Genomic DNA, 144,179 nt, shown 5'->3' with positions numbered 1-144,179 from the left:
TCTTAATGTTGACATGACACTCTTCACTGGTCATGTGACATTTTTCTCCTAGAGGAAAACTACAGTGGAAATTCCTGCATTGCAAATCAGAGCAGAATTTGGTCCATTCTTATTAAGCTACTTTTAAAATGTCTGATTTTTATTGCTATCGCTTTTAAAATTTTTTTTTAAGAATAAACTAATTGTCAGGCTGAATTTGGGTTGTTAGATTTCTGAGTTTCTTTTGGGAATATATTGCAGATGAAGCAGACTTTCTCAGGGGGGATTATAGCTCGTTACATGGGAACATTAATTGGTAATGTAAACCCTATAGAAAACATCCACTTCATCTGCAGACACGAGATACTTGAATTATCCACAATAACCTCATTTTCCAGTTTTTAAAGAGTAGGAAAGCTATTGTGCATTTAAAAATATGAATTCAACTATGCCTTGTGCATGTCTTTTAAGGCTTATTCCTGTGCATTGATGCCAATGGGAACTGTGCCATTGACTTCACTGGGTGCAGGGCTAGGTCCTGGCTGAATAAATATTGTTATGACTGCTGTCTCTCCTCCCCCATCCCACCATTCTGTCATCCCTTGTTGTGTAGGCTGTAGCCTTTTCTGAGGAGGGCCTTGCCTCTCTGTGTATGTGATTATGGAGCCAAGTATGCCTTGGGGTGCTTTGAATAAATTAATAACCATGAACAACAAGTCCAGTTGTAAACTGCTCTACATTGTCAGACTCCCATTGAAGATAGTGAGGTCCCACAAGAGGACAGGGGTTTGCCTGCGTGGGGCAATTTGTAGGGTGGATGTTAGGGTGACCAGGTGTCTGGTTTTCAACCAGAAAACCTGGTCAGCACCGCTAAGGCAGGGTAGGCCCTACATGTCCTGGCTGGCACCTCATTGCACCCCAGAAGTGGCCAGCAGATCCAGCTCCTAGGCTGGGGGGGGGCACAGAGATCCACACGCTGCCCCTGCCCCGAGCACCAGCTCCGCACCAGCCAATGGGAGCTGGGAAGGGGGGCCGTGCCTGCGAGCGAGAGCGGCGTGTGGAGCCTCCTGGCACGCCCACCCCGCCTAGCACCCAGACCTGCTGGCTACTTCTGGGGCGCGTGCAGAGCGGTGCCAGGACAGGCAGGCAGCCTGCCTTAGCCCGCTTGCTGTGCTGCTGACCGGGAGCCGCTCAATGTAAGCCCATGCCCCAACCCCGAGCCCCAAGCCCCCTGCTCCAGCCCTGAGCCCCCCAAAACCTGGAGCCCGCTCCTGTACCCCAAACCCTTCATCCCAAGCCCACAGCCCTCACCCCCTCCTGCACCCAACCCCCTGCCTCAACCCACAGCCCCCTCCCGCACTCCAAATCCCTCATCCCTGGCCCCACCCCAGAGCCAGCACCCCCAGCCCTGATCCGCCTTCCGCCCTCCCAACCCCTCGGTCGCAGCTTGGAGCTCCCTCCTGCACCCTAAACCACTCATCCCCAGCCCCACTCCAGAGCCCTCATCACCACCCCCTGCACCCCAACCCAGAGCCCCCCCCACCTGGAACTCCTCATTTCTGGCTCCATCCCAGAGCCCGCACCCCCAGCCGGAGCCCTCACCCCCTCCTGCACCCCTACCTCCAATTTCATGAGCATTCATGGCCCACCATACAATTTCCATACCCCAATGAGGCCCTCAGACCAAAAAGTTTGCCCACCTCGGTCTAGAAAGTTGGCAACTCTAGTGGGTGCCTAAATTTGTGCCATGATTTGTAAAAGGCTGATTGATACTTGTGATACAGTACATGATACATTGTCCATCTGCATGGCCTGTTGGGAAGTACAGCTTCAATTTTTCTTTTGGAACCCCCTTTAACATTTCGTGAACAGAAGCCTTTCATTTCTGTATTTCAATAGGGAAGGGCCTTATGCTGGTTTGCAACAGAACTGAAAGCACATTAAAACTAGTGCTGACAATATCATGTCATCACTACTACCCCAGAACAGAGCTGGTGCTTAGTACAGTATTGTGTATTTACTCTGACACTGCAACTGAGAAGGCATAAAATTACCAGTACAATAAAGGGGGTGGATTCTGACTAAAATAAAAGCGGTAATGTACTAAAATAAGCAAGAAGACATCTGAGATGACTGTAGAGTCTTAGCATTCAGTACTACAGCATCCCGTTGCTCTCATTTTAGTAGTGGACAGCTGAATCTAACATGCCTGGAAAGTTTGCACCAGTCTTTTGGTTTCACTCTCCCTCATCTTGGCTAATGGTACATCCTTTCCTGTCACTGTTCTGACAAAGCCCTTTTCTCATAACTTGTCCAATCTGAAAAATAACCGCACTGATTCAGATACTGCAAGGCAAATTTCACTTCACAGCGAAACGGCCTTCATGACGAGTCCATCTCAAGGAGTGACTAAGAATGTGCTTGAGTCACACAGTCATGGGGACTTACTGAGGTTGCAGTAAAGAGCCTCTGTTAATTGTCCTTGTCCAAAGTTAAGGACCTGTTTTTTTCATTGCTCCCGCACCTTGTGCAGTTATTTATATCTGTGAAAATATGTAAAATGCTTCCAAATCAGAAGGGTAGCATTTTGTACCCCACTCTGCAGAGGTATAAGGGCCAGATCCTCAGTTAGTGTAAATTGGTGTAGCCAGTGCACACCAGCTGAGAGTCTAGCCCATAAATGTCTGCACAGGATGCAAAGCGTGGGAGACCACTCCACTCCAGTGGAGAATATGTATTTTCCTCTTGTTTGTTTCTTTCTTTAGTAACATTAGTCCTAAACCCAGCTCTTACCTGACTGCTGTTCTCCATAAGCATCTGCTCACAGGGATAGCTCTACAAAAGAATTGCAGAATATTACAACTTCTACAATTGCAAATACCGTACAGTATTTGCTAGTAAGAGCTGGTGACGAGTCCAAGGTCAGGAGTGCTCAGATGTAGCCAAATTCAGCTCCCTCACAACAGCATAAATCAAGAGTGACTCTTTTTGTAACTGAGTGGAGAATCTGACCCATTGTCTGTAGTTTCGTTTGGCAGTGAGAGGCCAGAAAGGGATGTTCCCCACTGGGGGTATGGGGACAGGTTTGTTTTGTAGAACTGCAGTCCAGCTATTATTACCAGCAGGATCCAAAGTCATGGAGGTCAGCTTGTATTGACTTGAGCCACTGAACTGACATGTTTTTACAGCCAGATCTAAATTAGATTTTCCTCCTTGTTTCTGTTCATGGCAGTTATGTATTGATCACAAACAGTGTGCTCGGTGTTATATGAACACAGAGGGCATTGTCCCACGTAGCTGGGTTCTAGAACAGTCAAAATTATAGATGCCTAAAATACAGTGGATGCCCATTCAAACTTGAGGAAATGTGGATAAAGTGTCCATGGAAAAGCTAAACAGAAGTGTTTGAAAGAGGAGAGAGAGGTGGTTTGTTGAGGGGTGTAGAAAAAGGAGGGGCTAATCCACACTCAGAATAGAGGAGGGGTAGTTAAGAGGAGCAAAGGAACTGAAAGGATCAGCAAGAGAAAAAGGGCATAGATGTCTGCATGGGTAGAGTCGAGGAGATTGAACTTGATGGAGGAAGGCCGGAAGAAGCTAGTGAAGGAGTCACAAGTATTTTTTCTTATAACGATGGGATACAGCAGAGAGGAGGAAAACATTTTTGCAGTGGTTCTAGACCGTCAGCAAATTCCTTCTTGAGCAAACAAGCAATAAACCTGTGAAGGACATTGTTATAAATGACTTGTATAACAGTAGGGCTTACAAGCTGCTGTTGAGATCAGAACCCTATTGCACTAGGCATTGTACTTGCAACATAGAGGCAGCCTCTGCCCTGAAGGGTTTATGATTTAAATAGTCTGTACAAAAGGTGGGAGAAAGGAAACAGATGAAACCATGGTAATTTATTGTAAGCTTCTAAACGGGGCAGGAACAGTGTGCAGGGTGTCTGAGGCTATTTCTACAATAGTGTTTTAAACACCAGTTTATTGGTTGCCATTTAACTCAAACTCGTTAACACATTGGTACCTTGTTCCAGTACACTAAGGTTTGTGATGTGTCCAGACTAACATGTATAAATGTGTTACCTAATTTAAGTTAATTGACAATCAGTTAGCTTGAGTAGACAAACCTTCAAGGAGAGTTTCTGCTGCCTCGGATGAAGTGAGCTGTAGCTCACGAAAGCTTATGCTCAGATAAATTGGTTAGTCTCTAAGGTGCCACAAGTCCTCCTTTTCTTTTTGCTCTCCTTTTGCTTCCCTGGATGCGTCCCATCTCACCATAAGTATTTCATGTTGTGAAAAGAGCACATTAAATCATTTTAGGTGGTCCAAAGGGTGTATTTTTGGGGGGCTCAATAGTAGTCTTTTGCACGCATGTGGTATTTTTATCAACCAACCAGGTCTCAGCATGCAGGAGTGTTGTCACATGGGGGATAAAGCTATCGCTGGGGTGGGAGGTAGCATCCGGGAAGCACACAGCAAAGCTGTGGAGAGGCTCAAAGTCCATCTAGAACTGTCAGGAGCTTGGGTTTTAGGGTCTAAGCTGAAGGACCATCCTACCCCTACTACATTCACGCGCACACAGTGTACGGTGGGGAGGCGCCAACTTCCTCCTTGCTTTGTGCATGCTTGACCTCCACTCTGGCCCAGGCCCCACCTCCACTCCACCCCTTCCTCCAAACCTCCACCCCCCACCGCACCTCTTCCTGTCCCTGCTCTGCCCCACCTCCCCTCTTCCCGCCCAGTTCCTCCCCCTCCCCCGAGTAAGCCCCCTCCCCACTCTTCTTCCTCCACTCCAGCGCCTCCTGCATGCCGCGGAACAGCTGACCCATGGCATACCGGAGGCGCTGGGAGGGAGGGGGAGGAGTTGATCAGCGGTGCCGCCGGAGAGCAGGAGGCACTGGGGTGGGAGGAGGGGTAGGAGCTGGCTGCCAATGGGTGCTAAGCACCCACTAATTTTTTTCCCTGGGTGCTCCAGCTCCTGTGGTACTGTATGATGGAACTCCAGGGGTCAGTCCCTCAGCTGGTGAATTGTCAGAGCTCCAAAAGGAAGCTATAGCAGTTTGCACCACCAGAGTATCTGCCCTCATGTACAGTATCTACCTCAGCTTGATGAAGGACCTTGCTGGGATTCACATCTGTGCTAAGTGTGTCAAACCTGATACTGCCTCCCCTTGTTACAAAGGCTATACTTTCTGGCTTGACATCTTGTGAGAAAAGTGTGTGCTGGGTTTCCTCAGCCTGAGGGAGTCTTTGCTGGAATGGGTTAAATTCCTCATCTCAGGACTTTCCCAGAATGCATTAAACCATCTATTAATACTAGGAACAAAGGTGACTTCCACTCAGGGGCGATTGATATCCAAGCAGCGGACAGGAGGAAATTGAAGAGCTCTGAAGGTTCTGGTCTGAGCTTGTTGCCATTGTATCACAGAAGTGCAGTTGCAATTTCTACAGCATAATCAGCTTTTAGGATTCCATTATAGCAAGCTTTTGAACTAGCTTCCCCAAAATTTGCACAGGTTTTACTGTTCTTTACTAATGATGTGTGTGTGTGTGTGTGTTTAAAAAAAAAAAACTAGAACACAGGCAGAGTAGTAAGAGTGGGACAAATTGTGGTTAACATAGGCACAGCACGGGCAATAAGTGTAATTTTGAATATGACGGTATTATCTGTTGTACTCCAGAGCTGAGAAACTGCATCTTTTCTATGCTGACAGAAGCAATACTAAAACTTAAAACATGATTTCCTAGATTCAGTGAAGCAAACTGACTGATGGACTATCTGCTGCAATATATATTGCCCCGAAATTGATGCATCTGTTGGTTTTCTTTTATATCTTAACTTAAGTGATTTGTCTTCCTTATGAAAAAAGAAAAGAGGCAAGGGGGAAAAAAAGAGATCCCAGCACCTGCCTATAATAAAGTCTTTATTTTTATTCTTTAGTGCAAATATTTCTTGATAACACCCTACCGTTTTCTAAGCTGCTTCTGAGGAAGGAAAAAATAGCTTTTAGCTTTGGAAGCAAGAAATAAACAGCTTGCCCTGGAGGATTCTAAAACGAATAGCAAGGGGTCACCGCTGTTATAATCATTTGGTCTGGTGTTTTGGGTTTGGAGAATGTAAAATAAAACAAATTGAATCCAATCCCATGCATTGGTCTAGTTTGGTCTAGTTGACAGTGACTTTCCATCTACCCCAGGTCATCTTTCATTGTGAAGGAGAGGATGACCTGGGGTAGATGGAAAGTCTCTGTCAACTAGTATCGAAATATCTAATTATCTAAATCTAAAATTTTCCTTTTCTTAATTTACCACTTTTTATTCCCTGGACAGAAGCTTGGATTATTTCTCATTAAGCTAATAAGAGAAGGGTTGGGACTAGTAAATTTACTTTTCCAAATGGGAAGTGTTAGTTTAATACCAGGGTGCATAACTATCTGAGGTAGCTCAGTCTGCTCTGTGCATTACCTGCTCTTTGCATATTTTGACTAAACTAATATTTCCTTGTACAATATTGTGTATCAGCTAAAATCACATCTCTCTCTGCAAAGTGGGAAGGCAAAAGAAAAAGCATCTCCAGCTGTAATTAGTCTTCACCAGCCAATACGTAAGGCTTTGAGTATGCGCATTTAAAATCCTTTGGGACATCTCTTTTACCAAGTTCTTCATTTAAACTTGTTGGGAACAGTCTCTGAGACTCTAGAGATCAGAGAAACAGCAGTCTTGTATTTGAGGCTAGCTGGCTAAAAACTATTAGGTTAGATTTCTGAATCAGAAAGCCATTTCAGAGATCCACCTGTGAGGATCAGCTGCTACCAATTAGGTTCCAATTAATTATTTTTGATGTTTGAAATTCAAAATAGGCTAATCCCTGGGCCACTCCTGTGGGGGTCTGTAAACTGCAAAAGCAGTGTACGAAGTGTGTGTCAGCTGTGCGAGGGGTAGAACCACTGCAGAGAGGAACTCTACAACTTCTTGTACACTATGAAGATCTCTGCAAGAGGTGCCCGCAGCTCATGGCAGGGGTTAGAGAGATGGTGGATTGGCCAGGGCTGTCGCTAGTGAGTCTGTCCACAGCACGGATCCACTCGGGCAAAATTTTACTGTCTCTGCTACTCCCTTCTACTCAGCAGTAGTGGTTTGCCATCATTATGGATATCCTGGTGAGCACCATGACTTTTTCACACCACCAGGCAAAGCCGCTTGCTCCATTTGCTGAGATTTGGTCCAAGCTTTTTAAAGAGATGTAGTTGGAGTTTGTTTTGTTTTCTGGCATCAACTGTAGAAACATATTATATACTTTTTAAACTTTGAATTCTTGTTCGTGTTAGGAAACAAGCCAGTGACACATGGGCGGATGGTGGACACCCCCTCCCGCCCATTTGAGGAGGCTAACCCCGTGGCCCTGCCCCTTCTGCATGTGGCCCTGCCCCTTCTGCATGAGACCCTGCCCCCCCGCGGCCAGAGCCCTGAGCCCCCTGTTTCCGTTCCTGCCGCCAGAGGAGCCCGGTACCAGCCCCAGGTAGCCGACTGACCTGAGCCCCGGGCTGAGCAGCCACAGCCGCTCCGGCCAGCCGGCCCAGGGCAAAAGCAGTCCCAGCTGTGCTGTCCTGCTCAGGGCCAGAGCAGCCCCAGCCCAGTGTCCCACAGCAGCGGCTGCAGCCAGGGAAGGCAGAGCCTTCCCTCACCTGTTATACCCACCTCCCATACAGTGGCACAATCTTAAATGAAAGTGCCTACGATTTGTAAAGTGTCATTACTACAGTTTAGTACACACAGCACATAAAAAGCATTTTGACAGTGCTCAGTGTTAATCCAAGCTTTGCAAGTGAAGACCAATATAAACCAGGTGAAAGATTAACATTTTCTTAGATCATCTTCTTCCAGAAAAGCTACTGTAAAATGCCAGTAGCACAGAGATTGGAAAGTCTTGGATAAATGATTTTCTAGTACAGCAGAAACCAATGCATCCAAAAAATAAAAGAATGAGATAGAGGAAAATATCTTCTCCTAAAGCAGTGTTGATCACACTACTTGGTGTTGGAGGATTTCTTGCAAGCATTTCTGAAAGCACGTTGATATTTTATGATCAGAGAGTAGAATAGTTATTAAAATCTGATAAAAATCAGTTACATGTTGTGAAATTAGCTGCATGATTTCTTCTGGCTGTTCTGTTTTGTCAAGGTTCAGTAACTTCTACACACACCAGAGAAATCTGTGAAATGAAAAGGTGAATAGAATTAGTTGTTGAATCACCCCCTGGAAAAAAAGAAAAGGTGCTTTAATACAAGCAGATAGTAGGCCAGATTCTCAGCAGGTGTAAAGTGGTGTAGCTCCATTGACTTCACTGGAGCAAAGGTGACTTTACACCAGCTGAGGATCTGGCCCCAAATGTTGTTTACATATTTGAGGCAATGAGAACTTTTCTCAGTCTCCAAGAATAATAATGCTAGAAGAAATTAGGAAACCAACAAATGGCCTAAATCTTTTTTTATTGTTATTTTTATTAACAGAAAAATTCTATTTGAACAGCATGTAAAAGGAGTAATAGCAAATCCAGGCATAATATTTGGCCTTCGCATATTGTACTCCCTATGAAAATCACAGAAGACATAGCCCAGATCATGCATCCCATTTTAAAACTGAGACACAGTTTGAATCATTGATGTTTTATCAGCTTCCTGCTGTGTTCATTCACAACTGGAAATGGATATTGACTCTCAATATGTTTGGGTAGATTAGTGCTGTTTATAGTAGATGATACAGACTGGTAAAAATGTAGCATAGTTTTCCCCAAATCAGTAAACAACAAGAAATTGGTTTTTGGAAGGATTTATTTCATTTATCCATTTGGAAATAGGCAGTGCATTTTCCTTTCATAGAATCATAGAATATTAGGGTTGGAAGGGACCTCAGGAGGTCATCTAGTCCAACCCCCTGCTCAAAGCAGGACCAATCCCCAACAAATCATCCCAGCCAGGGCTTTGTCAAGCCTGACCTTAAAAACTTCTAAGGAAGGAGATTCCACCACCTCCTTTCCTTGTATTAAAACACGTTATCTTGACAAACTATTGTACTTACTCTCAGTTGCCCTCTTTCCCACCACCCCCTCTCCCATTTTCTGATGCGGAAAGAAAAATGGAATGAAATGTGTCTGTTGAGTTGAATCTGAAGATCATTACGTAAATGCCACAGCTGCAATCCAGATACTTGTCAATGTTTCTATTCCAGATATTATATTAGAGCATTTTACTAGATAGAATGCAGTGAGTGTAGCAACGGGGCTTTAGGTTTCAATCTGGGACTGCAGCAGGAGTCTAGTGATCAGAATACAGGAAGTTCTAGAATCTAGGGTATTTTCCGTGCCAAAGTGAAAGTAAAAACATGATTAGATGAGCACCAACGAAGGCAAACAAACAAACAAAATCCAGACTCATTTTACTGACAGTTGCAGGCCTTGCTGTAGTTGTGTGTGTGTGTGTGTGTGTGTGTGTGTGTGTGTGTAAAAGAAAGAAAAAATGCATTCTGGGCTTCTGTTTAGCACACACACACATTCTCTCTTTCCATTGTATACTGTGCTCCTCCCTCCTCCTTTCAGGGCAAAAACACTTATTTCAGGTGCTCGTTCTACATGTGCAACAAAACTGTGTGTGCCCGCGAGGAAGCTATATAGCTTGTGACAGTGAATCTGCTCTCACTAAGCTAGTGCTGTGTGTTGGTAGGATCAGTGACCTTTAGGGCATTTATAGTCTGAATTTATTAAAAAGCAGTTGCTAGGGTTTCAATACCTTTAAAGAATGGGGGAGGGAAGGAAACAAGCTTTTGCCTGTGCCAAGCCTTTTCCCTGAAGCAGAAAGAGCCCTTCTTTAGCTTTCGCCCAACGTACAGCCAAATGAAGTGACCATAAAAAGCTGTTCTCCTGAAAAATCCATATAAAAATATATCTCAGAAGGAAGGGGAAGGTTGCTGCCAATACAACAAAATGTTCAACTTCAGCCCCCTTCTTGCAGTAGGTGGAAAAGCTGGATCTCTAGTTTGTTCCCTGCAAATCCACATTTATGTACTTGTCCTTGGAAAGCTGAAGTCCTTATTTTGAAGTTGCTTCTGTGCTGTTTGTGTTACTGACTCTGATGTTTGTGGAGCACAAGATCCCTTATATAAATATAATATAGTAATGGTCCAAAACAATGCAGGTTACAAATTATCATTACTCTGGTTTATTGGGCATTTACCATAAAATATTGTAGTTTTTGTAAGGGATGCTTAGTTAGACCTTTAAAGCTTTATTGACTAGAAGTATTATGTAAACTCCCAGCCTGGGTGCTTTTTGTGAGAGCAAGCGGTGTAACCTAATGTAGCCCATATTATTTTTTGTGTGATAGTATGTGTGTAATACACTGGCTTACTATGTGAGATCATATCTCATTCTGGTGCCTGGCTTTGCTATTAGAACAGCCAGCTACTTTCTCAGAGCTAAAGGAGTTCTCTTTTTAGCTCAGGTAGTAGAGACCTCTTATTTTTTGTGCAAGAAGTCCACATTTCTATCCTTTCTGAGAACTAAGATGCTGTGCACCGCCATAGCTTGTTATATACAGGCTTAGGTGTAGCCCTTTAGGGACACCCTAAGTCACATGCAAAGAAAACATTTTTTTTTTAATAATTCCATTTACCTCTTGGGTTCTATTTCTGCATTTCTCTTCTCACCAGCTAACCCCACCTTCCTGGATTTGTTCAGCGATGTCACCGTCCATAATTTGTGACATCATAATTCATTATCATGAAAACAGCTGTGAAGTGTACAGCTTCACTCAGTAAGGCAGGCTGAAGTCAGATAGGAGAGTGTCTGTTTACACAGAAGTACCTAGGTGATTAGCAAAGACGGGGAAAGAGACACAAACCAAATTCTGATAGTTTAATTAAGGTTTAATAAAATATTAAATCTTTAATGTTTGCCAGAACATGGCTGTGGTTGTTCTAATGCAGAGTGTTCATTTGCCATGCATCCCAAAGGCATATTTAGTCGGGGGCATAAAGCTTGTTTAATCTGGCAAATTATATTGGGCTTAATAAATTCTGTAGAGGTGAGATAAAGAGAGAGAGGAATAAAATATAAGCTGTCCATTTCTGAACTTCCGTGTGTTTAGAATGGCAGCCAAACGTTAATTAGGTACTTCTCTAGGGAAGGGAATGGGGGAAAGGGAGGTTAATTTAAAGTTAGTACCTGATCCTGCAAGATGCTAGGCGCCCTCAGCTCCCAGTCACGACTAAGGGCTCTCAGTGCCTCACAGGAACCTTGAAGGAGCACCAGGCTTTTCAGGAGTTGTCTGTATTCGGTAACTTGTTATCCCAAATCTCTCCTCAGATGGTGATGTATTGCATGACTATGAGACGGTGTCAGTTTTATGTTGTAGAAAGCATGGGACTATGATTCAAGATGGAAAAGAAGGTTAATCACATATGTACCTGCATACACAACATTTTGATCTTGCCAGCTGTAGCCAGGAGGTTACTTAGGCTTGGTCTGTACAATGTAATATGTGAGAGTTTTATTGTAACTTTACCTTAATAAAAAGTTACAATAAAATAAAATAAAAAATCACATCCCTGACCAATGTAGCTATGCCGACCTAACCCCAAGTGTAGAGGCAGCTGTAACTAACTGCGGAGAGATGGAGTTCTTACACGGATGGAAAAATCCCTTCTGCCGTTGTAGGCTGCGTCTGGACCACAGGTGTCTGCTGGCATAGCCTCTATACTGTAGACACAACTTTAAAGCCTGAGCTGTTGTTCAGTTAAATCTCTGACACGACTCTCGTCGCCTCCTGACGCTCCCCCAGAGAGAGGTGTTCAAAGCAGTGACATGGGTGTTTCTAAGAATGTGCATTTAGATGACAAGCGGACCTGAGGAAGCTTTTACACATGACAGTGGGAGCTGATTGCTGCTGGTTTTGAATTTCTAAAGCAGCTGATGTGAGCAGGTGGAAATAAATTGTAAGCCTCAGCTACTCAGGGATTATATATTTTTCCAGATACTCAAAGAAATGGGACAGTTTGTTTAGAGACAATATTCGATGTCTATACAAACAGCATATTGTCAATCTTTTCTATATTAACCTTTAGTTACACTAAAACAATTTATATTATACTGTTAATAGTTATGATCTATGATATTTGCATTGGATCCACAGAGAGGAAAGACTAAGTGGACAGATGTCTTTATTGGACAATAATACAACTGCGTTCACTTGTGTGTATGTGGGAGGGGGTAGTATGAGCCATTGTTATTCATTGACAAGCGTCCCACAGTGACAAAAATTTGGCATGCATAAGAGAGAGTGTAAAGGACATGTTAGAAGTGACCAGGTCCAATATATATCCGCTTATAGGGTTCAGTGTTTTTAGTTATGGCATGTTAACCTCAGCTGTCATCTTATAGTTGATTGTTCACACTTCCCATTTCTGGGGCAGACTTCCAGCTGTGGCCTTCATCTGTACACCTGCAAAAATGTGCAAGATGTACAATCTTTTGAGTTTGCAGAATCACCCATTGACTCATTTTCTTCATGGGCATTCCTCTTGTTGCATGTGAACTGGGGAATTGACCACTCCTACCAGCTGGTTCACAGGCACCGTTATGCAGATATTCATGCAATTCTGCAGGTGCAAACTTTTGTGTGCACCGTTTTATAAGTGACAAAAATCAGAGGATGGTTTGAAGCCTGGAGAAAATGTGGTCTTGCAAGTGAAGGTATCCACTGGGATTGTTCATAGTGATCTCAGCTGCTGTGCAGTAGACTTGAAGTTCAAAGCTATTCTAGCACGCACCCTGTTACAAATGTTCATCCCTTGTTTTACAAGCTAGCATTGTGAATCTTCACACTGACTATTACACTAGCTGCCCTTAAAACACCCCCAACCTTACCATTCTTGAACATGCACAGTGATGGAAGAGACACTGCTCAATAAACAAAGGAGCACCTTGAGTGTTGGAAATAGGTTTAGAGATAATCAAAGGGTTTAATTCATGCTGTTGGCACTCTCACGTGTCTTCTGCTTAAGTGCTACTTTAACGGTAGCTCATGTCATAACCACTCTGGATTTTCAAAACATCATTGAAAATAGCCTGATGGAGGGGGGAGAAAAAGAAAAACCTTGATGCTTCACACTGCAGTCTGGATGAACTAAGTTGTTCCTTTTAGAAGAAACTTTTTCAGGGTATGATATGTCCTACAGTATAAAGTCTTCTGGGTAGCAAATAGTACAGTTATGCAAAAAGAAAAGGAGTACTTGTGGCACCTTAGAGACTAACCAATTTATTAGAGCATAAGCTTTCGTGAGCTACAGCTCACTTCATCAGATGCATATCGTGGAAACTGCAGCAGGCTTTATATATACACAGAGAATATGAAACAATACCTCCTCCCACCCCACTGTCCTGCTGGTAATAGCTTATCTAAAGTGATCATCAGGTGGGCCATTTCCAGCACAAATCCAGGTTTTCTCACCCTCCACCCCCCCACACAAATTCACTCTCCTGCTGGTGATAGCCCATCCAAAGTGACAACTCTTTACACAATGTGCATGACAATCAAGTTGGGCTATTTCCTGCACAAATCCAGGTTTTCTCACATCCCCCCCACCCCCATACACACACAAACTCACTCTCCTGCTGGTAATAGCTCATCCAAACTGACCACTCTTCAAGTTTAAATCCAAGTTAAACCAGAACATCTGGGGGGGGGGTAGGAAAAAACAAGAGGAAACAGGCTACCTTGCATAATGACTTGATTGTCATGCACATTGTGTAAAGAGTTGTCACTTTGGATGGGCTATCACCAGCAGGAGAGTGAATTTGGGGGGGGGGTGGAGGGTGAGAAAACCTGGATTTGTGCTGGAAATGGCCCACCTGATGATCACTTTAGATAAGCTATTACCAGCAGGACAGTGGGGTGGGAGGAGGTATTGTTTCATATTCTCTGTGTATATATAAAGCCTGCTGCAGTTTCCACGATATGCATCTGAGGAAGTGAGCTGTAGCTCACGAAAGCTTATGCTCTAATAAATTGGTTAGTCTCTAAGGTGCCACAAGTACTCCTTTTCTTTTTGCGAATACAGACTAACACGGCTGTTACTCTGAAACCAGTACAGTTATGGTTATGCTGAGACTAGCTAGCATTATAACCCCCTCTTCTCGTATGCTAAGAAATTTTTTTCCTATTTGGCTGAGAATTTTCAAGCTTGGAAGAATGATTGTGTTTAAATTTTCCGCAAAATCAGTTTACCTTTCTGAAATTATGGAAAGCTTCTTATCTACCCTGAATCCAATTCACAGTTGCAGAATGTTTTTCATATTCAGTAGGGACACATTCAAACCCCATGTCTTCTGACATTCCCTCTGCAAAGACCCCCATCTCTTTACTCCATGCCTCTAATCTGTGTCTCCCTTTTGTCCCTGCCCTCCTAGCTCTTCCCCAGTGGGGTCCCTTTTTCATACAAATTACCTGTGAAGGTTGTGGAATCACCATTAATGGAGGTTTTTAAGAATAAGTTAGACCAGCACCTGTCAGAGATAGTTAAGATAATACTTAGTCCTTCCTCAGTTCAAGGGACTGGACTAGATGACCTGTGGGGGTCCCTTTCAATCCTACATTTCTAAGATTTCTAAGGTTTAGAGAGCTCCTTAACAAAGAGAAGGTTAATGGGTGATTTGATTACAGTCTATAAGGGGGACAAATAATTGATAATGGGCTCTTCAGTCTAGCAGAGAAAGGTATAACACAGTCCAATGGCTGGAAGTTGAAGCAAGACAAATTCAGACTGGAAATGCAGCATCAAACCGGAGGAACAACTTACCAAGGGTTGTGGTGGATTCTTCACTACTGGCAATTTTGAAATCAATATTGGATGTTTTTCTAAAAGATACAACCTAGGAATTATTTTGGGACAGTTTTATGGCCTGTGTTATACAGGAGGTTGGACTAGATGATCACAATGGTCCCTGTTGGCCTTGGAATCTACGAATCTACGAATCTTTCTACTGTAAGAACATAGCAAAGAATTTGAAATGAAGAAGATAGCAAAGACATAGAACAGGAAAATACCAGAATGAAGCAAAAATTCCCTCCCCCAATCCCCACAGAATTGCACAAAACAAACCACACCGAAGAGAGAGAAACCTAGAATGCACACTACACAAGACAACAGCCCTGAAACAACCAGCATAGTATGACTTGGTGTTATGCTAGTGTAAGAGTTCCCTTTAGTAGTGACAGTAGTACTTTACCTGTGGTGTAAACCAAACATGATGTAAAATGAGCGACCCAGGAGTGCTGCTTCCTCAACACATTAAGCCTCAGGGGCACTTAAACCAGAGAGACCAAACCCTAGCATTCCCGGGTGCAGCTGCAAATCTGGTCGGTAAGCGGAGGCACAATCAGAAGTCAGTACCAGCAGGTCCAAGCAAACAGACATACACTTTAAAAGGGATGCAATTTTAGGTATGAATTACCAAGGGAAGAGACCATGTGCATTTAGATGCCTCTTCATCTCTAAACACCAAGGAAGTTCTAAAGTATATAGGAAGGAACGGCTGCTCTTACCAGGATCATAAGCATCATCCTGCATGTTTTTTGACACAGAAAAATTGCTGTTTCAAGTGAAGGGCTGATGGCAGGATCGAAGTGATGGAAGGTGAAGACTAGCATTGTGAACACTCCCCTCCTGGGTATGTCTAGATTGCTGCTGGAGCTGGCAGCCAGCTACAGCACAGCCCGTAAAAACCCACCTGGAACCCCAGGTAATTCCTTGAGGGTTCTAGCCCTTGCTGAAGCTCACACTGCCAGGGCTCAGTGTCCTGGGATCTGAGCTAATAAGATTAAAGGCTAGCTCGGGTATGCTAGCTCAAGCTACAATTACACCCTGTGACTGAAATACAGACATACCCATTGTCAGCTCTGCCAGCACGCTTTAACCCTTACCAACCAAAGTGCTGACCTTAACCTCTCCCAGCTTTGCCAACCCCATGCATTCAAAAACCATGACTCAGCCCCTCCAAAATAATGAAATTGGCTTAAAAATCATGACTTTTTTTTTAAACAAACTAATACATTTGGGGGTCTTTCTATTTTGTTCTGTTTTCCCATTCTGCTCTAGCTTGGGTCATGTTTTAAGCGGTTTCCCACAATTATGAAAGACAGAAACTTTAAAAAAAAAAAGTCAAGATTTTCACATAAGCACTTGACTTCAGGATTCGGGGCTCTACGAAAAACACCAAATATTCCTCGACTAGTGATAAAATCACAAGAGTTGGCAACACTGCCCAGAGACACCCCGCCATGCCAAACTGCGGTGAAGTCTGCAATACACAACATCCTCTAGGACAGGGGTTCTCAAACTGGGGGTCAGGACCCCTCAGGGGGTCACAGGGTTCTTACATGGGAAGTCGCGAGCTGTCAGCCTCCACCCCAAACCCTGCTTTGCCTCCAGCATTTATAATGGTGTTAAATATATAAACAGTTTTTTTTAATTTATAAGGAGGGGTCGCAATCAGAGGCTTTCTATGTGAAAGGGGTCACCAGTACAAAAGTTTGAGAACCACTGCTCTAGGAGCTAGTCACTGTTATGTAAGGTGAGTTAATTTGGTGATGTGCTGGGTCAGAGAGAGTACATTCCCTATTTCCAGGAAAACACTGTTTGCTCTTAAATCAAATCTATATAAAGTGCACCCAAGGACTAGGATAGACATTTTATAAATGCATGTAATAACAGACTGAAGCAAACAAACTGCTTTCCACTTCTGTCCTATACCAAATTTAAACCCAGATATTTACTGCTGAAAGGCAAATGCATTAGCTTTCTGCACCATAACTCTCTCATACATCTTACACCCATATTTTCAGCTGCTTGTAGGAAGGAGACCTGTGGACTAATGGGACCACATTTGGTTGCAATAAAGGAATCCTCCCAGGTTTAAAGTAACCCTATTAACTCATAGTGGGATTTTTTTAAAAGCATCTGTGTCTTCATGGGAATTTTTCTCCCAGTGTTTACATGGTTTCTGTGTGCCCTTATAATTGTGCACGCAACACCTTTTAAGGAGCCTTTTCAGCTGTGTTTTATCAGTCACCATGCTGTTGATACCAATATGCGAATTATGAGAGTATTATGAAGGTATTGAGTCATCTGGCTCTGCAAATGTTAATTATCCAGAATGTTTTATAAAATATCTGATTCTTAAATACTCTAAAGGGCTGGAGTCATGTTACTGAAAAAGGAGCACCATTAGACTGAGATCATATTTGGGAGTTAAAAATGGGCCAGATCCTGAGTTGCTGCAGAAGGGCAGAGGTCTAATGAAGTCAACGAAGCTGCCCCCATTTTCACCAGCTATAAGTTTCCTATAAGTTCAGCTAATACTCTGAAGCTAGTGAATTTCTAATCTTTAACCATTAAAATGATGGGTTTTTCTAAGCTGCCAGCAAAACCTATTCCCTTGGAGTTTTGGTTATGCAAGGAATGCAGGGTTGGCCTGGCTAAAGAAAGGACATATTTGTACCACATGACTATTATCTCCAACAGGTTAAACGTTCTACTTTTTGATAGCATCACCAAGAAAGAATCTTCCCTTGTGATACAAACCAGGTGCCTTCTTTTTTCTTTGGATTCAGAGAGCCCATTTTACCATGTCAAAGACCCTGGAGATTGCTGAGCAATGGTAACTGCCATGAAACAAGGGCAGCAGCAGAAGCAATCTAATTCTGCATCTTGGTTTTGCTCAACACTATTTCCTCAGTCACCATGTTCCATCCCCTGCTTCCCCTACATTTTATGCAATGTGCATGGCAGTTTGTTTTCCGTGTTTTCTATGGAGTGCAACAGCAAATGTAATCAAAGATGCACCTCCAATACCTTCAGGGTCAAAGTGAAGAGAAGGGTAGTGACATTTTTGGCAGGTAATAAAAAGAGGTGCATCTCTGTAAATACCCTTCCTCATTTCCTGATTTACTGGAGAATAGAAACAAACAGATCTAATTCCCCTTTACCGGGCACATATAACTTTCATAAACAATATTAATAATATTTAATTACCATAACAGCAATTTTAATCCAAGGTTTTCAAGCACTCTAAAAACACTGGGCATGTTCCTACTGAATACAGGATTGGGTCCATTAATTAATTCAGTCAGAATTGCAAGACCCCCTTGAAATACGTATTATAACATCACTGATTTTATCGCTTTGATGGGTAAACTGAGGAATGGAAAATCTAAGTGATTTGCCCATGGTCACACAGTGAGTCAATGGTAAAGCCACGAATTAAGCGCAGGAGTGATATAGATCCATAGGCTTTTAAACATAGAAGAGAATCCTGGTTCCCTTTTTAAAACAGCAGGCATTACCCATAACTAGTCACACCTGCTGGGATACCAATTGCAGGGGGGCTGCAGCCTAAATTTCCAATCAGAAGGGATAGGGCTTCCTGTCCAGGGAGAGAGGACAGTTAAAGGCCAGAGACATTGAGAAGACATTCCTTGAACAGACCATGGAGGGGTGTCAAAGGTGCAGTAAACTGTAAAACTCTTCTCATTCTGCCCCTTGCAGAATAAATTGGCTGATTTGTTATAATTGTCACAGATCTAAGGCACAAGATGAAGCAGAAGGCATGAAGATGTTTGCATGAAATGCTGACAAAATGGGTGGATGAGGCGAGGGGAGGGCAGAAAACATGATAAAAGAAGAATAGGAAGAGGCATATGGGTAGATCCTCACTTAGTGCAAATTGTCATAGCACCAACGAAATTGGGAAACCACAGTGTGGGAACCCAAGAAGCTTGTAGGGTAAAGCTGGGGTAGCCAGTAAATGGATTTAATGAGAGGCACAGCAACAGGCAAGAAAGATGATTTGAGGCTGCTTCTTTTTAAGGCATTGGTAGAAAATAAAAACTTGTGTCTCAAAATCTGAGTAAGAGGAATTCATTGTGTACGGAGATTTGTTTTTAGCCCTAGTGCTAAAAGTTTGAGGCAATAGGAGTTCTACCAGTGACTACAAAGGGTATAGGATATGGCCTAACACAAGGAACAGTGCAACAAACTGATTAATTTACAAAATGTTTACTGAATTTAAAACAACAATTGCTAATGTAATAGCAGAGCTGTAAGTACACTGAGAAAATGAACCGTAGAATGAATGATGCTATTGACCTGCAAAGAAACATTCGATTGGTGTTAGAACATCTGGATAGATAGATGTTCCGGGTTAATGTTAAACAGCATTCAATGTGTAAAATATATTGGGAAAATAGAAGAATGTTGCATTGGGACTGACACTGAAGCAAATGCAATTTGAGATCACGAGCCAGAAAATTCATCCAAATTCAGATCTATCCAAATATGAGGCCACCTGGTGACCTGGGGATAGACAAAGGGTGATTTAAAAGCCTCAAGGACTGGTGGAATGCAGAATGGTTTGCAGTGGTGGAATAGCTGAGAACTTTTGGCACATTACCAGTCATTTAGCAGAACATTATCAGAAGCTTTGCTCCATTTAAAAAATCATATTAGTATGAAAAAAGTCTTTTTTCCCAAATGATCCATCTGAAATCAGTCCCAGCACAGCGGATGTAATCTGTTACATCATGTTATCTTGGAATATGATAGCTGCAGCCTAAAGTATGTTTTTTTCCTTATTGTCATATATACATTTCTAGACTCACAACACCATAGTATCTGGACACCAGTGGGCAGAGAGGAAGGATGGTGCAATGGTTAGGGCACTTGCCTTGTCCACAGAAGACCCAGCATCAATTCTCTGCTCTGTCACCGACTCCCTCTATGACCTTGTCAAGTCACTTAAAGGCTACCCAAGAGCACTGAGGAAAATTAATCTAAATTAACTAAAGGTGTGAATTTAAAGTGGATCCCTAAACTGAATTACACCCTGGTGTAGATGGTCTTATTCAGAATTAAAGTGGCCTTAATTCGATTTATCTTAATTCATTTTGGGGTTTAATGCAGTTTAATTAGTCCACTTTAAAAACTGATTTGGATTAACTTTCCTGTGCATCCCTGTGTGTATGTAGTGAAGCCCGTACTCTTTCTGTGCCTTGGTTCCCCATCTGTACAATGGAGATAACAGCATGGCCCTACCCCACAGAGGTGTTGTGAGGATAAATACATTACAGATTTTGAAGTTCTCAGATACAGTTGTGATAGGGGCTATATATGGGCGAGGACCACCTTGTATTTTGCGTTTGTACAGTGCCAAGCACAATGGGAGCCTGGTTCATGACTAGGTCTCACAGGCGTTATGGTAATACAAATACTACTACTACGACTAGTTGTATAACTATGTTTATCACCCACCCACCTATGAAAACAGTCAAATTCCCAGCCACGCAGTTTTGCAAGTGCAAAAACAAAGAAGTGACTCTTGAGAAACTGGCCCATAATATGGAACAATTACATTAATCAAGGATATCATCTGTAACATTTATCACATGACTAGAGACTACAATCCTCCTTCTGGGGCCTGATCCTGTGTCCACTGAGATCAGTGATGAAGCTCTCGTTGACTTCAGCGGGGCAGGATCAGGGCATTAGACCTGATCATGGAAGATGCTGAGAAATCTTAACTTGTATTGAGCCAGATCCTGACCTAGTATAAATCAGAGAGGCTCCACTGAGGTCAATGTGGTCTGCCAATTTAAGCCATCGAGGGTCTGGTCCACTCAGTTCAATGGGTAGTAATTTCAATGAGTGTTGAGGGCACTCTGCACCTTGCAGGATCAGACACTTTGTGATGTGAACTGAGCAATAAATCAACATTTTACACTCGGTCACAGAGTGTTGCAACGAGGAACCATTCTGATAATACATTTGTTACAAAATTAATTCAAAAGAAAAAACGTAACTTAAAAAATGAAAAGATGTTACACATGCCTCTGGATAGTTTCAGATCAGACATTATTTGTGTACTGCTGGTGAATCCTACTACTTAACTCTAATGGAAGGCAGATAGTTGTCTATTACCCAATGGGTAAAAGTGCATATTTCAGTCCTGGCACAGCTCCAATTCAATATTAATAAACCAATTCCTATTTTGTAAGCGCAGGCAATATCCTGTAAAACAGATTCTAGGAGGAGACGAGGAAATTGGAAAATGTTAACATTAATCACAAAGTCCTGTTTATGAAATATTAATTGTTAACAAGATTAATGGGTGCATTTTAGGATATTTTCATTTGCTCCTATACACACATATTGCACACTAAATGGATCTACCGTATATTTCATACACAAACACATATGTTTAGTAGGAGCTAAGTATTATTTATTATTAATGGTAGTCTAGTAAACCCCTTACTGGCAAAATTTCAGTGATATATAGTCACAATGTCAACCATTTTAGTATACAAGCAGTTGTCATCTGATTATTAACAGAACACTATAGTATTTAAAGGTGAACTATACGGTGAAAGAAATTTGGTTTCTCCCTTTGCTAACTCTTAACAATGTGGAAAGCCTGTCTCCCTTTAAAAAAAGTTTTTTTTCCCTACTTGATTTTTATATTAGACATCTCAGGTCCTTATTTCCCTGTCCACGGCAAGATCTTTGGCGAACCAAATAGTGATGTCGCGCCAGGCATCCTAGAACCTGACCTGCATCTCTCTATGGCAAAAATGAGGGGAATTTCCATGCTCTTTTTAGCCCTTTTTCTGTGAACAAATTACCTAAGAACAAATTATTCTAAGTAACTTTTCCAACCAGCTGTGCACCCATCTTATAGTAGGTTTGTCTAGGCTCTATTTCTCTAGTTTGTTTATGAGAAGGGCAAGGGAGACAGTATCAGAAGTCTTACTAAAGTCAAGATATATCTCATCTGCTGTTTCCCTCCATCCAAAAGTCTTGTTATACTGTCAAAGGAGGATATTAGGTTGGTTTGACATGATTTTTCTTGACAAATCCATGTTGACTGTTACTTATCGTATTATTTTCTTCTAGGTGCTTACAAATTGGTTGTTTGATTATTTGCTCCATTATCTTTCTAGGTTCCAAAGTCAAGCTGACTGGCCTATAATTCCCTCAGACAGATTGAACTCCATGAGTCTGTCATTATGAGGCATGTTTTCCAATCTTCCTTTAATCATTCTCATAGCTCTTCTCTGAACCCTCTCCAATTTATCAATATCCTTCTTTAATTGTGGACATCGGAACTGAACGCAGTATAGCAGCAGTGGTCGCAGCGGTGCCAAATACAGATATTCTCATGATGTCGTTTCTTTTCCTGAATATATATATTTATATATATGTTTTTTTCTTTCCTTATTCAGTTTTTCAATTTTCTGTTGGGATGTGAGTTTTCCAGCTCCTGTGTTTATGGTGTGACATGTTTTCTTACTTGAAAGTTGGCTGAGCCTTTCCAACACCTGCCACGTGCTAGTTTGTTACGTGCCCCTCTTTCTTGGTTTTCCCAACGAAGCTAGCATCACCCTCTCCTGCAGTATTCTGTACATATATTTTTTGTCAACCGAAGTTGGAAATGGGATTTCTTTATCTTTTGGCTAGGAAACTTTGCCTTTCACAGTGTAATATTTGGAGGTTTATTTTCTGCTGCATCTTTCACTGCTCTGAGTAGCATAGAATGTGCATGCCTTGGCATTCCCTTCCTTTTTTCCAACAGGTGTTTATTAGTATTCCTTAGGACTCCCGTTGAAGATTCTGCTGGCTCCATTGCTACTCTACCTGCTCATTGTTTGTGCATTGGGAGTATCAACAGAATGGATATTTTCAGTAGTATTGGAAGTTTGATCCATCTGAGTGGGAACACTCAACACTGATAATTGCAAATAATCCTTATAATAGAAGAATAAAAACACAGAAGTGTAGGACTGGAAGGGACATCAATAGGTCATCTAGTCCAGTCCCCTGCACTCAAGGCAGAACTAAGTAATAACTAGACCATTCCTGACAGGTGTTTGTCTATTGACTTTGTAAAAAAGGCTTGGTGGGGCTCCACGTTTATTGTCCCTTAGCAATCTCCACCTCAAATAGTTCAGTTTACAAATCATTGGTATGGGATATTTAAATCCTCTAATTCTCTTCTACTTCTCTAACTCGCAATGGGAAAAATTTACCTGAAGGGTGATACCCCCTCCCCATAAAAGTATATCTGTGCTAATCCTACTCTGCAGTGCATGTGCATGATGGATGCTAGAGCCCATTTTGCCCTCATTTAGATTAGTGTAAACCATTGATGTTACTGGGGATAGATGGATGCAACTAAGGATCAAGGTCAATTTTTTTACTCGGATTGGATTTAACCCCTACTCAACACTGGCAGTGGCCAAATGCATCCTCATTAGAATATTTTTTTTGCTAATTCTTTACCATTTAAGCAACAGTCATTGCCATTTACCATCACCAAACTGAGACTGGTTTCCAAGAAAGCAGCCATCCTGATTAAATGCATACCAGTTCATAAGAATATATGGTGGTATCGTAACATTTTAAACTAAACCACTTACTTAGCAAATCATCTAAAATATTCTCTTCCGATGCTCTCTTCATAAAAACAGCTGAACTCATTCAAATCAAATTTTATACAATAATTAACATTTCCACCTGGGCTGGAAACTTGTGTGCCAAACTTCAGGCCCAGGGGAATTAAAACAGCCAGGATATAAAGCCATCAGAACAGATCCTTTGCCATAACTGTGTTGCTAAATTAACATGAGTGTCAGGTACAAGTCTCTAGCATTTTTGTTTGATCTCTTTCTCTTCTGTTGTGTTCAATATGTTGCAAGTACAGTATATCGCTGTAACCTCTGTGGATGTTGCTGATCCCATCCTCGCTCCATTGTCTGATCCTGTAAGTGTTTCATAAAGGGAATGTTGTGGTGACACTGTAATGTACAAGTTGTTTTGGGTAGTTAAACATTGTCTTGTTTTCTCCCTCCCAGTCTCTTTTAGTTTTTTTATGAGTACACAGGATCTTTGATGTGTGACTGTTAGTTATTATATTTATTATTTTGTATTATGGCAGTGGCAGGTGGCTCCAACCAAAATTGACAGCCCATTATGCTGGGTGCTGTACGTACATATAGTGATAGACAGTCCCGGCTCCTAGGAGCTTACAGTCTAAATAGACAAGATGTACAAAGGGCTAGAGGGGAAACAGAGGTTAGAGGGGCAACAGAGGTCAAGTTCCTTGGTACATTTGGTCGCAAGTGTTAAGCAACAATTTTAAAATATAGCTCCTCTGAAAATTGACTCTGTAAAAAAGGCTTGTTGGGGCTCCATGTTTATTGTCCCTTAGCAATTTTCACCTCAAAGAACTCAGCTTACAAATACAAAGATATCTTTTCTAACTGCCAGCCTGCACACTCATCCTAGTATGAGGGAGTCAAACTGGGTTCTTTCCTTCTAATTTTTCCTCATCAGTAATAAAGATTCTGTGGACAAAATTCAGCCTTTGGTTACATTTGGTTACCACTGTCACATGGCCCTCCTAATGAAAGTTGTCTCACCTTTTGAGAGACTGGGATCAGGGCTGATTACATCAGAGGGGTCACCAAATGAAATTAATAGGAAGCAGGTTTAAAATAAACAAAAGGAAGTATTTCTTCACACAACACACAATCAACTTGTGGAACTCTTTGTCAGAGGATGTTGTGAAGGCCAAGACTATAACAGGGTTCAAAAAAGAAATGGATGGAGGATAGGTGCATCAATGCCTATTAGCCAGGATGGGCAGGTAAGGTGTCCCTAGCCTCTGTTTGCCAGAAGCTGGGAATGAGAGACAGGGGATGGATCACTTACCATGATTACCTATTCTGTTCATTCCCTCTGGGGCACCTGGCACTGGCCACTGTCGGAAAACAGTATACTGGGCTAGATGGACCTTTGGTGTGGCCATTCTTATGTTCTTATGAGGAAAAGTTAGAAAATAAAATCATGAGAAAGAGCCCTCTACATGCAGGAAAAATGTATGCCACAATTTCCTTGTATAAATTGCAGTCTCATTGATGTAAGTTGAAAACCATTTTCCATGTGCAAAAGAGGAATCTGTTTCCAGTTGAGTAGTTAACAAGTGTACATGGAAAATCTCTGCTTGAAACAGAAATTATAAAGACTTACAGGGCCTGATTCTGCTCTCAGGACTCACTCCATTGAAGTCAGTGGAGTTGCTCATGTAAGTAAGAGGAGAATTGGGCCCTGTGAATCACATCAGCTCTCTCAATGGTGCATACAATACATAAACAATACATAATACAACCCTGGACATACAATACATAAACTAAAATCTTATATCTATATATCTATCAGGCGCTGCAGATCTCAAACCCAGGCAGTTGCTGGGACCAGGGTCCAAGAAGCCCAACTGGGGCACAACTCCCACCCCTATGCTCAGATTGGGAGAGCTCCAATGCTCCTGACTGGGCTGCAGCCCCTATTTAAGCCAGAAGAGGAAACAGGAAGTTGTCCATAAATGAGCTTCACTCTGCCATGGACTGCTTGTCTGGTGTTTACCTGTCCCTGCCTCCTGATCCTGACCTCTTGGTATCCTGACTCAGCCTGAACCTGGTTCTGCCCCCTGGTTCCTGCCTTCTGATTCTGTCATCCAAACCTGACCTCCTTGTATCCTGACTTGGCCTGAGTCCTGGTAACTGACTCAGTCCCTGCCCCCCAACTTGTGTCTTGATTCTGATCTCCTGGTGTTCAAACCCAGTCTGATTCCCAGTAACTGGCTTGTGGTCCCACACCCTGTGCTCAACACAAACCTCTAGACCAGGCCACCCATTCCCTGGCCCACCGCACACACAAGGCCAATCAAAACGGATCCCTGGTCATGTTAACATAATTTAATACATTTCCTTAGCCAACTAAGCACTTATTCCTTACACAATCCAAACTCCTCAATTGCAATAGGATGCACAAGGATTGCAGGATCAGGCCATATAAAGGAAACCTCAGATGTGTTGTAGCCTGCTCAGCCCCATCCCTTACCCCCTCCTGGTGCACAATAGTGGAGACTTTGGCAGAGGAATGAGCAGATCAGAGGAGTCCTAGAGCTAGCTGCAGAGAGGAATGGGGGTCCAACAGTGATGAGAGCCAACAGGGGGTTAAGGACCTCCATACATATGTCCCTGGCCACTTGTGCATCCCTCTAGATTTTAGGCAGGCTCAAGATCTATTCCATAGGAGGACAAACCCTAACTCCCAATGCAGTAACGGGGGGGGGGGGGGTTTCCTCCCTTACAGTCCCTCATCCATGGGTTGTCTTGCAATAAGAGGCAGTACAGGCCATTGACTTCATTGGGACAGCATGTGTGAGTAAAGTTACTCACATGTGTATGTGTTTGCAGGACTGAGCACTAAGATAGAACTTGTTCTTCTGTTGTTTGCTAGAAATTCATCTCCACTCATGAGCAGAGTCACCTCCAAGTTCACAACTGTTGTATGTAACCTATTGCTAAAGCAAGCCTAAGTAGCAGATGACTGGAAGGTAGTTAATGTAGCATGGATTTTTAAAAAGGGCTCCAGAGATGATCCTGGCAATTACAGGCCAATTTGCCTAGCTTCAGTACTGGACAAATTGATAGATACTAGAATAAAGAAAAGCATAATTGGACACTAGATTATAGATAAACATGACTTGTTGGAAAAAAGTCAACACGTATTTTGAACACCAATCTATTAGAATTCTTTGAGGGTGTCAACACGTATGTGGGTTATGGTGATCCAGTTGATAGCATACTTGGATTTCAAAAAGCCTTTGACAAGGTCCCTTTTCAAAGGCTCTTAAGGAAACCAAGTAGTCATGGGATAAGAGGGAAGATCCTCTCATGGATCAGTAACTGATTAAAAGCTCACGAAAGCTTATGCTCTAATAAATTGGTTAGTCTCTAAGGTGCCACAAGTCCTCCTTTTCTTTTTGCGAATACAGACTAACACGGCTGCTACTCTGAAACCTGTGATTAAAAGATGGGAAATAAAGGGTAGGAATAAATGAAACAGTGGGGTTCCCCAAGGATCTGTACTGGGACCTGTGCTATTGAACATATTCCTTAATGATCTGGAAAAGGAAGTCAACAATGAGGTGGCAAAGTTTGCAAATGATACAAAATTATTCAAGATAGTTAAGTCCAAAGTCGACTATGATGAGTTATGGGGGATTTCACACAATGGGGCAACTGGGCGACAAAATGGTAGATGAAATTTCATGTTGATATGTGCAAAATAATGCACATCAGAAATAAATAATCCAAACTACAAATATATAATGATGAGTTCTAAATTATCTGTTACCATTCAAGAAAGAAATCTTGGAGTCACTGTGGACAGTACTCTGAAAACTTCAGCTCCGTGTGCAGCAGCGGTCAAAAAAAAGAAACCCTCTCAGAATATTAGGAATTGTCAGGAAAGGGATAGAAAATAAGACAGAACATATCATAATGCCACGGTATAAATCCATTATACTCCCATAGGGTGTCCAGTTCTGGCACCCCATCTCAAACAGGATATAGTGGAACTGGAAAAGGTTCAGAGAGGGGGCAACAAAGACCATCAAGGGTATAGAACGGCTTCCATATGAAGGGAGACAAAAATGATTAGGCCTGTTCAGCTTGGAAAAGAGATGACTAAGGGGGAGATAGGGTAGAGCTCTATGAAATCATGAATGGTGTGGAAAAAGTGAATAGAGAAGTGTTATTTGCCCTTTCTCATGCTACAAAAATGCGGGATCACCTGATGAAATTAATCGGCGGCAGGTTTAATACAAATAAGAGGAAGTACTTTTTCACACAACAAAGTTAGCTTGAGGAACTCATTGCCACTGGATGTTGTGATGGCCAAAAGTATAACTGGGTTCAAAAAAAGAACTAGATAAATTAATGCAGTAGAGGTCCATCAAGGCTATTAGCGAAGATGGTCAGGGATGCAACCCTATGCTTGAGGTGACCCTAAATCTCTGACTGCCAGAACTAGGAGGGAAAGATAGGGGTGGATCACTTTAACTTTCCTTTTCTGTACGCTTCTCCTGAAGCTCTGGTACATTGTCAGAGACAGGGCATGGGCTAGATGGACCATTGGACTGACCCATTATGGCCATTCTTATTTTCTTAACCTTTCTGTAATTATCTTTAAGTAACACTCGGAGTGTAAGTAACAGCACAGTCCTCATTGTCCACTGCCTTGCACCTGGCACCATCATTTAAACCAGTGAAGAGTGAGTACAAAGAAACATAAAATGCTGCCCCACTGATCTGGCAATGTTTTACATCCACTTTGCAGTGGTGTAAAAGGCTGAGCAAGGGGTGAGGGAGTGGAGAATTGGGCCCTTCTAGTTTTACCTGTCACAATAGAAAAACCTCAGAGAAACAGAGCTTTATAAGAAACACCCAGTAGTGCAGCATGTTTTAAAAGGGATTCAGTGTTAATGTTCCTTTTTCAAATCTTGTGACTCCATCATATATATAAAATACATATGGAAACCTACGAAGTAAAGCCACTCACATAGAAACCCCTCTTTGTACTGGGAGTATCGCAGACCATTTGAGTGATATATTCCCCATTAACATGTGAACCCTTCTGTGTGTATGGGCAGTGTGCTGTGCGATAGCTCCTAATGAAACCATTGTTGTGAAACCACTCTGTGCTTAGCTTTGCGGTGAAGTCAGTGGAGATTGGCCTGAGTAAGGACTGCAGGGCTGGACCCTCTTGCACGTCTGCATGTATGTTTCTGTTATTTTGCTATTTTTTATTATTATTATTATTAGCATTTCTCCTCTTTTAAGTTTGGAGAGCAGCTGCGAGTCATGTGAAAACTCAGTGCATGTCTGTACACTGGAAAAAAATTCCACTAAATTATTTCTTTTGCTTTGGCATGTTTCTGACTTCCTCTCCAGAAAACTGTTCTCTAGAGCAGTGCTTCTCAAGCTATCTGATGTGGGGGACCGGCATTCAATGTGCACGCAGACCGGCAGCCGATGCCAGTCCGCGGACCACCACTTTGAGTAGCACTGCTCTAGAGTGACGATTAAATGCATTCCTGACACTTGAGTCTCCCCTCGCAAAATGCTGGCTCGTTTTGTTGGTACGAAGCCATCATACAGTTGTGGAGTGTATTTAATAAATATTTTAGACCCTAATGGAGTGTTGGTGGGTTTACTTCTTAAAACAGGTTGGGGAAGTTTTAACCTTAAATCAGCTACTGTGTGGCCTGCTGTTTCTATAAAGTTTTTTATGGGGGCTTTTGGGAGAGGGAGCTGTTGCTTAATGGGCAATATTTAGAGAGGGAGTGTTTGTTTCTCTTTGTCTTTCCTGTGTTATGACTAATTACTACCATATAAAGATTGTTGGGTTTGATTTTATGTTAATTGCCAAAGGTACATAGATCTTAGGGGCCTGATCCCAAGCCCTCTGAAGTCAGTGTGAGCCTTTCCTTTGGATTAGGCCCCAGAAGAAATGCCTTTTATTTATTTCATTTATTTATTTTGGTCATTTGATATGTAAATATATAAACTATTTTCTGGTTTGACTGAACAGGGCATTGTTCGGGCAGAGTTAGGATAGGTGCTTTAAGCTACCTTTACACTTCTCAAGCTTAGGACCTGCCTGGCTCCTGGCATAAATTGGAGCAACCTGAAGACTGCTTTGATTTATACCTGGCTGCTCATACTTCTCAGTAGCTATTCCTGGGAACAGGCACTGTGCTTGAGACTAAGGAGGAGATATTGGGTCATTACATTAGGCTGCACGCTGGGCATTACAGCAGCTTTGCTTTCAGCGATAAAGCTGGGATTAGAACTGAGGAGTTGCTGATTCCAACTCCTGCCCTCTGACAAGTAAACATTGCTGTCTCTCAAGGGAGCATGTTCATTTGACCCTAACCTTGAAGCAGTGGGGAAATCCCTTCATGGCTCAGTTGGCAAGATTTCTGAGTTGCTCGTTATGAGCCTAATGACCAAACAGTGGACTTGAATGGGATTGTTTGCCAGAATCTGAATCCCTGACAAGCAGCTTCCTGTAGCTGCATACAAAATAAACAAATGTAGGGCTAAGATAATACAGATCTTGAATAATTAGGCATGGGAAGATAATTTACATGAATGCCTTTATCCATTTAATGAACCTCTTATAGAAAGTGAATACCCTAGAGGTTGGTAGGCAGCATATGTAATCGCTAACCAGAAGGCTAGAAAGACACAGTCGTATCAAATTGCTGATCTTTTTGGTGTAGCTGAGAATATATCCCTTATTTAGAGACACATCAAAATCACGTCTGGTTGTCTGTGAATAACTTACTTTTAGAAGATGGTAATTAACTTAATTCTAACACATCAAGATCGCTGGTTCATAGTGCTCAAATAATTTGTTTCATGATAGAAACTCTTATGCTAGATGCTGCTGTTTATCTAACATCTCAGATAGGTAAAGTTAGCTCAATAGCCTCATTCCAAGTACATCCCTTACATAAGAACATGAGAATGCCATGCTGGGTCAGACCAAAGGTCCATCTAGCCCAGTATCCTGTCTTCCAACTGTGGCCAGTGCCAGGTGCCCCAGAGGGAACAAACAGAACAGGTAATCATCAAGTGATCCATCCCCTCTCGCCCATTCCCAGCTTCTGGAAAACAGAGGCTAGAATCATAGAAGATTAGGGTTGGAAGAGACCTCAGGAGGTCATCTAGTCCAACCCCCTGCTGAAAGCAGGACCACCATGCTAGGGACGCCATCCCTGCCCATCTTGGCTAATAGCCATTGATGGACCTATCCTCCGGGAATTTATCTACTTCTTTTTTGAACCCTGTTATAGTCTTGGCCTTCACAACATCCTCTGGCAAAGAGTTCCACAGGTTGACTCTGCTTTGTGTGAAGAAATACTTCCTTTCATTTGTTTTAAACCTGCTGCGTATTCATTTCATTTGGTGACCCCTAGTTCTTGTGTTATGAGAAGGAGTAAATAACACTTCCTTATTTACTTTCTCCACACCAGTCATGATCTTATAGAACTCTATCATATCCCCTCTTAGTCGTCTCTTTTCCAAGCTGAAAAGTCCCAATTTTATTAATCTCCTCATACGGAAGCTGTTCCATACTCCTAATAATTTTTGTTGCCCTTTTCTGAACCTTTTCCAATTCCAATATATCTTTTTTGAGCGGGGACGACCACATCTGCTTGCATTATTCAAGATGTGGGCCTACCATGGGTTTATATAGAGGCAACATGATATTTTCTGTTTTATCATCTATCCCTTTCTTAATGATTCCCAACATTCTATTAGCTTTTTTGACTGCTGCTGCACATTGAGTGGATGTTTTCAGAGAACTAGCCACAATGACTCTAAGATCTTTCTCTTGAGTGGTCACAGCTAATTTAGACCCCATCATTTTATATGTACATTATGGGTTTATGTTTTCCAATGTGCATTACTTTGCATTTATCAACATTGTATTTCATCTGCCATTTTGTTGCCCAGTCACCCAGTTTTGTGAGATCCCTTTGTAACTCATTGCAGTCTGCTTTGGACTTAACTATCTTGAGTTGTTTTGTATCATCTGCAAATTTTGCCATCTCACCTTTTTCCAGATTATTCATGAATATGTTGAATAGTACTGGTCCCAGTATAGACCCCCGTGGAACACCACTATTTACCTCTCTCCATTTGGAAACTCACCATTTATTCCTACCCTTTGTTTCCTATCTTTTAACTAGTTACCAATCCATGAGAAGACCTTCCAGCTTACTTTGCTTAAGAGCCTTTGGTGAGGGACCTTGTCAAAGGCTTTCTGAAAATCTAAGAACATTATATCCACTGGATCCCACATGTCCACATGCTTATTGACCCCCTCAAAGAATTCTAGTAGATTGGTGAGGTAAGATTTCCCTTTACAAAAACCATGTTGACTCTTCCCCAGCAAATTATGTTCATCGATGTGTCTGACAATTCTGTTCTTTACTATAGTTTCAACCAGTTTGCCTGGTGCTAAAGTCAGGCTTACTGGCCAGTAATTACTAGGTTCACCTCTGGAGCCCTTTTTAAAAATTGGCGTTACATTAGCTATCCTCCAATCATTTGGTACAGAAGCTGATTTAAATTATAGGTTAAAAACCACAGTTAATAGTTCTGCAATTTCACGTTTGAGTTCCTTCAGAACTCTTGGGTGAATACCATCGGGTCCCGGTGACTTATTACTGTTTAGTTTATCAGTTTGTTCCAAAACCTCCTCTAATAACACTTCGATCTGGGACAGGTCCTCAGTCACCTAAAAAGAATGGCTCAGGTTTGGGCATCTCCATCACATCCTCAGCCACGAAGACTGATGCAAAGAATTCATTTAGTTTCTCTGCAATGTCAGAGTTTGACAGAGTTTCTCCGCCTTATCGTCCTTGAGTGCTCCTTTAGCATCTCAATCGTCCAGTGACTCCACTGGTTGTTTAGCAGGCTTCCTGCACCTCATGTACTTAATTTGTTTTTGCTGTTATCCCTTAGCTGCAAAGGACATTTTCTTTCCTGTCTCCATACCTGAGCCTTCAGCTGAATTATCAGCAGGACACACTGAGCAAAACAAAGGGCCCAGTCCTGCTAGGTGCCTGTATTGGAGAAGAAGAGTAAAGTCCATAATGGGGAAATGTGACTGAGAAGCTGAGAACGCTTTAAACAGACCACAGCATTTCTTTGCTCACAAGGGAGGATGAGACATTCAGAATTCTATTCTAACTGTCATGAAACCTGGGGTTAGATTCACAAGAGAAATGTAGGTGTCTAGCTGCCCCTTTAGGTGCCTAAGTCAAAAATTTAGGCATCACTGGCATTCACAAAACCGCCACTCAGCTGCTACCTAACATTGGAAGTGCCTAAAGTCCCTGGGTGCCTATGTTCCTATTCCAAAGCTCCCTAGGTGCCTACATTTCTTCCACTTGGCATGCACACTGCTGCCTCAGTCCTGACACCATTGAGCAGCTTGGTGCCTAAACTGATGTTTAAGCCCTGGTGGGTTCTCCCACCTACCTTGACTGAGGACCCTACTCTGTTATGCATGCTGAGAGCATACCTAACCCCACACAAAAGGGGAAGGCATGGTCCCCTTTGAACCAGTATCCCAGTGGCTAAGAACACTTGCTCAGTATATGGGAAACCTAGCTTCCAATCCCCACTCTGCCTGATGTAGCGCAGGGACTTGAACTCAGGTGTTCTACCTCCTAGCAGTGTGCTCTTATGCATTCCAGGGGGAGGAGTGTGGGTATGTGTGTGTTTTCTGTTGAAGCTGTTCCACTTGCATAATTACATATATATTCATTTGGCCAGAGTGAGAATAGCCTGATCTTTAGCACACTCATCTGGGAAGGAGGAGGCCTAGGTTCCAATTCCTTCTCCTTGGTTTGTCTTTAGGTGCCTAACTCCAGGAAAGGGTGCATGGCTGTGAATCCTGATTGGAGCTGGGTGCCTAATTCCCTTTGAGGGTCGGGCTTAGACTACACCCCCTTTTATTGTACAAGGGGCATGGACACCTAAGTCAGAGTTGTGAATTCCACTAGGCGGTCTATAAGTTAGGCATTGCAATGCTGAATGGAGCAACGCCTAAGTCCCATTTGCAAATTTAGCCCCTAGTCTCAGTGCTTCAGCCTCTGTGGCTAAATCCACACTCCTTAAATATGGAGCATCCCTTCTCCATAAGCTTAGTGTTATTAGTCAGCACCATGTGATCTTTCTAACAATCAGACTGCTTTCCATTCACTACATGCCATACATGCCGTGTGGAAAGAGGATACTATAGCCTACATCATGCGCTTGATCTAAAAGCCACCAACATCAGAGGAAAGACCTCCATGAGCTTTGATTCATCCCACAGTTGATGCCAATGTCATCCTGAAGAGAACTCCAAGCTCATTATCAAAATGTGGTTGATAGTTGAAGATCTTTGGGACAATATAAAAATGGGCCTCAGTGCGTGCATCTACAATGTTACTTGGGTGACTGCAAAAGATCCTTCTTGCTTTGAAGCAGACATTAATTTTGCCATCAGCCCTCAGGAAACTCCAACTGGTACAGAGCACTGTAGTGTGCCTCCTCAGCAACACGAGCTATTGCGAGCATATCAAACCTGTCTTCCACTCCTCATACAACATTGACTCAAGTTCAAGGTTTCAGTCCTTATCTTCAAGGGGCTCAAAGCTCTGGGATATGTAAAAGTTTGCCTAAAGCTCTGGGATGAGGACAATGGTTGACCGCTTCTTTAACATAAGGGTAAGATTTGTCGGTGCAGGAGACAGAACTTTTGCAGGAGCCAATGCAAGACTATGGAACAAACTCCCATGGGAAGTAAGGACCATCACAAACCTCCCCACCTTCTGCAGCTCCTGCAAGATGCACTTCTTCAGCCTTCCTACTCTAACAAACAAAAAGCAGCGTGTGCATTTAAAAACTAACAAAATCCCCCGCCCCCCAAACCAGACCAAAAATTTCATCTCACACACAATCCTCTCCTGTGGAGCGGATAAGAGAGAGAATGAACTACGTCTGCCAGATGTTAGTCCTGTCACTTAAGGCACTGTGTGGAGGAGCTCAGGTACAGTGGTGATGAAGATAAGGATAGAACAGGATTTGTTCACACAAATAGCCAATTCTCACAGGTAGGATCAAATTTACCGAAAAATAGAGAGGTCCCAGTTTGTGTGGAGAAACTGTGGGCAGTTTTGCACCTAATTTTGCTTTACTTGTGTAGTCGTGGTAATTGCATACAGAGTGAGGTGTTTGTGAATGCAGATGGCAGGTCGGTGCCAATTGTATGTGTAATTATTCATTGCATGTACAAATACAGATGTACTGTATCATCGTGCTCTTTTGCTTAAATTCCTGGGATTCTAGCTTTCTGAAAATTTGGCACGTGGATTCTGAGCTTTGCAAACACAAACAATTGATTGCAAAGTGTGGCAGGTGCAAATGTAGGGGCAGATTATGCCCTGGTTATGTGCCTGTGCATGGGAGTAAGGGGACATATTATGAGTAGCAGCATGGTGGGAGGAGGGCAGGCTCTATAAAGCCACTATTTCCCCTCTTGTGCACATGGATGGGCAGTCAGTGTTACGATGAAAAAGTGAAGCATTAGCTGTCTCCCCCACAATATACCAGCCAGCTCCGCTGATCCTTATATAGGGATGGTGCAGATTATCTCTCCCATGGAGCAAGGGGGCAACCGGAGACCAGACATCTCTCTCCAAGAGATGGTTCCTGGTCTGGTTCTAACGGCAGAGCAGCTACACACTGCCTCTTACTCAGGGTATGTGGCAAAACCACAGCTGAGCCCTTGAAAGTCATTTTTTGAAGCTCGGCTTTGAGAATTTTGGGAAGTATTATTCTGGGGGCTGAGCACAACAAAAATCACAATAATAAAATACTGATTTAATAAATACTAAAAGGCTGACTTAAACTGACGAGAGTCAGGGGGCTAAATTCTGCTGTCTTTACTCTGCAAAACTCCCACTGAAACAAATGATATTTTTACCCGAGTGAGGAGTGAATAAAAACTGAGTGCAGTAGAAAATACTGTATTGTTTGGCTCAAAAATTTTCAAGTCACCCTCTTCATTGCTGGCCTCTGCTATAGTTTGCTAGAGGGTGGTGCAGTGGAGTTCAGAGAAAATGACAGGATAATATGGAACAAGACCTAAGAGCTTTTAGGGTGAATTACCATAAGTGGGGAAAACAATCTATTGACAGAGAGGTAGAGGCAAATTGTGAGAGCAGCCAAGGATCTCCATGGTCTATAGAGCCAGGGAGGGGGAAAGTAAGTAAGTGTTGCACTGGAATCCTGGCACTCCATTGTTGATGTACTTGATGCATGAGGAGACACTGGAGGTAGTGTACGTACCGTGTATAATCCTGGAGCGTTAACATCCTTCCTGTCCTGCAGGAAAGGGAGTGTTTGCTTTACAGGAACTTCATGTTATTCCATGGAAGTTGCCTGCAGGACAGGTAGAATTATAGCCCCACCAGGGTTGTACCTACTACAGTAAGCAGCATAATTGTTGTTTATTATTTTTGTGCTGGGAGCTTCACAGAAACCAGTAAAATCACATCCTGCAAATGACTTCCTACACAAAAATGATGTGTCCAGTTTAAGATCATTCAAACAATTGAGCCTCGCTTATGATAAAGTGTAAACTCAAAATTGTTTATAAGAGAAAGAGGGCTGTTGTATGTATTTATGTAGATATTCTAGCACACCCATGTTCAGTGCTTATCCTCATCAATACAGACTTTCCTTTACAAAAATTATTTCCTCTTTTCTTCTATATCCCTATGTCTTTCTCTACCAGTCCTTGTCTGGTAATTAATTTATTTCCTGCTAAATGACAAACTGCTTCTTTCTTTTTATTTATATGAGAAATTCCATTCTTACTCACAAAATACACTTATACACTTATGGAGTCTCAGGTCATGTAGATGATCACCCAATTTGTGTGCGAAAATGCTGTTCCTTCATTTTCTTCAAAGCCTCTCCTTGCTCCTCCCACATGTAGTATTGTCCCAGTCTAAGGACTAGGGCTCAAAACCAGAAAGGGTTTGTCATAGTGAGATGGTGCTTTGGGTTGTTCTTTTAATGCTGCCTTTGTTTGAAAACATTGATTTATTGCCTGTGTCTTTTTTCTCTGGTGTCTCAAACAGAGTGTGTTCTTTTGTCTACTTTTCTCTAAAGGGAGGATCTTTACAGGCATTGGGTTTGGTAAATTCCTCTTCCTCGTAACTTGAACTTGCTAGTACATTAACCTCTACGACCCAACCCTGCTCTTACCTGCTTGCTGACCCATCCCGGTGGTGGTGTCCCAAATTTAGTGGTGCCCTATGCATCCGCGTATGGGGCATATGCTTTAGGACAGCCCTGCCAGCACCATCTCTGCTTCTGCCATGGTGAGTTAGATCCCTCCATCTCTGCCTGCCCTGTACAGACTCCAAGGAATCAGAGAAAATTGCTGCCCCACACTTCGGTCTTGACTGGAACACATCCTGCGCTCTACCCGAAGGCTCCTCACTTGCAGGTGCCAGTCCAGTTGCACAGACCAGGGGCACCCCTGTAAACTCCTATCCTAGCAGGTCTCATTGACTTGGGTTCAGCAGCAGCCCAGATCCTGTACATTCCCCTGATAGGCAAGGCCATTCCCAACCTCATAGAGACTGTTGATGGTTCCCCTTTGTCTTCTGGCCCAATAACAAGGAGACAACTCTATCTTAGGAATTCCACCTGACAAACAGGCTATTATCAACAAGCAATCACATGATTCCCAGGAAGGGATCAAGTACTTAAGGGACTGCATCTATGTTCTTGTTCCCCCAGGACCCACAAGAGTCCTTCAGCTATGCCCTACTTTCCCCTCGTAGGACACTTGGGGGCACTTCAAGACACAATGACTAATATCTTGCTCTTGTTTGGTGGTCCTGGATTTGCTCCATGACACATTCATTCATTGCCTCCTGTGATGTTTGTGCCTGCACCAAGACACCATGCACAAGCCCTGCAGTCTCCTCCAGCCTTTGGACACCCCATCTCAACCCTGGGCAGCAATCACCATGAACTTTATTGCAGAATTTCAAAAGTCCAACAAATTTACAACAATTTTGACATTAGTGGACCACTTTATCAAGATGGCCTACTTTGTTGCCTGTACAGGCCTCCCCTGTGCTGAAGAGACACCCCAGATATGGATTAACCATGTAGTTTGCCTCCACGACCTCCTAGAGGGCATCACCTTCAATAAGGAGTCTCAGCTCATGGCCCTGTTTTGGCACAAGACCATGTGCCTGCTGAGGGTCTGCACATAGCTTTCCTCCACTTATCATCCCAAACCAAAAGGGCCAACCAAATTCTTAAGGAAATATCACCAGGATAATTGGTCCTCATGTCTCTCTTACATGGAGTTTGCATATAACGAAGACCATGTGTCTACAGGTCAAAGCCCTTTTCATGCCAGTTTTTGGCATCAACCCTGATTCCACCTGCAATTACCTGCATCCTCTCCCAAGCCAGCCGCCTACGGCTTAGTGGAGTGGATTCATCAGGCCCAGGAAGAAGTGAAGGATCACCTGGAAAAAGCAAGACATACTATAAATGGTATGCAGACCAGCACTGACAGCAAGGCCGCACCTACCTGGTGGGAAAAAAAGTATAGCTCTCCACGGAGCATCTCCACACAGACAGACCTGCTCACAACTTGTGGTTCCTTGGCCCTTTTAAGATCCTGTGACAGGTTAATCCAATCACTTGTGAACTTCAACTACCCTGCTCTCTGAAGATTCAGCTGTGCACATATCACTTTTGAAATCCTACATGGAAAACCCTTTCTCTCACAGAAGCCAGCCACCTTCTCCAGCAGTACAGGTACAAGACCACAAGGAATACATGGTTCACCAGATCCTGGACTCTAAATGTAAACATGGCAGGCTCTGGTATCTTACTGAGTGGGAGGGGCATGTTCCTGAGGAGAGTACCTGGGAGCCGGTGGAAAATATACACCTCACCTGCACAAGTGTTCCACAGAAATCACCCCCGAAAGTCCCACTTCACCCTAGGGTACCCTTAGTGAGAGGGTGATGTCATGAACTGCAGGTCTCAAACCCTTGTCTTGACTGGTTCCCTGCTTATATTTAAACTGAGCACTGGAACAGGAAGATGTCCATGCAACTGGGTTTCCCTTGCTTAGGACAGCCTTCCTTGTGTTTCCTGCTCCTACTTCCTGTCTCTGATCTGCTGGTAGCCTGACCCTGCTTGCTTCCTACATAAGAACATATGAACAGCAATACTGGGTCAAATCAAAGGTCCATCCAGCCCAGGATCCTGTCTTCTGACAGTGGCCAATGCAAGGTGCTTCAGAGGGAATGAACAGAACAGACAATCATCAAGTGATCCATCCCTGTTGCCAACTCCCAGCTTCTGGCAAACAGAGACTAGGGACACCATCCCAGTCCATCCTGGCTAATAGCCATGGATGGAGCTATTTGCCATGAATTTATCTAGTTCTTTTTTGAACCCTGGCACCTGACTCTTTGTTTACCCTCTGGCATATCTCAGACTTTGATCTACTGGTATCCAAACTGACCTGGCCTGGCTCCGCGTCCTTCTCCAGCCACTAGATCAGTTTGCCCACATCTTAGTCATGACATTTAGACACTTTTGAAAATTTTACCTGATATTTCTATCACCATAATATCTGAGCATTTCACAAATATTAAAAAATGAAAATAATAATCTCTTCCTTTCTTCCTTCCCTGTATATATTATAGGGCACTATCCAGATAATTTGGATGCAATGTTAAATTTTGTAAAGGGAAGTTATTATAAGCGAAAGCTCAAAAGGATTGGTACCCAATTAAAAACAATTCCAATTAAAAAGGGAGTTGTTAAAGTAATAAACACTCCTTTGCAGTTTTTGAAAGAACATGGAAATGAAGTGTCAGTGTTTTTTATCCAAAGCAACTGCTCACAATATATAAATTGCAGCACGGAGAGCTGAGATGTCAAACTGAAGCATGGTCTACACCTAAAACTTAGGTTGACCTAGCTATGTTGCTCAGGACTGTGAAAAATGTTATGCCTTGTGTGGCATAGTTATGTTAGGTCGACCTAAGCCCCACTATAGGTGCAGCTAGGTCCACAGAAGACTTTTTCCATCAATCTAGGTACCACCTCTCGGAGAGTTGGATTATCTACATCTAAGGGAAACCCGCTTCCACCCATGTAGGAAGTATCTACAGTACAGCAGCACAGATGTTGTGTAGGCAGCCCCTGAGTGAAAACAGAAGTAAAATTGCCTTTGTTGATTTCCGTTGTTCCCAGTGGGAGAAATACTGAAAGGAAACAAGGAAAATAAGTAGTGCTATGTAAACTAGATTGTTTACCTTTAATAATCTGAGGGGTTTTTAGTATTGTTAATGAAGGACCGTGTTTGTGTACAACGTAAGTTTTTTTAAGTTGACAGTGTCATTAACACTATATAAACACCATATTTAGGAAATAGCTTGCGGACCGTGTGGAAACGATTGTCTTTCAAGGGAAACTGCAATGTGTTAACCCATGATGAGAGTACAGTATTTCGCTACTAAATATAAATCAATAATTGTTGGCCTATGGTGCTGGTTAAACAAGATTAATTTACATGTGTATTCAAGTCCTCCGAGGATGATATTATATGTGGCCTCAGAGGAAAAGTTCTGTATTCAGAGCATTACAGACATCAATTAGGCCTCTGAGTGTTAAACATTGATTAGGTCTCATAACATTCCTGTGAAGGAGACAAGTATTATTTCATTTTCCTAAAGCTGGTTAGACTGAGGTATAAAAATTTAAGTGGCTGGCATGAAGTCATGTAGCAAGTCCAATCAAAGCCAGGAATAGAACCCAGGCAGCCTGGCTCCCAGTCCCTTGCTATTGATGGCTGACCCCACTTCCTACCCACAGTGTCTACAACTGTAAAGCTAAGGACATTTTTTTGGTGATAGCATATGACTGTTTTCTAGTTCTTTTGTTTAAATTTAGCTTCTGTGTTAAAATGATAATTTAATGGATGTAAGCACTCATGTAAAAAAGTGTTTGGATGCCTTTGGAACTGTACACATAATTTATCCCATGCAGCTTTCCATTAAAGGGAATTTCAGCATTTTCAATCTTTTCTTTATGCTGTTACTGTTGCCTCTGATTAAATAATGCTTGTTTCTCTGATACTAGTGTACAGTACATGCTTCCATGCATTTATACAAAATAAATTATAAATATAAAAACCAGTATTGCCAACCCCAACTCTTCAAAAATAATGAAATGAAATTGGCTTTAAAAACATGAGGCTTTTTAAAAATTAATATTTGGGTTCTTTTTATTCGCCTTCAGGTTGCTTTTGGGTCATGTTTTCAAACTTTTCTCCAGAACCATGAAGGCTAGAAACTGTTTCCCCCTTCCCCTAAGGAAAATCTCTATCATTACATTTGCACTTTTACGGACTTTTGTCTAGGTGTTTGTGGGGGGGGGGGGGGGAAAGGGTTTTCCAGGTTTGGAAGGGCCATGTATGTTTCATCCCTTTCAGCCCAAAAGTTGCCAGTCTGTGAGGTAAGTTCGTGCTGCACAGATTGTGGAAGCTAGATAATGTGTGCAGTTAAATAAAGAATAGTAACGACCAAGGCCCTGATTCTGCACATCTCCAAGCACATCAAGAGTTAAGGGGGCTTTGTTTGGGTGGAGAGACTTGCTTTTAGGGTTGGCTCCATATTGTTCATGGTCCTTATGCAAAAACTCCCTCCTTTGTATGCCCCACGCCAGGGGGTGTGATGGAGTATATAAACGCCACACTGGTCAAGAAGGGGTTAAGAAGTGATTCTGGGTTTAGGTGACTCCACCCCACCACACTTGTAGAGCCTACTGCAGCTGATGGAGGAGATTAACAAGGAGCCAGAGGAGCAGCTTGGGGGGAACGGAGAGGGAGATGAAATGGCAGAGGAGGAGAAACCTGTCTTGGGAGTGCCTGAGGAAGGGTGAGGCCTGCAAATGGCAGCTACTCTAAGCCCTGGAGGAGGGGCCACAGAAGAGACCCAAGTGTGAGGCAGCTGGGAGTTTTCTCTCTTGGGCTGAGAGAAGCCTGGGAGGCAGAGTCCTGAGCTGGAAGCCTGACTGGAGATAGAGGCTGATCAGGGACTGCAGCCTGCCTGAAGCCATGGGCAGAGGGAGAGTGTGACAGCCTTGGGTAGTGGGAGTGAAATCCAGGCACTTTGGGCTAGTGTGAAGCTGAGCTAGCTTGGAAAGAAGACAGCAAGCAGCTGAGCCCAGCTGGGCTGAAGATTCAGTTGTTTGTGCTATTTTTGGTTGGACTTCAAGTGAAAGACTTTGAGGCCTTGTGGGGAAGCCTGTGGTGGGAAGCGGCCCAGGGGGGCAGCTCTGAAGCACTCCAGGGAGTCTTAGTGCCCTCGGATAGAGACTGATGGAGAGGGAGGGCTGGGAACTTGTGGAGGGGGCATAAATCCCTCCCTCTCCCCCACCCCTGGCAAAGGAGAGGATAGAGACTTTGTAAGCTCTGTGTCAAGGGCATGCCACATTCAGGGGCCCAGAGGTAGGCCGAAGGCCCTTTCTTTTGTGAGGATATTGGCCTCTATATGTTTTGTTGGACTCTGTTACCCTGGAAGGGAATGAACTCAATTGTCTACCCAGCCAGAGGGCTGAGTCACTTTCTACCAAAAGGTGGACCACCACAACGTTGGAGCGATTGCTGGTGAGGGAAGCTAGAGAAGGAGGAGAGTTGGGACCCAGTGACCTTACCACTACACAGCACCACCGGTAAGCCAGGCCTCATCACAAGGTTTCTCATATTGCTGTTCTGCTCAGGGGGAGCTAAGTGACTGCTCCCTCTCTATGACCTTGAGGTGTTCTACTTTTTCAAGTGTGTCAGAGAGGAGACACTGAGCATGGCACAGCCTACACATCAGCCCTATGCATAGACGGATCTACAGGATTGTGCCCCTTTTGCAATTCCACTGGGATGGTGCCGCTCCACACTGGCTGCAACACAGGTCTCTGTGCCACTTGCACAATGCAGTCCTGTGTGCGGAATCACCCTTCCAAAGCCAGATATCACGTAGCACAGCCACTCCTGTATATAGAACTGCATCATTGCTGACAGTCCTGGGCTCTAGAGCAGCGTGAGCTATACTGTCTCATACTTTGTGTGACTCGCATATGTCAAAGCAAGGGTGGTAGCGATGGAGGAGTAGAAGTAGTCTTAGAAAATTATATTGAAGACAATGATTCTTTGCTCATTTTCTTGGATGTGAACAGAAGGTCAGGTGGAATGAAGTCAGACTCATTACATTACTAACAGCACTTATTGTTGCTGCGATCTTTGCAATTTTTGGATGGAAAATCAGTTTTAAATTTAATGTCCTCTCATAAGAAAAACCTCTGTATGCCTAATTTCTTTTAAAACATAGGAGTCTATTCAATGTTTTTACCAGATCACTTTATAATACCCCCTTTTCTGTATGGCATCTATTTACCAAATTCATTTTGATTCCTGTAAAATTGAAAATCACTAAATTGCAATGAAGTTTCAATATTTTTATTCAAAGCAGCTTCTCACAATGTATAAATACTGCATATTAACACACATGAAAAATACAACTTCTAAGGCACCCAGAAATGTGTCCATACACTAGTTACAGGACCATCAACAAATATATTGTGTACAATTTGATGTAGACAGTCAATATTTGATATATCAAGATACAAGTCCCTCCGTACTATACCAGTTTCAGAAAATATTTACAACACTGTGATAAAGGGGTGCCTGTACCCTTATAATATTATATTATGTACTCATTACAAATATTAGAAACGGTTTTAGTCTGTTCCATGACATTCTGACAAAATAACTTAAGGGCCTAATTTGCAAACTTCTACCTTTAATTTCTTGTGCAAGTTACAAGTTTGAAATCAAATAAATGTACATAGACAGATTTTGTGAATTTTTGGTTCTTTGCTTCATCTCAGAGGTTTGGTAATAAGCCTTACCAATAGACATGCCAGCTTAGCAGAACATTGCTCATTTTCCAATAAGTCTAGTGGATACATTTCCCCCCTTACGCTCAAAATGAATGAGAATGAAATGTTCATAGCAGGAAGAGACCATTTGATCATCACTATAAATGTCAGACTAGTTCACTTGCTAAGTAACTAATGCTCTGTTAGAATAATGTAGTTCTTTGGTCCTTTGTTTTTATGGAAGGCATATTTTTATTCACTAGAAATCACAAGCCTGTCAACCTGTTGGTAAGTTAGGGAATGACTTTCAGTGTAGTATTTAAAGTAGTGGTAAAGAGATTTAATATGGCTTAAAACATACGGTTAACTGGGTAGACACAGATAACACATCCAGGATAGTGAATACTTAAATGTACTATGATTAAGATTGTCTATAAATCTCTTATGTAAACTTCTTTAGTGTCCTCCTAAAGAGTGCTGGCTTTAGCCAGATTTGACTTTTATAGACCCAGCCACAAAAAGCCTGAGATTAACTACTGTGGTTGGGAGAACAATATGCACAGTTTATATAGAACAAAGCCCAAACTGACAAGTCTCTAACTATGTTGTTTTAAAAAAACAAAAACAAAAAACAACAACCCGTATTATCCTTTTCACAAGAAAAACTTAAGGCCCTGTACTCTGATTTTGCCAACTGTTTTAGATTATTTGGGGAAGTCCTTAATATTACATATGTAGTTGCGAGATTTTAAGATTTGTTGTACCTAATGGTAAGGCTTATTCACAAATGCAATAAATTTACAAATTACACTTTAAACTCAGTTACTTCAAGGCTGGCAAAAAACAAAACAAAACAAAACAGAAAACCTGCCCACCATCACCAGCAAACCTGTCTGTATATCCCTAATATTAAAAGAGCATTTTATTCTAGTGAAAAACTATTGGCACAAAACCAGTATACTATAGATTAAAATAAGAATTAATAGTAGTGAAAAAGATTGCCTAAAACGCATACCCTAATCTACCACAGAAATATAAAAGTTTATATTCTGAAAATATATACTGTATTAAAGTTTGTAAGCTTATTCATTTAAACAGAAATGTACTGAAGTAGTAAACTAAACAACACTTATCTACAGCAAAAAATATACATGCAAGACAACACAAAATAAATTGCTTACCTTGAATATCTACAAATGCAAAACTACAGATTTTAAAAGGTTGTACAAAACAATTTACACAAGAATAAAATAACATACTTAACAACAAATTGCATTTATATTTTTAAATACTGTGAATATTAGTAAAGGTACCCAGACTAATATGTACAGTATATCTATGTATCTGAATAGCAAGTAAAGACCAAAACAGAAGAGAAAATTAATTCTGAGCCTTAAATACTCGAAAAGGAAGATTTTGAAATTATTAGTGTTTTTCTGAAAGAAAAACAAATTCTATGGAAACTAGATTGTAACTGTTTAGACATGAATAATTAAACATTAAATATGATTAGCGGTTTTTATGAAAAAACAAATTTCAACCATTCCTCTGTCAAACAAAATATTAACGTGAATATTTGAAAATGCAGTTGAAATGATGCATTTAAAAAGTTGATTGCATTATGATTCTTTTTTGTTCTAAAACCTTCTGTGGTAAAACACATCTTCATACTGCTGAGAGCAATTTTCCTAGATATATCAACATATAACAAGCACAGTATTGAAATAAACTTTCTAGTATTTTATTGACACATTTTACATGACCTGGAGTTGTACCTCTCTGGACCAGTATAAGAAAAAATGGAAGTTGGGGCATCATGATACTTTTCCTGATTTTTCTAAAGTCCCATACTGAAAGCCTGATTGTACAAACACTTATGCACGTGACTAATCCCATTGAAGTCAGTGGGACTACTGAAGTAAGTGACTTGTGTGCATGCTTATGAGATTGGGTTCTATGGCCCTGATCCAGCAAAGCCTTTAAGCATGTGCGTAACCTGAACACACATTTCAATTTTGCTAGGGGGCCTAAGAAGTAAGCAACCCTTAATGTATAACAAGTGCTGTATCAACCATTTCGTATTTTTACTGAAAGAATTACCCTTTGTTTTAGACCACTGAAAAATAAGTCACTTCATAATCATGTACAATGTTGCATTTTTGAAGACATTTAAACAAATTCTAACTACAGGTCAGATTCTGCCTTTTTTTTTTTTTTTTACTTTAAGCAGAACTTGGGGGCAGGGGAAGGGGGAAGGAGTTCTGACTTCAACATAGTGCTCTGCTTTAAAAATAAATAAATAAAAAATAATAAAAAATCAATGGCACAATTTGGCCCTAGGAACATATATAGAATGTAAATGGAAGGTACTTTACATTTAACTATGAAAAAGGAAAAAATGTGGAAACCTATCGCTCACTAGAATTGTCGGTTTGCAATCTGACAAAGACTTTATTGAGACTCTTTTTTTTTTTTTTTTTTGAAAGATTGTAAGGAAAAAATGAACAAACCCTTCAGCTCACTTGTGGTTCTTTTAAACTGTAATCTGGTCAGTGAGCTCAAGGATGGAGAACAAGTGCACAAATCACTAAAGAAACAAAGGTGCAAATTTTCTGCTTTGAGAGATTTTGATTTGGGCATACTAACATGGCAGTTCGATTCACTGAATGTGTTCATATTATTTCCTCCCTAACTGCCTGCTAGACTTTTGAATCTAGGGTTCAAAAGTCAGTATCACTGAAAAATATTAGGGTCACATTTTAAAACAGCAAATTAGATTTATTATTTTTGGTCACTTATGGACTGTTTTTATGGATAGCCATAGACTTTTAATTAATTAATTGTTCATAACTAGATCATGGGGTGGCCAGCCATGGAGTATTGGAAAAGCAAAACAAAAACTCTGTCTCCACCCAGTTCAAAACCTAGCACCGTTTTATAAAACTCCTATCTCAGACCCAGACGCCTCCAGAGTATTAATTATCCCACAATTGAGCAATCAGGCAGTTAGACTAAGGCTCACAAGGGTTTGTTTCTAGACTTCAGACCAAAAGGAGATGTTTAAACCTGAAGAACAATATAATGCCACATAAGGGCACCACACACCCTGTTATTAATGTCCAGCTAATAGGAAAATAGTAAACTTAAAGCATTTTGTTGGCAAGCCCTTCAATGCTCTTCAAGAAGGCAGGAAGTGAAGAGAGACTTGTGTGGGACTCAAAATTGCAGCTTCCACTGATTTTCCTTAATAAGTTTAACAAACTAGAACTTGACTTCAATACATCTTTGTACAATTTCACACATAAAGGAACATGTACGTACATGGCTGTCACTATTAGTGCCCACACATTTGGTGATTTCTGTATGTTCTTTATTGTATACACACCTCACTGTTAAAAATGCACTGGGGCACTTGCATTCTCATGTGAAACCATTAATCCAGTCAAGGGAAGTATGAAAATAATATCTGTATGATCAACAAACAGTTGCATACAAACACAAAATAAATAAGTTAAATAAATTCAATGAAAGAAAAAAATCCCAGTAGTTCCCCCTCCCCCCCCCCCAAAAAAAAATAACCAAACAAACCTAACTTTACATATTATACATATAAATTATCAGGTTTTTCCATTACATTGTTAGAACTTAAAAAAATAATTAAAATATTTCTGAAGTATAGTAATCTTGGTCTGCAGAGTGTTACTGTGACCTGATTTTCAGATTGAGCCCTCAGTGTCAGCACAGACATTTGTTGCAAAGCAAGAATAAGTTTAAAAAAAGGACAGACAAAATAAATCATTACAGATGGTGTGCCTTACTGGGCCATAGTAGTGCTTTTCAGCACGTGGAATGTACACTTCTAACTGGATGAGCATGTGAATGATGCACTCAGTAGAATTTATGTGCACTGACCAAGCCTGCCTCCATCTTGATTACACAAAATAGCTGTGTAACTTCTCCATTTAGCTCACAAGGAAATTGACACAACCATCTGTATTAAGATACACTGTCACAAATTCATCTCAAGGATGCGTTCCCTCTGCTTTTCAAACACAAGTAATGTTTGAACTCTGTTTACACTTGGAATGTTTTTTCTTGAAGTGAAACTGTGACTTCAGACTTCATAAATTTTGTCTTGCAAGTAGCTGAATAATGAATCCAGTCCTTTGGAAGAACTCCACAGCTGTTTTAACATCTGACACTCTTTTTCATTCACATCTTCAAGTCCAGATTTCAGGAAGCTCCGCACCAGGCATTTAGACTCTTCTAATACCTAAAGTGAAAATATTAGCAAAGATTTATTTTTTGATCTGTTCAACTTATTATGGACAGCAGTATTAACAGTGTTTTACCACTTAAATAATTATCTCCGTGGTGTAGAGAAGTTGGACCTGATTTTTCAGAGGTATTAAACAGCCACCACTCCACCTGAAGTCAGTGGAAGCTGCTGATACTCAGCACAGACATTTGTATTTATGCACTAGCACGAAGATTTTCAAAAGTAAAGAGTGATTTAAGGGGCCTCACTTAGGCCACCTTAATTTAGAAAGTGTTTTAAGCCAAATTAGGTTGTCTCTTTTACTTATTTTTACATACAAAACCCAAAAGGAACTCTATTAGTTAAACAAAATTGGGATATGTTCCATGCTTCAATGTGTTCCAAGGGCAGGGGGTTAATACAAGGTATTAGTGTTTGTAGAAAAGGGAGACAAAAGGGAGCAAGCTCTACCAAACAACTGAGTCTTAGGCTAAGATATCCTGTCAGATTTGCACTGAAACTCATTGCTATTCCAGAACTGTGTTTCTTCTCAATAGACTGTAAACGGGTCAATTATAAGCAGCAGGGTTGTTGGGTTTTTTTTTTTTTTTGGTGGTGTTGATTTTTGTTTTGTATTTTTATGCACAGTTGTCCACAATGAACTCGAAGGAGGCCATTATATTTGTTCTACTTTTGAGCTCAATCTAGACTCCTAACTCCTTTATAATTTTTAACCCTTTTGATAGGTAGCCTCATGTTTGGTCATATCTTAACACCTTCCTTCAATCTAACAGACCTCAGTAGAAGATGCTATTGTACACTTGATCCGTGTGTGTGGGGGGAATGGAGAATGCAGGATGAGATTCAGAGTGCTTACCAGAGGTGGCAGGTTCGTAGAAATTTTGTTGGTGCCCAGAAACCCCACCCCCGGGCGGGAGGGGGAGGGGGTGTTGTGTGGGGCCCCAGGCCTCCATGGCGGTCGGGAGGTGGGGTGGGCTGGCCCCAGGCCTGCGTGGGGGACAGGAGCTGGCCACTTCCTGTGGGAAGTTGAGTGACCCAGCCCCAGCCTGCTCCGCTCTCCTGGCTCCCAGGCTTGGGGGGAGGGGGGAACCCCCCCCCCCAGCACTCGGCGGTGGTGTGGCTGGGAGCCAGGGGAGAGGAGCAGGCTGGGGCCGGGTTACTCTACTTCCCACAGGAAGTGGCCAGGCCCTGTCCCCCACAGAGGCCTGGGGCCAGCCCGCCCCGCAGAGAGCTGGGGGAGGGGGTTCCCACACAGCCCCCCTGTGGAGCTCTGTGGCCAGCCCCCCCTGCTCCCCTCTGTGGAAGCCTGGGGCTGCGTAGGGCAACAAAACAGCTAGGGACGGCCCTGGCTGCTGCCCCTCACTGCAGCCTCACTGGGGGTGAAGGATGGGGCTGCCCCTTGCCCAATGTGGGGCAGGAGTGGTGACTGCGGGCAGGGTGCCCCCTGTGCTGGTGGAGGGTCCTGCTGGAAAAGGGAGGGGTCCAAGGCGGAAGGACAGGGTAAGGGCAGCCTGCCCTGCCACTAGTGGGTGGGGGCACTAGGACCCTGCGGCAGCAGTTGATGCCCGGAGCCAGAAGAGTGGAGGCAGCGTGGAGCTGCAGGGGAGAGGCAGGGATACTCCGGGGGGGCCGGGAGAGGTGCGTGGGAGTCGGGAGACACTTGGGGGAGGTGCGTGGGGTGGCAGGTGGGGCCAGGGCAGAGACCCGTTCCCAAACATTGGTGGAGCTGGGCCCCAGGGCCCTGAATATTGCTAGAGCCTGGGCACCACGGGCCTATACAACTCGCTGCCCCAGCTTCCCAGCTCATATAATATAAGACGTATCAGCCTGATCTGATAAGCTTATGCTGCGTTTCCAAAGACCAATTCATGGTGGATTTAGTTCTGAGTGTGTTTTCTGAGATGTAATCTACACTTGATTTAATTAAAAATCGTCTGCCTCTGTCTCTTGAACGACAGGTCTTTTAAGTGAAGTCAAGGAATGCTAAGATTGCCAGTGACATGCAGTATAACTAAGGAATTAAGTACAAATGGCTACCAGTTGCTTTCATTTTATTAGTGCTATTCCAGGGAGGCTGTGGTTTTCATTGTTTCTGTTTACGTTACATTTCTTTTAAAAGCTTAGATGGGGCTGATGCAGGAATATACATGCCTCAAGGAAAAGGGCTTTGGAAAGTGAGGGCTATGCAGAGGTTTTAACAGCCACTAAGCTGCAATCAGAAAACAGGGAAGTAATGACCCCTTGGACCAGATTTTGCTCCCAAGATCCTTGCATAGACTTCAAGAAAATGCTCTGTGGGGTCAGAAACTGCATTTGGGGGGGTGGGGGGGAGGTAGGGAGTTAGTAGCCTGGTGATGGATGAAAGCAGGAGCTGGAGGGACACATTTCCCCTCCCCCGCAACTGGCTCCCCTTCATTGTGGGAGGGGTCTCTTTTAAAGGCTGTGGCAATGCAACTCCATTGGAGGCATGCTGCAGGGAGCAGAGGAGAAGCTTCAGGGAGGGACAGAGAGTCAGCATGGAGGTACAGGTCTCCTGCTGACTCCCTGGCTCTGTGTGTGGATCCCCCAGGTTCATCAATGAGCCCTACAATCCATTCCATATTGGGAAGGGGGAAGTGAAAAAACCTGCCTCCCAATGAAACAATTGGGGAAGAAATCCATGAGCAATCCTTGCACAGACTTCCTTCCATTCGCTCCCCTCTACAGAGGTTTTACTACAGGAGTTGAGAATTGAGTTCCCTCCAGTACATGATCAGCCTTTGTAGCACACCTTCCCTGTGAGGGTGAAGTTATAGCGATATATTCCTTTTGCCTATACCTGAACAGGTTTCTATTTAATTCCTTAATACAAGTTGTAATCTAGCTGATAGAAACAAAAGCCGATAGATTTCCTACCACTGCACTGCAAGATGCCATTTCCTTTACTCGCAGCATCACTTCTTGACTGAATGTTGTTGGCCAAAATACTTGTGACACAAGTCCTCTGCTGCAGGCTTCCTGTGCTGTTAGCTTTCTCCCGCAGAACAACATTTCATTTGCCTGCAAAAGAAAAGGCTCACTCAAGATCTTGGGTGGTGATTTCCTTCATTCCTACACTACATATGCCTGATGCTATGGTCAAATAAGACCTGCAAATATTTTCATCCTTCTCCTTAGAGAGAAGTACTTATAAAGTGCTTTTGGCACTGACATCTAAGCATGGTATGGGCAAATTAAAAAAAATACATTAGCTGTTCATATCAGCATACTGATGTCAGTGATTTTACAAGAGTAACTGTCATTACATAGGCAATTCTATGGCACTGATCCATGACAGCAAGTATAAGCTATTATGGGGGTCAAATTCTGATCTTTTTTTTACACTGGGGTAAACTAAGTGACTAATGGAATTACTCCAGATTTACACTTGTGAAGCTGACAGCACAGTGTCAAGCCCCAGTGTACCTTATTAACTACTAGCCATTGCACGAGTCTAGCATGGAGCAGAAAGATACTTTGAAACCTCCCAGATTAGCTTTGCCAAAGCACTTTGTCCCTTTCCTGACACATCCTTGAAAATGGCCCCTCTTCTCATGTCCCTTGAGCCTCTCTTCACCAGAGACTGTAAAATGTGTCAAGTTCTGTGACAGTCATAAAAACAGTGCAAAACAGTATGGAATTAACCAAGCCTGCTGAGCAATTCTAGGAGAAAAGTGCCTTACCAGAGCAACACCAAGTATTTGTGGGAATGTATACGATGAGCAGCCAGCTGGAGTGAGTCGGATCGTCGCATATGGGGTCTGAAACCAAGCCTTCTCGCTTGCCCAAACGATATCACACAGTGGTAAGATAGAAGCTCCCAACCCAAGAGCTGGGCCATTGATAGCAACTACAATTGGCTTCTTAAATTGAATAAAAGCTTTTACAAAATCCCTAAAATAAAAAAAAGGAAGTTCTTGAATAGGGAAACACTTAAATTAGTTCTTGAGTTTAAACTACTTATCAAAAAACAGATTTGAATGTCAAATGCCTTGCTCAGTTTTTATGCCTTCTATTTTCCAGCTGGGCTTTTCCCCAGATGAACAGTTCAGCTGATTTGTCTGTAATTAATTTATAAGAATACCATGGAATATCAAATGATTTCTCTTAAATTGGATTTGATTTGTGTGGAGTAACTGGAATGCCTGGAACATGGTAACTTTTTGCGGTATGGTTAGGGCTAGTATTATTTCTGGACCAATAAGGGATGGATTGTATATTTAGTGGCTCTCACTCTATTCAAGGAAGGTCAGCATGGATTCAGGTGGTCTTGCTTAGCTAACTTGATGGAGTCCTTTAAATATATTGCAGAATGAAAGAGGAGGAAAACTCAGTGGGTGCAGTGTTGTATACTTATGTTAAAGAACCCAAGGCTCTGCATCAAAGATTAATGGTAAGGTATCATACTGAGCCATGGAATAGAGATAAAAACAGGGTAATCTAAAGAATACACACAAGCTGAAAGAGAGAGACACAAAGGGGAACCACAAACTGGAAAAAACTACATTGAAATGAGACAGTAAGAGTGGTATCCAGAGATCACTTGATGGATCTTTGTTAGAAGTGATTTAGATTAAAGTATAACAAAGATCTCCATGTCCCACCTCTTACAGCAAATTTGAAGTGAAGGGGGGGAAGAGGAAATAATGCAGTTGAATGCAAAATGGGTTCGCTCATTTAGGTGAGAGGGCTAGAACAAAGTAAATTTAGTGCAATAAGAGATTAGAAATAAGTCACCTGCCTTCTAGGAACAAGGGTATGGAATCAGTGCAAAACAGAACAGTCTGTACATTGATCAGAAAAAAGCATGGGTGTAATTGGGGACAAATTATGGGTTCCATCAAACCAGTTCACAGCAAGAGAGAAGGCAAACAAAATACTGAATTATATTAGCAGAAGGAAAATGCAAAGCAAGAGGTGATACTGTTACTGGCCAAGTCTCATATGGTGTATGTTGTGGAAGAACATGATTCCTTTAAAGACATTTGCCCTTGGATGTGCTTTCAGATTTCCTGTTGAGCTCAAGGAGACCTATACTTGTGCATCTGAGAGCAGGATTTGGATGCTGGAGATGATAGCAGATCTCACGGAAAGATTAAGGCCCTGATTTAAGCAAAGCACAGGAGTAGGCTTAACTTTAACCATGTGACTAGCCCCACTGAAGTCAATGTGACTACATACAGGCTTAAAGTTAAGCATGGCCTTAGGTACTATGCTGGATTGGGATATAAGAGAAATGGGTTTAGTATAAACAACAACAAAATAAAAAAAGAGAGGAGACTTTGAGATGACCCAACATTAACGTTTACAATGTATGAAAGGGACTGACAGTAACAGTGATATGTTTTTCAGAGGTACAGCACGATCAATATTAAGAGTTCTTGAGAAAATAAGGAGTGAAGATGGAGTTCAGGAGCTCCACCTCATACAATGGACAATAAAACTTAGGAACAGGTTATCAGGCAAGGCAAGTAGAGTAAGGAGTACTCTATCGATGGGTTCAGAAGGCAAAGACGTTTTACTGGAAAAGGAGGGGATTAAGGGAAATTATAGTTCACACTTGGCTGAGCAAAGCAAGGCCCAATGATTAATTCAAATGTATTTCTCTGCCTGTAACGTGACAACCTTGATCAATTCCAAAATTTCAGAGTATTCTGGGCACCAATGGGCACAAGCCTATTGATTTTTGGTACAGATCAGAAACTGGAAAAGCCTAACGCAGAGGAAAATCAAGACTCCCAGACTGCTAAGTGCAGAAGGCAGAGGAATCTCCCTTTGCCCCTGTGGCTGCCTTCATAGATCAGAAGCAGCTAAATGTTCTGCATGGGGAGACAGTCTGCAGCCTGGCAGAAACAAGACAGTCTTACAAGGAGAAAGTGGGGACCCCAGGAGAGGAGAGCAGAATGTGAGGGGACATTCTTAGAATTGCACTGGAAGTTGTAAATACTGTTGCACAGTGGAACTTATTACAGTGAGAGGGGAAAATGTTATGTTTGGAAGGCTTTTGTTTTTACTAAGAGGAGATGTGAAAATATGGTCTTCATGTGTACTTTTGAATCTTGCAATGAGCTTGGCATGGACACAGTGCTCTCATTGCAGGATCAGGGCTTGTAGTCCGTCAAAAGGCCTGTGAAACAAATAAAGTGCAATCCCGTTGTTTTAGGCTGTGATCAACATATGAAAGCTGTAGCACAGACAGAAGGAATATACTGTGAGAATTCTTCTTTTCCTCTCATAATATTGATATAAACACATTCCACTCTCAGCTGATACAGAGAATGGGAATGGGTAACTTACTATACATTTGAGCACCCTAACCACTGACAAAGCAACATTTTCTCTCTCACTACAGTGTTATTTTGTGTCAGTCAATTAACTCTTCTCCCTTTTCAGGGAATGATCGAGCAACAGAAAAGCATTGACAGTTAAGTTAAAAGTTTAAGAATATTGTATTTCCATGCTCATAAAATCTAATCTCTACTTTGAGTTTCAGAAATATCTAATAGAAGTATCCAAATTGTACTGTAATAGTTGTGACCGATATGGCAATTTCCTGTGTATTCTTGGGAGACCTTACTGAATTAAGTTGAAGTGTCTTTGGGGTCCTTTGTATTCAATGCAAATCTTATATATTCTGGTGAGCTGGGATTGTATGTAACGTCCAGGAGGCAGATGTGATGTGAGGCCCAGGAGTTCAAAGGTCTACATTGAAATGTGCCAGGCAAGAATGGACTTTGGGACATTAAATGTGAGGTATTCCCCAGGAAATCTACTTAGGGAGAGTTAATTCCCCACTTCCAGTTATGCAAAAACTCCGCCTTTTGAAGCTGTGCCCTGAGAAATGGGTAATTGTCGGCTGATTATCTGTTCCTGGAGACTGCAGATCACATGTCCAAGCTGTATAAAGAAATAGCTGTACTGCAGTTGGGATTCTGCTTCTGAATCTGAGACAGTTATGAACTTATTACCATAGGGAAAACCCAGTTGTGGGTTTTGAAGGACTGACCAGAGCTCAAGGTTGGGTTGGGGTGAGCTCTGGTCAGCTTTTTAGCATACATGTAGGTTCTTTTATTGTTTTTAATGTGTTTTCCCTGTAATGCTTTTATCATAAGAATACATGTGCTTACTTAGAATGAACTGTGTGATAACTTATAACTGAGGGAAATACACAGGTTGCAGCCCCCGGGGAGAAAGAAAAGCACCAACACTGGCCTTTTGGGCAGTCTAGCTTGCTGGGGAGATTACAGTGTAGGCAGGGAACTGTGTAGCCTTAAAGAATCCCCAGTCAGAATGGAGTGAGATGTGGGTCTCTGCCCAAGACTGCAACTGCCCTGAAACTGACAATAGTCACAGCAGTAACCAAGACACTGGTAATCAACAGACTGAGGTCATTACTAAAATGGCTTGGCTTCTGTTAGATAATTCTGTTAATTTATATCATGAAACAATTAAACAAGTTGTCCTAATATAGCTGAAGTCCAGATCTATTGCAAACCATCCCCTCTAGTTGGATTCCTTCATAATAATGTCAGAATGTACTGCATAAAATTTGAAAGCTCTCAAAAGAGGAATACCTATTTGTAGGAAATAGTAAGTCTAAGCCAGGTCCTCAGCTGGTGTAAAAAGATGTAGTTCTATTGACTCTAATGGAGTAACACTGTTACACACCAGCTGAAGATCTGGTCATATATTTATACCTTTGTGGATAATGGGAACACTTGACGGTTTGTAGTGTAGACTGATTTATAGACAGTACTTCATAAACCCTATTAAAATAATCTGATATGTTAAGCAAAACAGTGTTTTAGTTTTGAACATAGAACTACATTTACGAATAAATTACATGATTTAAATGTAAGAAAAATATCAGAAACCTTTCTAATAAGGCTCTGAAATACATTAGAAGCCTGCTATATTAATATAACACTACTAAGTCATAGAACCCCATTTGTACTGAAACTCATTAAAATGATGAAAACTGAAACAAGTAAAATATCTGGCTTCGAGGAACAACGTTAAAACATGAAGCTACAGCTAATTTAAAAAACAAAGTTACATCTCAATTTAAATTTGAGACTAGAGGAAGAATTTTGAAATACACTGAGGTAGTGGAACTAAATAAATTTTAACACATACTAGAAATAAAGGAGTTCTGTCTCATAAGAAAAAGCTACAGCAAACCCATTCCTTTTTCTTGTTAAATGAATTTGTAGGACTGAAATTAGCATACAATCAACACTTAAATATACAACACTCTTGGATCTGACAAATATTTTTTAGAATCACACACTGCATTTCATAATTTAGAGATCACATGTGAGCTTGGGTCACCTTATAGCTTCTGCAATCCTAGTGCTTTCTTTTCTTCTGTCATTGGATAACCTGCCAATTAAATAGGAGTAATCTAGGCCACTACAGAATACACTTCCCACTGCGCTGAGAAGTAAGAGTTTACTGTCATCAGCTGATGCATTGCACAATGCTCTCCGAACTTCCTTCATGATCTGTGGATAAAGAAAAGTAAACAGTTCGACATGCATGCCTTTGCAAGATAATTTCTCTTGCTGTATAAAACTGTACTTGTTGTTAGAGATGTATATTTTGGCCATTGTAACTTAAGTACTTTGAATCCATTTTTGACAAGGTGGTATTTCTTTGCTTATCCTGTGTGGGAAATTCTGGTTACCTAGAATGTGTTATTCTATTGATATTTAACAGATTTCAAATGGCTCTTGTTCTGCTCCTATGACTTTAAAAAAAATAAACTGATGTACATCATTGTAACATCAAAGTTGTTACCACAACAATAGCATGGTAAGCTCTGTGTGTTTGAGTGAAATATATAAACCCTGGCCTTCAGTTCTTTCACCAGTTCAGTTAGGGCAGTCAGGTGGAACAATACAACTTTAAATGCGTAGATTTATGGCTAATTTATTGTTTATAGTACTATGGTCAGTGACATTTTTAAAGTCTACAAATGCTATAGTAATAAAAGCCACTAGAAAGATGACTAATTTACCGCTTGATTTACTATTAGATCAAATTATTCATAAACACTAGTCAAAATCTTTAAGACCTTGACACACTGGTGTTGAAATAAAAGGCTATTATTATTGCAAGAACAACATCTTTCCTAATCATTTTAAAAAGGGGAACAATATTTCATAAATTTCTGCAGGTAGTTTTCATTACGGCCCTGATTGAGCAAGGTGTGTAAGCACATATATAACTTTAAGCATGTGAGTAGCCCTGTTGACTGACTACTCTTATTGACTTCTACGTGTGAAATCCTGCCGATTTAAATCAATGGCAGTTATCTTATCGACTCCAGTGAGCCTATGATTTCATTTAGTGAGACTACGTATATCCTTAAACTTTTGTACATATTTAAATGCCTTACCAATTCAGGACCCTAACCATGATGGGCCAAATTCTGCTCTAATTTATGCTGAAAGATTTGGATGTACAGGTAAATTTTCAGAGACTGCAAAATTTGCCCTGATGAGTTACAGATGTAGAGAAATAAGACATTCAGGTGGCAACTACTTCTTTTCACTATTTAAGCTTGCAAAGTGCTTTACATCTCTGAAGCGCTGTGCAGACTCTAGATCTATTTGAACAAATGTCACTAAATGTACAGGTGCAATTTTATGCATGCCACTTTTTCTGGGCAGGCTTTGCACACACACATTCTATGACTTATGGGAACAAACTTGCATTTGCTTGTGAAAATCATGTAGCGTGGTGTCTATCTACCTGATCTGCATGGGCAAACACAAAGATCTGAATTCTAGTATGTATTAAACTTGGACATGAGAAATGGCAGGGTAAGTTTTCAGAAGGTAAAAGTTCCCTTTTGTAGGTGCACATTCGAATGCTTACAATCATGACTGTGGGTGAAAACCAGGTAGTTAGAGGCAGAAGTTCTCAGCTCTGTAGCTAGAATTCATGTACAAAAATGGCAGCACTAATTTTGTGAGGGCAGTTTACACCCAAATCACAAAGGCAGAGCCTTAGTCCTCTTGAGTCTGTTAACCCACACTCATGCAAAAATGCAGCTGGGTAGAATGGCATTTGCAAATTTTGTTGTTCTCCCTTCACAGCTACAATCTACTCAAAGTTTTGCATATGATTTTAGACCTGATCAAAGCTAAACATTTATTTCAGAAGATATAGAACTGTGTAAGGTAGAGATCTGTTGGATTCACTGGTCCAACTCCCTGCTATTATAGGATTGTTCTCGTCAGTCTATTTTCTAATGTTTTACATGTCCCCAACACTGGGACTTCCACTGTTTCCTTGGCAGATTCTATAATGTAGTCAACATCTTTGGGCAATATTGTGTGGCCAAATTAGAAGCAAAACTTCCTGTGGATCGTAATGGGGAATTTTGCTTCAAATGTGATCATAGGGTATGACTCTCCTGTCAGGTAGTTCCTCCTGATATTCCACTGTAATGTTCCCATCCCCATATGTTTATATGCACATCTACAATTTCTCTCTTCCTCTGTCATCCTTCAAATACTTGTTTCACTCTTAGCCCATACGTATATCTGGTTCTCTTCATTTTCCCACATAAACATTTCTAGATTTGGGTTTAAATGGATAGAATCATAGAAGTGAAGGGCTTGAAGGGACTTTGAGAAGTCAAGTCCAGCCCCTGTGCTGTGGCAGGACCAGTTAAACCTAGACTGGCCCTGATAGGTGTTTGTCCAACCTGTTTTAAAAACCTCCAGAGATGGGGAATCCACAGCCTTCTTTGGAAGCTTAACTACCCTTATAGTTTGAAATTTTCCTCTCATATCTGAGCTAAATCGCACTTGCTACAGATTAAGCCCATTACTTCTTGTCTGACCTTCAGTGAACAATTGATCACAGTCACCTTCATAGCAGCCCTTAACATCTGAAGACTCTTATCAGGTCCTCCCTCAGTCTCCTTTTCTCAAGTCTAAACATGCTCAGTTTTTTTTTAACCTTTCCTCATAGGTCAGCTTTTCTACACCTTTAATCATTTTTGTTGCTCTCCTCTGGACTCTCTCCAGTTTGTTCACATCTCTCCTAAAGTGTAGTGCCCAGAATTGGACACAGTACCCAAGCTGAGGCCTCACCAGTGCCGAGCAGAGTAGGACAGTTACCTCCTGTGTCTTACATACGACTCTCCTGCTTATACACTGCAGAATATTAGCCCTCTTTGCAGCTGCATCACATTGTTGACTCATTCAACTTGTTATCCACTATAACCCTCAGATCCTTTCCAGCAGTACTAGTGCCTAGCCAATTTATTCCCCATTTTGTAGTTGTGCAGATCTTTCCTTCCTAAGTGAAATACTTTGCTCTTGGATTTACTGAATTTCACATCTTGTTGTATTCAGACCAATTCTCCAGTTTGTCAAAGTCATTTTGAATTCTAATCCTGTTCTCCAAACTACTTGCAACCCCTCCCAGCATGGTGTCATCTGCAGGTTTTATAAGCATACTCTCCACTCCATTATTCAAGTGGTTAATGAAAATATTGAATAGTATTAGGGACTGACCCCTGGTGACCCCACAAATTTCCCTGATAGTTTGACAGTGAATCATTGAAAACTACTTTTTGAGTAAGGTCTTTTAACATTTGTGCAGCTGCCTTGTAGTAATTTCATTTAGACCACATTTCCGTAGTTTCATTATGTGAATGTCATGTGGGACTGTGAAAAGTCTTACTAAAGTCAGGGTATAACACATCTGCTGCTTTCCCTTATCCACTAGGCCAGTAACTCTGTCAAAGGAAATTAGGTTGGTTTGGCATGATTTGTTCTTGATAAATCCATGCTGGCTATTCCTTTATAACTCTATTATCCTCCACGTGCTTGCCAATTGATTGTTTAATAATTTGTTCCACTCTCTTTCCAGGTATTGAAATTAGGCTGACTGACTGGTATATAATTCCCTGGGAACTCTTTATTCTCCCTTTCAAAGATATATTTGCCCTTCTCCAGTCTTTGGGGACCTCACCGGTCCTCCAGAAGTTCTCAAAGATAATTGTTAATGGTTCTGAGATTGCTTCAGCTAGTTCCTTAAGTACCCTATAATGAATTTCATCTGGTCCTGCCAAACTGAAAACATCTAACTTACTTAAATATTCTTTAACCTGATCTTTCCCTATTTTGGCTTGCATTGTTTCCCCCTTGTTGTTAATATTAATTGTGTTGAGTATCTGGTCACCAGTTAACCTTTCTTGGTGAAGACTGAAGCAAAATAGGCAATAAACACCTCCGCCTTGTTGATGTCATCAGTTATTAGCTCTTTTTCTCTGCTAAGCAGAGGACCTACACTTTCCTTAGTCTTTCTCTGGCTCCTAATGTGTTTAAAGAACCTCTTATTGCCTTTTATGTCCCTTGCTAGGTGTATCTTATTTTGTGCCTTAGTCTTTCTTATTTTATTTCTATATGATTGTGCTATTCTTTTATACCCCTTCTAAGCAATTTGTTCTCATTCTACTTTTTGTAGGATTTCTTTTTGATTTTTCAGGTCATTAAAAAGCTCCTGATAGAGCCATATTGGCCTCTTACTATGTTTCCTATCTTTCCTTCACCTCAGGATAGTTTGCAATTGTGCTTTTAATATTGTTTCCTTGAGAAACTGACAGTTCTCCTGAACTCCTTTTTTCCTTAGATTTTTCTTCCCATGGGACCTTACCTACTAGTTCTACGAGTTTGTTGAAGTCCATTATCCTTATTCTGTTGCTCTCACTCCTTCCTTCCCTTAAAACCATTAAATCATCATTTCATGCTCACTTTCACCCAAAATGTCTTCCACCTTCAGATTCACTTCCAATTCCACCATGTTGGTCAGAATCAAGTCTAAGATGGTTGTTACCCCAGGTTACTTCCTCCACTTTCTGGGACAAAAAGTTGTCCCCTACACATTCCAAGAACTTAATGGAAATTTTGTGTTTTGCTAAATTACTTTTTCAACAGATGTCTGGATAGTTCAAATCCCCCATTACTACCAGGTCTTGTGTTTTGGATATTTCTGTTATTTGTTCTAGAAATGCCTTATCCACCTCCTCCTCCTCCTTATTTGGTGGGCTACAGTAGACCCCTACTATGATGTCACCCTATTTTTTACCTCTTTTATCTTTTTACCCAGAGACTCTCAACTGGTCTGCCTCCCACATCCTTCTAGACCTCAGAACAAATATCTGTTTTGATGTGTAAAACCACACAGAAGCAGCAATTTGAGAAAAGGTTTTATTAAATGTACACAACACTTCCCCCATCCCAATTTTCTCTCTCTTCCCCTCTCCTCCCCCCAGTGCTGAAGATTGTGTGTTTGCAGAGGGAACCGAAGGACTTTAAAGGTCAGTTCCTGGGAACTGATCCCTGAGATCAAGTTGAATCAGAGGAGGCCAAATTTCTGACATTGAGGGAAAACATTTTAAAAATATAAATGAGAACTTATTTTCACCCCCTCCAAATGCGACATAATTCATATTAATATAAACACCCAAAATTAGAAAAAAAAAAACGGAAAGCCTATCCCTAGGTCAGCCCTTCCAGTCTCCTGATAATTTTTGTTGCTCCTCTCTAAATTTGTCAATACTTCTTTTGTAAAGATGTGCTCAGAAGCTGATTAGATTAACAGAATTCTTTGGTTCTCTGATATGATGCCTGTGCAGTCTAAAATTTTATTGGCTTTTCTACTATTCCGTGGTACACATTTGTCTCTAATTTGTAGTTCGCTATCAGACTCTTAAGTCTCTTTTGGCATTATAGTTTTTCACACTTCTCATTGAATATCTGTGTTCTAGATTGTTTTCCTACAGATGTTTAAACATACATAAATAGACGTAGCATACTTATTGATAATCACACAGGACAAGCACAAAATCTGCTTCTTGGACTACACAACTGTGTATTTTCTAGCAATATTCCAAAATGAATATCATTTTGGTCCAGTTCATGGCATTGTTTTTTAAGCAGAAGTCCCCACTGAACTCAGTATAATATATTACCTTTTATTACTTTCTGTCTGTTTCCAGAATTTCTGTAGGGTCCCATGTACTATTTCTCTGGTATTTTCACCTATCTATCACTTCAAAAGGTTTTCTCTCCCCCCCACCCCACTCTCCTGCTGGTAATAGCTCATCTTAAGTGATCACTCTCCTTACAATGTGTATGATAAACACCCATTTTTTCATGGTCTGTGTGTATATAAATCTCCTCACTGTATTTTCCACTTTATGCATCTGATGAAGTGAGCTGTAGCTCACGAAAGCTTATGCTCAAATAAATTGGTTAGTCTCTAAGGTGCCACAAGTACTCCTTTTCTTTTTAATATAATTTGTGAAATTCATTAAAATGTAGTTTATTTTGTCTTCCTGATCAAATCCAGCACTGATTCCTATAGTGGCCCCGTAGATATCTTCCCCAACTCAATACACTGCTGTTTATCATTAACTTTTCTTTTATAGCCCTTCAACCAGTTTTCATTTGACAGGAAATTATTCCTACCCAAGTCCTATTTGAATTAATGATTTAATGTTATGAGCAAAACTTCACAAGATCAGATCCAGATCCTCAGATGGTGTAAATCAGCCAAATCACCAATTTAAGCCAGCTGAGCCTCGGTTCTGCATCTACTGCTTTGATGAAATCCAAATATATTAAAACTACTGCTTTGTCTAGATTGTGGGTTTTAATTTTGTAGTAAAAAAAAAAAATCAATCAGGTTTATCTGGCAAGATTTCCCTTTTATAAACCTATAGAAAATGTACTTAAATTGCAAATAATAAAAAATAAAAAAATAAAAAAAAGAATTAGACTACTATCTTTCTAAGAGCTTAGTTGGGTTATTCCCTCTCCACCCCCTTCTTACAAACGGGAGTTTTTAAAGACGTCTCTCTAAACTTTGCTTATATTCAGGAAGACTCAGTGAACTGGGAATTTATCCCTAAACTCGTCTACACATGATTTCTATAAATCAATAGAAGTACCTGGTTTAAAAAATTAAATTTCATGTATTTATTTGAAACTGTAACGGTCCATTTGCTTGCTTGCTTGCTTTATTTATTTAAAAAGAGAAACATTCTCTAAAAATGTTACAATGAGCAAAACATTCTAAATCCTTGCTATCATTTTTATAACTATTCTGCAGTGATTACCTTTGGTGACCTTGTTAATTATACATTTATTTCTATTATTTATTGATACTTCAGCACCCCTGTAAGCACACTGAGTCCTTTCCAGTACAAGGATATCCGATAAATTATATGTGGATGATAAATCCTACTGGAGTGATAGGGCGATACTTGTGATTGAAGTCTGCCATAAGAAGCAATCTGTCTGCTAGGAGAATAATACAGATATTTCATGAGAAGAAGCGTGCAAGTAAACCAGTGATGTGACACACATCCATAACACTGCAAGCACTGCATTTTTTTCATGGCTAGAAGAATGACTGTTGATACTTCATATGTGTACCTTCACTTCCAGTTTTTGACTCGTAATGCATACGGAGTAGTTTTGTCAATCTTTACCAAAGCCATTAGCAATCTAGAATATATTTTCTCATCTATTCTTCTGCTTTTTAACTCAGTAAATTATTAATCCCCAGAAGTATTGGTACCCTAACTAGGAAGAATAAAAACAATGGATTAACCATGTTCCTGGGTTTGAAACAGATTTTGGATTACCAAAAGCTGTTGAGTTTAAAAAACAATAACAGAAGTTTTCTATATATTTAAGTAAAAGATTTTCAAAAACGTTGGAATCAAATCTTCAAAATTAGCAAATGACCTGCGAAGTTAAATAACCCATTGGTGGAATTTATGTTGAAAATTTGCATGACTCTCTTTAAAAAATGAAATAAAATACCAAAGCAAAATTGCTCATTTTGAAAAATTATAATATCTAGTTAAAGATAAAAGGAAATAATCCCATTAGTAATCTGAATCTTTTTTTTCAAAAACCACAATGGCACTGAGCCAATTTCAGTCCATGCAAATCCTAAAAGAAAGGAACATAGGCACGTTTTATGCTAAAATCACCTGTATGAACTTCAACTGTGATGTATTTCAGAGTAACAGCCATGTTAGTCTGTATTCGCAAAAAGAAAAGGAGGACTTGTGGCACCTTAGAGACTAACCAATTTATTGGAGCATGTATGCATCCGATGACGTGAGCTGTAGCTCACGAAAGCTTATGCTCAAATAAATTGGTTAGTCTCTAAGGTGCCACAAGTACTCCTTTTCTAACTGTGATGTAGTTACTAGCAATGAATTGTGATGTTCCATTTAGTCTTAGCTTACTCCCTTCACTCTTGATATCAACAAGCCTAGTGATAATAACTTGAATTGCATACTATAGTTGAGATTAATTTTTTGTCAGGCAACTGTTTGCTTGGCTCTCCTCTGACACACGCAGAGAACTCTATAATATAACCTTTTGGGTTTTTAGACATCTTTAATTAAGTGGGGATAAATAGCGTAAATCACTAGTTTAACAAAACAGCTAAAGCCCAAAGGATGTCCAGCTGTGGCTGGGTCAGGAGGAATCATAATGGAAAGCAGGTTTCAGAGTAGCAGTCGTGTTAGTCTGTATTCGCAAAAAGAAAAGGAGTACTGGTGGCACCTTAGAGACTAACAAATTTATTTGAGCATAAGCTTTGAAGTGAGCTGTAGCTCAAATGGAAAGCAGAGAAACTTTGGGGAGAGTGGGCCTTTGTGTAATGTATAATTTATTATGATTCTGGGCTTTACAAGCCTTGCTGCCTTGTCTACTTACTGTACTGGTGGTAGCGACCAAGGGAGCTCCAGTGTAGCCAGACCACTCAGGTTTTAACTTCCATGTCAGCTAGACCTGCTCTGAGCAGATTTGAGCAAACATTGTTTTTTCCTATGTTTCTAATAGAGTCTGAAGTGAACAGAGTAACTTTTAACACAACCAAACTCTCTTCCCCACTCTCTGTAAGTGTTCTGCATGTGTGTGGTTAGTGCTGGTAAAAGGTGTCAAACTGATAGCCCTGGGGCCTGAAGCTCTATGTTCACCCACAGAATATTGTCTCAACCCTGCCTAGGAGAAACCACATGCTAGGGACCAGGATTTGCTCCATACTGCATGGCCCTTGGTCTCTTTGCTGAAATTGTGGGTTTTAAACCGGCAAGCTAGATGTGAAAAGCTAGATGCCCTGACCATCCAGACCCTAGATATTAATGTAGCTTTAGAAAGAAAAAGGCTGTTTATTTCTCTGTTTCCAGCTTCAGCAATGATCTTTGCCCAACACCAAGAATACTGTCAGTGCTGCAGATCTGAGAGAAGGAGCCCACCATATTTGTTTGTGTGGTTCATTCATGGAGGTGGGCTGCTGGGTTTCAGAAAAAATTCAAAGGCGTAGGCCATGTATGCCTTATCAGGAGAATTTTGGGCTCTAACCACACTGCTCAATGAACTTGAACTTCTCTTGGCAGTCTGGGGATGAGCTCTCAGGGCCAGCAACACAAAGCAATGTCTGTTTAAAGTTAACACGGTAAATCTTTGGTTTGCTTCAGTCAGCAGCCATTTAGTTATAGTACAGCAGCCTCATACTTATACAGAAAGTTGTTTGCTTCATAATGGAGTGATGGATTCTATATGAATGATGGATTGAATGTAATTTTTTTATGTGTGATAACTACCGTTAAAATGAATATTTGGTGCACTATAGGATTTACCTTTACTACGTTATTCCTTATAATTTGGGCCCTACCAAATTCATGGCCATGAAAAACGCATCATGGACCGTGAAATCTGATCTCTTGTGTGCCTTTACGCTGTCCTATACAGATTTCACGGCTGAGGCCATTGTTTCTCAAATTAGGGTCCAGACCCAAAAGGGAGTTGCGGGGGGGTCACCAGGTTATTTTAGGGGGTCGTAGTATTACCACCCTTACTTCTGTGCTGACTTCAGAGCTGGGTGGCTGGGGATCTCTGGCTGTTGGCCGGGCACCCACCTCTGAAGGCAGCACCCCGCCAGCAGCAACAAGGAAGTAAGGGTGGCAATATCATAACATGCCACCCTTTCTTCTACGCTGGTGCCTTCAGAGCTGGGCAGCCGCTGACTGAGGGCCAAGCTCTGCAAGCAGCAGTGCAGAAGTAAGGGTGGCAATACCATAACATATTATCCTTAGATCTGCGCTGCTGTTGGCAACGGCTCTGCTTTCAGACCTGGGCTCCTCGCCTGTAGCCACCGCTCTCCAGCTGCCCTTCTCTGAAGTGCAAAGTTAAGTATAGCATTACTGTAACCCCCCTATAATAACCTTGCAACCCCCCCACCCCACAAATCCAGGACCCCTACAGTTACCCCACCGTGAAATTTCAGATTAAAATAGCTGAAATCATGAAATTTACGATTTTTAAAATACTATGACCATGAAATTGACCAAAATGGACCATGAATTTGGTAAGGCTCTATTTATAAATATTGCAAAAACTGTGGGTGGTAAGTGTCTAGTTTTGTATGGTACCAAGAGTGTTTATGTACATGTGCGTGTGTGTCTCCCAATATGGAAGACTGAGAGAACATTCCCCACTGGATCTTAACTATTTGGAAAAAAAAAAAAAAGTAAAATTTAAGGCCTGATGTGCTTGGCAATGATTTTAGCGGTGTTCAATTATTGGGAATTAATTTCAAAATGACACATTTGTTACTTAATAACAGAATACACAATACAAAACAATCCTAAATCCTAGATGTAGAATCACTGAATCAATGGAAATCAATAATTCAGAGACATCCTGAAGCCCTGTGAATTTGAGTGCAGGGTTGGGACCTCAGTTTATAAAGAATACAGTGCATGAAAATGTCAAATGGACAATTAAATAAAAGCAGTGAAGGATTAAAATGACTTTTTAATTTTTTGAATTTTTATCCTGAGATACATGATTTGAGGTGTACATATGTACAAATCCTTGCAGTAGTAATCAAACACATTGTGTGAGAGGTCAGATTTCCACTAAGAGTGGTAATTTTAACATTTGAACAACTACTTCTTAAAACTGCAGGCAGGGATTAGTGATCACATCTTTCCTCTTCCTACTTTTTTATTTGGGGAGAGATTATTTGAAAAAATAATTTCCATTGCATATAATAATTAGATCCATCTGGATCAGATTCCAAGCATGATAAGGTGGAATATCTGAGCGCCATACATTTTAAAAAGATATTCAATAGGGAACCCCAACCTCCAAAAATACAGAGAAGAGAGTTGCCTTAATTTTCAGATTAACCACATTCCCATCTATTAAGGTGGCTTTCTTTTGCTTTTATGGCTGCATGCTTACCTCTGGGGTCAGTGCATTGTTATCTGAAGTCTGGCTGGAGAGCAGAATGTGTGTGAAACCATCTTCTTTCCGGACCACAATGTCTCTGAACCGACAGTTACTTTCATTTTGACGTACGCTGTACCTTAGTCTCTTATCAAAGACATAATCTTTCTCCCCATCCAGTTTCCTTTTCACAGTGCTGTGCAGATTCAGGCCTCCGTTGGCCAGAGAGGAACCTTTCAAATGCAAACAACCAAAATGGATACATGTGATCATGTCTATACCTCCAAAGAAAACAGCGTAGTGTATTATTACCTTGAATTTCTCTGGATGTCTAGATCATCCTGTTCCAAGGGTGGGCAAAAATGTGTCCAGCAACCAAATATGACGCACGAATTCTAGCATGTCCCCTGACCGCTCATTTTTACTGCAGCGATTCCGCCTGCGTATCCCAGCATGAAATGCTCTATCATGATCTGAGTAGAAGACCACTCAGATCAAGATCAATCATTGCATTTTGGGACTAGTAGTCTCAACAGATGTGCCTATAGTGGAAAATGAGAGCAGCTGTACCCTGCTCTTTTATGTGAATTTGGGGTGACCCTCAAGTTCATCGGAAAATTCTAATTCAGTTTTCTTTGGCAAAGCTGGGCATGATTGACTTAGTCCATATCATCTCTTCCTAAGATGCATGTTGTTCCTTGTCTACAGAACTAAAGCCATTATCAACTCCATTTGGCAATTTTAATGTAGGAACAGGATCCTCAATTGTACGTCTCTACAGGGACTCAGAGCAAGACAGAGCAGTTCCTATCAAACATTTACAGTTAAGCTGACTCCACTATCTCACTCCTCTTCCTTATAATTCCAGCGGTCACCATTAAAGGTAGTATTTCACCCATTGGTATCCCACTGTGGTATCTGAGATTATGCTCAAAATAGGATACAACTTGATACGAGGTGCTCCTTTGGAGAGGCTGCAAGGAAAGGCAAACATATTTACCAAGTATATACACAAGAGAAGTGCCAAAAAGAGGATAGCCATTTAGAAATTTGGTCACCCTTTTTAGCATACTCCGAGGATGAGGGCTCTCCAGCTAGGAAGCCAGAATCTTTAGCCAGGTTCTTTGAATATTTATCTGATCCTTACTTCATTATATATTACTTATTATGTTAATGTCTTATTGTAACTTTACATAAAAGTCCCATCCCCACAAAAGGGGGACTAGTGCACAACTGTGGTGTCTCATATACCACTGTGTAGTAACAGTAGATAAACACTGACTTTTTAATTACCTGTACTTTTAACATTAAACTGTGCAAAAAATACCAAAACGTATTTCTGCCGGTGCCATTTTGCAGAACACATATTGATAGGAAAACACCAAATCAATGACAAGGAATACATGCTTACTCTTCAAAAACAAAACAACCACAACAAAACGGCATCTTACTGAGAAACATTCAGTTTATCCTGAGTTCTGCTTGCAGCAAATTGTAACTCCTGCTTTGTTTATATTTATAATTTCTATGGGATATTCAGGAAATATGTTGTCATTAGTAACAATACACAAGTAGCCCAAAGGCTCTGTTATGGAGTCATAAAAATATGCTAAATACATGCTTTCTGTAAGTCATCTCCTTTTTGCAGTTAGAGATATTTTAAATGTCATTACCATTTGGGTAAATAAAATAATTAGAAAAAAGAAAAGGAGTACTTGTGGCACCTTAGAGACTAACCAATTTATCTGAGCATGAGCTTTCGTGAGCTACAGCTCACTTCATCGGATGCATACCGTGGAAACTGCAGAAGACATTATATACACACAGAGACCATGAAACAATACCTCCTCCCACCCCACTGTCCTGCTGGTAATAGCTTATCTAAAGTGATCATCAAGTTGGGCCATTTCCAGCACAAATCCAGGTTTTCTCACCCTCCGCCCCCCCCCCCCCAACTCACTCTCCTGCTGGTAATAGCCCATCCAAAGTGTCCACTCTCTTCACAATGTGTATGATAATCAAGGTGGGCCATTTCCTGCACAAATCCAGGTTCTCTCACTCCCTCACCCCCCTCCAAAAACCACACACACAAACTCACTCTCCTGCTGGTAATAGCTTATCCAAAATGACCACTCTCCCTACAATGTGCATGATAATCAAGGTGGGCCATTTGTGCTGGAAATGGCCCACCTTGATTACCATGCACATTGTAGGGAGAGTGGTCACTTTGGATAAGCTATTACCAGCAGGAGAGTGAGTTTGTGTGTGGGGGGGCGGAGGGTGAGAAAACCTGGATTTGTGCTGGAAATGGCCCAACTTGATGATCACTTTAGATAAGCTATTACCAGCAGGACAGTGGGGTGGGAGGAGGTATTGTTTCATGGTCTCTGTGTGTATATAATGTCTTCTGCAGTTTCCACGGTATGCATCCGATGAAGTGAGCTGTAGCTCACAAAAGCTGATGCTAAAATAAATTGGTTAGTCTCTAAGGTGCCACAAGTACTCCTTTTCTTTTTGCGAATACAGACTAACACGGCTGTTACTCTGAAACCTGTCAAAATAATTAGATAAATTCATGGAGGCTAGGTCAATCAATGGCTATTAGTTATGATGGTCATAGATGTAACCCCACTCTCGGAGTGTCCCTAAACCTCTGACTGCTAGAAATTGAGACTGGATGACGGGGTAGATGACTTGATACATTTCCCTGTTCTGTTCACTCCCTCTGAAGCACCTGGCACTGGCCACTGTCGGAAGACAGGGTACTGGGCTAGATGGACCATTGGCCATACTGGGTCAGACCATTCTTATGTTCTTATATAGACTGTGCAAAAGCAGAAGTTGAAGTTGCTCAATTTACTTGATATAATGGCCATTAAAAAAAAAAAAAAGAAGAAAGAGAGATGGGCCCAAAATACTCCAAACATACAGGAAGGAAAAAAGAGTAGTGCAGTCTGTGTCCAAATCTGAATCTATATTTAATTGTTTGTTCTTACCTCTAGAGCAGAGTGAACCAACCTCCTGGTTTTGGTATTAAAAAGCTAAGAATGTTTTTTTGTTTGTTTTGTTTTTTTGAGGAGGAGGGATGAAAATTAGGACATGGATTTAAATTTTGTAGTTTAGATCATCTTTGTCCAACTAAAAATGCATTGTTACAATGACTGTAATGATGAATTTATAGCGAATGATTCCCTAATAGAGGAGCCAGCCACCTTCCTTCGATAGACTTAATATTTCCATTACTTGATATCTGAGTAGCTAATTCAACTACATGACTAGCTGTCACTAAACCCTGGAGTCTGCAAATGTTCACATCCTGTAAAATATCCGTTTATACCCTGCAATTATTATATTTAGTACTAAACTACATTAAAGTCTAATAGTATTCTCTCTTTTTACAGTTAAATTATAAACACTCTCCAGTAGAGCTCTAGCAGATATATTCAATTAAATAATGGTTTATTAATTGAAACATTAAATTTAAATTAGTTCCTTAGGTTAGAAAGAATATTTGAAGCATTTAGGGGTTGGGTTTTTTTTTACAAGAATTAGTTTTAATTGTAAAAATCCCAAACCAACAACACATGTCATTTAATGCTTGAAATTTTACAAATTACAACTTGTACATTTTTGGCTTCTTCCTTGTTTATAGTGATTCATTACTAGAGCACAATGACTTATCTGGTAGTTTATTCCTTTTTTTTTTTTTGTCCATGAATTATTTGGAAACTGCAGTCTCAATCTTGCAAACACATATGTGCTTAACTTTAAACTCAGGAGGAGTTCCATGGAAGTCAGTGGGAGTATTAATGTGCTTAATGATAAGCAGTGTAGAAGTGTCTGCAGCACTGGAGACTGACTGACTTTTACAGATTTTTTCAGCATTCAGAATTGTTCTGCAAACTTTCTGAAAGCATTTCAGCCTGTCATTGTTTGAAACCAACTTCCTTTATCTAGGTGGTCTTCTATTTTCTGTTCACTAACAGTATATGTCATCTAGGATGCATGGTAGTGTTTCTTGTGCCAGACTGGAGCTTTTTTACAAACAATAGATGGGAAATAGGGTTGCCAGGTGTCCAGTTTTCGATTGGAATACCTGATCGAAAAGGGACCCTGGTGGCTCTGCTCAACACCGACTGAGCCGTTAAAAGTCCGGTCAGCGGTGCAGAGGGGCTAAAGCAGGCTCTTTGGCTGTCGTGGCTGCCGGAAGCAGTGGCACCTCCCCCCTCTGGCTCCTATGAGTAGGGGCAGCAAGGGGGCTCCGCAAGCTGCCCCCACCACAAGCACCGGTTCTGCAGCTCCCATTGGCCGGGAACCACGGCCAATGGGAGCTGCGGGGGCTGCGCCTGCGGACAGGGCAGCGCTCAGAGCCACCTGGCCGGGCATCTGTGTAGGAGCCGGAGTAGGGACATGCTGCTGCTTCTGGGAGCTGCTTGCGGTAAGCGCCGCCCGGAGCCTGCACCGCTGACCCCCTCCCACCCTCCAAACCCCTCAGCCCCAGCCCAGAACCCCCTCCTGTACCGCAAATCCATCAGCCCCAGCCCAGAGCCCTGTACCCCGACACCCTGCCAGAGCCCCCTCCCGCACCTTGAACCCCTCATTTCTGGTCCCACTCTGGAACCCACATCTCCAGCCCAGAACCCATAGCCCCTCCCAAACACCTGCCTCAGCCCGGAGACCCTCCCATACTCTGAACCCCTCAGCTCCCCGCCCCCAGCTTGAAGCCCCCATCTGCACCCCAAATCCCTCATTCCTGGCCCCCCCCCCAAGAGCCCACATCCCCAGCCAGGGCCCTCACCCCTCCGACACCCCAACCCTCTGAGCCAGCCCAATGAAAATGAGTGAGTGAGGGTGAGGAGAGTGAGTGATATGGGAGGGGGGATGGAGTGAGCAGGGGCAGGGCCTTGGAAAAGGAGCAGGGCAGGGGGCAGGGCAAGGGTGTTTGGTTTTGTGTGAGTAGAAAGTTGGCAACCCTAATGGGAAAGCAAAGAAATTTCAAGATGGCTACTTGAATAGTTGACTTTGTTAGGAAAGAAGTCAGACATGACAATCATAGTTGTTCCTTCTGACCTCTAAATCTACGAACAACTTCTGGTATGTATCTTTAAGCAAACATATACTTAGACAGGTATTCATCAATTTCATTTTTCACGAACATTCTTATAAATAAAATTTCTTGTATAAATGTTCATGTGAAATGAACAATTGGGGTTGTGAATAATTCATCTTTTTGGACCAAAGATTCCAATACCACTTTTGTGCACTATTTGCTCTGCTTTGTGCTCACTACGTTGTTTGATCCATCTGCAAGCCTGCAGGAGAGGGAGATTTTGCAATAAAGTCTAAAGAACTTAGGAAATTAGATGCGAGAATGGACATGAGATGGAAGCAGCCTCAGGCTAACTGCATTGGTAATCTGCATACTATTAAGGAATAAGCAACAGCTGTTCTAAGTACAGATGGTAAGGGAAAGGTGGGGGCTTAATTCTTAAGGGAAATCCAGCACAACAAAAAATCTCTCGTCAATCAGTTTATCATCATTATTTGTTGCATCTCATTTTGTTCAAATAGTGCACTAAGTGGGGAAGTTAAAGATATGACAAAAGAAGCTGTTAACATCACAGCAATTATTATAGGCAAAGCGTGTGTCAGCTGACAGGATTTTAACCAACAGAAGGTCTATATGCAATCTTCAATGGCTCCTATGTTTTCTAATTTATGCTTTCCTCAAATGACACGGTAGATTGCATACAGACCTTCTGTTGGTTAAAATTGTGTCAGCTGACACACACTTTGCCTATAATTGTTTTAGGTTTCATGCAAAGATTTACACCAATGCAACTAAAATCAGTCTGGTTGTTTTTTGCTTGAAACCTAAAACTGATACAAATACAAATAACTATCCATGGATTATCTATGGGAGGAATGTCTGATAGTCCCATGATAGTGAAATTCTGTATCAAAATTCTGACCTATGTTGCCTGTCTGTCAATATCAGTACACCAACATGGATCGCAGACGCTCATCTCTAGTTGTTGGAACCTAAACATAATTTAGTTATCTACTTTAAGATGGGCCAAGATAGTGAAAATCAACCTCTGCAGCTATAATTAATGTGTCTTCCTACTGAACATTCAGCCTAAGATAAAATGGTGCCTAACTTTTATCACCTGGTTAGTACATGGTAGGGTAACAGTTAACACCTTAATATGTCAAGATGAAAAATGACTGTGGCATGGAGTAAAGCTAACCATCCCCCAAACAATGAATAATGTATGTGAAATAAATTAGAGATGTCATAAAGAAACACAGGAAGCTTTAGGTACCTCTGAACTTGGTTTCCCAGCCTAAGCACAGAGATGAAAAATTTAGTTCAGCTTTTTGATGCTCTCAGTTTATATATGAAAGAGAGCACAAGACAATGTTTCCTTAATTTAGTGAGGTCTATAAATTAAACACTGGGTTATAAATAATCTGCAGTAAAACTTGTGAAGGTGTGTAGAAAGAGCCCTGTAAAGATTGGGAGGAAGAGCTGGTAAAAGTCATCAAGGGAACAAAATTTATATTAGGACTTCAGGACCACATGATACTAGGTGCTATACAAAACTCATCCTGATAGATGTACTGTCTAAAAAGATGAAACAAAAGGTGGGAAAGGAAACAGAGAAGTGACATGCTTAAGGTCATACAGCAGTTCAGTGCTGAGCCAGGAACAACCCAGTCAAGTGCCCTATGCACTAGACCACACTGTCTCTCCAGCCACCATGTTAGCTAAGAATTGATGAGTAGGGCCATACCAAATTCATGGCCACGAAAAACGTGTCACGGACTGTGAAAATCTGGTCTCCTGTGAAATCTGATCTTTTGTGTGCTTTTACCCTATACTATACAGATTTCATGGGGGAGACCAGCATTCCCCAAATTGGGGGTCCTGACCCAAAAGGGAGCTGCAGGGGAGTCACAAGGTTATTTTAGGGGGTCACAATTTTGTCACCTTTACTTCTCCCTGCCTTTAGAGCTGGGCAGCTGGAGAGTGGCAGCTGCTGACTAAGGGCCCAGCTCTGCAGGCAGCAGCGCAGAAGTAAGGGTGGCACGGTATGGTATTACCACCCTTGCTTCTGTGCTACTGCTGGCAGCGGCTCTGCCTTCAGAGCTGGGTTCCCAGCCAGCAACCACCACTCTCCAGCTGCCCAGCTCTGAAGGCAGCACCACTGCCTGAAAAAGACCCTTGGAAGCTCAAAAGCTTGTCTTGCTCGCCAACAGAAGCTGGTCCAAAAAAAGATATTACCTCACCCTCCTTGCCTCTCTAATATCCTGGGATCAACTTGGCTACAACACACAGAGAGTGAATATTTTTGGTTGCATTTTACTGTTTCCTATAATTAACAGAACAAGGGGAAAAAAAGGAAGCAGGAGACTGGGTTGATAGAGAATATTTAAATGAAGGACACCATGACACTATGAAGGTTTTCATAATGGAAAGATACAGTGGTTAGTGATACATAACAAGCAGGAATTCTTCAGCAGATGGTGTGCAGAACTAGAGCAGAGCAGGAAGACGACTATTTAAAGGGACACATTTGATGTTGTCAAGGAATTTGACACAACAATCACTCTCAATTGCAGTATCATGAAAAAGCAGAGAGCAATGCGATAACAGAAGACAACAAATGTCATCAGAATACTGCTGCAAACTACAGAAAGTTTCTACAGATGTTCCAGAGTTTACCTAGTGTTTGTTTTCCTCATGGCCTGGCCTATTATTGCCATTCACAATGGCAAAAGAGTCCAGACCTGCAAGGCTAACAGCGTGCATCTCCTCAGCAATGTCAAGACAATAGGTGTTCCTAGTTTAAGGCCAGATGCAAAGGAAACAAGAGCAGCGTACATTAACCTACAGCACACCCTTATACTTACTGACAGTAAAGAGCTGAGAGGATGTGGCTATTTCACGGGAATTATAATGCTGTGTGTTGAAATGGACTAGCTGTGTGTACGGCAAGTGCAGCCCTGTAGTGGACAGAACCAGTGTGGCTCAGGGCATTTTGATTATGTTGTCCTCTAATGTCCACCAGGAAAAAGCTTTTACCCTAATGGAGGCAGATGTAAGTATTCATATAGTCATTTGTTACATGGTTCTGTTCCGCCGCTCTAGGTAACAGAACTAATAAAATACAGTAATCTTGTGATTAAGGAATATTAAGAGTAAGTGGAGGAATGCAGAATGGAGATTTCTTTTTATTTTGGTAAATGTATTAAAAGGTGGGGTTGATCACTAGAATTTTAAAGATATAGCTATTAATGTACATTGTGAGGTGCTTGAAGCTTTTATCACCAGCTGTTGATTCCCTTAAAAGATAATAGGAGAAGATGGTAAGCACTATTTGATCTGGGCTTTCAAGGTCGGGGCTGGATTCTTCCCTTTGGCAGAGAAGTCTATGGAAGAGGCAGTATTTTTCTAGGAAATTATCTCCTCAGTCGGGAGGGTGCAGATTGTGGGCAAAAGGTGTAGTCTCCCAATCCGGCAGATCCTGGGAAGAAAGTCCATGGGTTGTAGAGGCAAAAGCTGTGTTTGTGGCTATCCCAACTGCTCCGCTGAGTCTGACATGGCTGCGCAGTGGTCCAAACCTCCAGTAATGTGCATGCAGGTATGTGCGTGCATGCGCACACGCACATCTACAAGTACATTATGGGTTTGTTGGTGAAAATTGTATCCATGGGATGTGCAGGTATGAGCCCATCCAAGTGTATGTGCATACAAAGCTGGGCATGCATTAGTGGAGGCCACTTTAGGGAGCCACTGAAACTCAGTCCCCGAACATAATTATTTTATTTCTACAGCATCATTAGCATGTGTGGTATTTTCTAGACAAAATACAGGTTATTTAATTATAGGGTTACTCATCTTATGGCCTAATTATAATCATCAGGTTAATTCAATTATTCATTATTGCTATAGGCTGAAAGGCACTTTTGGTTCATGGTGATGGGATATGGGGCCTTTCACTTCTAAGCTCTGGGTTGGACTATAGCCAAGATTGGGGATGACTGAAGACTTAGCTGCTGTCCTATGTAAAAGGAGTTGGCGATGTCAGTCCAATACTAAGTAGACATATGCCCTCATCACAACTGGCATCTGTATTAATGCTAATAAGCCTTCCTATAAGTGTGCAAACTGAGGGGAGAACGTATTCGTCTCGGCTGGAAATGAACAGTGATGCAGATTTCTTTGGTTTACCTGCAGTTTCTGTCACACTCTCTAATTTCTTCCTGCCAGGGAATGGAAAAATTTCAAAAGCCTATGGTAAAAACTTCAAAAGCATTACTTTTAATCTGTCTTGCTTGCTCCTCCTCTCCTCCGTTTTCTATCCCTTCCCCTCTTATTTTGGTTACATAGTTTGTCCCCTTTTTCTTTTCTCCATTGTGCATGTTGGCAACTGCAAAGTGAGACTGGATGGAATCGTGAACTCAGGAGTGCTGCTAGACACAGAACTTTTGGAGGAGATGCATCTAAGCTCACGATGTAGTGATCAAAATTCAGCTTCACTTTGCTTCTGGCTGCAGGAAGAACAGAATGGAGTGAGGGGAGCAAGACAAGAGTGCAAAGCACAAAAATAGAAGTGAAGGAGTTGGGGAGATACGATGTAAAAATCATTATAAAGAAATGTTCTCAGATAGTTCGGGCCATCTGCTGTTTTGCCATAAGCCATCCATAAGTGTCTGCACACCTGGGAGCTCAGGGCAAGGAAGGACTTTTTTTCAGGACAGACCTGTCCAGGGTATTATTCAAAGAAGGAATGGGAGAAACCATTTTTTTTCCCCTGTGAGGACAAATGAAATTTTTTTTGCCCCTCGAGTTCTTGTTTTATTGTCCCCTTTTAACAAAATGATCTTAAAATATAAAAGAAAGGTATGTGGTAAAACCACTGCATTCTGAATAAATATATTGTGTACTGAAAAATAAAAACTAATTAAGAGCACTAGGCATGAAAAACCTTCACTCGTTAAAACCTATAACTGCAGAAAAGAAAAATAATGTAAATGTTATACACACAACACAGCTGAAGCTCAATTTTCAAATAGACTCCTTCACTCAAACCCAGCAAAGCACAGAAGCCCAGGCTCTCAGCTTTAAGCATGAGAGTTGCCTCACTGAAGCCACTGAAGCCATTGGGATTATTCATTTGCTTAAAGATGAGCTTTCTCTGGACCGGACAGGACATTTGGATGCTCAGATTGGAACACAGGTGCCTTATTTTCAGCCTCAGGCCTCCACTGGCTAACATGCACAGTATAGTGCTATTAATGCCTGCATGCACACTTGAAAGGGTTCAAATTAATGGGCATTAGGGTGGTTCTCACTTGTGAGGCTTTAAATTCACAAAATGCAGGTGTGAACTTCTTCTGTAATACCCAAATAACAGCAATGGTTGTCTAGTGTGGCAATTGCTGGGGTAACTATAATAATCAAGGTTATGAGATTAGCAACGAAATATACTGCATACTTTTGTGTCACGGAAACAATACCAAAACGGTAATTAAGGAATTAAAAACACCTTGATGGCCATGATGGGGCAACCCAGTATGGCTCCTGTAAAAGAATACTGTGCCTCTCTAACCTACTAGAGTTCTTTGAGTGTGTGTCCACAATGTAGTGGATAATGGAAAACTGGGTGATATGATATGATTTATGTGGATTTTCGAAAAGCCTTTGACAGTCATTCACAAGAGGCTATTAAGGAAACTAATACTATCATGGACTAGAAATTGGCTAATAAAAATAAAGAGTGGAAAAGAAACCATTTGTTCCATCATGGTAAATGATTAACAGCGGGCTGCGCTGAGGACCTGTAGTAAGACAGGTTTGTTTAATATACATATAAATGATCTGAAAGGGAAGTGAAGTGATAGAAACATTTTTAGTGAACAAAACTTGGTTAGTGAAGATTAGAAGAGATTGTGAGGCACTAGAGAGATATGTGAGAGATATCCTAACAAAGATATGTGAATTGGCAACATGATAGCAGATGAAAATGCACAATGGAAGGAATTTGAACTACTCATACATGTTGCTGGATTCTAAATTACCTGTAATCACTCAGAAAAAAAGGTTGGTGGGTCATTGTGAACACCTCAGTGAAACCCTCTGCTTGCTGTGCAGCAGCAGTCAAAAAAGCAAACAAAATGTTAGGCAGTATAAGGAAAGGAATCAAAAACAATACTGAAAACCGTCTAGTGCTATACCATCAGTCGGCAGTGCACCCTCACCTGGAATACTGCGTTCAGGTCTGCTCACACTGTCTCCAGAAATATACAGCAGAAACAGAAGGGGCCAGAGAAGGGCAATGAAAATAATTAGATGCATGGAAAGACTGCTATATGGGGAGAGATTGAAAAGACCTGGCTTATTGAGGCAATGCATGGTAAATTGGTTGCTCCTATTTATCTTTTCACAGAATATAGGAACAAGTGGATATTCAATTAAATTGAAAGGGAGAAACCTATAAATGAAATACACAACATATAATTAATCCATGGAAATTATACAAGGTATCATTGATGCCAAGTGCTTAGTATGATTTAAAAAGGATTTGACAGTTCTGTGGGCAATAAGAAACTCCACAATTATGTTAAACAGGATGATTTTTTTATAAGAGGTATAAACTCCATTCTCCAGGGCATAAGCCAACCACTAACTACTGGGGTAAGGAATAAACGTCCCCTCTGGGCAGGTTATTATAAATCGTCTACTACAGGGTTCCTTGTACCTTCCAATGAAGTCTTTGCCTTGCACCTTCCTATGAATCAAGTCACTGTCAGAGATACTGACTTCCGGGCTCTGGAATGGCAATCCTGAACAAATACCTCACAGATGTTACTAGTGGCAGTAATAAGTACCTTAAGATTATCCAGGCACAAACTTTAGGCAACAAATTAATACTAAGATTGTTTCCAAGATCCTGCCTTTTCTGGAGTGCTGGGCCAGTACTTGTGGAATTGAGAAGCAATTATTAGTGAGTTGGTAGGAGGTATAGCCAGAATTTCAGTGTTGTACATACCTCAACTGTCGCCCCCACACCATTCCTTGGTATCCCTCCCCCACAAATACCCGTAAATAAAACACACCAGAGAGGTGTGTGACACAGTCCACATTGCCTCACATGACTCAGTGGGAAAAGGGAGGGAGGTGAAGAAGTGGATCGATGGAAAATTGTACAAATTGCAAAGAGTCTGGACCTTTTTCATGTGCTTATTACTCATGCAGTATGACAATAACTTTTCCATGAATGGGGCTCTTTGTTATCAATTGCCACAATTAAAACCCAACAGAAAAGACTGTTGCTGTTTAAATCACATACCGATTCCATTCACAACAGGCACATCATTATTAACCTCCAACATGCTGGGCAAATCATGTTCTCCTTCGTGGCCATTTAAATCCATGTTTTGCTGTTGTGAGCCATTCCCAAAATGTCTAGAATCTTTCTCATGGCCGGAATCTCCATTCTGCAGGCCATTGTGAGGCTTTTTCAATGGCATGATCTGTAAACCACTGGGGGTAGTTCGGTAAGTCACGGTTTTAGCGGCTCTGTCGCCAGCAGGTGCTGGCTTTGCTGTGTACCCTCTTTTCTGTTTTTGAAGAGATGGGTTAATTCGCTTTCTTTTATGTGTTGACCCTTTGGCCTTCCCAGATTCAGAAGGTCTGTGTGATATTTTCTCAACAGATGACCCTCGGCTTTCTCGTAAAAATTTTGGTGCACTGGTCTGTTTCCCATGTTTTGCTCGCTTTTCTCTAGTGACATGTAGTCCGTTGAACTCATCAATAAATTCCTCGCAATGCAATAGGTGATGCTCAGGTTCCCAGGTGTCCTCATTGCTTCCATAGCCTTTCCATCTGATAAGATATTCCCATTTGCCCTTTTTGTTCTTCCTTTTGTCAACAATCCTCTCAACCTAATAGAAAAAGAGGAGATACCATTAGCTGTTAGAAAGAAAAACAATTCAGTCATGAAAAACATTTAGGGCCTGATCCTCAGTTACACCAAGGTGTCTTTACACTACCAGAGGCTGTGTACCGGGACCTTCGTGTAAATGAGAATCAGGTCCCTAATGTGAATATAAACTGATATTGCATTCTGGCACTGAAAGCTGTGTACTGTCTAAGCAGGCTAACCAGAAATTTTGCCAAACAGATCAAGCATGTTCTTGTTTTTTAGAAACCTTTCCGATCCCCTTCCCACACTTGTAGACCCATCAGATCCTCAGCAGACCCTGGCTGACTGTTGATGTGGCCTACCTGGCTTCTGTATATACTGCTTGATATTCCATTTATGTATCACAGCTAAATGTCCTCATTTATCAAAGAATGCTCACAAGCAGATCTGGCTGTATATATGGAGGGACTTAGCTGGCCCATTTGGTATGTTCATAGCAATCCCATTTGCAGGCACTCACCTGTTTTTCCTGTAAAGGAATCTTAACTGTAATCATGTACAACTGTGTTTTCTGAGTATGGCTAACTCTAGGAATATATGCGGCTTAGGATCAGTAAAAAATGTGTGTTACCATTGAAACTGCATTTCTAAAATGAGACCATATTGTCATCCTTCTCAGCTGCCTCCCATTGAAAAAAGCTAAAGTGTCTTTTGCTGCACTCTTTATACATTGAACACTCTATTCTGTGTGTATGTATGCTCTGATAGTGACGGTTCTCTTATTACCTGAACTGTATGAACCCCTGCTACTTCATTTCTGAAACTGTCTCGCAAAGAAATTGTACTAAATTGTGTGGTCATCCTGTACATTGAGGGCCACATTTGCAACATTGTGTGTGTACTGTTATATTTGCCAGCTCTCCCCAATTCAGAATTCTCTATGGATGCAGTGTTTGCACTGAAGTTTGTGTACACACATAGTGTATGTGAACTTAGCACATTTATTTTTGAAAATATGGCCTCTGATGACTGACACTAAACTGAAACTGATTTGCATCTGACACCAAACTTAATTCAGTTCTCCAGATGTATAAAGCGAAGTTAACAGCACTGGTACAGACAAAGAAAAAATTAGATGGGTTAATGCAACAACTTCTATTGGTCCCCAGAGGTGAAAAGTCAACATGTTTACATGCACTGTGCCACTTCCCTCAGCTTATTTTCACTTCCCCCTGCCAAAAGTAAATACCTGTTTAACAGTTATCTCCCATTCCTTTCTGGACATATCTACTATTAGTTCCTTAACTACCCTTTAGACCACAAAATTGTCCAACTGAATTCATTTTGCACATGCATATATTGATCTGTTTGCACAATTAAATTTTTTTGCATGCATAAAATTGGTGCCCTCAAATTCTGAAGGCATGATTTAAAAAAGAATGCTGGAAAAACTGCTGACCAGAATACTTGTCAGTAATAAATTCCAAGAAACCCGTTTCCATTCTTGGGCAGTGACTGTGTCTTCATTTATATTTGTGCCACCCTGAGCACACTTGTGGCCGTCAGTATATAATAAAATAATATAAGCAGCCGGCTACTTCTACCTGCGTCCTTCAGTGATGCTTCAGTTTAATATTTTAGGCATCACAATTACTTATATCAGGGATCAGTAACCTTTGGCACGTGGCACGCCAGTGTAAGACCCCTGGCGGGCTGGGCCAGTTTGTTTACCTGGTGCATCCGCAGGTTCGGCCAATCGCAGCACCCACTGGCTGCGGTTTGCTGTTTCAGGCCAACAGCGAACTGCAGACAGTGGGCGCTCCAATCGGCCGAACCTGCGGACATGCCAGGTAAACAAACCGTCCCGGCCCGCCAGGGGGCTTACCCTGGTGGGCTGCATGCCAAAAGTTGCTAATCCCTGACTTATATGATAGGGTGTATGAAATCATTGAAGGAACTGAGCATCAAAAGGAGACGGTGATTAGAAAGGGGAAAGCTGGTATTTACACATTTTAATGGGCAACTATGGGAAAGAGAATACAGATTAAGTGTAGAACTATCCAAAGAATTTGAGTCTGTATGTTTATCTTTGAATTTTCAGAGTTTTAAATCAATCCATTTAGTGCAGCATCAATAGAATCCTGAAGGAAAGAGATCCATTTGGAAAATATAAAATAATGCATTAGAGTTAAAAAGATTACAACTACAGTGCAAAACCCATTATCAGTGACTGTGGTCTGTTTCTCAAAAGGTATAAAACAAAAGTGTCCAATGCTTTTCCAGATTAGATATAAAACCAATCCCACATATTTTTATCCATTCCCAGCTCAAAATTATGTTGAGATGTAGTAAAGGTCAAGAGTACATATTAGTAATTTATGTTCAAATACATTACATGGTTATTGTAGGTTTCCCCAAACTAAGCATTATAAACCCACGCAATCCAGATTCAAGGTTAAACTGGGGGGATGGTGGGGGTGGAGAGAAATCTAAATATCTTAAGTTATGGAAATGTACAGTTAGGATACACAAACGACCTTAACTCTGCATTATCAAGCAATAAGCATATGGTTAGGATTAAGCAATTTTACTGTTTGAGGTCCAGGTTAGCTTAAATTGATTTTTAAAAGACACATTAGATTCTTTTCTTTTTTTCCTCCACATGATATCACAGCACTAGCAAAAACACAATCTCCTATGTCAGCTGTCAGTATCCCTACTGCACTGGCTTCAGGCCAGAGAATGGTAGAGGTAATTGATTTCTATAGACTGGGGCAGTACATCCATAGTCATCCTGTTGGACCTTGCAACAGCATCTATTAGTACTGATCCCCAAACACTACAGTCCCACCTCCAATAGGCAGTAGGATTGTAGGAAGCACCTCATGAGAGGGCTGTGATGGGAAATTGTTCCTCCATCTCCACTGCACTCACCTGTGGAATCCATCATGGCTCATTCCAATCTTCTATCTTATTTAATATCTACAGAAAGCCACTGGGGAAATAGGTGAATCAACATCTCCTTCACACTGAATATAACAGCACCCTCTTCCAGCTTTCTCATCCTGAAATAAGTACAATGATGAAGAGCAGCTGGCTAAAGCTGGATCTAGGCAAGGTGGAGGTGACTTGTAGGGAGAGAAAAAGCACTTAGAAGAACTAGCCTCTTCCATAAAGTCCAATCTTAAGGACATCTGTCCTCAGATTGTTAAATTGCTTTGAAGCATTGTGATCCTGTTGAATTTAATGTTATCAGATGTCCACATGACACTAATTGCAAAAAACCCTACCATTTCTGTCTGTGGCTTGGTAGAAAATTTAATATCAAATTATGGAATGCATTCCTGACCATAGTCATCCACACATTCATGACCTTGATTATTGCAGCACACTGTATCAAGAAAAGAAGTCATGTGTCCTGGACAAGCACCAATTGGTACAAAATTGAGAAGACCATTTGCTAAGTAACAAAGTTGCTGTGGATACATCACATCACACTGGTAATCTTCCCACTGTGTACAAAGTCCAATTCTAGATCTGTCTTGAAACACAAAAATATTTATCATGCTGACTCTACTGACCTGGGAGATCACCTCTCCCTTTGCTACCATGACCTCTGCAGCAGCTATGTTCCACCAGAACAATAACCATGAGGAAGGGTTATTGATTACAAAAGACAGATCGTTAACAGGAGCTGAATGTAACTGTAACTGTGGGCCTCACTCTCATAGGAGACATAGATGACAAAGGACCTCACAATTTTTACAATTACATACAAAATATCTTTTCAACCTAGCTTTCCCATAATAAACTCTCACACATAATTTCTACTAACCACTCAAGAATAATCCTACCTCTGAGAAGGAAAGAGGTCATTTTGTTTCTTCTTTTTAACGTTTGGGAAGTATTCAGATACTTCACCAATAGAGCACTGTAAATGTCTACATAGACAAGAAGGGAGAATCAGAAGACTCTATTCCTAAGGAATAGCACATTAGCAATGGAAAATATGAGAAGTGGTCCACACAACACACAATTGCTTCTAGTACAACATAGGAGCCGAGAGACAGACAGACAAGAGTACCACGAATCTACACGTGCAACAAGAAAGCGAAAAAAGGCACCAAATGATGGTCAATACATATGACTAGGTACCTACCTACCCCTCACTGCTGTCCCTTTGTGCACTGTTGAATATAGTTATAGCACCAAGCAAAATTACTGGGCCTTTCAACATGGCCCCCTTTTCCCTGTAGCTTTATGTCCTTCATTTATGCTGCTCTGTCGTCTAAATGTATTCAGCAGAAGCACATCAGTGCTTCAATTTGGATATGAATTTCATATTTGTTCCCCATCACATGGTACAATTTCCACCATTTTACTTCAACGTGCAGTGAACACCAACAGCATGATTGGCCATATATTTTTTTCCAGAATGATTGGTTTTAATTTCTACTATGTCAGCTGAAAAATGCTATGTAATAATCTTCTTGCATTTACTATAAGCTCTCAGAAATTCATAGGAATTTTTCTTTAAGAAATAATTCTGACAACTAGTGATTAATGGAAATGATATTTTAGTTTTTCTCCCGGAATACACAATTTCTGTTTAAGTAGATTGTACAGAAAGATCTCTGTTACTTCCACTTCTTAATTTTCCATATTTACCATCAGTTCACTCCTCAATGCACAATGTATAACATCTGCAAAAAGCAGTCTTGGTAGTCTTGTATTTGGCCGCTTGAATTTATTATACGGTATTTGGTTTGGGAAACTATATATTTAATCTAATAAAAATGACATGACCTAATTACGTTGCTGTCCTGTCTTTTATAAGCACAAGTACATTGTAGAAGAATCATAGTTAAGATTGTTAGAATTTTACATGTGTCATTACCTCCTTTGACTATACGATAGGCATACAAGCTAATTCTGGGTGAATCAAAATGTTACTAAATACGTTTTAAGAGAGGAAATGCAATGAAACCATGACATCTGTGGAAATGCATTTTTAACACTACTTTTCAACTTTCAAGTGTGGATGATTCGTAATCTTAGCAGTATTCTCACCTATATAGGTTAGGAGGAATGACATAAATGAAATACCATCCTTTTTGATTAAACACATATATGGGGACACAGTATTAGTATTAGATCACGAAACAATGGTACAGATCTGTAGTACTTTGTAAACTAAAATGTGAATGCAGAATTTGTGCATGCAATTAGTGATTGCATGAGCAAATAACCAGTTAAATGTAATTAGTGAAATTGCACAAGTCATGTCTATGCATATTCTTGAATTAGCCCTTGAACTTCTATATCAGTGGTTTCTAAAATTTGTATAGCATGGACTGCTAAACAGAGATGATACATACTGCGTACAAAGCATGCACATTTTGCTCATTCATAAAAAATACAACATACAAATCATTTGTGTGTAGAAGTAGTAGATCAAATCTCAAAGAAATTGTAGGTTCAACCCTTAAAAATTAATTTTATCTGTTCAATGACTTCAACAGGCATTGGTATATAATTAAAGCAATGTGCATGCTGTTACAATTCAGATAATCAGGTTTACACAGCATATATAAAACTCTTCACATTTTCAGCAAGACCATACATAATTCAGCCTGCCTAATCATGGAAATGAATCACCTTTCCAACAGGATATGGTTGGAAGATTACATACTGAAATCCTGATTTCCAGAATGGGCAGAAGAAATCACCTCTTCTTTGACCACATATATTTTTATGTGGACAGATGCTGTAAATAGTAATCTGTGACACCAAAACAGCCTCTGTCAATGTGCAATGTGGAGGAACACACTGACTTCCTGGCATGGACTGGAAGAACTGCCTTTCATTACTGTGAGTTATAGTACTTGCACTACTTTTGTGTGTCTCCTTCATTTTGAGTTTTTGTCCCACGTTGGGCCCCAGTATGGTATGAGAGATAGAAAGGGCTTGTGAAGAAGGTGGCAAAGTAAGGAAACAGACAAAGACCATCCAATCCAACGTTCTTGCCTTTTAAAAATTCATTATTGTACTAACTTCCTGCTTTTTCCACTCCATCACTTACCGTCCTCTCTCCTTCAGAAATAACCTTAGGTGCCTCACGAATTTCGCTTCCATCACCTTCCTCTGTAACTCATTCACATATTTCTGACCTTTGGATTTAATTTACAGAAAGCTGATTGTCCAAACACCAGGGCAATATGTGGTAAAAATACAAGACCAGTTTTTCAGCAGTGCACAGCCCTCACATTGAAAGCAATGGGAACATCTGGGTGCTGGGCCTCTTTTCAAAATTCAACACAAAGCTTAAAAACTAGAAGAGATCCACTGGCCCAACTGCAAAAAACCCTCCTTACTGAACCTGCATAGTGAAGGAAAGAGGAAAAGCTAAATAGCTACAAATATATAAAAGGAAAATATACTTGTTCTAAGTCACCCACAGACAGAACTTCAACAGACATCTTCAGGGAAGCAGTGCAACAGACAAAGCTCTGGTGCTAACAAGGCTCTACTTCTTGCCCTTACTAGCTTCTGTTTTTAGACTTACCAATTTCTAATCCTCTGGAATCTCTCCTGAAGTGAGTGAACTGTTAAAAAGGTCCATTAAATGTTCACTAGTTTGCCTGCTGTGATGTCTTAAACTACAAAGAATACTCAGAATATAGAAGTGAAACAATGAAATTTCAAAATAGTATTTGGAAATACTTGAAATGTTTCTATATGTGTATTGCTATGAATTGGGTGGATGCAAATGCCCAGGAGGAGAGTGGAGGGCGGGTACAGGAGGGGTCCATTATTTTAATAATGGCATCAGGACTAGAGGTTGACATATCGGGGCCAGGAGGAGTTTTCATAAGCAAAGATTTTTCAGAGGCAGTCTACACTTTTATGGTGCTCTGATTCTGACAAGGAGTGTATACATTAGAGGGATGTACTGTACAGTACACACACGCACCCCCATATTATCAGGGCTTCATGTTTTGCCTACTTTAGGAACACTCTGTTCTCTTTCCTTCATGAGCATAGCGTCCAACTCTGTTAAAGAAAATGAAGCATAAACCTGACACTGTGTGAAACTAGGTAATACAGTTTTCTCCCTTTCTTTGTATCAGAAATATTCTGGTTTTCTGAGGCTGAAACCTGGGAGTACAGCTGGCCAGCTCCTCTTTATACCAGTTTACACCAAAGGAGGCTACAGCCCACAGCCTGTTGTGTTTGAAAAAACCAAACAGACCACAACTATGGCTCTTCCATCCATGCTCACATCTCTGGCTCCCTCCTGGCATCTTTTCTTAGAACTTCTGCCACTATCTGAAATTCAATCTCTTTAAAATTGAACTTCTCATCTTGCCTTCCAATTTTTTCTCTCCTCTGCCTATTTTCACTACTTCTTTTTGACAACTGCCATTATGTTTCCTGCCTTCATTCCCACAGTCTCAGTGTAATCTTCTCTCTCTCTCTCTCTTTTTCTCCTTTTCCGACCATTTCCAGTCTCTTATTTACAAGGTCCAATGCTTCTTTCTCTTTAATATCTTTTCCTTGCTGTCTCTGCTACCAAAACCTATTTTCATTGTCTTCTCTCACCTTGATTACTGCAACTTTCTCCTGCTTTAATCTAATTGCCTTTCCCTTCTCCCTACTCCAATTTGTCAAAATAATGCCGGTGTTCAAACCATATTCCTCTCCCACCCTAACCTTCAGGGGATTTTCTAAACCACTTGACTGCATTAGTACATACAAAATACATTTTTATGGCTGATTTAGAACAACGCTTCCTCAGCTCTCGTCCCCTAAAGCCCCTACTCTACTTGCGCTATATTGATGACATCTTCATCATCTGGACCCATGGAAAAGAAGCCCTTGAGGAATTCCACCATGATTTCAACAATTTCCATCCCACCACCAACCTCAGCCTGGTCCAGTCCACACAAGAGATCCACTTCCTGGACACTACAGTGCTAATAAACAATGGTCACATAAACACCACCCTATACCGGAAACCTACTGACCGCTATTCCTACCTGCATGCCTCCAGCTTTCACCCTGACCACACCACACGATCCATCGTCTACAGCCAAGCTCTGCGATACAACCGCATTTGCTCCAACCCCTCAGACAGAGACAAACACCTACAAGATCTCTGTCAAGCTTTCTTACAACTACAATACCCACCTGCAGAAGTAAAGAAACAGATTGATAGAGCCAGAAGAGTTCCCAGAAGTTACCTACTACAGGACAGGCCTAACAAAGAAAATAACAGAACGCCACTAGCCGTCACCTTCAGCCCCCAACTAAAACCCCTCCAACGCATTATTAAGGATCTACAACCTATCCTAAAGGATGACCCAACACTCTCACAAATCTTGGGAGACAGGCCAGTCCTTGCCTACAGACAGCCCCGCAACCTGAAGCAAATACTCACCAACAACCACATACCACACAACAGAACCACTAACCCAGGAACTTATCCTTGCAACAAAGCCCGTTGCCAACTGTGCCCACATATCTATTCAGGGGACACCATCACAGGGCCTAATAACATCAGCCACACTATCAGAGGCTCGTTCACCTGCACATCCACCAATGTGATATATGCCATCATGTGCCAGCAATGCCCCTCTGCCATGTACATTGGTCAAACTGGACAGTCTCTACGTAAAAGAATAAATGGACACAAATCAGATGTCAAGAATTGTAACATTCATAAACCAGTCGGAGAACACTTCAATCTCTCTGGTCACGCGATCACAGACATGAAGGTCGCTATCTTAAAACAAAAAAACTTCAAATCCAGACTCCAGCGAGAAACTGCTGAATTGGAATTCATTTGCAAATTGGATACTATTAATTTAGGCTTAAATAGAGACTTGGAGTGGCTAAGTCATTATGCAAGGTAGCCTGTTTCCTCTTGTTTTTTCCTACCCCCCCCCCCCAGATGTTCTGGTTTAACTTGGATTTTAACTTGAAGAGTGGTCAGTTTGGATGAGCTATTACCAGCAGGAGAGTGAGTTTGTGTGTGTATGGGGGTGGGGGGATGTGAGAACCTGGATTTATGCAGGAAATAGCCCAGCTTGATTGTCATGCACATTGTGTAAAGAGTTGTCACTTTGGATGGGCTATCACCAGCAGGAGAGTGAATTTGTGTGGGGGGGTGGAGGGTGAGAAAACCTGGATTTGTGCTGGAAATCACTTTAGATAAGCTATTACCAGCAGGACAGTGGGGTGGGAATAGGTATTGTTTCATATTCTCTGTGTATATATAAAGCCTGCTGCAGTTTCCACGATATGCATCTGAGGAAGTGAGCTGTAGCTCACGAAAGCTTATGCTCTAATAAATTGGTTAGTCTCTAAGGTGCCACAAGTCCTCCTTTTCTTTTTGCGAATACAGACTAACACGGCTGCTACTCTGAAACCTGACAAAATACATTAGCATCCTTCAGGAAAGTCCACAGTGCTATGGTACCTTTCCCATTGGGAAGGTCCATTTAATTTCCAATGCAGATAAAATGCCACATCCCCCCTTCCTAGCTTTTGTGGATTTTAATTTTGTCATCAACTTGTAGCTTTTGAGGGTGTCTTGCTAGCTGGACTCTCATCTAAAAGCCTACATCAAGGGTTCCAATGTACATTCAAATGAAAGGCAGATTCTTAATGCAATGTGTGGATTTTGAAATTCCATCTGCCATTGTAGTGTAAGTACTAACATTTAAATTATTAAAAGGAACACTGCCCAGCCTGCAGATAGGCAAAAAAGAGACCTCCCAAGCTTTTACTTGTGGGTGTACATACTGTAACACCACCTATGGTCAAAGTGCTGTGTTTGCTGACTATTCATATGAGCAATCAGGGTAATGAAATATACAAGAATCCTACTCTGGAAGAAGGGAATTTTTGTGTAATTCAATATTGTGACTACCCTCAAGAACAGAGCCAGAAAAGGGGAGCAGAGGGATGACAGGACATGCACATGTTTGTGTTATACACACATGCACGCGCACACACACAGCGCCCTGGGTGTTTTCTTGATAGGTTGCTTAGAAGAACAATTGGAAACTCTTACATTTAATTATTTTTGGAAAATAATTTTGGAAAACTGATAAGATTTTCAGAATTAAGAGCCATGTCGTTAGGAAAATTTCTTGGTTTTGGATAGGTTTAATTTACATAGACAATATTCTTTGTACATAAAAAGATTAAAACACAGACCATACCCTTGCACCATTACATCAAAAGAACTAGAATGCATAACAGTTAATGTGGCTTCTTTAGGTTAATCAAAGAGTAGATAGAATCTTAGAATTTTAAATGTAGTTCTGTGACATAATCTAGTCTGTTCAAAAATAATATTGAATGCAGTAAGTTCCCATCAAAATAATCACATTCCCTTCTCTCATAACAAAAACGGGAAAATGGCTGTCTAAATAGTTCAAAACTCTCTCACTTACATCAAAGCGTAACATGTGGAAAGATAATGAAGATGGGTTTCCCACTTATTTTAAAGAATAATGATGCAATTACTTTGCCTTATCACCATTTTCTAAGGCAGGGGTAAACTGTTCCCTTGTACAGGAAGTAAGCCACTGAATGTTCTTCAGTATTTTTTGTTTTGTTTTTTTCCCAAAAAGCACAAAATAAGAAGCTAAGCTTCCCAATGTCTCAGCTTCTGTTGGGCTAAAAATTAGAATTTGGCTATGATTGCACACTCCACAATCCTGCTAGTATAACTTATTTCAAAATGAAGCTGCTAGAATTCCACCCAAGACATTTGAGTTTGGTGACGAATACTTATTTTTAGTTCACTACTAAGCTAAAGCTGGTAGTTTTTACTGTGCAACTAAATTTGTTTTGTAATGGTGTAGTGCAAACTTTAAATATAGAAACAATAGATGTGTTTTCAGTGTACATGCTAACAAAGGGGGAAAAAAGTACAGGTTCCTATTTACTGCTATAAGTGAGATTTAAAAATAAAGCCTGTACATTGTGTTAATGCAAAAGATTTGAGAAGTGGATAACCTTTGTTTTATTGCTATGTTTGTAGAGCTATGTTTGTATGGTTTATTTTTGTGACTAATATTGATGAATACAAGCGGAATGAGGAATACAAATTTTCAACGGGGAATTAGACTTTATATTTTGTAAAGCACTACAATGCTTGCCTACCATAGGAGATGCAAATTTGGCTTTCAGCTTTTGTGGGCCAGATCCCTAAGTGGTGTAAATTGGCATAGCTCCCCTTGAGTTCAGCATAGCTATGGAGTGTTGGACCAGTTGATAATCTGGCCTGAGTTTACTCATATGTATTGAGGGAGTGAAACATGAGACAGGATGCAGGTGCATGAGGATGCAAAGTTAATTACAACTTTGATAAGCATTAAGAAGTAAGAGCCTGATTCTGAACACACTTACTCTGGCTTTCCAATGCCATAACTCCATTAGTATCAATGGAGTTACTGCTAATTTACACAGGTGCGAGACTGGAATTATTTTTATTTCTCTTGGTTTTAAAATTAGGGAACTTGAGAGTGGTGGTGGTTGGTTTTTTTTGTTTGTTTTTTGCTTTTTAACTTCACAGCTGAAGGTCTTGTGCAAAACACTCACTGGTTGCCTGCTGAGATACCATGATAGTAAAAACATACACTGTTATTACTGGAGTATTTCACTGAAAATGTACAAATCTATCTTTAATTGAGAACATTTGTTTAATTAAAAAAGTTGACAAAGTCTGCAAAGAATTAAATATCTATAGATTCTACCACTTTACTGCCCAGTTCTACCCACTGCTCTATCCTCTTCACTGCACTCCCACTGACCAGAAAAGCATGTAGGGACAGACATTGGCATAGACATGTACATTGTACATAGACATGTACATTGGCATAGACCTATTGAAATCAGTGAAGCTATACTGAAGCCAACCGGGGCTCTGACCCATTGTATTTTGTTTGAGAATCTTAGTTTTATCTGTTAAAGCCAATTTACCTGAAAAGATAATCTCTATCAACCGAAGATTCTGAAATTTAAAGAGGTAATTTCAAACTCAGTATTACATAAAAATACCACTGTACTTGACTGATTATACTAACTGCTTTTATAGGATTTGGCTATAATTTCTTTCTGCTAAGGGCCGGATCCTGCTTCTTTGGAAATCAATGATAAAATTCCCACTGCCTCCACAGAAGCAGGATTTGGCCCAGCTTCAGGAGTACTACTCATGGCAATGATGATAATTTGAGTAAGAAAAGGTTAGTAGGATGCAGGCAGGATGTAAAGACCTTCTGAGGGCTGGTATTTCTGTGACAGTAGCACAGCTCTAACTATGGAATATGCTGGAAAGATGTTAACATTAGTCATGTTTTTAAAAAGGTACAGGAACATATTAGAAGCAGTTATATTTTTAACTCGAGTGCCATTAAAGACACTTTTCACGAGCATTAAACTAAATGCTAGGGGGTTATTTTACAATGTCCAGAAGTACAGGAAGCAATTACTAGTTTACGTAAATGCTGCACCTGAAACCATTAGAGTTAATTAGCTCTGTCTGTTATCTTTCATGTGCTTCTATTTTCCCATTGCAAGTTATTTAGGTCTCCTGTTCTTGTAAATTTCTTCCAGTCTTTTCCTTCTCCCTATGGACCTGATTAATACCTACTGAATCCGGTAGAAATACTACCAGTCACTTCAGTTGGGCCCTATTGCCTCTACCACAAAGATCAGCCAGAAGTGGTGATTCAGTGAAGAAAGATAATAATGAAGGTGCACTTTTAATGCTATATTAATAACTGTTTGAACTTCTGTGCTGTAGTGCCCCTCTTTCAGCATCAGTAATAAAATAAGCCTCCTCACTCCTGTGTGGCAGGTAAATATTTGTATAACTGTCTTGCACAACAGAGTCGTAAACACAAGTAAAAAGAGAGTAGGGCTCAACTTTTGAGAAGTGTCTGCTCATAGTGGGTGAGCCCATGGATCTAATATTCAGAGGTACCGAGCACCCACAACTCCAAAGAAGTCAATAGGAACTTTATCTATTCAGAGAGGCTCTTCTCTTCCAGCTTCTTGCAGTGGGACATTGAGTAGGTATTCTTCAGGGGCAGTTTCTTGGCTGTGGAGAACTTATGCTCTAGTTATAAGACGAGATATAACAGGTTGATACAAAAGATAGGTGAGGGGAAGTGCAAGATAACAAGATGATACTGATCAGCATAAGAATAACTACCAAGAAGGAAGAATGATAGCGTACTATCCTCTCAGAAACAGCATTCAGGTGAGCAGGGTCACTGGGCAAGATCTAGACCTCAGTTATCACACTGGCTTCTGTGGAGTCACTCAAGATTTGCACTGGTGTAGTTAAGATCAGAATCTATCCCAATGTAAAATCAATATATTATGGGTGCCTGGAAGGAACAAACTACTACCTTACTCATAGTGCTAAAGACAGTTATGAAAGCTATCAGCAGCTATCAGGCTGATGTGTTTCCAAGAATCCACAGAATAGCTGATTAGAAGGCTACATTATGAGACTGGCAGTCTGTGAAGGCCATGAAGCAATGGGGCAGAAGCATATATAACTGATTTGATGTAAGTACATGTTCTGGGGTCATCAGAGGCAATGTGTGTGTGAACGACCGTTTCCTCACAATGTAAATGAAAGACCACTTGCTATGGAGAAGCCTTAACACTATCGTGCTTGTACAAGTTGTGTATGTGTGAAATGAGCTATATTCTGACTCTACACCATGCTGCATGGCAAACTGCAGCGCTTATGTCACCATGCAGAAAGTAACACTTTGTAAATTCAGAAAAGCTCTCTGCATTAATCAGTCTGAACTCTCTGCTGTTTTTTAAGACCAAAACAAGGCAGTGAGGTCAGTTCTTCCCATCACCCCCCATTAACCATAGCTAGAGTGTTGAATAAAGAAGTTACTATGTAGTCACAGAACTCTGATGGCAGTAGAAAGTGAAGTAAAACACCACAGGAAGGATAGAGTGAGATTGGTATGCAGCAGAGTCAGACAATCACATGTTCCCTTCTGCTTTCCTCAGGGACAGCTAAACAGATCCTGTTGTGAGGTCACTCTGGCAATATCCAGAATCTTCAGCTTTCCTTGACCACAGTCAATCTGGTTTCAGCCTCGGTATTGTACACAAGTCAAGCACCATTAGCTTCTGCTTGCTGGTTCTTTCAGACCTGCCAGCCTCCTTCATTATTCTTGATCATGGGGTTTCAGTGACATGTCTGCAGAACCTCCCAGGTATAGACGGCGCTGCTGTGGAATGGATCCATTCTTTCTTTCTGAGAAGTCTGAAAGGGTGGTATTAAGAGTTGCTCATCTGTCCTGTGGGCTCTCCCATGCAGAGTACTACAGGGTTCTGTGCTGTTGTCCATCCTGTTTAACATGCACATGAGGCTACTAGGCAGGTTAATGAGGAGGCCTGAGCTACAATGTCTTTATGCTAATATCTGTGTCTCCTGACCCTTTTGGTGAACAGAGACTTCTTCAGTGTCAGGGTGAAACTGGAGCTCAGATGAAGCTCTGGCTCCATCCGGGCATGACTGGGGTATGATTGTGCTGCTGGGGAAAGCAACCAGAAGAAATGGTGATTTATATCAGTCCCCTTAACTGAGGGAGTTTTTCTGCCATTTGTTAGCCGGATGAGGACACAGGACTTTCTGATGTGGGACTTTTTTACAGTTATCCCTGCCTTCATCACTTTGGATTAGGCTATTGCAGTTTGTTCTCCATGGCACTATTACCATTCACAAACTTAAGTTGGTAAAGGTTGCAGCTACTTCCTTATTAAGTGAAGGTTCATGCAGAGAACACTTATATCAGTGCTCTGAGATCTACATTGCCTTCCAGTTAGTTTCTGGGTGGAATTTCAGATTTTGGTTTTGACTTATAAAGTTTTGAGTCACACTTTACATTAAGGTTCCATTTATAAATGATTTGTTATTAAAAGGTGTTTTAATAAATGACTAATTATTAGAGACTGTCAGAGCCTAGCAATTAATTAGGCTGCTTATAAACATGGCTTATAACCATCTATCCTACTTTCTACTGATGAACTTATAATCCTCTATAACATATATTACTCATGTTCGTAACATTTTTATAATATCATCATTTACTAACGCTGTATAAACTATTTATCAATGGAACTTTAATATAAAGTTTGGCCAAGTTTTCTATGGTATTTGTAATTAGTTAATGTGATTGAGCTAACAGATGCCAGGCTTAGGAAGCTGCTGGCAGGGGATCTCCCATGAGCAACTCTGGAACTTCCTTCCTTCCTTGATTTGTTGACTTTCAGGTCACACTGCAAGAATCATCTATTCTCTCAGACATTTTAGGGCAAGATAGGACTGGGCTGGTTTGTTGCAGGGTCTTATATAGGGTGCATTCTCAATCACTAAATGGGCAATTTGTGATATTAAATGGGCTACACTGTGAAGTAGTTATTGGTGCTAAAGTCTCCTCATTAAAGGAAACAGAAGGAGTAGTCTATTTTTAGTGTTTGCTTGGATGTTTAGCCTAGAAGCAGTTTTGTCCAGTAGATAGACCACTGGACTGGAGCTTAGAAGACTGAGGTTTTAGTCCCAGCTCTGCCACTGACCTACTGGGTGACCTTGGACAAGTCAGTTCACCTATCTGTGCCTCAGTTTCCTCATCTGTAAAATGACACTTGCCTTCTTTTTAAGTTATTTGAGATCTAGAGATGAAAATTACTATGATAGTTAGGTGGTATTACCAGAGGTTGGGAAGGTACTGTTAAATAAATGTCTATCTAAATCCATTTGCAAGTTGAAAATTATGATGAAGAGAATGTGTGAAGCTATTTCTTTGGAAGCCTAGGAAACAGCATAAAATGGAAGAAAAGAAAGATCATTAATTTATGTTGTCTCTCAGTATTTAGCATTTATGCCAGCTGATACCTGCATTTAGCATTTATGTGAGTAGCTTATGCAATGCAGTGCCCTGAAAAGACCAGGAGGATCCAAGGATGCTAGGAGGGAACAGCAGGTTCATATGATGAATGCAAGTTTTTCTTTGCTGAGAGCAAAAATGTACCATCCAGGATTAGATGATGATGCAATTATGTGCAGAATTTATGATCCTATATCAGCTTGTCCTCTCCTCCAAAGAGTACCTGGGTTACAAAGGCACATATAGGAAAAATAATGCAGAAATAAGTGATAATGTACAAGGTGAAGGGATATCCTATGCTATTACTGCAACAGAGCTACTACAATAAGCAAGGTAAATACTGGGGAAAGCATTACCCATATTATTGTTGTCAGGTGCAGACTAATATGAAGAACTTAAACCTCAATCAAGTTGGAATCTTTATAGGAATATTAGCTAGCCTTCCAGATAAGAATAAGGCAAAATATATTTTACATGGATTTACTAAGGATTTTAGGAGTATGTGCACATGTCTAAGAGTGTTATTTCTGTGCTGCTTGAAGAGGAATTAAGAATCCACTTTACATTTGTAGATCATGAGAAAATGATCTTAGTGAGGTTGACCATTTGAACAACTGTCTTTTAATAGAGAACTTCACGACAAAGCTTAGCGTTCCCAAATTATTGATCTTTGACACTTAATTTTTATTGCTTGTAAAGCACTATACAAAACTATAGTACTCTATGAAGAATAATAATAGATATTAATAATAGTAGAGCTGTAACTAGGGTCAATGAGCACTTCATGATGTAATATATTGTGTGCCACAGGGATCCAACATGTATATTTGGCTGAACGGTCAGGACACACGGATGACAAAATCCAGTAGTGAACTGGCTTTTGGATTGTAGTAGTACTGGTGAGCACAAAAGATGTCAGATTCTCTACTGCTCTGACAAAGACCTTCCCCCTGGGCTGCTGAATGTCATGTGCAATGTTCAAAATATACAATATGCAGTGCAAGGGCAAATACAATGTCATAAATATAAAGGGAAGGGTATACCCCTTTAAAATCCCTCCTGGCCAGAGGAAAAATCCTCTCACCTGTAAAGGGTTAAGAAGCTAAAGGTAACCTCACTGGCACCTGACCAAAATGACCAATGAGGAGACAAGATACTTTCAAAAGCTGGGAAGAGGGAGAGAAACAAAGGGTCTGTGTCTGTCGGTAAGCTGCTTTTGCCAGGGATAGACCAGGAATGGAGTCTTAGAACTTTAGTAAGTAATCTAGCTAGGTATGTGTTAGATTATGATTTCTTTAAATGGCTGAGAAAAGAATTGTGCTGAATAGAATGACTATTTCTGTCTGTGTGTCTTTTTTGTAACTTAAGGTTTTGCCTAGAGGGATTCTCTATGTTTTGAATCTAATTACCCTGTAAGGTATCTACCATCTTGATTTTACAGAGGTGATTTCTTTATTTCTATTTACTTCTACTTCTATTAAAAGTCTTCTTGTAAGAAAACGGAATGCTTTTTCATTGTTCTCAGATCCAAGGGTTTGGGTCTGTGGTCACCTATGCAAATTGGTGAGGATTTTTACCAAACCTTTCCTAGGAAGTGGGGTGCAAGGGTTGGGAGGATTTTGGGGGGAAAGACGTGTCCAAACTACGTTTCCCAGTAAACCCAGTTAGAGTTTGGTGGTGGCAGTGGATATTCCAAGGACAAAGGATAAAATTAATTTGTACCTTGGGGAAGTTTTAACCTAAGCTGGTAAAAGTAAGCTTAGGAGGTTTTCATGCAGGTCCCCACATCTGTACCCTAGAGTTCAGAGTGGGGGAGGAACCTTGACAACAAGGCATACAGTTCATCCTCATCATAGAATCACAGAATATCAGGGTTGGAAGGGACTTCAGGAGGTCATCTAGTCCAACCCCCTGCTCAAAGCAGGACCAATCCCCAAATAAATCATCCCAGCAAGGGCTTTGTCAAGCCAGGCCTTAAAAACTTCTAAGTAAGGAGATTCCACCACCTCCTTAGGTAACCCATTCCAGTGCTTCACCACCCTCCTAGTGAAAAAGTTTTTCCTAATATCCAACCTAAACCTCCCCCACTGCAACTTGAGACCATTACTCTTTGTTCTGTCATCTGCTACCACTGAGAACAGTCTAGATCCATCCTCTTTGGAACTCCAAGCTCTGACAAGCTCTTCTCCTGACTTGACATTCAATACAGAATGGATGGCAAGCTCTTCAACCCCATTCACCTCTGATCCCAGACAAAGACTATTACTAAATCAATCATTGAACTGCAATATGCAGACGACTGTGCCCTGTGTGCCCACTCGGAAGAAAATCTTCAAAAAATAGTCAGCATGTTCTCTGAGGCCTACAACCAACTCGGCCTCACACTCAACATCAAGAAAACTAAAGAAGCCCACCAACATACTCCAGATCATCAGGATCTTGCTCTCGTAATTCAGATCAATAAAGAGACACTGGAGAATACTGAGCACTTCCTTTACCTCAGCAGTCATTTGCTACAGAAAGCTGACATTGATGAAGAAATTCAACACCACCTTCATTGCGCCAGTGACGCTTTTGGACATTTGAGAAAACATGTCTTTGAAGATTGTGACATCAAGAATTAGACCAAGCTTCTTGTGTACCAAGCCATTGTTATCCCTGCTCTCTTGTATGGTGGTGAAACCTGGGTCACGTACAATAGACACCTGAAGGTTTTTGAACAATAAATTCAATGGTGCGTCTGCAAGATCTTCCGAATCAAGTGGAATGACTGATATACCAACATCAGTGTTCTGTCCCAAGCCAAAACCTCCAGGACTGAAGCTATTATCATCCACCACCAACTCTGTTGGGCTGGTCATGTCCTTCAAATGCCAGAAAATCGACTCCTGAAGCAGGTCATGTTCTCACAACTGAGCCATGGCACATGGACAAGGAGTGGGTAAAAAAAGCACTTCAAAGACGCCCTCAAAGCCAACATGAAAAAGTGCAATATTGACATAAACTAATGGGAAAACCAAGCTCTCGACTGACCAAAATGAAAAAGAACCATGTGGCAAGGATCCCAGTATTTTGGGAAACAACTGGAAATGGAGAAATGGGAAAGGACTCAGTCTGACTCAACAATCCAGATCTGCCCCTTCCATTGGGAAATGTCTGCCCCAATTGTGACAAGATCTGTGGATCCCAGACCGGTCTCGTTAGCCACCTGCGGATCCAGCAGCAATAACTGGCTACCATTTTATGAAAGACAACCATCCTCGAATTCTGAGGGATCGCTGACATCCAGTGATGGTCTCATCAATGTCATAAAGAGAGCACCACTTTCTTACTCTTACTCGATATTCCCCTATATATCCAACAATTACGTTAGCTATCTCAGCCGCAGCATCTTATCCCTCCATCAATCTTTGTGTCATCAGTCTATGTGTCAAAGTTTACAAGCAATTATTTTATACGTATTATTGAAGAAACCTTTCAACAACATTTTTCAGGAGATGATTCTTCAAAGACCTTGCATAAACAAACAAAAATCCTTTTGCTCCCCTCCTTGATAAAGGTATTGACTTTTTAACAGATATTCTGAAAGATATTGTTATGAGGCCAAGAACAGATCCCTACAGGATGCCTCTAAAACCCCCACATTTGATGAAAATTCCCCTGTAATGATGATCCAGGTCGTTTAAAGTAAGTTAAATAGATGGTCTCCATATTTCTGTAAATGCTTTAGAATCTCAGAAGTAATATGATGGTGTAGTCTAAAATATTGTATCTTCTGTAATGAAACTGTATCAGCCAACTTCCAAAACACTACATCCCAGGTTTGAGGGGTCAATGCACATTTAAAAAAAAAATCAGATACTTTTTATACCATTTTAGGAGAAAGAGAGCCATTTCCAATAAATGTACTGGCTGCACCATTTTCTTTAAAAAGTTAGCTCAGTTCAAGTTACTTATTTTGTCTCTGTCTTCTATTATTTTTTAAAATATTAAATTCTTTTTAGAAAGTGATGAATTCCAATTACAGACAAAAGAAAATTCTGAGTATAAGGAAGCAGGGTGGATTGATTTAAATTGAAGCAATCACCGCTTCTAGTCATGATTTAAATCAACAATCAGGAAACCTTGATTTAAATAATTGATTTTAATCTTGTTTTGCATTTGTACTTTTTAGTTATTTTTCTAAAGGTTGATTCTCATTGCTGGTAGCCATTAAAACATGTTGATTTGCAACTAAATATAACCTTTACATTAAATTTAGTACTTCTGTTTACTAACCAGGAGGATACACTATATCTGTATACATTTATTTAAGCAATTATATAGCTTAATTTACATTTATTCAGAGTCTAAATTTTTACTTTTTTTATTATGTAAAAAATGGTGAACAATGTATTTCTTATCTACTAAATAATTAATTTTTTACTTGTGAATTGTGTCAAACTCTATTTGGATGGAAATTCAATAAATAATGCATAAACAGTATTTTAAAATGTGTGTTTATTTGTTAAATAACACTATCTTCAATAGGCTGGATACATAAGAAAAAAGTTTATCAGGAAGTATATCAAAACATGTTTTGCATTTAAAACGAACTGATTTGTTAAATAAAGGAAGTATTAGCTGTAGTTAGTGCATGCAACATTGTTTCTGGTCACTATGTCCTTCAACATTTTGGAAAAGGTCAGCAAGTTTTCCTGCTTTTTTCAACTACTACTGGTTTCTTAACTTTGAATGAACTAGTTGTTGAACTTCACTAATTGAATAAACTGAAACGAAGAAAATATTCTCTCTGCACCCGCAGAAGAGGCTATTGCTGTTGAAAGCTGGTTTAGCCCTTCAGCAAACTCTGGCTCCAGGAGCTTAGTCAGTGACTTCCCCTAGTGTGGTGGTTTGACTTTCTTTAAAACTTGGCAGCAAATGTACCATTTAATATTATTTAATGTAATTTAAATAATTTTAATAGATTATAGTGAGTTTAGGCCTTAATATAGGTTGTCATAAACATATTTAAAATTAAATCTGAAATTATTTTTTTTAAAAACTCACACACTTGTATTTAAAATTAAAAAATAATTTAAAAACATTTTAAATTAAAAAATAGATTTTTTTTTAAATCACTGATTTTCATCCACCCTGCAAGGAAGATGTTTAATACTGTGAAAACACAGTTGGCTGGAAGCTATCTCAGTTGCATCTGGAATCATGTGTTCAGTCCTATTGGCTAAAGGAATAGTTTCCACATGTCCCATATCAACCAGAGGTTCGAGGCCCCCTGAGGGGCTGCGAGCAGGTTTCAGGGGGTCTGTCAAGCATGGCTGGCATTAGACTTGCTGGGGCCCAGGGTGGAAAGCTGAGGCCTCACCGTGCAGGATTGCAGCCCGGGGCCCCGAGCTCCACCACCCGGGCTGAAGCCGAAGCCTGAGCAACTTAGCTTCATAGTGCACCCTGTGGTGTGGGGCTCTGGGCAATTGCCCTCCTTGCTCCCCCCAACGCTGGCACTGGCTTTTGTATGCAGAAAAACAGTTATTGTGGCACAGCTGGGCCATGAAGTGTTTATAGCATGTTGGGGGGGCCTCAGAAAGAAAAAAGTTGAGAACCCCTGCCATATTGGATCACTGCACATACCTATAGACTTGCCCACATTCTGCTTTATATCTGCATAAATCTTTAACCTTTCTTTCTAAAGTGGGATGACAACACACACCTTCCTCATTTGCATTTAAAAATCCAAGTGCTTATTGTTTCTTTGAATGTATTTAAAAACTTACTGCATTATGCATATCTGAGTCACTAAAAAAATGTCATGTATCTGAGTAATAAATTCTGTAAGACTTTAATAATCTGCCTTTTTAAAAATCAACAGTTTTCTATGTGTTGAATTTTTGTAAAACACATGTGGTGTATATAGGAATCTGTTCAGAACATAGGTGGTTGTAAAGAATATTTTGACATGCACTAATTTTGAAAGGATACACATAATGTGATAATCAATATGTAGGGAAGGAGATCAAATGTATTTTGTATTCTAGATGTCTGTTTTATTCAAATTTTCAAAGTGTGGTGCAGAACTCACTGGAAGAGCTTGAGCTGAGTTGGTCTTTACACCTTTACAGCACTATCAAGATCGGTATCCCTCCAATATACCTTAAAATAGGAGAGGCGTGGTTAAGGCTGACCCCTGAAAAGTTTTCACAAGGCAGAAATCATTTCCTGCACTGAGTTTTACGCTGAATGAAGGAAGATTTTCTTCTGGAATTAGAAAGGCTTATCGCGGTCACTTTTAAAAGATGGCTTGGTGAGACTATAGCACTTGGATACACGTAAAGACACCTTTGGAAATATTGTTGTTTAACACCTAGAGCAGATTGTGAATGAAGAAACAAAAATTTAGTAATTTTTTACACTGAAATTCACCACTAGTGAGTTTCCACTGAAACGAGCCAGGTCTCTGCATTTCAGAGATCAGTGAACACCACAGGGCAAAATAACTCAAGTAGCCTTGCCTTGTTGGTACATGAGTTCACTGGTCCTGGCCAGCCTTATATGTCTGATAAAATACCTTAGTTCACTACTTAAAACAATCCCTCAGAGGTGTAGTTGTCAAACTGAGTGCCAAGAAGGGACTTGAAATGGCTATCTGAAAAACTGTTTTCTAATACTTTCTAGGAATTTTGTAGTTTATGGAAGCTGCAAATAATGTAGCCAGCTTTATTGATACCATTTTAATGTCCTTAAAAGCATGTCCTAGATTATTACATATTAATTGTTTGAATGAATACTTAAGAGACTTCATGTCTTCAAGCCAAGTCTAAAATTAAGGCTTGATGGGAATGTTCACGGTGGTAATCTACAAAGAAAAATGTGCATATATCTGTACTTACTAAAACAGTTTGTAAACATCACAGAGGGTATATAATTTTCATCAGTTAGCTATACTTACAACATGGGTCGATACCATACCTTTCCAATTTCTAGCCATTTTCTCTGAGTCACTATTGTGAGAAAATATGTCTGTTTGTAGTAAGTATTTTTGTCTAATTGGTTAAAACATCAGTATTTTTTGTCAAATACACTCTAAAAGCAAAGAGCATGTCCTGCCATTGATCTGCAAACAAAACTCCTGTGAAGTCCAACTGAAGCTCCAAAGACAGGATGATACAGGTTGCAGAATAAGATGAAAGAATACAACTTTGGTACTTTCACTAAAGTAAAAGAGATCCGTGACCAACAAATGTTGTTCCAACAGAGCTGGACCAGCACTTGTTGGCATTCTGGAGGTCATCTGAACACTTATCTAACAGAACGTAGGTTACCTGCCTATGTAAGCAGTGTCAGGATGAGCTCCACCGTGACATCTGGTGGTGAGGTGTGGCAAGTTGTGGAAAAGAACTTCAGGGGCTGATCTCATTTGCATAGGCACACCCACCCCGCCTAGAATGAGGCTATAGCTGCCCAAATGGTCACTTTGGCTGTTGTGGGATCCCCAGTGTCTCTGTTATTGGGGCAGGAAGAATAAATTGTTATTACCCTGATTATGGGAACTGTGCTTGGAACTGTACTTGGCCTTTTGTTATGATGGAGGGACTCACCATCAACTAAGTAGCACTCGCTAGGCAAGGGTCATGGGTTTTAAAACTCTGTGAAGGGAAAGAGGCTGGGGACAAGTATTAATACTTGGTGGCATGGGCCCCTGGGTGAGGGCCTTACATGCTAACTGCACTTCCTCCTCTCTCCACTGTGGAATATCAGAGCTAATTTTGATTCCATTAGGAGTCTAGTTACAGGCTGCTGAGCTCACTTTGGGCTAATGGTGTACCAGCACTGAGGCTCCCCTACTACAAGCTGAATTCACCTAAGAGCTGAACTGACTAAGAGCTGAAATCACTGAGTGTTGTGTTAAGTAGTGCGGGAGCCTGAAGATATATTGTGGAGCAGTTTGTGGGACGGCTGGAGTGCCTTGTGGACAGGCTGGTGGAGCAGTTCGTAGGACGGCGGGAGCTGCTTGTGGGCCGTGGAGCTGAGCGAAGGAGTTTGTGGGGCGGCTGGCGGAGCGGAGCGAAGCGAAGGCATATGGAGCTGTGGGGCGGTCAGCTTCAGATCATGCAAGGTGCCTCTTATCCCCGTCCCATCTCCACCCAGGTTGGGAGGTAAAGCTCCGCAGATAAACTTTCAAACCCTGGGGCTGCCCTGACCAGGGACAGACTTTTGAGTCATTGGACTTTTGGGACTTTGGGTGATTTGGGGTTGCTGGACTCAAGAACCAAAGGGAAAGGGGCATGCCCCAATTTGCTTGGGGTGGGTTTTTTTGCTCATGGGTTGTGTTATGAATCCTGTTGGTGGTGTTTCCCCAACATAATACCACATTGTTTCTCTCTGTTATTAAAAGGCTTTTTGCTACACTCAGACTATGTGCTTGAGAGAGGGGAAGTATTGCCTCTTGGAGGCGCCCAGCGGGGGTGGTATATATTTGTCCCAGGTCACTGGGTGGGGGCTCGAGCCGGTTTGCATTGTGTTATTGGAATGGATCCCCTAGATATTGAACCTGGCCCTTGTTGCTGCCAACTCTGACGGGCGGAAGGCTATAAAAGCTTCCCTGCTTAACTGTAAAAGGTTTCCCTGGGTCTACAGCCATGAAGACACGTCCTCATTGCCAATGCCTCAATCTTCATACAGTAGCCTACTATTATCCCCATCTCATGGACAAAGTATGTGACTCTTCCCCAGCTAATTGCAAAATATGGCAACTGTACTCATAGGGATGATGTTGCAGGTGGGTGCGGAGTACCAGCATTTTCAGTGTGACCCACAATGAGGTACAAGTTCTCTTCTGACATTCAATCAGCCAGGGAAGAATTTTAGTAAAGTTGGGCCCGTGGAAGTGTTCTGAGCTGACAAATCTATTTTAGAACTCACTTAAGGCAAAGACACTGGGGTGAAGATTTCTCTCCCCCAACTCCCGGCAAAAGGGAGGAGGAAGGGATTTTGATAACTTGGAAGGAGTCCCCCCTCATGTCAGCTCTGGTGATCAGGAACAGGAAACCCTAAATTGCCTGTCCCTATTGGTCAGAAAGATGGCTGGGATCCACCTATCTCCCAACCTTGTGCTGCACTGGAGGGTTATTACTTCCTTGGCTTGTGAACACTAAAGTGAAGGGAAAAGCAGCGGCCCAGATCAGGCACAAGGAACTGTGTAGTGGAAGGGAAACGGGAGCACATTAACATGAACACTTTTCCTCTTCTTCACTCCCCCAAAGTAATTCTCCAATTCCCTGCTATCGAGCTGGTTTTTTTTTTTTCACGTGTTCTATGGCAAGTAGCCATCCTTTTCCTTGAATAGATCAGGCTGCCATTCAGCTGGTATCCGCATGGCCTTTTGGGGCTTACACAGGTTAGGAAGTTTTCTCTTGGTTGGGCCCTGAGGTAGTACTGTCTTGTTTTTGATGTCTGTTTGAAAACCCCTCTAAAGGGGCTTCGTAAAGAGGAAAAAAGGAAAGATCAGACTATAGCATTAGCAGTTTATGTTTTAAAATATGTAAATGACATATTCCCCGAAGAAACACTAGAATCTTTTATATCAGATCTTTCCCTAATCATCTGTGCTGAAGGCCGTGGATGATGCCTTAGTAGAAGTCAAAAAGCATTGACATTACACCATTATTAGCTTTTGATGCATCATTTAAAATATGCTAAGTTCATAACTATGCAGAACCAAATCCCTCTAGCACCTAGAAATGTAAGGTCAACCATGTTCAACTGAAGGGGTTTTTTTATGGAATTTTTATTATACTTAGCTATAAGGCTTTTTATTTGTTCCATTTACTATGCTTTCCAGCTTTTGGTATTAGTAGACATGAGCGTGTGATGAAGCAGGGAAACTGCCAGGGATTAAAGAGAGCCTTTGGGCCCAGCTAGCCCTGCCCCACTATACCTGCAGCCAATGTCAGGCTGGAGGTGGGGAGAAAAGAAGAGAGAGAGGCTCAGTTTGGGGCTGACTGGTAAAGAGGCAGGAGCTAGCTGCCCCCCTACTTGAGGGGAAGGAGTGCTAGGCAGCCAAGGCAGCCAACAGGTAATAAGCACTGATTCCCCAGCCAAGGGAAACTGTGAAAGGGACGTAGGAGCCTCCAGCACCTGAGCTAACTGAGTGAGTGAACCCCACAGATATTGTGGAGCTCGCCATCACCAACTTGCGGCTGCCGTGCCTGAAGGAGCCTGGGACCATGGTAAGGTGTTGCCCAAGACCCAAGAGGGGACCCTATGGGAAGCAAGCCACCCAGTAAATTGGACTAGAGGGGTCATATCCCAAACTGAACAGACTGATAGGAGTTATCCTAAGGCAGTGGATTTTGACTCTCTGCTAGGAGGGAACTTCCCCCACCCCCATTCAGGGGTAGACATACACAGGTCCCTGGACTGGGACCCAGTGGAGAGGGAGGGCCTGGGTCCATCTATGCTTTAAAGACTGAGGCTCCTCAACCAAGCAGGGGACTGAGAGCCACATGCTCTAATCATTAGGCCGTCCGGCCCTCCAAGCTACCTGTTAGAGTATTATTATTACTATTCTAGTAAAGAAGAATCAGTTGGAGAGGAAATGAAAAGTAAGGCCTTACTATTAGTTCCTCTAACAGATGTGAGGCTTAGCAATCAAATAAGTACCTAGTCTTGGGAAGGTAATACACCAAATATTACAAATCTGGTGGGATACATCCTTAATCAAATGCCATTGCATTTAGGGGTGCATGTGTTCAAATACACATTCAATACATCCCTAGAGTTCTGGCTTTAGGTCTTAAACAACCCTAGGTTTTAAACTTTCAGGTATGATATTCTGGTATACATGCAGATTAAGATCTCATCAGATCAACTGCTATCCTATTTCAGCCCATAAATAGCAGAGATGTTGCAAGATTTTGGAGTAGTCATCTGCTGAAGCAACAGGAGCAATAGCAAGTGGAAAAGCACACTTGGGGGAGAATGGGGTTGTATGTGGATAGATGCTGTCAGATAATGACTGAGATACACAAGAAATCAGTTTAATTTGGGAATCTAGAATTTCACCAGAAAATGTAATGCTGAGCCAAAAGTGGTAGCTGTTACTGAAGGAATTTTGGTTGTAGCCTGAGAATGAAAGCAGCTACCGAGAATTTTCTCCTTAGCCTATAGACTGTGATTTAGTCACAAATCCTGAAACGGATTGTGAAGAATTGGGGTGCGAACATTCTAACACTGAAGGACAGGAGAGGTAGTCCAAAAGCAGTTGGGTAGCACAAGCATTTTTATTGTTCATTATGCAATGTCCCTCTTCTCTGTGCACTACACAGGCTACCAGAACAGTTGTTCACAGCCCTGGAGAAAATTTGCACAGTTAAGTGTGCAAATAGCAAGCCCAATTCACAAGCAAAAGAAGCCTTTGTTTTCTAAACATGGCAGGTTGTCAGTGATATTTGATTAGAATAGATGCAGCAGAGAAAATAACAGTGGCACAGCTGTGGAAAAATTTAAAACACAGCCCACACTGGATTGTCAACAACTGGTAACTACACACGTACTGCGATATTTGATACCACGTCGTACAGCTCTCATTATTGTAGCATAGACAATCACTTCAAATACTTATCTTTGGTGTCAGAAAGCGAGTATGTTGTTGCAGGGTCAGAGAATATTGATGGGGAAAAGGATCCTGCTTGTGACAAAGCTGGGAAAACACAGACAAGTTACTCATCCAGGAGAGACTGTCTTACTCCACTTCTGCTACGAATTCCTTGAAGGGGCAACAGAATCCATAGTTCATACAAGACTGTGAACCAGGACTGACCCAATCCATATGGTGAGCAGTGATGTTTATTGACGGAAGTGTGTCCTGCTGATGTTCAAGCAAAAGGTTGACAAGAACAAAAATTCACATCTGTTACATGTGAAAAAAAACAACAACGTTGCCTCCTTTATTAACTTGTAATTTCGACAGTGATCCACTTGATAAATGTGGTGCAACATGCTGTTTGTAAAGCCTTAATCAGCAAGGAGAGATGGCAAGGCCATGTTGGCACCCCTCCTTTAATCTGTCATCTGATGCAAGTGCATGCCAGTGCACGGGAAAGGCACCAGAAGTCATTTATTGCTGGAGAGGACACGGCAGGCGAAGAACAGGCAGGGAGGAGAATGATGAGTCTTCTTGCAGTTACATCAGAACATTCTTTACTAAGGGTATGTCTACACTACGAAATTAGGTCGAATTTATAGAAGTCGGTTTTTTAGAAATCGGTTTTATATATTCGAGTGTGTGTGTCCCCACAGAAAATGCTCTAAGTGCATTAAGTGCATTAACTCGGCGGAGTGCTTCCACAGTACCGAGGCTAGAGTCGACTTCCGGAGCGTTGCACTGTGGGTAGCTATCCCACAGTTCCCGCAGTCTCCGCTGCCCATTGGAATTCTGGGTTGAGATCCCAATGCCTGATGGGGCTAAAACATTGTCGTGGGTGGTTCTGGGTACATATCGTCAGGCCCCCGTTCCCTCCCTCCCTCCGTGAAAGCAAGGGCAGACAATCGTTTCGTGCCTTTTTTCCTGAGTTACCTGTGCAGATGCCATACCACGGCAAGCATGGAGCCCGCCCAGCTCACTGTCACCGTATGTCTCCTGGCATGCTGGCAGATGCAGTACTGCATTGCTACACAGCAGCAGCAACCCATTGCCTTGTGGCAGCAGACGGTGCAATGGTAGCCATCATCGTCATGCAATGGTAGCCAATAGGACTGGTAGCCATCATCATCATGTCCGAGGTGCTCCTGGTCGCCTGTGTGATGTCGATCAGGAGCGCCTGGGCAGATATGGGCACAGGGACTAAATTTGGAGTGACTTGATCAGGTCATTCTCTTTAGTCCTGCAGTCAGTCCGATTGAACCATCTTATGGTGAGCAGGCAGGTGATATGGATTGCTAGCAGTCCTATTGCATCATCTTCTGCCGGGCAGGCAAGAGATGAGGATGGCTAGCAGTCCTATTGTACCATCTTCTGCTGAGCAGCCATGAGATGCGGATGGCATGCAGTCCTTCTGCACCGTCTGCTGCCAGCCAAAGATGTAAAAGATAGATGGAGTGTATGAAAACAAGAAATAGACCAGATTTGTTTTGTACTCATTTGCAACCCCCCCCCCCCACCATCTAGAGGACTCATTTCTCTAGGTCACACTGCAGTCACTCACAGAGAAGGTGCAGCGAGGTAAATCTAGCCATGTATCAATCAGAGGCCAGACTAACCTCCTTGTTCCAATACGAACAATAACTTAGGTGCACCATTTCTTATTGGAACCCTCCGTGAAGTCCTGCCTGAAATACTCCTTGATGTAAAGCCACCCCCTTTGTTGATTTTAACTCCCTGTAAGCCAACCCTGTAAGCCGTGTCGTCAGTCGCCCCTCCCTGCGTCAGAGCAACGGTAAACAATCGTGCATCTGAGTTGAGAGTGCTGTCCAGAGCGGTCATAGTGGAGCACTCTGGGATAGCTCCCGGAGGCCAATACCGTCAAATTGTGTCCACAGTACCCCAAATTTGACCCAGCAAGGCCGATTTAAGCGCTAATCCACTTGTCAGGGATGGAGTAAGGAAATTGATTTTAAGAGCCCTTTAAGTTGAAATAAAGGGCTTCATCGTATGGACGGGTGCAGGTTTACATTGATTTAACGCTGCTAAATTCGACCTAAAGTCCTAGTGTAGACCAGGGCTAACTGAGGACATGGGAGGGGCAGATTTTTCTACTGTCCCTCCTGCTACTGTCAGGTCACAAAGCAGTATCCCTAGTACTGAATCTGAGGGCACTGTTTATTCCCTTAGTCCCCCCCAAATTACTAACAGACCACTAATGGGTTCAATAAGGTCTGGAGTAAATTTTGAAAAACTGATAAGGGGAGAAACCTGGTGCAAAGCACCTATACTAAGCAAATTACTGAGGTCTTTGCCACTATGAGAAACAGGCCCTGGTTCTCATGGGGGACTTCAATCATCCGGACATCTGCTGGGAGAGCAATACAGCAGTGCACAGACAATCCAGGAAGTTTTTGGAGAGCACTGGGGACAACTTCCTGGTGCAAGTGCTGGAGTAACCAACTAGGGGCCATGCTCCTCTTGACCTGCTGCTCACAAACAGGGAAGAATTAGTAGGGGAAGTAGAAGTGGGTGGCAACCTGGGCAGCAGTGACCATGAGATACTAGAGTTCAGGATCCTGACCAAAGGAAGAAAGGAGAGCAGCAGAATCCAGACCCTGGACTTCAAAAAAGCGGACTTTGACTCCCTCAGGGAACTGAAGGGCACGATCCCTTCGGAGGCTAATATGAGGGGAAAAGGAGTGCAGGCTGTATTTTAAAGAAGCCTTATTAAAAGCGCAGGAACAAACTATCCTGATGTGTAGAAAGAATAGCAAATACGGCAGGCAACCAGCTTGGCTTAACAAAGAAATCTTCGGCGAGTTTAAACACAAAAAGGAAGCTTACAAGAAATGGAAATTTGGACAGATGACTAGGGAGGAGTATAAAAATATTGCTCGAGCGTGCAGGAGTGTAATCAGGAAGGCCAAAGCACAACTGGAGTTGCAGCTAGCAAGGAATGTGAAAGGTAACAAGAAGGGTTTCTACAGGTATGTTAGCAACAAGAAGACGGTCAGGGAAAGTGTGGGACCCTTACTGAATGGGGGAGGCAACCTAGTGACAGATGATGAGGAAAAAGCTGAAGTTCTCAATGCTTTTTTTGCCTCGGTCGTCACATACAAGGTCAGCTCCCAGACTGCTGCACTGGGCAGCATTGTATGGGGAGGAGGTGAGCAGCCCTTAGTGGTGAAAGAACAGGTTAAGGACTATCTAGAAAAGCTGGACATACACCATGGGTCCAGGTCTAATGCATCTGAGGGTGCTGAGGGAGTTGGCTGATGTGATTGCAGAGCCGTTGGTCATTATCTTTGAAAACTCATGGCAATCAGGGGAGGTCCCGGAAGATTGGAAAAAGGAAAATACAGTGCCCATCTTTAAAAAAGGGAAGAAGGAGAATCCAGGGAACTACAGACTAGTCAGCCTCACCTTTGTCCCTGGAAAAATCATGGAGCAGGTCCTCAAGGAATCCATTTTGTAGCACTTGGAAGAGAGGAAGGTGATCAGGAACAGTCAACATGGATTCACCAAGGGAAAATCATGCCTGACCAACCTGATTGCCTTCTATGATGAGATAACTGGCTCTGTAGATATGGGGAAAGCAGTGGACGTGATATATCTTGACTTTAGAAAAGTTTTTGATACGGTCTCCCACAGTATTCTTGCCAGAAAGTTATAAAAGTATGGATTGGATGAATGGACTATAAGGTGGATAGAAAGTTGGTTACATCGTTGGGCTCAATGGGTAGTGATCAATGGCTCGATGTCTAGTTGCCAGCCGGTATCAAGCAGAGTGCCCGAGGGGTCAGTCCTGGGGCTGGTTTTGTTCAACATCCTCATTAATGATCTGGATGATGGGATGGATTGCACCCTCAGCAAGTTCGCAGATGACACTAAGCTGGGCGGGGAAGTAGATATGCTGGAGGGTAGGGATAGGATACAGAGGGACCTGGACAAATTGGAGGATTGGGCAAAAAGAAATCTGATGAAGTTCAACAAGGACAAGTGCAGAGTCCTTCACTTAGGATGGAGGAATCCCAATCACTGCTACAGGCTGGGGACCGACGGGCTAAGGGGCAGTTCTGCAGAAAAGGACCTGGGGGTTACAGTGGATGAGAAGCTGGATATAAGTCAGCAGTGTGCCCTTGTTGCCAAGAAGGCTAACGGCATATTGGGCTGCATTAGTAGGAGCATTGCCAGCATATGGAGGGAAGTGATTATTCCCCTCTATTTGGCACTGGTGAGGCCACATCTGGAGTACTGTGTCCAGTTCTGTGTTCCCCACTACAGAAAGGATGTGGACAAATTGGAGAGAGTCCAGCAGAGGGCAACGAAAATTATTAGGGGGCGGGGGCACATGATTTATGAGGAGAGGCTGAAGGAACTGAGCTTATTTAGTTTGCAGAAAAGAAGAGTGAGGGGGGATTTGATAGCAGCCTTCAACTACCTGAAGGGGGGGTTCCAGAGAGGATGGAGTTTGGCTGTTCTCAGTGGTGGCAGATGACAGAACAAGAAGCAGTGGTCTCAAGTTGCAGGGGGGGAGGTCTAAGTTGGATATTAGGAAAAAGTAGTTCACTAGGAGGGTGGTGAAGTACTGGAATGGGTTACCTAGGGAGGTAGTGGAATCTCCTTCCTTAGAGGTTTTTAAGGCCCAGCTTGACAAAGCCCTCGCTGGGATGATATAGTTGGGGTTGGTCCTGCTTTGAGCAGGGGGATGGACTAGATGACCTCCTGAGGTCTCTTCCAACCCTAATCTTCTATGATTCTATTGTTCTAACTCTCCAAACGTTTCTGTGGGAGACCCATGACTTCCACAATATACTGCAGACGACCATGCCCTGATATGAAGTGCCAAACAGTATTCAAAAAAGCTGAGCCAGAACCATTCCTTTGTTACTTTGATGGCAAGAGAGTGTGGCTGTGCGTGTAATACAAGAGAGAATACTCCCAGTGTAAGTAAAAATGTAACATGATAAGTCAGTGGTCACCAACCCGTCAATCATGATCGACTGGTCGATGCTGGCGCCTCAGCCAGTTGATCGCGATCTCCGGGCTGCTAAAAATCTGTCATTGCAGGGGCTCAGGCAGGCGTGAGTCAGCTCCGTGTGCTGCCCCCGCTCCTTCCACCATCCCCACAGCTCCTGGTTGGCCAGTTCCCGGCCAATGGGAGCTGTGAGGACGGCGCTTGCAGCACAGAGAGACCCACTGCGTCCCTCTCTCCTAGGGGCCGCACGCAGAGAAGTGTCATCAGCCAGTCGCATCAGGGAGCAGCGTGGGGCCACGGCAGGCAGGCAGCCTGCCTGAGCCCTGCTGCGCCGCCAACCAGGAGCTGCCTGTGGTAAGTGCCTCCCGGCCGGAGCCTACAGCTTGCACACCCTCCTGTACCCCAACCCCCAGCCCAGAGCTCCCTCCCAGCCACCGCACCTCCTGCCAGACCCCAATCCCCTGCCCCAGCCCCTCCTGCACCCAAACTCCCACCCACAGCCCTCACCCCTCCCATACCCCAACACTCTGCCCCAGCCTAGAGCCCCCTCCCGCACCCAAACTCCACCCCAGAGCCTGCACCTGTCACTCTCTTCTGCACCTCAATCCCCTGCACCAACCCGGAGCCCCCTCCTGCACCCAAACTCCCTCCCAGAGCTTGCACCCCTCATTCCTGCACCCCAACCCCCTGCCCCAGGCTCAGGCAATGCACACCCAACAGTTGAGAATGTTACACTGATTTGTGACAATCCCTGAAGGATTTTGGATATATAAACCATAAATGACACTAATAAAAAGTAAAACTCATGAAATGTCCAGTGGATTCTATGAGATTAGGTGCAGTGTGACCATATGACACCTGCACCCAAACTCCCTCCCAGAGCCTGCACCCACTCCCACACCCCAATCTCCTGCCCCAGCCTGGTGAAAGTGAGTGAGGGTGTGGGAGAGCGAGCAATGGAGGGAGGGGGGAATGGAGTGAGCAGGGCTGGGCCTCGGGGAAGGGGCAAGATAGATCCTGAATTGATCTTAAGTTCAAAAAGTGATCTTTTGCGTAAAAAGGTTGGAGACCACTGTTATAAGTCATAACGTTGTCTGGGGCATCCAGCATGTGTAATCTTGTGTGTCTGAGTTTTCAACTATACTATCATCAGTACAGGGACTGTCTTTATTTATGCCTTTTATGGCACACAAGACATCACTGTCCGATAAAAATAAATAATATTAATAATTAATAATTAACAGAATTCATTGTTAGAAGGTTTCTCCTAATAAAAAGCTTGTTGTCCATTGCTTACCTTATTAATATTAGTCACGCCCTTTGACAACATGCTGATTTGTCACCTATCACAGGTGACCTTCAGAAATCTGCAGATGATTATTATATGCCGTGGCCACTGTTTGTTGTTTTGCCATAAATTTAGTACTTTTAGTCCTTTCTCACAAATCAATCAATACAGCCACTACTTCTTTGTGTGGTACAAAACACCTTCACTTTTCTTGGAACACCTTCAGTTTGTAAAAATCTTTCTAGTACACAGGACCTAGTCTGGGATTTTCAGAATAGCCTAAGGGAGTAAGGTACACATTCCCTATTGAAATCTAATAACAGTTGGGTACCTAACTCCCTTGAGTGCCTTTGAATATCCCAGCATAAATGCAATATTTCATGTGAGATTTCAGTAGAGTCACTCTTAGAAGGAATATCACCTACCTGCTCTGTGAGTTGATGCCTCTGGCCAAATTTTTCAAAAATAGATGCCCAAAGTTAGGTTCCTAAATCCATATTTAAGCACTTAAATAGGTGGCCTAATATTCAAAAGCACTGAGTATCTAAGAGTAGTTTAGTTGGAGCTCCATGGTGCTTAACACTGCTAAAAATCTCTACTTATTTAGGTTCCTAAATATGGATCTAGGAGCTTTACTTTCGGCACTTAAACCTGAATATTTTGACTTAATTGTTTTCCCAAATGTGTCTTTGCCTCTCCCACCCCCCCATAACTATTGTTTTCAAGCTTTTCTTTCCCTCCTAGTTGCCTCAACCTCTTTTCTTTAGTTTTCCTTGTAGAGATAGATTAAAACAAAACCATTTTGTATTTTAGCCATCAAGGATTTCATCCCCCTTCTCATTCATTAATAGGCTTCCTTTCTTGCTCATATTCCCCAATCTCTGATATTTTTGAAAAAGATTTTAATCCACTGAATCCTAACATTAACAAAGTCTATTTTCTGCTCCCCTTAACTTCTTTCTGCAAGCCTTAATGGACTTTTTGTGCTGTTGTTTGGTTACCTCCCTTCTTTTTCATTTCCTGAACAAAGCTGTTACCCTCAGATTTGTGAGTTGTCTCTTCTGAAGCTACATTGATCACTTTTTGTTCCTTGCATTCTTCTTTTTTCACAGGATTTTTTTTCTCTGGTGTCTCTTAGGATTCTCCAGTCTTTTTCCACACTCAGGGATTTTCAAACTTTTCCCCACTGCTCACTAAATTTCTCAGTTCTCCCAAATTTGCTGCTTTGAATTCTAATCCTCTAGTTCTACTGCACTCTGTGAAGCATTCCTTACTATGCTGCATTCAAGTAGCTTGTAATCAATAGCTCCAAGAACTTCCTACAATATTTCCAAGAACTTCCACCTGAATTTCAACAATTTCCATCCCACCATCAGCCTGGACCAGTCCACACAAGAGATCCACTTCCTGGACGCTACTATGCAAATAAGTGATGGTCACACCACCCTATACTAGAAACCTACTTAGCACTACACTTACCTAGATTCACGATGTGACGGAGAGACTGCCAAGACTCATCAAGCCCTCAGATCGCTACCCCTTCCTGCTTCTTCACGTGGGCACCACATCAAGGCAGGTCAGTCCTTACTTACAGACAGTCCCCCAACCTGAAGCAAATACTCACCAGCAACTACACACCACACCACACCACAGAAACACTAACCCAGGACCCAAACCCTGTAACAAACCCCGTTGCCTACTCTGTCCCCATATCTACTCCACCTCAAGGAATCAATTCTGAAGCGCTTAGAGGAGAGGAAAGTGATCAGGAACAGTCAGCATGGATTCACCAAGGGCAAGTCATGCCTGACTAATCTAATTGCCTTCTATGACGAGATAACTGGCTCTGTGGATGAAGGGAAAGCAGTGGACGTGTTGTTCCTTGACTTTAGCAAAGCTTTTGACACGGTCTCTCACAGTATTCTTGCCAGCAAGTTAAAGTAGTATGGTCTGGTTGAATGAACTATAAGGTGGATAGAAAGCTGGCTAGATTGTCAGGCTCAACAGGTAGTGATCAATGGCTCCATGTCTAGTTGGCAGCCGGTATCAAGTGGAGTGCCCCAGGGGTCGGTCCTGGGGCCAGTTTTGTTCAATATCTTCATTAATGATCTGGAGGATGGTGTGGATTGCACCCTCAGCAAATTTGCAGATGACACTAAACTGGGAGGAGTGGTAGATACGCTGGAGGGTAGGGATAGGACACAGAGGGACCTAGACAAATTGGAGGATTGGGCCAAAAGAAATCTGATGAGGTTCAACAAGGACAAGTGCAGAGTCCTGCACTTAGGACGGAAGAATCCAAGGCACCGCTACAGACTAGGGACCGAATGGCTGGGCAGCAGTTCTGCAGAAAAGGACCTAGCGGTTACAGTGGACAAGAAGTTGGATATGAGTCAACAGTGTGCCCTTGTTGCCAAGAAGGCCAATGGCATTTTGGGATGTATAAGTAGGGGCATTGCCAGCAGATCGAGGGACGTGATCGTTCCCCTCTATTCGACATTGGTGAGGCCTCATCTGGAGTACTGTGTCCAGTTTTGGGCCCCACACTACAAGAAGGGTGTGGAAAAATTGGAAAGAGTCCAGCGGAGGGCAACAAAAATGATTAGGGGACTGGAACAGATGCCTTATGAGGAGAGGCTGAGGGAACTGGGGATGTTTAGTCTTCAGAAGAGAAGAATGAGGGGTGATTTCATAGCTGCTTTCAACTGCCTGAAAGGGGGTTCTAAAGAGGATGGATCTAGACTGTTCTCAGTGGTAGCTGATGACAGAACAAGGAGTAATGGTCTCAAGTTGCAGTGGGGGAGATTTAGGTTGGATATTAGGAAAAACTTTTTCACTAGGAGGGTGGTGAAACACTGGCATGCGTTGCCTAGGGAGGTGGTGGAATCTCCTTCCCTAGAAGTTTTTAAGGTCAGGCTTGACAAAGCCCTGGCTGGGATGATTTAGTCGGGGATTGGTCCTGCTTTGAGCCGGGGGTTGGACTAGATGACCTCCTGAGGTCCCTTCCAACCCTGATATTCTATGATTCTATGCCTCCAGCTTCCATCCAGGACACATCACACAATCCATTGTCTACAGCCAAGCCCTAAGATACATCCGCATTTGCTCCAATCCCTCAGACAGAGACAAACACCTACAAGACCTTTATCAAGCATTCTTAAAACTACAATACCCACCTGGGGACGTGAGGAAACAGATTGACAGAGCAAGACGGGTACTCAGAAGTCACCTACTACAGGACAGGCCATCAAGGAAAGGAAATAGAAGGAAAATAATACAAGGAAAATAATAGAACACCACTGGCCATCACGTACAGCCCCCAGCTAAAACCTGTCCAGCACATCATCAACGATCTACAGCCTATCCTGGAAAACGATCCCTTACTCTCACAGACCTTGGGAGGCAGGTCAGTCCTTACTTACAGACAGCCCCCCAACCTGAAGCAAATACTCACCAGCAACTACACACCACACCACAGAAACACTAACCCAGGACCCAAACCCTGTAACAAACCCCGTTGCCTACTCTGTCCCCATATCTACTCCAGCGACACCATCAGAGGACCCAACCACATCAGCCACACAATCAGGGGCTCATTCACCTGCACATCTACTAATGTGATATGACATCATGTGCCAGGAATGCCCCTCTGCCATGTACATTGGCCAAACCGAACAGTCTCTACATAAAAGAATAAATGGACATAAATCAGACATCAGGAATGGTAACACACAAAAGCCAGTGGGAGAACACTTCAATCTCCCTGAACATTTAATAACAGATTTAAAAGTAGCCATCCTTCAACAAAAAAACTTCAAAAACAGATTAAAAGAGAAACTGCAGAGCTACAATTCATTTGCAAACTTAACACCATTAATTTGGGCTTGAATAGGGACTGGGAGTGGCTGGCTCACTACAAAATCAATTTCCCCTGTCTTGGTATTGACACCTCCTCATCAATTTTTGGGAGTGGACCACATTCACTGTGACTGAATTGGCCTTGTCAACACTGTTTCTCCACTTGTAAGGTAACTCCCTTCTCTTCATGTGTCAATATATTTATGCCCGTATCTGTAATTTTCACTCCATGCATCTGAAGAAGTGGGTTTTTTTACCCACGAAAGGTTATGCCTAAAAAAATCTGTTAGTCTTTAAGGTGCCAACGGACTCCTCATTTTTGAAGAACTTCCTTGTTATCCTTGTGTTCTCAAAAAGTTCCTTTTCTTTTGTTCTCACCAGCAAGATGCAGATTCAGGATGGTTTTTCACAGGGTTGGAATCTCCACTTCTTGACTCCTTGAATCACAGTGCTGTCCTATGTAAGCTGGGAGTAAGGGCCTCTTGAACGTTGATGCACATTTAGCCATACTGGCTACCCAATAGCTATCTGGGTAACTAACTTGTCTCCTGTGAAAGGTATTCTGCAGTACTGAGTTCACTGAAATTTGTGCCAAGAAGTTTTCATTCTTGCTCTTCTCCAATCCTGAGGATTTGCAACAAATGCCTATTGTATTTTCTTTTGTCTTTCTCTTCCTGTATCCCTAAGTATTTCTCTACCATTTTTGCCACTGAAGTGTATTTCACTTACTTGGTAAATATTGCACTTCCTACTCCCCATTGCCACTTCCTTTTCTACAGAGTGCATCTGACATTCCAAAATGGAAGTAAATGATCATGGCACAACTGAGATTGTTATGCTCCAGTTTTCAGTTATTGGACTCAACCCACAAAGTTTCAGTTCTGTCCTCTTTGTCATAATCTCCATAATTTAGTATTACTTCAGGAACTTCTGGGTTATTTCCCATTCTCCTTGTATTTGCGTGGAGACACAAGTACATGAATGCACCTTTTTCTATAATTCCTGTCATTCTGATTACAGTACTTCACTTGTGACGCAGACTTTCATCATCCACCATAAGACAGAAGAGTAATAAAGTACATGCTTGTTTATTGGAGTTATGCTAAATCATCCATTCTCACATGTGACTGCTTCATTTAGAGCTGCCTTAACAATACCTGCCATTTTTGAAACTGAGAATTTATTACATCCTTGCTTAAGTGGAAACCATCAAATACAGTCTCTTCTCATCACAGAAGGCATTCGGATGATCCATGAACACCAAACTCTCCTCCATCCATGCTTCTATCCGTTAACCTCCAATATTTTCTCTTTACTCACACTTGTCATCAGAAAATTTTCTGAGAAGATCACCTGCCTTGACTCCCTCTTCAAAAGTTCCAGAAGTCATTCTTGATTCTAGCAAAACTCCATCTGTGCACTTTGTTTCTACATGAACTACACTCAGCAGGAATTCCCCAGCAGTATTCAGAATCTGCTCCACCTTTCTTGTCACATTTCTGACACTGAAACACCTGCTGTCCTGTCACAATGAGGTTTCTGAAAGAGGAATTAATCCAGTATATTCATTTGTTAAATGTAATGATTTTATACAACATCATACTACTACTTAATCAATCCTATAAATTAATGAGGTTTTAATAATTTAAGACATTCTTTTATTAGTTTAGGAAACTCCAAGCACACAACATTTTAGGGGAAGATCCACTGACATCTCCCAACATGAAACATTAAAAAAAGTAATCTTCAATAGATACAGTATAGAATTCAGTCATCTGTAGTTATCAGTTATAATTTAAACAGCATTAAACATTTAAAAAAGGTAATATTTTACCAAACCTTATCATACAGTCATGTTCTTTTTTGTCCTCCCTCCCCTACCATGGATGACTAACAAGCTATGTTAACAGAAGCTATCTCCTTTACAATCAGCCTGTTATACTCACTGATGTCAGAGCATAGCTCATAACATCATTGTTCATCACAATGAATGAGAATGTGATGCTGTAAAAAAATGCATTTTGGCCTCGCTGAAAGTGGAGCAGATTTGCTGGACAAGAGGTAGCTATTTACATTAAAATATATCGATAATCAGCATTTATAAGAAGGGTAATCAGGAAAAAGTATCTAGCCATTTAATTAGGTTTCTGTGAAATGTTACTCAAACGAAAGTTTGCTGTTGTGTGCAAGTGGTAGTGTATTCAAACTAGGCCATTTCAGGTTAATGGGAAGAAAACATAAAATTCTGTGGAGCATGATACCTCTGAAGGTGCACCCCAAAATCTAAATTAACTGAAAGCCCTGGAATAAATCCTCTCAGCACAGATCTTGAAATGATATATCTGCTCAAAGCAAAATTGTAAAAAAGGAGAAAGCTATTTTAGGTCATTAGAAACACCTTTCATTAATATATATTTACAACAACATTGATTTTACAGGTTAACTCATTCTACACATATCACTAACATGGCTTTTAACTTATCGTCATTTCTCTTGCAATGATTTTCAACCAGAACTGGTCAGTCAAGTTTATTACGACTGTTTATTAAGCACAACATATTTGCGCATGCCACACAGCATGTGGAGGTTCTGGGTGACACTGCCACCTCTAGGCAGTGGGGGATGGGCTACCTACGTTGTGCTAAGGGATGCACTAGCCTCTGGAATAACCCAGCAACAGGTTCATACAAAGGTAGCTTTAGTTCCCACTCCCTCTGGCCTGAAAGTTTTGTGCTGAACTTCCAAGAGGCACAGCAAAAATCACATCCTAAGTGACGTAACAGCAGTTTGCAAAGAAAAGGGTATTTTTGGCAGAGATTTTTTCAGCGCTATTTTCATGGTCATTGTCTATCACTAAGTAACCCCATGCTATTCACGTATCAGGATGTACTTTAACAGGTGATCTATTTCCCCTGCTTTACTAAGTTACAACAAGAATCACTGGCTCCTACACTGTCCATCTGTATCAACCTAAACAATGTCAAGAAGGACATAAGAAACCTTAAATATAGCCTGCAATATACAGACCACTGTTTAAATTATAACTGATAACGACAGAAGACTGAATTCTATACTGTATCTATTGATGACAACATTACAATTGGTGTGTGATAAAAGAAAACAGACACACCATATTTCCCCCACAGCCTTACAACACTAGCAATCTACAGGATAAGGGCTTTGGAATAAACAAAGCTATTGTGGCACTATTGTTAAACAAATCAAAAGACCGGTTTTCTTTCTCTATGAAACAGAAGAATAATCTTATTTTTATTTATGTAAAACAGGTTGGGGCTCATACAGTTCAATCATCATTTCTACCGCTGTCAATATGACACATTTAAATGGTTTGATACAAACTTTACATGATTCAGAATCACTTAAATAAAAAGAATAGTTAAGTCTTTCATCCAGCTTGTTGACAATACCAAGATGCTTATGGCATAAAATATATTATAAAATTATTTCCCAAAATATATGGGTAAGAGGGACAACAAATAATCTACACTGATGAAAACATACAAAGCCAAGAAAATGCAACACTGCTAAAAGTCAAATGAATGGACAAAGAAACATTATTCACTGAGTAGTTAACCATTACAATTATGTCTTTGATGAAAAAAAATCAGCTAATTTTCCTCAATATCAGATCACATTTGAATTTCACAATTATTTGTATTAGGTTTGTTCTAAATATATTTTAACTTACAAACACAAATAATTACATAATTACATGACAATTTTGAATAAAACACAAATCTAAGTACAATACAGTTTTTATTTTTACATTTTTGTAGTTCACCAAATGCTATCAGAAAAGTTATGATGTGCTTATATACCTAGACAGTGAAGGGAAATATACATAGTTTAATTTCTTTTGAGAAATGTACTTCATCTTGTATATTTAATGGTGGTTTTACTATAATAGAAAGCATATTTCCAATAGTTTATCCAATTAGGAACCTGGTTATTGCATGCACATTCCTAAGTTAACCTACATTTGGAGGAAATATATCATGCTCTGGATGAAAGAACTTCATCAAACTGGTCATAAAACACTAACGAGATAGAAAATCATTTGGTTTACAATAGGTTTTTTCATACTCAAAATGTCCCAAAGAAATTTCCAATGCAATGAGGAAGCTGGATACCGGTAACATAGTGACAATGTAGGTAAACATGACCACCGTTGTGTGCACAGTAATGTTTTACATAGCTTTTGACACTAGAGTCTCTTACTAAGCCTGGTGTACACTTAAAACTTAGATTGACCCAACAACATCTCTCAGGGCTGTGAAAAATGTTCTGCCCTGAATACTGTACTATAGTTAGGCTGGCCTAACCCCTGGTGTAGATGTGGCTTGGTCGACAGAAGAATTCTGTTGACATTTTCCCCCTCTTGGAGAGATGGATGAACTACAGTGATAGAACAACCCCTTCTGTTAATGTAGGAAGCATCTACACTACAGCACTATCGTGACACAGCTGCAGTGCCATTGTAGCAGCAATTATGAAGACATGTCTTGAGAGGGAATATTGGCAGAGTTATCCCCTACTCTTTTCTGAGAGCATTATGAAACTTTTTCTTTAATATGCAGAACTACAAGGCGTGAGTATAAGAAACCTCAATTTAACTTCTTACTGAAAGGTTGACAACTAAATTTAACCTCTCATCCAGCAGACTATCCACTCTAGAGCTACATAACAGCGTCACCACTGGGTACAAGATCAAATTTAATGTGGATTTGTATCCAGAAAGCTTCACTCCATTGTGAAACTTCTACCAACTGAACTAGAGTAGTATTTGCACAAGTTATCTTAATTTAAGTAAAATTAAGTCTCCCAGATACTGTTGGTTGTGATAATCCTTCAGTGACACAATGATACAGAAGTAAGTTTCTGGTCAGTTTAACAGCTGATTCTTCATAAAGAGACTTGATAAAGCATTCTCTTTAGCAGCAGTTTTGCTTAAATGTAATAAGGCCAGATCAGCAGCCAGTGTAAATAGGTTTTTTTCTATTGCAATCCACATTAAAGTCAATAGAGATATACAAATTTACACCGGCTGAGAATCTGGCTCGATATACTATATTTTTCTGCCCTCACTCCAATAGTATTTTCATTATTTATAAAATCATATGCTCCTTATGTTCCACCTGAAGTCATCATTCTCTGCATGTGACATCACACATAATCCCACAACAACCAATTGTTATGTCAATAAAGAAGGTGACTTCACTTTGGAAATAAATATATTTACTTCTTAAACAAACATTCTGTTTTCAAGTAAATTGCCTCTGTAATGAAAGAGGAGGGCATGAAATAGTTTTAAAATAGATTCCCCCTTCCCAAATGTTTTCCATAAGATAATAGCAGTTTAAAGTGTGGCTCTATACTGGAAAGTGACTCCATGAAAAGAGCATTGTGTGCTTCCATCTTTATTATGGACTGGTAATCACATTAGCTCAGTTTACATGCCAAAAGTAAATTTCTAAACCCTAGTTCTGTAAACTCAAACAGGAATGTGAAATTCAAGTTGTATTCTTTCTGATTCACACACCAAGACAGGTTACAAATATTCTCTGGGCCATATTCTGTCCTCATATACATCTGTGCAGCACCACTGTTTTCAGATTCTGCCCTCACTGATAGCTGTGCAGTGAGCACAGGTATAATTGAGGAGAAGAATTTGACACTGCAACTCAGTTGGAGCTTAATTAACAATCCTGTTGATGAGTGTGAGCGGGAATAGACTGCAGCTCACTTTCATATAGCCATATTAACAGGAGTAAAATGTAGTTAAATCTTATTTTTGTCACTGATGTAAGTAGACATGAATACACGTAGGCATTGTATCTCTTAATTAAGACAGTTCCATTTTTAAAAAGTCACTTTTCCAAGTAAAACAGCGCTTTAATGAAAAATGTCCATTAGCCACTAATAGTTTTAAATAATGATGAAATTACTGTGGTCCAGAGATATCTACCTGCCACATTCCTCTCGAGAGACTTATCTGCTAGTTCCTTAGATTGCTGAATTAAGATATTGTTTAATAAGATACCATAATTGGGATTTCCAGTAGTTTTAAAGAACTATGAGAAAATGTTTACATTTTAATCTCATTGTTCCAAAAACTCTGATTATGTTGGTTTATTATAAATAATGAGAAAATACAGAAAATTTCCGCTCAAAACAAAAACTACACCTCAAAACAAAAATGCCCAAATGAGCTTCAAAAGCTGCTGCATGTTATTGATACATGATATCAGATATTCATCATGATAAACCAGAGCTTACGTTTTATTGCACTGAATTGCTTTCTCTTTGCTAGAAAAAACTTGTGTGCGGTGGTTTGAAGTAAAAGTTTTGTTTCCTATACTTTCATCTCATATTTAATACCAGTGTAATAGCCTTTTTAAGAGACCGAATTCTGTTAAGAGAGGGTCTTAAGTGTTGGAACTGAACTCAAGGTGGAGAATACAAAAGGATATACCAAGGCAACGACAGCAAAATTCATAGCACCAATGAGAAATATTGAAATTTACTCTTGATTATTTTACCTATTCTCTGTTACTGAGATTAATAAAGACATTATATCAATACATTCAACAAGTTATCTAAACTGGAAAGCTCAACAGTGCTATGCTACTGAAGGTCACTGTGGATATGTTGCCAAAGCTTTTATTTAAATTGTTATTGTTCTAAATACTGTGCTATATATTTCTTAAATATTTAAAAAGATTTCATCTCCTGAGAATATATAGACATAATAAAGAACCTTCTCACCCACCTGAAGAAGCTCAGAGTCATAATTCCGTCAAAACAAGCAAACCAACCCTGGCCTTTTGTTCAACCTGTGAATGCATAGCTGTGCTTGAGATTATATTCTATTCTATTCCGGCTCTTACGCAGTGCTCATCATTGTAATGTCTGAGTGCCTCTCCACGCTTCAATTTAATCTAAAATTTCTTAAAGGGAAAATCTTAACTGCATTTCTGCACAAAAAGGAATATTTGTTTCTGTTGTCTTCAAAATTAGCACCTACTGTCTAATAATATTTGCTGCAAGATATTATCCTCAAATGTAACAATCTTGGTTCTAAGATACACAAACCTAGAACCCTATTATCAGTAAGCATAGAAATCTCTAGGGATGCTCTTCATTTTGTAGCATATATTAAAATTAATTTATAATCCTATAGAATTAGAATATATTTCAAGCAGAGATGACTAGAAGCAATTTGATATTGAAAAGTATAGCAGGATAACATAAAATATTGTAGTTGTTTTGGCTGTAATCTTACATATCCGTTAACCTCGACACAACTTCTTTAAGTCAACATTGCGTTGAAAAAATCTGTTTTAAAAATAATTTAACAATACAAAATGGATGAATTGTTATATATATGATATATATATCATATCTTGTTTTCAAAATTTAAGGGTTTGAACTGAATTATGTATCTCATATGTTACACAAGCAAGGAAAATTTTTAAAATGGGTTAGATGGGTAATAATGCAATATTCTCTTTTTAGTCATGACTACTGTAACCGTAATCAGCTGTAGTAAAATCATTTTTTATCCAATACGAATTGCTTACTATTACAGAGGTAACTGCTCTTGCCTGATTCATTGAACTTCAGTAAAAATCTTTGAAGGACTGAAGATATTCTTAAGGCAGTTCTACACATACTTAGTAGATTCATAAGGTGTATCTCCAATTAAAAATGTTATGCAGGGTGTTTTAAGCCCTACATCATTCAGAAGTGCAACCTGTTAAAGGTGACTATCATAAGCTATTTAATATGCATCTTGACATCAGAACATTTTACCTGTCCAAAAAAGCAAAAAAATAATGCCACATACAACCAAAAATTAAGGTATGAACTCCAAACACACCACATGTTCATGGTGATAACATCATCTCTCATGCTATCTAACTGATATTTGACATCACTACCTACACAACAGTTATAAGCCTCTTTCTAACAACTCTAGAAAACCCCAAAAGATCTTTAGATGTGGGAGTTTTTTGTGTGCGTGTGTGGGGAGGTTCAGCAGTCATTTAACCAGAGCCTAACAACTGCCAACTTGCAGCATATCAGAATATAAACTATTTAGCTTTCCTGTGGTTCTCTCTCACCCCAGTCACAAGTACCTTCACAGTGGAAAGGTTTTTACATGGCATAGACTGAATTGCTAACTTAAGTACCGTACATACTTTTCCCAGCAGCTTGACAGAAATGCAATGATCTAACACCATGTACCATCTCAGAAGGTCATGTTCTAGACATATCAACAAAGTAGAGGTGGAGATCCATTCTTTCACTTACCTGTCCTGATGGATACAACTCATCTTTATTATATACTGATAGGCAAAAACAGCCCAAAAGGAATGATAAAGAATAATCCACAGGCTGCAAACTAGAGCATTTAGCATTGCCTAAGTGCAATTCATGGTACAGTCGAAGACGGCTTCACAGCCTAGACTAGTGCCTTTAAAATGATCATGCTTCAATGCGCTTCCTAGGTTACAAGTCTGGATTTCACAGAGCATTTTCATGGCATGTTGTTACTTACAAAATTTCCACACAATACACGATATTAAATGCAGAGCCCACCTCCCATTCCTGCAGGCCGTCTGCTCATTTAAAGTAACACAGGGCTCATAAAAGAGTCTAGATTTTAATTAATGAATAGGAGCTGTAATAACACAGCCAGTGTCAATGTTAGTGGTATGTGTTTGTTTCCTTCCAGAACCAATCTAAACATGTAATGAAATATCTCTAGGGTGCAAGATTATCTAAAACTTCTCCATGCTCCACAGAAGTTACAAATAGGCAGTAAATGAAGGGCCTAACCAAACCTTTACTTCATTGAAAGTTATGGACCAAAGTCATCCTTGACAGATCTCCTATCAATTACAATGGAGTTAGAGCACAGATAAACTTGACACAATGCCATTAATAACTAATTACAAACTGACACTACAAAATCTATGAAGAACCACGGAAAACAAGTTGACAATATTAATTTAGATCAGCACATGTCTCTGAGCATTTAAGCTCACCTATGAGAGTCCAAGTTCTACTTACTTTAAGGAAACTTAGTCCAATTCAGCACAAGAAAGACGCAACTGATCAATATCAGACATTAATTACACCCTTTGTTAGGGGATTTCAAAGGCAATGGCCATGGTAAAAGGGAAAAGTTGATCAAAGATCCTGTGAGTTTTGGATACAAGCCCCCAAATTCTATGATCAAAATAGAGAACACGCCTAGCTACTCTTACTGCACCAGACCCAGGTGCATCCTGGTACATGAGCACTGTAAAAACCTTGACACTTGGATGGAACTGGAACATGACAATTTTGGGTTGCAAGTCTCAAATTGTACAGTTTAAACAAAGAAGAAGTCTAGCCATTCCAATTTCCCTGACAAAAGGTGGACCTTGATGCATCCTGACCCAGTAGCAGATATAGGACCAGATATGATCTTTTTTAAAAAAATATCTGATAGAATTTGGGGCTTGCACCACATTTTGCCAAGATTCAGCTGGATCCACTCACTGGACCCGGTTATTTTCAGTGCCTGGGTCCAAATTCTCTTGTGGACCAGCAGGAGAGACTAGACTTGTTCTTGCTTTGAACCTTTAAAATTGGGTGCGCAGGGTCAAAATTTGGCTGGATCCAGCAAGACCCTACGGCCAGATTTGGTTATTTAGTCGGAAGTCCAGCTTCCTCTTCTTCCTCTTCATTTTATTTATTTATTTATTGGCGCAGTAGGAGCAGCCCGACTTGTGCATGGTACAAATTGGGAGCCTGGAACCAAAGACGGGCAGGATGCACCGAGCTCCAGCTTTTCCCTTGCTCCCTTGGCCGCTCTGGTCCAACCAGCCACCAGGGACCTGCCAAACTTTGACAGTCACCCCCTGCTGCCCCGATCCCCGCCCCGCCAAGCCCCTGGTCCCCCCCGCAGCCTCCACCTCCAGCCGCCCCCAGGCGCAAGGTGAAGCAACCGGGCGCCTGCTCCTGCACTTTGCACGGCCAGGCGCGGAGCCGCCTCCATCCCTGCGCCTTCCTCCCCGGCAGCGCCGCGGCGCATTTCCCCCCCGCTCCTCCGCACTAATCTGCAGATTCAGCACGTCCAGCGCCGCCGCCGACTTTACCTGGACTTTCTCCACTCTCCGGGCGGCGGACACCTCCCATCCTACCGCTAACTCCGGCTCCGCGCTCACTCCTTCCTCCTTCTCCCTCCTGCGAGGCCTGCTGCGCTCCAGCCCCACGGAAAGTAGGGAGCGAGGGAGACAGAGGGAGCGAGGCAGGGGAAGGGAGGGGAGCGCTCCATCCCGGTGCCCACCCCTCCGGCCCCAGCGCACACGCCAGCCCGGCTCCCCCCCCCCCACCCCCGGCTGGGCGATTTCCTCCCTTCTTCAGGAACTAACCAGGCTCCGCTAAGCGTTTCCGAAACAAACCCCCCGCCGCCGCCGCTGCTGCCGCCGCTGCCGCCTCCCCTCCCTGCCCGCCCGGCTGCGGCGTGCAGCTGCCCCCCCCCCCCCCGCCTCGTACCTCGTAAAGGTCCCCCGAAGCCATGCTGGGCTGCGGGACTTGGCGTCTCGGCTGCCTCCTCGCCACCTCTCCCTCTGTCTCCCCCGCTCGCCGTGGAGTAAACTGTGCTGTGCGGAATGACAGGCGCTGGGGCCGGCTGTGCGCAGAATCAGAGGCGAGGAGAGACGGCGAGAGAGGGAGGCAGGCGAGCGAGCGGGCGGGCGGGCGGCGGGGCTGGCTGGCGTAACCCGCTGTGGAGCAGGGCGCTGCGGCTGCTCTCGCGCGCTGGCCTCAGCCCGCCCCGTCCCCGCTCCAGCCTAGGGGAGGGCGAGGGCTGTCCCCGCCACACGCCGCAGGGAAAGTCCCCGGGCCCTCCGACGTGCCGCCTCCCCGGACAGCCGGGTGCGCTTCAAACTCTTTCCACGGCCAAGAAGGGGGGAGCCCGGACCTGTGGTGGCACAGCCAGGGCAGGGGAGGGAGACGGGTGACAGGCTGGCCTCCAGCCCAAGGGCAAGGCAGGCTGTGGGGCTCACAGGGTGGTAGCTGAGTGTCAGGGATTTCTGGGAGCCTGCGGGAGGGGGTGCCTGCCATCTCCCTCAGGGACAGGGTGGCCACCGTGAAGGAACCCAAGGTGGCCAGGGCTTACTTCAAAGCCCATCCACCCAAGGACTTTCGTCAAGGACATAGAGGTGGGAGGTGCTTCCTGACAACCCCCAATGGCCACCCATAGGGAACGATGAGGAGGCAATGGAACCCTTCAAACCCCCTGCCCCCTTTCCTTCTGCTCCACTGGCTGTTGACTTCCTCCAAGTCCCACCCCATCAATGGCCACCACCAGCCATGGTTTCTCATGGCTTCTTTTAGCCATCCCACAGTTGGAGTGGCTGACATCAATGGAGCTGCCCATGACTGGCTTCAAGACCCTCCTCCAGTAGTTACAGACAGGTAGTCAACTTCATGAAACAATGTCTTCATGGAGAGTGCAATATGGAACAGTTTCTTTGCTCCACTTTGCTCCTTTCTTGGAGCATGGGAAGGCTCACCAACTTGCCCTGAAAGGCATTTACCCCCTTCTTCCCACCTCACACCCACCTTTATTTGCAACAGAGGTGAGGTGTCGTTCAGAGAAATTTCTCAGAAGAGGAAACTTGCTAGGTACCTTGTGTTCCACCTCTGCTTTGCCTCTAATCTGAAATGTTTGGGAAACCCGTTAGGGTTTGGAGCCTGTGCAGAGGATGAGGGGAGTCCACTGGATGAAGGAGTCTTATAGGTCCATGCTTAATGTCAGCCTGATACCATTTTATTAGGTGCTAGCAGACTAGGATGGATCAGCTTTGCCCTTGGGCAAGGTTGTCCAGGAAAAAAGCAACTGGGGAGTCCAGCTGAATGGATCCTGATGGGACATACTCCAGAATGCCCAGACTAGGATTCTTCCCCTAGATCTGTTTAGCCACCATGCCCCAGGAATGTCCTGAACACACATGCAGCCTCTGCTTTCCATAGGATGGGATAGGAGCTGCATTTTTTGTGTGCAAGGAAACCATCTGGAAATGGGCTACATTTTGGAGAAACATTTTGATTAAAATGTTCGAGGTGGCAAAAGACTCTTTTGCAGTTGGGTGTCATTACAGTAACATAAATGATTCACCTCAGATTTCACAACCTCAGATCTACCCAACCAGAGGGACTTATCCCCACAGCTGAAAAGTGATCATCTTCTCCATAACAGCTTTCTTGACAATGGAGAAGAAAGCAAGTAGATTCTGCTTTGGTAGAACCATTGCATCTTGACTTCATAGAGACCCTGTTGTCATCGAGCACCGTGTTACCTGGTTTCAGATTTGATGTTTTCACCTCTCTACAAGGCACCATTGACCTGTAAATAGCATGATCCTTGTCACAGTGCCCTGACAGATGACACTGGATGCTGTCAGGTGTGGCTATGTTTTGGCCCTGTTTTCTATTTGCCCTCACTTGATTGGTATTTATCATTTTGGTTGTACGATCTCATCCTTTTGAATGCTTCTGTAATACATATGAATGTAAGATTTGTTAATAGAGACAGCTTTGAATAGAAGGTGGAAGTCAGTGATTAAATATTATATAGTCATTCTACTTTGTTACTAGTAAATATGGTTATTTTGGGCATTGCATTGTCTTCTGAATTTTCATTTACAATGAAGGATTCAAATAGAATAAGTACCAAATATAGTATAACTACATACTGTTGTACGTAACAGAAATTTACCAATGCTCAGTACTTACAATTGATTTTTTTTCAATTTTGTATTCTCTTTTACCATGACAATAGGAAATATTTATGTATATCTTGACTGACTATTCAACCTACCAGTATCCTGAATTGTGAATATTACATCTGGTGATTATGAACTTGCCAGCTAACCAGTTTAGTATTGACATATGGGTCAATAAAAACTATATAGTATAGTATTTTGGAGCTTAAAGCCATTTATGGTTCATGTGGTCTACTGGATGATATGATCAATTTTAAATTCCTAAGAACAAAGCTAGATTGTTTACCGAAAGCTAATAGTTTTGTACAAGTGGGTAACTGGAGCTCTGTTTTAGGCTTATCAATTTGCCAGCAATATTTGAATTTTTTGAGGTCTGATATTTAAGTAGTAACATGTTGAAAGGATTAAGAAATATCATAAACTACCCATGACTGGAGCATAATTAGTAATTGTCACAGTAGAAATGCCTTTATGCCCAAGAAATGGATTACTTGATAATCGCACCCAGTGGTTTTGCCTTGATGTTGTTGTAGAACTCCTTTGTTAGAAAACAAACACATTATTTTGTGCTAAAGTAAACTGAGATTGGTAGTTTACAATAGCAACTCAGCCCTTTAGAATGCTCACTGAGCAGAATGCTCCTTAGATGTAGATACATTTAATTCATTGCCCTTAAGATTCTAGTTTGCAGGACACATGCCTGCCATTGTGCTCCTTTCCACAGCAAAAAAAACCAAAATGGCAGTCAAAACAAGTGAGTCACTTCTCAAGTGAGTCCTACGGCTTCCTTTTCATAATTTTTTCTAAGAATTAATTTCAAAGATGTCTTAAAAATGACCCTTCTCTAGTTGTTGAAGAACATGCATTGGTACCTTATGGTACATCTTGATACTCAAAAAAGATATCTCTAGTCTTCCATGTCATGTTGTTATTAAACCAAATGAGAATTAGAACAACCACTCTCTAGTCAGTCTTGGAAAAACTTCTGGGGGGTGGTTTATGTTTTAAGTGTGCCTGCAGGAATATTACACCATGTTTAGGTTAAGTGAACATTGTCAGTAAAATTGCTATAGAAGATGTTATAGTACAAGTTGGATCACAAGGCAGGCAAGCATTACGTGTTGAATACTTTAAAAAGAGGAATGCTTTAGTGAATACTTTGAAGAGGGGAAACATCTTTTTCCTGATTACTCATTCCTTGTTTTTAGAATATGCAGTCCCTTGGGTATGCAGTAAAGTGTGAGTCAATAGTAAGGAGTAGGAAGAGGACTTTTATGCATATCTAACCCATGAAAAGTTGATTATGGTCTCAGTGGTTTTTTTCCTCCTTTAAGTAAGTTTGGCAAAAAAAAAAATGCAAGAGATGTTTATCTCTTTAGTGAAACACACACTTGTTTTTAACAAATCAGTTTGTATGAGTAATATCCATTTGAGTCTTTCTGAATAAACCAGAAAGAATGTCTGACAACAATGGAAATTTATTATTAAACTGTGTTTCAGTTTCTGCGGACAGTTTTTACAGGGAGTAATTTTTTTTAAATCTTAACAATTGTTTTTAAATTTAAGAATATACATTTTTATTCTGAAGTGAAGTTACTGCAAAATTACAGTTGTGTTGTAAAAATCACATTTTTGGACACTATTACAAACATTAGACTGAACATTAATTGCAAAATATGCACTTATTCATCCTCTTAATTATTCCCCACTCCTTTCCATTCCCCATCCTAAGAGACAGTGGAAGGAAGGCAGAGAGATTCTGAGGATGACGCAAAGGGATCACACAGTGTTTCTGGTTTGATTAGATATTTTGGGTTCCAGCAGTACTCTCCATTTTAAGTACATTCAATATCTCTCAAACTGGCAGAATCTTTTAAAATGGACGAAACTTGTTAAGTGAAACCATTGTACTATTTTTAGTTTAAAAATAAAGATAGTAGCATGTCTGTGATATTGATTTATTGATCTGTCATAGTACGCGCAATGCTGTGTAAATACCGTATAACCAACAATATAGTTCCTGCCCCAAAGACTTTACAGTCTAAGCCCCAATCTTGCAATGAACTCTGTGTGGAAGATCCTGGAACCCAGTGCAAGATCAAGGCATAAGGGCCTAAACCATGCATTTAATCACTATTGAGCAAAATGCTTTCTACTGTGATTAGTCCCATAGACTTCAGTGTGTCTGCAACTGGCAGTAAATAGTAAGTTTAGCAGGATCAGGCTTTAAATTAGAGACAGGTAATACAGTTTTAACATATAAGATATATGAGGTGGATGGGGGGGCATTTGTCAGGTTATCATAGAAGAGCACCATAAATGACTGAATTGTGTTTTAAAGACCAATGAGGATGAAAAGAGGAAAGACATTAGGTGAAGAAGGAGAGGGAGTGAGTGAGTTCTAATCTGGGCCAAGAAGGAAAAAAGGCATGAAGATGAGATGGGAGAAGGATACAGAAGAGGGCATTCAGGAAACTTCTGGGATGAGCAGAAGTTAATGGAATGGGACTATGGGGACAAGAGACCAAAGATGTAGGCAAGGACTGAGCTGTGCTAAACCTTGAAGATGAGAAATTTGATAATGATGCAAAAAGGAGGAGGAAAGCCCTTGAAAGGATCTGTAGAAGGGAGTGACGTGATCCAAGTGGAATGTGAGAGTGTTTTAGCAGCAGCAGTAGTTTGGAAATACAGTAGAGGAATGAAGTGAGGAACAGGAGTCCCTAAACATGGAGGTTTCAGGATGAAAAGTTAGAGGTGACCAAAGCATGAACAGGTGTCTTAGCAGTGGGGGTGAAGAGGAAGGAATGAGTTTTAGAGATCTTGTAAAGGAAGAATTGACAGGATATGGCAATTGTCTAGAGTAGGAGAGAGCAACGTTTATTGTTACACCACTGTTTTGCACTTGGTGATGAGCAGGACAATGGAAGTTTTGACACAGCTGGAGAAATGCAGTCGGTGTTCACATGTTGATTTTGAACTGGTGAGGAAAGATTTCAAAAACACTGTCAAAGGCATGAGACCAAAAAGAGGCGCTGGACAGCAAGATATGGGAATCATCAACTTGGAGATGGTAGCTAAAAGTGCACGGGTAGGTGAGTATGAAGGCAAAATAGGAGGTGATCAAGTTTTGAGTCACTAATTTGTACATTTTGTAGAGGGAGAAAATGGATTTGGAAAAAGGAGTCTTCTTTGTACTCAAGGAAATGCAGAACAGTCGTAATTTCAAAGGTAAACAAATGGTTGTGATCATTTGGTTCTGATTCTAAATTCAAAAGATGTTCACTAAATTGTGTACAATGCAAATCTTTATAAATAAAGAAACATTTAAAAATGTTACCCAACATATCACAGCACATTTAAAGCAACTATAAGGTAAGAATAAGTAATACAAATATCATTTGAGAAAATGGACAGGATTCCATCTATCTTTTTAGGTATTAATACTCTTAACAACTTTGTATAGAACTTAAGGACAGAGTGAATCCAATGATTTTCATATGCAACTGAATGGAGCTCTTCCAGCATTGAAACTATACTTTAATTGCAATTGTTGTTAAGAGCCACTTTAATTTGTACATCCCTGTTCCATTAGAGTATGCTTGCTGCTTTTCTCAAAAATTATGGTATGGCTTAATACTATTTTGTCTTTCTGTTTTGTGGGAATAATTCAATACTTTGACCCAGGATGTGTGAGAAAAAGAATGCTAAGAAAAATCTCTAGTAAACCACACTGAGATGTCTGTCATAACAAGCCAGACCCTGAATCAGAATCTAATAAGCCAGTGTTATGTATTCTTATTGCCATCAATATAGACTTAGGAATTAAGAAGGAGGAGGCCTGACTACCAAAGACTAGAAATCCATTTGTTTACAATTCTAGATATGTGACAAGGAAATGCTGGAGATACTTTTTTCTAATATTTTCATTCAATTTGGGATTAGTTTGAGAGGTTAAAGATAGAAATGAAAGACAAAAGGAATTATAGAGGAAGATAGACCCTATTGGATAGTTATCTACTTTGCAAAATGTGTCAGGTCAGAGACAGCCTATAGCCCTGATATTGCAAGTTAATCCATTGACTAATCCATTGATCTATTGACTTTAATGGATCCCTGTCCAGCATAAGGACCTATCAGTTGTTATCCCAAAAACAGAATTTGCATACCCCCAGAATTGATCATTACTTGTTATAACTAATGTGTTTTCATTAGGTATGGGTCTCCAAGGTGGCTAAGGGAATACTTGGAGGACACGGATACAGCCTTCTGATAAATGATTGACACATGCAGCATTCTTTCCAAAATAAGATGCCTTTTATTGATACAAATAACATTCCTTGACAAAATAACAATCTAAACACAAATCCCTTATAACAAATTAAAGTAGTTCAAACTATATTGCCTTATAGTTTGAAATGATGCTAAGTGGCTGGTCCCTGCTTACGGTGATCAGTCATTCACAGGTAGTTGAGAGCAATTTTTAGATGTTCATTAGGTTTTGCATATATAAATCCCTTTCACAACCAACACACATACATACATCTTTTTTAACCATCACTCCCACACTTATATACGTTATCATACTATACTATGCTATAACTATTACTTTGACAAACTTCCTCAGCTGATTGCACAGTATCTTCTCCTGTTATTTCTCTCTTTCACTCCTCCACCGCATCCTTCTCTTGTCATTCTGCTTGCTTCTTCTTCTCCTTCATATCGTCCTCACCACCTTCACACCTTTCTCTGCCTTCTTAGCTCTCTGCTCAGCTGCTTTCTCAACCTCTTCTCAGCCTGTCTCAACTGTCAGCAGTCAACTGACACCCTGACCTTTATGCCATTTCAGTTCTATTTTTAGACAACACAATACCATTTGACTACTATTTCTATTGTCAATAATTGTTTACCACCTTCTTTTCCCCACCAATTCTACTATGTAACCTTTAGCTATATTCTAAATAGCTCACAGTGTTATGATCTGTTTATCACCTTTTCTTGCCAACTTGGTTTTTAGTGCTATGTGACCTTTAGCCTCCATTTAATGGTGGAGTGATGCTTGCTTATTTAAAATGGAAGCCAGGGACACAAAATGGAGTTTCTCTGGTATTACTATATGGATCAGTTTGATGGACTGGAACTGTATAGGAAAAATCAGGAAAAGACTCAGAGAAGGCTGCAGTGATTTAAAAAAAATAGGGCATGGAGTGATGGACCATAAGAAAATAAAGCAGAGGTACTAAATGCCATTGCTATGCCATATAGAAAAAGAAAGGACAGAAATTACCCTAGAGACATCACTAGAGAAAGAGACATCACTGTCAAAACAGTGTTTTCCGGAACAAATGAAAGTACCATTCTGTAACGGCAGTCACTGAAAAGAATAAGAAGAAAACATGGTAGTGGGTAGGACTATAACTCATGATTAGTTTCTGATGTGAGTCAGTGGAAAGTACATTGCTGATTCATTATCTTCACAACAACATCACAGCTACTGCAGAAGATGCGTTACCAGCAGGTATCCCTTGTCTAGGACAAGTATGATCATGAAGGACCTATCCAAACCCCATTGAAACTAATGGGATTTTTTCCTCTGAGTTCTATGGGCTTTGGATTCAAGAATGGATTCTACCCAGGTTTCTAGTTAATCCCTCTTCTTTTTTGATTCCCTTAGCTGTATTTACCATTCATTGTACCGCCTACAATCTTATTTTAGAAGTGTAGGCCACCTTCTTGCATTAATGCCAGAAAATAACCACTTTAGTTTCTTCTCCGCTATTGAGAGATCTCTTACCTTGCTTTTCACCTGAATGCACATGTTCTTTTTCAGGTTGCTCCCTGTGACACCAAGAATACATCTTTTCAGATTCTGCTCCATCTTGTTTGCAAGTTCAGTTGTATTTACTCACATGTCATGATAGATAATAGACAGATGCCAAAACATTCTTGTTTAAGCAGACAGGAGGCTTGCTCCATAGACAAAATACCTAATAAAGAGAGAAAATAGTAAAACATGTAGATCAGGTGGATGTCAGTGTCATATGGAAAATTACTGTACTATACTACAAAAAGCTTTTAAAAATGACAGTTCAGTGTCTGAATTTTTGCAAGAGTAAGGAAATGGTCAGATGACACAAAGAAGGGGCAGATGAGAAGCATTCTTTTTTAATTCTATAGTATGTCCTAAACATAAAATGAGAGACCACGGTCAGAGACAACTGTTAACTGTCTAACTTTTATAGGAGTAGAAATTTGCAAGTCTGAAATGGATGGCTATGGTGGTCTATTCTATCAAGCAGAGGCGACGCATATGTGTGTGGGGGGGCATGGGGAGTCATGTTCCTCCCCCACCCTGATTTGCTGCTTATCTTGTCCTGAGCATGCTCACATGGACTGAGCATGCTCAGTAACACTGCTGAAGCCAGCTGCCCTCACTCTGCACCCACACTCTCTGCACGCACAGGTCGTGTCTGCTAGTAAATGTGCTAGTAAGTGGTGCATGAAATAATATAAACAGCTTAGAATTGCAGAAGTTATAATGGAATAAAGAAATTGTAACTTACACCATGCCAAATAGAGAAAATGTTCAGAGTTAACATGCTGTCTGGACATAAGAACAGCCATACTGGGTCAGACCAATGGCTCATTTAGCACTGCATCCTTCCAACAGTGACCAGTGCCAGATGCTTCAGAAGGAATGAACAGAACAGGGCAATTTACTGAGTGATCCATCCATCCCCTGTAGTTCAGACCCAGCTTCTGGCAGCCAGAGATTTAGGGTCACCCACAGCGAGATATATTAGTATCATTAAGAAGGAGACATCTGTAAACAGACAAGTTGGAAAACACCAATAGAACTGCCTGAACTAAATAAGAGTCACTTCCTGAGAAAAAAACTGCCATCTTCACCCTAGGTACCAATAGCTCTCGGTATAATAAAGCACAGAAATACGTTGATAGCTTCCCCCTCCCCCCGACATTTGGTTCTAAAACAATATAGTACCAACAAGCTGCCAATATCTACCAATATGTAGATATTTCAAATTATGTTCATATTTCAGGGATAATAACATTTTATATGTTAACCCAGAGTATGTTTCTTCTTTGTTCATTTTTCAGTCATGGATTCAAATTAGGGCTCTGTGTTTTTAATTGCAACCCACAAAAATTCCGCTGCACACATAGTATTTGTTACAGTGGCAGAATAGTAAGAAATCTGTGTGTTTAAATATGCCAGTGGCTCTGAAGCCAGGCCAGAACACGTCATTTCAGAAAAAAGAACTGCTAAAGACATATTGATGCAATTTCATTACTAATGGGCAGTACACACAAAAAATAATGCAAAAAGTTATTTTGTTGTATTTATTACTATGTTTAATATTAACTATTTGCACATGTGCAGTTTCTTTCATCTGAGAATCTCAAAGTACTTTCCAAATGTATGGATGTATTATCCCCAACTTACTGATGGGAAAGTTCAAACACAGCAAAGCTAAATGATTTTCCCAAGCTCATGAAGAGTTGCAAAGGCAGGAATGGAACCCAGGTCTCCTAACTCTGAATTAATTGTGCTTCCTGCATAACTATTTAAGATGATTATTTTATTTTATTTTATTTTATTTTATTTTATTTTATTTTATTTTGAAGAAACCTCTTTTGCAGTTAAAGAGGTCCTGGACATTGGAGAATTACCATGGATTTCACTTTGATTGCTTTTAGGAAAAACACGTGCATTGGATCCTCAAAATACATGGGGAAAAAAGAGTGGCTGGTAAGGATCACAATAGTGGCTCAAAATATTACTGTTACTTGTGAACTGGACAGGAATAATCTCCTCTTATCTAGGAGCTTGAAGCAAAGGTCTGTTGGATATTCCCAAACAGTAAAAAAAAGATTCTTTAGGCTAGGCAAGAGGAAATGGAGAGCCTTGAGCTTATATGAAGTCTATTCTGAGATTTATCCTGTGATTAGTTATGTAGATGGAGGCTTCAGCTACCTTGTTGGCCTTGTGTATATTTATGAGAAGTTTGTTTGGGAGACTGGAGATTACCAAAGGCAGAAATAAGTGCTTGTCCCTTTTATTTTATTGAATATACCATCTGTTTTTAGACAACAACACTACAGAAAGAGGGATTCTAGGTGGACTCCTCCTGAAGGTCGAAACAGCAGACTGGACTTCTACATAGAGTGCTTCCGCCGACGTGCACGGGCTGAAATTGTGGAAAAGCAGCATCACTTGCCCCATAACCTCAGCCATGCGGAACGCAATGCCATCCACAGCCTCAGAAACAACTCTGACATCATAATCAAAAAGGCTGACAAAGGAGGTGCTGTTGTCGTCATGAATAGGTCGGAATATGAACAAGAGGCTGCTCGGCAGCTCTCCAACACGAGTTTCTACAAGCCATTACCCTCTGATCCCACTGAGAGTTACCAAAAGCAACTACAGCATTTGCTCAAGAAACTTCCTGAAAAAGCACAAGATCAAATCCGCACAGACACACCCCTGGAACCCCGACCTGGGATATTCTATCTACTACCCAAGATCCATAAACCTGGAAATCCTGGGCGCCCCATCATCTCAGGCATTGGCACCCTGACAGCAGGATTGTCTGGCTATGTAGACTCCCTCCTCAGGCCCTACGCTACCAGCACTCCCAGCTACCTTCGAGACACCACTGACTTCCTGAGGAAACTACAATCCATCGGTGATCTTCCTGATAACACCATCCTGGCCACTATGGATGTAGAAGCCCTCTACACCAACATTCCACACAAAGATGGACTACAAGCCGTCAAGAACACTATCCCCGATAATGTCACGGCTAACCTGGTGGCTGAACTTTGTGACTTTGTCCTTACCCATAACTACTTCACATTTGGGGACAATGTATACCTTCAGATCAGCGGCACTGCTATGGGTACCCGCATGGCCCCACAGTATGCCAACATTTTTATGGCTGATTTAGAACAACGCTTCCTCAGCTCTCGTCCCCTAAAGCCCCTACTCTACTTGCGCTATATTGATGACATCTTCATCATCTGGACCCATGGAAAAGAAGCCCTTGAGGAATTCCACCATGATTTCAACAATTTCCATCCCACCACCAACCTCAGCCTGGTCCAGTCCACACAAGAGATCCACTTCCTGGACACTACAGTGCTAATAAACAATGGTCACATAAACACCACCCTATACCGGAAACCTACTGACCGCTATTCCTACCTGCATGCCTCCAGCTTTCACCCTGACCACACCACACGATCCATCGTCTACAGCCAAGCTCTGCGATACAACCGCATTTGCTCCAACCCCTCAGACAGAGACAAACACCTACAAGATCTCTGTCAAGCTTTCTTACAACTACAATACCCACCTGCAGAAGTAAAGAAACAGATTGATAGAGCCAGAAGAGTTCCCAGAAGTTACCTACTACAGGACAGGCCTAACAAAGAAAATAACAGAACGCCACTAGCCGTCACCTTCAGCCCCCAACTAAAACCCCTCCAACGCATTATTAAGGATCTACAACCTATCCTAAAGGATGACCCAACACTCTCACAAATCTTGGGAGACAGGCCAGTCCTTGCCTACAGACAGCCCCGCAACCTGAAGCAAATACTCACCAACAACCACATACCACACAACAGAACCACTAACCCAGGAACTTATCCTTGCAACAAAGCCCGTTGCCAACTGTGCCCACATATCTATTCAGGGGACACCATCACAGGGCCTAATAACATCAGCCACACTATCAGAGGCTCGTTCACCTGCACATCCACCAATGTGATATATGCCATCATGTGCCAGCAATGCCCCTCTGCCATGTACATTGGTCAAACTGGACAGTCTCTACGTAAAAGAATAAATGGACACAAATCAGATGTCAAGAATTGTAACATTCATAAACCAGTCGGAGAACACTTCAATCTCTCTGGTCACGCGATCACAGACATGAAGGTCGCTATCTTAAAACAAAAAAACTTCAAATCCAGACTCCAGCGAGAAACTGCTGAATTGGAATTCATTTGCAAATTGGATACTATTAATTTAGGCTTAAATAGAGACTTGGAGTGGCTAAGTCATTATGCAAGGTAGCCTGTTTCCTCTTGTTTTTTCCTACCCCCCCCCCAGATGTTCTGGTTTAACTTGGATTTTAACTTGAAGAGTGGTCAGTTTGGATGAGCTATTACCAGCAGGAGAGTGAGTTTCTGTGTGTATGGGGGTGGGGGGATGTGAGAACCTGGATTTATGCAGGAAATAGCCCAGCTTGATTGTCATGCACATTGTGTAAAGAGTTGTCACTTTGGATGGGCTATCACCAGCAGGAGAGTGAATTTGTGTGGGGGGGTGGAGGGTGAGAAAACCTGGATTTGTGCTGGAAATCACTTTAGATAAGCTATTACCAGCAGGACAGTGGGGTGGGAATAGGTATTGTTTCATATTCTCTGTGTATATATAAAGCCTGCTGCAGTTTCCACGATATGCATCTGAGGAAGTGAGCTGTAGCTCACGAAAGCTTATGCTCTAATAAATTGGTTAGTCTCTAAGGTGCCACAAGTCCTCCTTTTCTTTTTGCGAATACAGACTAACACGGCTGCTACTCTGAAACCTGTTTTTAGACAGTAGACTGTATATGGTGCTTTATATTTTAGTCAGACCCATATTGTTCTTTAAAAATAGTAATTTATTATATATGTTAATTACTTATTGTTAGAGTGGGTGCACTAAAATATTACCAGCTAGTGGAACTCTCCATTTATATATAGGGAGTATTGCTGGAATTGATAGTAGCCATACAACAGGAATTATATATTTAAGTGTGACCACTGTAAGTGACTATTCACTGTTACGGTGCATACTTAAGTATGCTTGTTCATGGGACCAATCCTCAGGTCTACTATTGAGAGTAAGGATTAGAAGACTGGGCCTTGAAAATGGAGTAAAATAGCCTAAAAAACATTTTCATGTGGTTTTTATGAAAGAGAATCTTCAAAAAAGCAGATATCCTGTTGGTCCTGTTCTCAGATATTAGGTAGATACTGCTTTATTTATATACTGGGATGCGTAGTCTGTGAAATTAAATTCAGCTGTAAACTTCAAAATGTTGGGAATTTCAGGTGGGCTCCACAAAGGTACCTAGATGTGTAAGTCCCATTGTTAAACACCACTGCAAAGCAAAAAACACTTGCTTGGCTGCCATCTAACCCTGCAGGTGCCTAAATTCACCCAGTGCCAAAGCTTTTGTTATAAAAGCTCCCTAAGAACCTATGTTTCTGACTCTGAGCACGTGCACTGCTGCCTCCCTCTAGGTGCCCGGGCACCTATCTCCCATCTAAGCCCCAGAGCAAGTCACAAACTGGGGAAGATAGGCATTCAGTGCCCTAAGTTGCTTGTGCAGGGCCAATCCAGTAGCTGTGCTTAAAGACTGTGTAACACCTCACAAAATGTAGGGAGGAAGAGGCAGAGCTCCCTTATTGCCTTTAGCCTGGTGTATAGGGTACTCTTCCAGGATGTGGGAAACCCCTGGTTCAAGTCCCATCCCCCACTCCTGAGTGGGAGACAGGATTTGAATAGAGATCAGGTGAGTGCTCTAACCGCTAGGCTGTAGAGTTATTCAATGCTTTCTATGGCCCTGTTAATATTTAAAGTGGAACAACAACAATGGCAGAGATTGAGGGAGAGCCACATTGCAATATTTCATAGTCTAGTGATTAGGGCATTCACCTGAGATGGCTGATCCCTGTCCAGGCCCTTCTCCCGCTCAGGAGGAGCAGGGACTTGAATTGGGGTCTCCCACATCCTGGTTGAGCATCTGTGACAGTGCTGAGAATTAACAGGTGAGTGTGCACGCTGATCACTCTGGCATTAATTGGCTGTCCCAGAGAGGGCTGATTGGGGGGATGAAAAGTAATGATAGTAGGCTAGGTGAACTAAAGGATTAATTAGCCTATCAGCGAACGACTGATAAAAAGGCACAGGAACAATGTGAAAGAGGGAGGAGCATGACAAGCTGAGCATGGAGTCAGAGAGCTCTGAAGGAAGGGAGGCGTCTTCTCCTCTTTGGCCCTGAGAAAAGGTCTGAGGATACAAGGGACATTGTACATAGTGTTGCTGCATGAAGCTGTAAAGATGTTGGCAGAGGAATCTGAAATAAACAGTACGGTATGGATATCTAACCACTTGGGTCTGAGCAGGAATCTGTGATACAACAGAGCAGGGGCAGAGTGCCACCCTGTCACAGCAGCCTATCCACTCGACTAAAGGTTATAAGGGAGAGTGTCCTCCTCTTCCCCCTGGCTGCTTTGTTTCAGGGCCTGCATGTGTCTTAGGTCTTCGGTCACCTGTCTTCCCTGGCTCATGGATTGCAAGCAGAGATAGGTGCCTCCCTGGAGCCCAGATTTAGGTGCCTATCTTTGTGAGATGGGTGGGGCTTAGGCCACACCCCTCTCCTCTCTATCTCCCATTGCCTAGTTTAGGCCTCTCTTTGCATATTGTGCTAGCCTTGTGGAACACATTCTAAGGTGCTGATTACTCCCTATTAATTGAATAGAAACCTAGGCACCTAACTCAGGCTTTATGGATGGCGGAGTTGTTCCTGTGATTTTTCTAAGTCAGTGGTGGGCAACCTGCGGCCTGTCAGAGTAATCCGCTGGCGGGCCACGAGACAGTTGGTTTACATTGACCATCCGCAGGCACAGCCACCCGCAGCTCCCAGGGCTGCGGTTCACCGTTCCCGGCCAACGGGAGCTGTGGGAAGCGGCGGCAACCATGTCCCTGCGGCCACTGGGAGCTGCGGGCAGCCGGGCCTGCGGACGGTCAATGTAAACAAACTGTCTCACAGCCCGCCAGCGGATTACTCTGACAGGCCGCAGGTTGTTTTAAGTGCTTAAAAGCTAGGTGCCCTGACACAGCATTACCAACTCCCTTGTGGATCCCACCCTTTATTTTTATAATTTTTCCACCCAGAATGACTTAAATTCAATAAATTTGAAATTCTTCCATAGAACTTGACCCTTTCCATGTTAAAAGTGATTTACAAATAGAAACCAATCTAATTTACCTTGTTTTTAATGGAGGTTATATGAGAGTGTGGCCAACTATGTCTGTCTGTGATGGATATTGGCTAGCCCACACACTTAATAAGGTGGCTTTCTGGGGTAACGATGAAATGACTTCTTGGAGCCTGAGTTAAAAGGAATAAGCTTACTAATAAGCCTAATTAAAATTGAGATCCTGATTCTCCTCCCATTTCCACTAATGTAAATCAGGAGTAACTCTGTAGAAGTCAATAAAGTTACATTGGTGTAAAACCAGAGTAAGAAGAAAATCAGGCCCAAATCTTTAAGCACAAAAGCAGGCTTCCAACACAACTAAGGTCTTTAAATACAAATTGGGACATCTTAACAGCTTGAAACAGCTTAACAGCTTGATTTATTTGGGGATTGGTCCTGCTTTGAGCAGTGGGTTGGACTATATGACCTCCTGAGGTCCCTTCCAACCCTGATATTCTATGATTCTCAGAAGGTGTAAATTGGTGACTTCAGTCAAGCTACATCTATTTACATCATCTGAGAATCTGGCTCAGAGTCTTCATCTGGAGATAAATCATGTGTGCTGGCAGGCAACAAGGAGAGAGCTTTTACCAGCTGAGTTTCCATCACC

General features: G+C 41.5%; 1 protein-coding gene across 1 annotated transcript; it reads right to left on the bottom strand.

Moving 5' to 3' along the window:
* Positions 1-47,113: 47,113 nt before the first annotated feature.
* CDYL2 (chromodomain Y like 2) lies at positions 47,114-128,478 on the bottom strand. Its single transcript, XM_084644265.1, has 7 exons — positions 128,280-128,478; positions 79,432-80,026; positions 67,088-67,305; positions 56,118-56,290; positions 51,470-51,680; positions 50,664-50,807; positions 47,114-47,762 (listed from the first exon to the last, which is right to left on the bottom strand). Exons 1-7 carry the CDS (start codon positions 128,301-128,303, stop codon positions 47,604-47,606), a joined length of 1,524 nt encoding a protein of 507 aa, XP_084500391.1. The 5' UTR covers positions 128,304-128,478; the 3' UTR covers positions 47,114-47,603.
* Positions 128,479-144,179: the final 15,701 nt, after the last annotated feature.

Source organism: Lepidochelys olivacea, assembly GCF_965140295.1.
Source record: "Lepidochelys olivacea isolate rLepOli2 genome assembly, chromosome: 12".
In the NCBI taxonomy this organism is placed as follows: Eukaryota; Metazoa; Chordata; order Testudines; family Cheloniidae; genus Lepidochelys; species Lepidochelys olivacea.
The sequence above is the reverse complement of the archived record's forward strand: the minus strand, read 5'-3'. Positions and strand labels throughout refer to the sequence as shown.

Coding starts and splice junctions, on each gene's coding strand:
- CDYL2 (XM_084644265.1), bottom strand. CDS start 128,303: ATGGCTTCGGGGGACCTTTACGAG. Junction 80,027..128,279: donor CTTCGGGGGACCTTTACGAG/GTACGAGGCGGG, acceptor TTTTTCTATTAG/GTTGAGAGGATTGTTGACAA. Junction 56,291..67,087: donor ACAATGCACTGACCCCAGAG/GTAAGCATGCAG, acceptor CTTTATCCACAG/ATCATGAAGGAAGTTCGGAG.